Raw genomic sequence first — 138,957 nt, 5'->3', positions numbered from 1 at the left:
TATGCTTTATAATTTTCTGTTGTTTTTGGCCTCGTGACATTTGCTGAACTTGATAAGGTTCTTTTGGGATTTGTAGACCAATTGAAGTCCTTATCTCTAATTTATCAGATCTACAGCTTCGTGGAGTATACTTTCTCTAACTAACCAGCAGGTGGCGTCCACGAGCCACCTGTTCTCCACAAGCCAGTTCTCCCCTGCTTAGCCTTTTTGGTGAGTGGGGGAGTGAGTCTTGTGGAGTCCAATTGGTGTACCAAGCTTGCGTGTGTAGTTGGTGTTGCCTGTCCTATATATGGGGCGTGTTTCTGGGCAGTCAGGGAGTGGGGGGTGGCTCTAACAATCAAATCTCCCTGGTGATCCTGGAGTTTTAAAGCTGCTGCAATAGTCTAATCCTTCAGTTCAGTCCTGCCACAGTTTGTCTCTGCCGCTGACCCTCAAGTCCTTGGTATTGGCGTATGGCTCCTGAGACTTGCAAGTGGGCCCCTCTTCCAGGCCGTGCACCCCGGGTCCTCTGTTGAGGGATGACTGTGCTATGTCACAGGTGAGTGCCGTCCCCCCAGGACAGTTCTGAGCTGCTGGGCTGTGTACGGAGGCTCCCAGTCTGCTGAAATGATGGCTGAATGGGGCTTTGTTAATTCACACTGCTCTACCTTCCGAACTCTGGGACAATCAGCTGAGGTTGCAGGGAAGACTAATGTCCATGCCCAGTTTGGTGGTGTGTGCCTGTTATTTGAAGCATTTCCGTCACACTGGGTTGTGTGGGGCAGTTCTGGGCTATGGGGCTGGTGATGGGCAGGAGTGTTTCCTGTCCACCAGGATGATGACTGTGAGCAGACACCCCCCTTTTCTTGGGAAGTTGTGGTGTTTAGTGAATTTTCTCAGCCACTGGATTATTGCGTTTTGTCTCAGAGCTCTCCTAGTTCTGCTCTTGACTTGACCTGCCCAAATAGTAAGTCTTTGAAGCTTTCTGTATTGGGCTTCTTAGAGTAATTGTTTTAGAAAAAGAAAAAAGGATTAAAAAAAAAACAAAAAAAAAAAACGGGCCCTCCTCAGAGTTCTAATGGGTTATTGAAATGCTAAGAGACAAAGCAACCAGGGCCATTAAGGAAAGGTCCACAGGGCAGAGAGATCAGCTTTTCTTCGGGATTTGCATATGCGCCTCAGGGCCCTTCCCCTTTCTATGTTCACCAGAACTCCAAAAATCCTCCGCTTTTATTTTGGAGTTTTTCGTGTTGTTTTTTTTCTATGCCTGTCTCCTCTCTGCTGGGCTGGCAGCTCTCAGATTCTCTGGTGTCTGTTCTCAGTCTATCTATGTTTGGAGTTTGGATCAGTAGAATGAGTTTCCAATAAGGGCTGCCACTGCAGTTCTCCCTTCTCCTTCCCGGAGCTGACAGCCCGTCCTCCCCTGGGACTGAGCCTGGCAGGGAGGGGCGCGGGTCCCGTGGCCGCAAGAACTTACAGATTTCGCTGATCTCAGCCGTTCCACGTTTTCATGAGTGTTGTATGAAATATGCCCAAAGTCAGATTGCTCTGTGGTGTCCAGTCCACGCAGTTCCTGGCTTTCTACCTACTTTCCTGGAGGAGTAACTAAAACATACAGCTCACCAGTCTGCCATCTTGCCCCGCCTCCCTACTGATGTTTTAAAGGAGACATGAGTTCACAGGTGAACAAAAATGTACATGGTTTGGCTCCCAAAGATAGGATTCCTAAGTAAAAGCATCATCCAGAACCTTAGTCAACATTCTAGAGGCCACCAGGTAATGTGGAAACTTCACAAAAGAAAATATGGGCATTTTTTTTTAAAATTCAGCTTTATTGAAATATATTCCCATACCGTACAGTCATCTGTGGTATACAATCAACCGTTCACAGTATGATCATATAGTTATGCATTCATCACCAAAAAATATTTCTGAACATTTTCCTTATATCAGAAAGAATCAGAATAAGAATAAAAAATAAAAGTAAAAAAAGAGCACCCAAACCATCCCCCCCATCCCACCCTATTTGTCATTTAGTTTTTGTCCCCACTTTTCTACTCATCCATCCACACACTAGACAAAGGGAATGTGATCCACAAGGGCTTCACAATCACACTGTCACCCCTTGTAATCTACATTATTATACAATCACCTTCAGGAGTCCAGACTACTGGGTTGGAGTTTGGTAGTTTCAGGTATTTACTTCTAGCTATTCCAATACGTTAAAACCTAAAAAGTGTTATCTATATAGTGCATAAGAATGTCCACCAGAGTGACCTCTCGACTCCACTTGAAGTCTGTCAGCCACTGAAAGTATTTCATCTCATTTTGCACCCTCCTTTTGGTCAAGAAGATGTTCTCAATCCCACGATGCCAGGTCTAGATTCATCCCCAGGAGTCATATCCTGTGCTGACAGGGAGATTTACACCCCTGGGAGTCAGGTCCCATGTAGGGGGGAGGGCAGTGAGTTCACCTGCTGAGGTGGCTCAGTTAGAGAGAGAGAGACAGGGCCATATCTGAGCAACAAAGAGGTACCCAGGGGGAGACTCTTAGGCACAATTATATGCAAGTTTAGCCTCTCCCACGAGGGCAAGTCAATATGGGCATTTTTTGCTAAATTAAAGATTATGAATGATGCTGACAATGACATTACCTTCTAGATAATGACACTGAGAGTTTTACAAGTTCTTAATTGTGTGCTTATTTTTTTTTTTTGCTTAGAATATATAGTATACTCTCTCTTTTTTTTTTTATCATCATTTTATTGAGATATATTCACATACCACGCAGTCATACAAAACAAATTGTACTTTCGATTGTTTACAGTACCATTACATAGTTGTACATTCATCACCTAAATCAATCCCTGACACCTTCATTAGCACACACACAAAAATAACAAGAATAATAATTAGAGTGAAAAAGAGCAATTGAAGTAAAAAAGAACACTAGGTACCTTTGTCTGTTTGTTTGCTTCCCCTACTTTTCTACACATCGATCCATAAACTAGACAAAGTGGAGTTTGGTCCTTATGGCATTCCCAATCCCACTGTCACCCCTCATAAGCTACATTTTTATACAACTGTCTTCGAGATTCATGGGTTCTGGGTTGTAGTTTAATAGTTTCAGGTATCCACCACCAGCTACCCCAATTCTTTAGAACCTAAAAAAGGTTGTCTAAAGTGTGCGTAAGAGTGCCCACCAGAGTGATCTCTCGGCTCGTTTTGGAATCTCTCTGCCACTGAAGCTTATTTCATTTCCTTTCACATCCCCCTTTTGGTCAAGAAGATGTTCTCCATCCCACGATGCCGGGTCTACATTCCTCCCCGGGAGTCATATTCCACGTTGCCAGGGGGATTCACTTCCCTGGGTGTCTGATCCCACGTAGGGGGGAGGGCAGTGATTGCACTTTTCAAGTTGGCTTAGCCAGAGAGAGAGGGCCACATCTGAGCAACAAAGAGGCATTCAGGAGGAGACTCTTAGGCACAAATACAGGGAGGCCTAGCCTCTCCTTTGCAGCAACCGTCTTCCCAAGGGTAAAACTTATGGTAGAGGGCTCAACCCATCAAACCACCAGTCCCCTATGTCTGTGGTCATGTTAGCAACCATGGAGGTGGGGTAGGCGAATACCCCTGCATTCTCCACAGGCTCCTCAAGGGGGCACTACATCGTTTTTTTTTTGTTTTTTGTTTTTTTTTTTCCTTGTTTGTCTTTTTTCTTTTTTTTTTTTTTAACTTTCCCTTCTTTTTTCAAATCAACTGTATGAAAAAAAAAGTTAAAAAGAAAACAAACATACAATAAAAGAATATTTCAAAGAGACCATAGCAAGGGAGTAAGAAAAAGACAACTAACCTAAGATAACTGCTTAACTTCCAACATGTTCCTACTTTACCCCAAGAAAGTTACATACTATAGCAACATTTCAGTGAACTTGTTCCTACTACATCCATCAGAAATTAACAGACCATAGTCATTTCTGGGCATCCCCAGAACGTTAAATAGCTTATCTGTTCTTCTTGGATTATTGTTCCCCCTTCCTTAATTGCTCTCTACTGCTAGTTCCCCTACATTCTACATTATAAACCATTTGTTTTACATTTTTCAAAGATCACATTAGTGGTAGCATATAATATTTCTCTTTTTGTGCCTGGCTTATTTCGCTCAGCATTATGTCTTCAAGGTTCATCCATGTTGTCATATGTTTCACCAGATCATTCCTTCTTACTGCCGCGTAGTATTCCATCGTGTGTATATACCACATTTTATTTATCCACTCATCTGTTGATGGACATTTGGGTTGTTTCCATCTCTTGGCAATTGTGAATAATGCTGCTATGAACATTGGCGTGCAGATATCTGTTCGTGTCACTGCTTTCCGATCTTCCGGGTATATCCCGAGAAGTGCAATCGCTGGATCGAATGGTAGCTCTATCTCTAGTTTTCTAAGGAACTGCCAGACTGACTTCCAGAGTGGCTGAACCATTATACAGTCCCACCAACAATGAATAAGAGTTCCAATTTCTCCACATCCCCTCCAGCATTTGTAGTTTCCTGTTTGTTTAATGGCAGCCATTCTAACCAGTGTTAGATGGTATCTCATTGTGGTCTTAATTTGCATCTCTCTAATAGCTAGTGAAGCTGAACATTTTTTCATGTGTTTCTTGGCCATTTGTATTTCCTCTTCAGAGAACTGTCTTTTCATATCTTTTGCCCATTTTATAATTGGGCTGTCTGTACTATTGTCATTGAGTTGTAGGATTTCTTTGTATATGCAAGATATCAGTCTTTTGTCAGATACATGGTTTCCAAAAATTTTTTCCCATTGAGTTGGCTGCCTCTTTACCTTTCTGAGAAATTCCTTTGAGGTGCAGAAACTTCTAAGCTTGAGGAGTTCCCATTTATCTATTTTCTCTTTTGTTGCTTCTGCTTTGGGTGTAAAGTCTAGGAAGTGGCCTCCTAATACAAGGTCTTGAAGATGTTTTCCTACATTAACTTCTAGGAGTTTAATGGTACTTTCTTTTATATTGAGATCTTTGGTCCATTTTGAGTTAATTTTTGTGTAGGGGGTGAGGTAGGGGTCCTCTTTCATTCTTTTGGATATGGATATCCAACTCTCCCAGCCCCATTTGTTGAAAAGACCATTATGGCTCAGTTCGGTGACTTTGGGGGCCTTATCAAAGATCAGTCGGCCATAGATCTGAGGGTCTATCTCTGAATTCTCAATTCGATTCCATTGATCTATATGTCTATCTTTGTGCCAGTACCATGCTGTTTTGGCAACTGTGGCTTTATAATAAGCTTCAAAGTCAGGGAGTGTAAGTCCTCCCACTTCGTTTTTCTTTTTTAGAGTGTCTTTAGCAATTCGAGGCATCTTCCCTTTCCAAATAAATTTGATAACTAGCTTTTCCAAGTCTGCAAAGTAGGTTGTTGGAATTTTGATTCGGATTGCATTGAATCTGTAGATGAGTTTGGGTAGAATTGACATCTTAATGACATTTAGCCTTCCTATCCATGAACATGGAATATTTTTCCATCTTTTAAGGTCCCCTTCTATTTCTTTTAGTAGAGTTATGTAGTTTTCTTTGTATAGGTCTTTTACATCTTTGGTTAAGTTTATTCCTAGGTACTTGATTTTTTTAGTTGCTATTGAAAATGGTATCTTTTTCTTGAGTGTCTCTTCAGTTTGTTCATTTCTAGCATATAGAAACATTACTGACTTATGTGCATTAATCTTGTATCCCGCTACTTTGCTAAATTTGTTTATTAGCTCTAGTAGGTGTATCGTTGATTTCTCAGGGTTTTCTAGATATAAGATCATATCATCTGCAAACAATGAGAGTTTTACTTCTTCTTTTCCAATTTGGATGCCTTTTATTTCTTTGTCTTGCCGGATTGCCCTGGCTAGCAGTTCCAGCACAACGTTGAATAACAGTGGTGACAGCGGGCATCCTTGTCTTGTTCCTGATCTTAGAGGGAAGGCTTTCAGTCTCTCACCATTGAGTACTATGCTGGCTGTGGGTTTTTCATATATGCTCTTTATCATGTTGAGGAAGTTTCCTTCAATTCCTACCTTTTGAAGTGTTTTTATCAAAAACGGATGTTGGATTTTGTCAAATGCTTTTTCAGCATCTATTGAGATGATCAATTGATTTTTCCCTTTCGAGTTTTTAATGTGTTGTAATACATTGATTGTTTTTCTTATGTTGAACCATCCTTGCATGCCTGGAATGAACCCCACTTGGTCATGGTGTATGATTTTTTTAATGTGTCTTTGGATTCGATTTGCAAGTATTTTGTTGAGGATTTTTGCATCTATATTCATTAGGGAGATTGGCCGGTAGTTTTCCTTTTTTGTAGCATCTTTGCCTGGTTTTGGTATTAGATTGATGTTAGCTTTATAAAATGAATTAGGTAGTATTCCATTTTTTTCAATGTTTTGAAAGAGTTTGAGTAAGATTGGTGTCAGTTCTTTCTGGAAAGTTTGGTAGAATTCCCCTGTGAAGCCATCTGGCCCTGGGCATTTATTTGTGGGAAGATTTTTGATGACTGATTGGATCTCTTTGCTTGTGATGGGTTGGTTGAGGTCTTCTATTTCTTCTCTGGTCAGTCTAGGTTGTTCATATGTTTCCAGGAAATTGTCCATTTCTTCTACATTATCCAGTTTGTTGCCATACAGTTGTTCATAATATCCTCTTATAATTTTTTTAATTTCTTCAGGATCTGCAGTTATGTCACCTTTTTCATTCATTATTTTGTTTATATGGGTCTTCTCTCTTTTTGATTTTGTCAGTCTAGCTAGGGGCTTGTCAATCTTGTTGATCTTCTCAAAGAACCAACTTTTGGTGATATTTATCCTTTCTATTGTTTTTTTGTTCTCTATGTCATTTATTTCTGCTTTAATCCTTGTTATTTCTTTTCTTGTACTTGGTTTAGGATTGGTTTGCTGTTCATTTTCTAGCTTCTTCAGTTGATCCATTAGTTCTTTGATTTTGGCTCTTTCTTCCTTTTTAATATATGCGTTTAGTGCTATAAATTTCCCCCTTAGCACTGCTTTTGCTGCATCCCATAGGTTTTGGTATGTTGTGTTCTCATTTTCATTCGTCTCTATATATTTAGCAATTTCTCTTGCTATTTCTTCTTTAACCCACTGATTGTTTAGGAGTGTGTTGTTTAACCTCCAGGTATTTGTGAATTTTCTAAGTCTCTGATGGTTATTGACTTCTAATTGTATTCCATTGTGGTCAGAGAATGTGCTTTGAATAATTTCAATCTTTTTAAATTTATTGAGGCTTGTTTTATGTCCCAGCATATGATCTATTCTGGAGAAAGTTCCGTGAGCACTAGAAAAGTATGTGTATCCTGTTGATTTGGGATGTAATGTCCTGTAGATGTCTGTTAAATCTAATTCATTTATCAGATTGTTTAGTTTTTCAATTTCCTTATTGGTCTTCTGTCTGGTTGATCTATCTATAGGAGAGAGTGATGTGTTGAAGTCTCCCACAATTATTGTGGAAACATCAATTGCTTCCTTTAGTTTTGCCAATGTTTCTCTCATGTATTTTGTGGCACCTTGATTGGGTGCATAGACATTTACGATTGTTATTTCTTCTTGCTGAATTGCCCCTTTTATTAGTATGTAGTGGCCTTCTTTGTCTCTCAAAACATCCCTGCATTTGAAGTCTATTTTATCTGAGATTAATATTGCTACACCTGCTTTCTTTTGGCTGTAGCTTGCATGAAATATTTTTTTCCATCCTTTCACTTTCAGTTTCTTTGTGTCCCTGTGTCTAAGATGAGTCTCTTGTATGCAACATATTGATGGTTCATTTTTTTTGATCCATTCTGCGAATCTATATCTTTTAATTGGGGAGTTTAATCCATTTACATTCAACGTTAAAACCATGAAGGCATTTCTTGAATCAGCCATCTTATCCTTTGGATTATGTTTGCCATATTTTTCCCTCTCTCTATTAATATCCTTTATTGTACCCATACCGAATCTCTTTAGTACTGAACCTTTCTCCAAGTCTCTCTGTCCTTTCTTTGTTTCTCTGTTTGTAGGGCTCCCTTTAGTATCTCCAGTAGGGCAGGTCTCTTGTTAGCAAATTCTCTCAGCATTTGTTTGTCTGTGAAAAATTTAAGCTCTCCCTCAAATTTGAAGGAGAGCTTTGCTGGATAAAGTATTCTTGGCTGGAAATTCCTCTCACTCAGAATTTTAAATATATCGTGCCACTGCCTTCTCGCCTCCATGGTGGCTGCTGAGTAGTCACTACTTAGTCTTATGTTGTTTCCTTTGTATGTGGTGAATTGCTTTTCTCTTGCTGCTTTCAGAACTTGCTCCTTCTCTTCTATGTTTGACAGTGTGATCAGTATATGTCTCGGAGTGGGTTTTTTTGGATTTATTCTATTTGGAGTTCGCTGAGCATTTATGATTTGTGTATTTATGTTGTTTAGAAGATTTGGGAAGTTTTCCCCAACAATTTCTTTGAATACTCTTCCTAGACATTTGCCCTTTTCTTCCCCTTCTGGGACACCAATGAGTGTTATATTTGGACGTTTCATATTATCTATCATATCCCTGAGGTCCATTTCGAGTTTTTCAATTTTTTTCCCCATTCTTTCTTTTATGTTTTCATTTTCCATTCTGTCATCTTCCAGGTCACTGATTCGTTGTTCAACTTCCTCTCGTCTTGTACTATGAGTGTCCAGAATCTTTTTAATTTGGTCAACAGTTTCTTTAATTTCCATAAGATCATCCATTTTTTTATTTAGTCTTGCAATGTCTTCTTTATGCTCTTCTAGGGTCTTCTTGATTTCCTTCATATCCCGTACTAGGGTCTCATTGTTCATCTTTAGTTCTTTGAGTAGCTGCTCTAGGTGTGTCTCTTCTGGTCTTTTGATTTGGGTGCTTGGGCTTGGGTTATCCATATCGTCTGGTTTTTTCATATGCTTTATAATTTTCTGTTTTTTTTGGCCTCGTGGCATTTGCTGACCTTGATAGGGTTCTTTTAGGGTTTGTAGACCAGTTGAAGTCCTTATCTCTAATTTATCAGATCTACAGCTTCGTGGAGTACACTTTCTCTAACTAACCAGCAGGTGGCGTCCACGAGCCACCTGTTCTCCACAAGCCAGATCTCCCCTGCTTAGCCTTTTTGGTGAGTGGGGGAGTGAGTCTTGTGGGGCCCAATTGGTGTCCCAAGCTTGCGTGTGTAGTTGGTGTTGCCTGCCCTGTATGTGGGGCGTGTTTCTGGGCAGTCGGGGAGGGGGGGTGGCCCTAACAATCAAATCTCCCTGATGATCCTAGAGTTTTAAAGCTACTGCAATAGTCTAATCCTTCAGTTCAGTCCTGCCACAGTTTGTCTCTGCCACTGACCCACAAGTCTTTGGTATTGGCGTATGGCTCCTGAGACTTGCAAGTGGGCCCCTCTTCCAGGCTGTGCACCCCGGGTCCTCTGTTGAGGGATGACTGTGCTATGTCGCAGGTGAGTGCCGTCCCCCCAGGGCAGTTCTGGGCTGCTGGGCTGTGTTGGGAGGCTCCCAGTCTGCTCAAATGATGGCTGAATGGGGCTCTGTTAATTCACACTGCTCCCCCTTCCCATCTCTGGGACATTCAGCTGAGGTTGCAGGGAAGGCTAATGTCCACGCCCAGTTTTGTGGTGTGTGCCTGTTATTTGAAGCACTTCCGTCACACTGGGTTGTCTGGGGCAGCTCTGGGCTATGGGGCTGGCGATGGGCAGGAGTGTTTCCTGTCCACCAGGATGGTGGCTGTGAGCGGACACCCCCCTTTTCTTGAGAAGTTGTGTTGTTTAGTGAATTTTCTCAGCCACTGGATTATTGCCTTTTGTCTCAGAGCTCTCTTAGTTCTGCTCTTGACTTGACGTGCCCAAATTTCAATTCTTTGAAGCTTTCTGTATTGAGCTTCTTAGAGTAATTGTTTTAGAAAAAGCAAAAAGGATTTAAAAAAACAAAAAAAAAACGGCCCTCCTCAGAGATCTAATGGGTTATTGAAATGCTAATAGACAAAGCAACCAGGGCCATTAAGGAAAAGTGCCCAGGGCAGAGAGATCAGCCTTGCTTCGGGATTTGCATATGCGCCTCAAGGCCTGATCTCCGCCCTTCCCCTTTCTGTGTTCACCAGAACTCCAAAAATCCTCTGCTTTTATTTTGGAGTTTTTCGTGTTGTTTTTTTTCTATGCCTGTCTCCTCTCTGCTGGGCTGGCTGCTCTCAGAGTCTCTGGTGTCTTGCCTCAGTCTATCTATGGTTGGAGTTTGAATCAGTAGAATGAGTTTCCGGTAAGAGCAGCCACTGCAATTCTCCCTTCTCCTTCCTGGAGCTGACAGCCCCTCCTCCCCCGGGACTGAGCCTGGCAGGGAGGGGCGTGGGTCCCCTGGCCGCAGAAACTTACAGATTTCGCTGATCTCAGCAGTTCCACGTTTTCATGAGTGTTGTATGAAGTATGCCCAAAGACAGATTGCTCTGTGGTGTCCAGTCCACGCAGTTCCTGGCTTTTTACCTACTTTCCTGGAGGAGTAACTAAAACATACAGCTCACCAGTCTGCCATCTTGCCCCGCCTGTGTGCTTATTTTTATATGCACTGGTAATTTCCCCAAAAGTTCCTGAAACAAAAAGACTGTGTACGAACCAGAAAACTGCTCATTTATGATCAAAGAGGGGATTCACAGGTTAACATACAGGCCAGATGTTATGCCAAGTCCAATAGTGCGTGCACAACTTGGCTTCTCAGATTCTTGCAGAAACAAAGGGACTTCACTATGAATTCAATTAAAACATCAATGCTTAACCTGCCCGAGCCACAAAATGAAAATGTCCTTCATGGACAATTCTCACTCCTGTTGAATCAGTCATTATAGCTTTTTTGTGTACTGGCCTGCTCTCATTAACATCTTTCAGTGGACAGTTTCCTAAAGCACAGCTAGTTTGAACATTTGTGTGACATTTTTCAGAGGAAAACCCAAAGCATTCACTTCCTCTATGACACAAAGGGAAACATTATCTAGTCCAAGTGAATGAAACAGAGACACTGACCAATTTCAAGCTATATTTATTTAAATCTGAAAATATACATAACTGATCAGAAAAAATGTGTAAAAGCACAAAACAGCTGCAAATATGATAATTATATTTCATCAAAAGTAATTAACTATAAGTGATTTTCTCAGAATTATAGAATCTTAAGGCAAGAAAAGGTTTTTGGGTTATGTAGAAGAATCAACCACTTAAAGAAGAGAAAATCTAAGAATGGATACAGTACCTAAGACCCTTAAAGACTGTTCTTATTTGATAATAAAGGTACCCAGTATTGTCAAGACATTGTGTCTCATAGTGATTTTTCCAATGAATCAAAGCTTATTCAATTTCCGAGTTTAAAACATCAAAAATCATGTAAATATTTTTCAAGGAAACTTTTCAAATAACTTAAAATAGTTCTCAGATTTCTTATAAAGAATAAACAGAACATTTTTGATGACTGGGGGCTCAGACACCAACTGGAACATCAATTACTATAAAATGCGCTCTTGGGTTGCTTAGGTAGGTTGGATTATGTCCCCCCACATTAACCTGCCCATGCTGTTATGTAATTTGAATCACTGTGACTGCTCATACTCTCCTTCACTCCTTCCCTGAACAAACATTTATAAAGCACCTATTACAGTCAGGGCACTATTCTGGGCTTATCAAAATCATGAGATGAAGTTCTCTGACTTCAAGAACCTTGTATTTTTGAGAAGAATGTGACCATAGAACAAGGTAGAGTGAAGTATGTATTAAACAGAGGTATATGTATTCTGGTAATGGAGGAGGCGGAGAGATTGAGTTTGACTTGGAGATCTGGGCAATTTTCACACAAGAAATGGTATTTGAGGTATGCTTTGCAAATATCTCTCTCTTCCCTCAATGTTCCTTTTTGTTAAGTGTGAATTTATAGCTTAGAGTTTTTATCTGCTGTAGAACAGAAAATCAAATAACCGAGCTTGTCAGAAATACAGATAAGGTGCTGTAAACACCCTCTATGTGAGGGTATGCAGTGGTATCCACTGATTTAAAATACTTGAGCTTTCACTCTAGTGCTATGAAAGAGACTCCAGGCCCAAGGAGAATATGCAGCCAATCCTTTAAGATACGTTGATGTTTTACAAAAAAGATTAATATTAGGTGAAAATATCCTAGCTTTTGAGAAAGAATTGAAGACTTTTTAATACTCACCTTCAAACTGGTCTTCTAATACTATGTGCTTTTTCTAGGGAAGTTGTTTTTTAAAAGCATCTTTAAAAGTATGGGCCCACCTTGGCGGGTGACCTCGGTGCCCTCCCCCCTACGTGGGACCTGACCCCCACGGGTGTAAATCTTCCTGGCAATGCAGAATGTGACTCCTGGGGATGAATCTCGACCCAGCATCGTGCAATTGAGAACATCTTCTTGACCAAAACGGTGATGCAAAATGAAACAAAATAAAGCTTCAGTGGCTGAGAGATTTCAAATGGAGTTGAGAGGTCACTCTGGTGGACATTCTTATGCACTATATAGAGAACACTTTTTAGGTTTAATATATTGGAATAGCTAGAAGTAAATACCTGAAACTACCAAACTACAGCCCAGTAGCCTTGACTCTTGAAGACGATTGTATAACAATGTAGCTTACAGTGGGTGACAGTGTGACTGTGAAAACCCTGTGGATCGCACTCCCTTTACCAAGTGTATGGATGCATGAGTAGAAAAATGGGGCACAAAACCTAAATGAAAAACAGGGTGGGATGGGATGGGGGTGACCTGCGTGTTTCTTTTTTTAAATTCTGACTCTGATTTTTTCTGGTGTAAGGAAAATGTTCAAAATAGATTGGGGTGATGAATGCACAACTATTAAGATGGTACTGTGAGCAGCTGATTGTACACCATGGATGACTGTATGGTATGTGAATATTTCTCAATAAAACTGAATTTAAAAAAAAAGTAAAAAAATATGGGCCCCTTAGAGAATCAGATGAAGACTAAGAGCTCAGAAAAAAATACAAATACCCTTCAAAGTCTGTATACAATTTTGAGATGGTACACAAAGCCCTGAACCATACGTGGTCTCACACTACTAGCAACCTCTTCTCTAGAGAATAAATCAAGGGGATGTATGCACAGAAGTCTCACTAGAGCGCTAAACATCAAACAAAATATGAATCTATTTAATGCAGTCAAGCCCCAGAGAAAAAGATCACCTATATCACACTTCAGTGACTAACTCCCATTAAAAATATTAGGCTCAAGACTTCTGGTTTCATCTCAGACATGGAGAAGGTCAAAAAAAGGAAGCTCCCATCCTTACAACAAGAAAAAAGCAGGGTGGGCAGCAAATTAATGACTTCATGAACTCATTCAGAGAACTGAGTCACAGGACAAATGGCTAACTCTAAAAGAGACAGATGCCTGCAGGGAGATGCAGGAGAGGGGTATTTGCTTACCTAGGGGAGAAGCCACTGCAGGAACACTTAACTAGAAATTTTAACTACTTGTTGGTGGTCAAGTGGGAACTACCAGGAGAATATGAAGTTCCTGGGGATCTCAGTCAAAGGAGTTTCCCACCTTCTTGCAAGTTTTTTCTCCAGGAACTCCACTGGACTCTCAAAGGGAAGATGGGGAAGAATCCAGAGAAAGCATCCCAATGGTGCTGTGTAGAGATGGGGAATAATACCCATTGTGAAATCTCAAACCTGGCTCCCATACTGAAAAGGCTTCATCTGCAGGTGAAGGATATCACCTGAGGGCACTGGTATAATTTCACTACTGCTGGGAATATGGAAATGCATCCCGTTCTCAGCCTCCCTGTGTTACCTAAGAGGAAAAGTCTTAATCTATAGGAGGGAGGACCTCGAGGACACAGACATCACTGGCAGGGAAGGGAAGAGAGGGCACGGACAAAAAAGCCCTACCCATGAAGACTACACTCCCAAGACACAGGACTACTATGCACCCCAAAGACTGAGACTTAATCAGATTAGAGAATGCTGCCCTTCCCCTATACCCTACAGTGATAAGTGAATTATAGCTGGGAGAGCTGCAAGAGACAGAAACTGAGGACAAGTACAAAGGCAAGACTCAAAGCTAAGAGGGGAGACAAAAACAAAGTAACTAGAGGAATTTGAAGTCTCTGGTGCCCATAGCTAAAACAGAGGATTTAAATAAGATCCAGAGTCTCATAATACCAAAAAAGTCCAGGATACAATAAAAAATCATCATCATACCAAGAACCAGGATTAGAAGAGACAATCAACAGACACCAACACTGAGATGGTACAGAAGATGGAATTATCTGACAAGGATTTTAAAGCAGCCACTATAAAAATGTTTCAAGCAATTAAAACATTGTTAAAATAATTAAAAAACTAGAAAGTCTCAGCAAGGATACAGAAGATATAAAGAATAACCAAAAGGAAATTTTATAAACTCATTACCCCACCCCCCACCCTGACATGGGACATGACTCCCAGGGATGAGCCTGGCCCTAGCATTGTGGGAATGAGAATACCTTTTTGACCAAAAGGGGGAAAAGAAATGAAACAAAATAAAGTTTCAGTGGCTGAGAGATTTCAAGTAGAGTTGAGAGGTTAATCCGGAGATTATCCTTGTGCATTATATAGATACTCCTTTTTACTATCTAGTGTATTGGAATAGCTAGAAGGAAATACCTGAATCTGTTGAACTGTAATCCAGTAGACTTGATTCTTGATGTGATTGTATAACAATATAGCTTTTATCATGTGACTGTGTGACTGTGAAAACCTTGTGACTGACATTTCCTTTATCCAGTGTACGGGCAGATGAGTAATAAAATAAAGACAAAAAATATATATAAATAATGGGAGGAGATAAAGGCTATGGGATGTTTTGGGTGTTCATTTTTATTTTTTCTTTATTTTGGAGTAAGGAAAATGTTCTAAAATTGATTACAGCAATGAATGCATAGCTATGTGATGATGCTGTGAGCCACTGTTTGTATGCCTTTGATGGATTGTGTTTACGAATATATCTCAATAAAACTGCATTTAAAAAAGGAAATTTTAGAATGAAACAATGTAATAATGGAAAGAAAAAAATTCATGAGATAGGCTCAACAGAAGAATTAACAAAGGAAAATATCAGTGAACAAGAGAAATTACCCAATCTAATCAACAGAAAAAAAATAAACTGGAAAAAAATGAAAAGAGCCCAAAGACCCATGGCACAATAACAAAAGATCTAACATTCATTCAATTAAAGGTACAGAGGGAGAGGAGAAAGGAGGTGGAGCTGAAAAAATATTCTAAGAAATAATAGCTGAAAATTTTCAAAATTTGGCAGAAGACACAAACCTACAGATTCAAGAAGCTGCCCAACCCCCAAACAGGAAAAACCAAAAGAAATCCATGCCAGGGCACATCATAATCCAACTTTGGAAAAGAATGAATCTTGAAAGCAATTGGAAAGAAATGATGATTACCCATAGGGAAACAAATATTTGAATGAGAGAGAAGATTTCTTATCAGAAACCATGGAGACCAGAAGGAAATGGTAAAACATTTTTCAAGTGCTGAAAGAAAAGTAACGTCAAACTAGAATTCTACACCAAGAGAAAATATCCTTCAGGAATGAAGGTGAAATCAAGACATTCTCAGATCAAGGAAAACTAAAAGAATCTATCACCAGGAGATCTAGCCCAAAAGAATTCCTAAAGGAAATAAGGAAACTTGGAACATGGGGAACAAAGAACAACAAAGAGCAAAAATATGGGTAACTATAACAGACTATACTTTTCCTGAGTTTTCTAAATTATGTTTGATGGGTGAAGCAAAAATTATAACATTGTCTAATGTGGTTCTCAATGTATGTAGAGAAAATATTTAAGACAACTATATTATAAGGGAAGGAAGGATAAATGGACCTAAATGTTGGTAAGGTTTCTATACCCCACCAGAAGACTTTTAAGTTACGTATGTAAAATTGGGTAGTGAAGTATTTATCCTTGCTCAAAAAGAGGTCTGGCCTTTGTTCTCAGTTTCTGGAAGATAATCTCTAAGCATTTGGAACGTTTGCCTAGGGGCCTGCGTTCATGTCATAGTCTAACTATGTGATTTAGCGTAGAGACTGGTTATGTCAGAAAGACAATGTGATTTATGGTGGGGGTTTTGGGTCATGTCTCGAGGGGCTGGAGACTGGAGACTGAGTTCAGCCATGTGGGCAATCAATCATGCCTACATAATGGAGCAACAATAAAAACTCTGAAAATAAAAAACTTTTCTGGTTGGCAATATTCTGTGTGTATTTTCACATATTCCACCAAGGGTTCCATGTTTTCCTTGCTGCCTGAGTTCCTGGCCCCTGTTCAATTCCAAGCATTTGCTCTCCCTATTATCAAGTTTTGCTCCCCAGTCATCATGGAAACCTTGGTTATAACTGCTCATGAGAAAACAGTGGTGCTGCTCATATTTCTTAAGTGCCAAAGTTTCCACAAATATTCACCAAAGAGCTATTGTACCCTACGTAATGTGTCAAGTGCATACTGCTTAATAGCATGGGATTCAGGGCCAATCATAACTTGAATTTCTGCTCTGCTATTATCTGTGTGATCTTGGAAAAATAACAATTCTTCTGACTCTCAGAATCATCACCTACAAAAAAACAGTACCTATTTCATGGTGCTATTTGGTGAATGAAATGAGAGAATATTATTTTCCCAATGTGATGGATTATAAAAATCACCTGAGTCAGTTATCAAAAACAAGATCCCAGGGGCATTCCTTAAAAATACTTATTTACTAGGTATGGGGTGGGCCTGTGATCTGTATTTTTAACAAGCATCCAAGGAGATTCTCATAATTGCTTAAGTTTTGGAAATAATCAGATTATCTAATGTAAAGCTCTTGCACATAAAATTTCAGTGACAGCCATGAGAGGTAAGTGGGATAATGTCCATTTTATGATGACAAAACAAATTATTTCAGAGAGACGAAATAAGTCAGCAAAGCAGAACATGAACTCAAAGTCTTCTAATGCTAAGGCTAGTTTTGTTCTACATTATCACCAAGTTTTCCTTTTTATAACAGAATGTGAAGTATAAATGAAAAGATTTGGTCCTAGCATCCCAGGCATCCTATCCCTTGCAACAAAACACTGTTATTCCCACTGACTTCAAGAAAACAAGGCCAAAAGACCCAAAGTCGGTTTATGCACTAGGACTAGCTAAACTCCTAGTAGCCTCTCTCTAATTTTTCTGTAATCAAGACCTCCTCTGGATATATGGGAAATTTCTTCCACTCCTGTTCATGTGCATTTTATTCCCTAAGATTTTCTGCATGACACAGAAACATACATATACTCTGATATTCTACTGTGTCTAGAACAATCCCTGCAAAAGAGGGGAATGAAAAGCAACCTTTGAGAAAGGGAGAGAGAAATGTTCTCTCTGGCGAACACACCCTAAAGTAACCCCCAATGAGTCAAACTCTTGTATAATCCCTTCCCCTTGAGGACAGGTGGAACACATAACTTGCTTCTAATCAATAGACTATGGCAAATACAATGGGATGTCACTCCCATGATTATGGTATGTAATTTAAGATTCTGTCTCAGCATACTGGAGCAAAAGACTCCCCTTGTTGGCTTTGAAAAAGTAAATTGTAATATTGTGAGAGGACCTATAGAGAAGGCTATGTGGCAAGAAATTGCAAGTGGCCTCTAGTAGCTGAGAGTGGTCTCTGGTCAACATCCAACAGGAAAACAGGGATCCCAGCCCTATAGCCACAAAGAGATTAACTCTGCCAACAACCTGAATGAGCTTGGAAGCAAATAATTCCCTAATCAAGCCTCCAGATGAGAATACAGTCTAGCTAGCTTCTTGACTGCAGTCTTGTAAGACCCTAAACAGAAGATCCAGCCACATGCCCAGATTCCTGACCCACAGAAACTGTGAGATAACAAATGGGTGCTGTTTTAAGCCACTAGTTTTGTGACAATTTGTTATGTAGCAATATACACTCTTTTCCTTTGCAGTCAAGGGCTCATAGTAGAAGTGGAGATACAAAAGGTTCCTTATCATCTAATTATCCCAGACAAAAATATGTAGGATCCATTAAACCATCATGAAGTTCAAGTGCAACCTTGGCACTTTGCTACCCTTGGAGCAGAAGATGATCCGCTTCACAAGGAGTGACCCATTCTTTCTAATTCAGCAGTGCTCCGAAGCCTGTGAGGATCCACCACAGTCCCATAGTCCAAGTTTCCAACCTAGTTCATCTCTTCTCCATCCACAACCTCTTATTTACCTCTTCCTGCACTGCCTCCCACCTGCTGACTTAGCTCTTTCCAGTCACATTCTTACCAATTCTGCAAGTATGGTTCTCTTTGACTTCCTGGCTAGGGGAGGCCTTCTATTCTAAAGCCAGGAACTTAAGTGGTATCACCAAAATAAAACCACAGTGTGAAGATTACTGTTTTCCTCAAGGTGAAAGAAAATGGAATCTTTCTTAAAAACAAACAGGTTCATCAGAAAACTAGCCTACCCATTCATACATACTTTACCCTTCACATCTTCAGGATCTAGATATTATAGGTATGTAGGTAGGAGACAGTTATCTATTTTTTTAAGTCTAAAAATTGAATATCTGATCTCACCTCAGCAGGTTTCTTATGTTCATTTGGAATTTTTGACTTGCTGCTATACTTTGAGCCAGAAGTAAAGGAAGTAGAAGGACCTGCAAAAGATATTTAGAAAATTCTGAGACTTATTACTCACTAATATCATATAACCAAATGTCATCCAAGAGAATATGAAAGATATGATGGAGAAGACTGCAGAGATCTCACACTACTGAAGAAGAGTTAAAACTGCATCCAAAAGAGTCTTATGATGGAGTTTAATGGCATTTATAGGTGACCCTTCAGTGTGCAAAAGCTTCAACAATTCTAAGGCTAAGAAGATTCAACTTGGTGTAATTACACTTCATAACATTTTGGAATAACACAATTCATATTCCACTCAGAGAAAAAGTATCTGCAAAAACAACTGAAAAAAACTAAAAATGTGGAGCAGGTGATATGCGCAGCCTTCAGCACTTCCCCAAAAGGCCAATGTTAAAAAGGCTATTGCCTTTTACAAATGACTCACCCACAGTCAAATATTTAGTACCTGAGCTACAATTAGAACTGGGGCCTACAATTTACATTCTCATACTTTTCTTCCTTCCTCGAAAAGCACTGCTAAATCATTATTGGATTTGGCTTTTGTTGTTTAGGTAATGAAAAGTGAAAACAAAATGTTATATGACACACAAAACCAACTCTCCCTCCTAATTTATCTAACATTAGTGAAATTAAAATGAGTAAGAGGAATGGTACCCCAAGCTTTCCTTCCCAGAAACATTTTTTAACCATTGAAGAAAGCATGAAACACCTTGTCCTCAAGTCAAAGAACAAAACCTCAACGGGTACAGACACAGAAGTTAACAGCTGCCAGCCAGTTCTACTTACTCTCGTCCAAACTGTCACTGCTGCTGAGAGACCTATGGCATTTCATCCTGGAGCACCCTGGGAAAGAGAACAACACTGAATAAAACACGGTCAAGACAAACCCATCCCAGAGGGCAGTCAACACGGTCCCACAGATTTCATGAAGGAGCAGGCAAATAATATAAATAGAATGATTTCTGTCCAGAATATTCTCAAATGACCTAGAGTAATGGGAAAAGACTACTACCACATCCTCCAATATAAAGTGTGTCAAAGACTGTGTGTGGCCATACATCAGCCTTAGAAGGGAGCTCAAGGTGCAGAGGATGACTGGTACAGCATTGGCTGTAGCCACAGACATGGCCACTCATCCGCTGTCCACCCAAACAAAACGGAACAGCCATGTGGCTGTCACTAACCGGGGTTCCCCAATAAGGGAGAAGAAGGGAAGGAAAAAGTAGTTGGGAAGGCAGAACTGTCACAGGGCAAGATTGAAAAGCATGAGACATGGTTGACAAAAGAAAGAACAAGTGAGACACATCTTACTTTTAAGAGCACAACCACACTGCTTTTCTGCCTGCCCTTTCTTCTTCTTTCTTGCTCTGTCTCTATCCAAATCTCCCAAACAGCTAGCTTAATCAAAAATTATAACTATATATATTTATACTGCAAGGAATGTTAGAGAAAGCTCCTATATTATGAAGAGTGAGTAATGCTTTGGACTAAAATTTCTAAAGGTCCAAATGCCCTTCCCTGAGTGTGGCCACTGACAGATAAAAAGGAGTACCACCTTTATGAGAATATATCAGCACTAGAGCATAGGAAAAAAGGAAGACACAGTTAAACACTTCAGAGGAAGTGCTAAAAATATAAACTAGAAAAGACAGTGACATAGTAACTGATATCATTTCATGGCAACAGCAAACAAAATGCTACTAGAGCCTGCCTTGATTCCACAAGGAATAAAGGTCAGGGCTACTGCCTTTAAGGCACTTACAATCTACTGAGGATGCAGAAATCCAAGTAAGTACAAGGCCACTCTGTGCCATTATAACTAACAGCAATAACACTGTATATTAAAAAGTTAATAGAGAAAGTTCCATTTCTGGTATTACAACAGGAGGAGTTCCACTTTTGAGCAAAAGTAGTAAAAATTTTTTTTTAAAAAAACCCAACCATTTCAAGTCTTTGAAAATGGTCCTAAGCACACATAAAGCAAATAAATGAAAAAAACATTTATTTAAGAAAATCTTCTAAAACTTGGTAAGAAAGGCGAAAGTCTGTGTTACATGAACCTAGACCCACTCTCACACCCATCCCCAGCTCAGCAAAATGGAACTCCACTCCTAACTGGTTCAGCCAAGAGCCCAAGAGCACAGGGTTCCCTCTCCCTCTAGCTCCCAGTTGGAGGGCTATCTTCACAGAAGGGGCAGTATATTAGCATTTCTCATACTGCCGTCAGCTACATGTTGTGAAAGCTAAGTTCCAGTGAGTGTAGCTAAGTGGACAGGGCTCCCTTTTTCCTTCCAGCCCCCACTCATGGGATAGAGGCTCTACCCTGGGTGCACCGCACTGAGAATAATGGGGCCCAAATTGCTCTTGCACCTGCTCACTGGTTCCACAGCTGTAGAGACAAGCCTAGGAAATTTCAGGCAAAAAAAAATAGAGCAATCAAACAGAAATTAGTGGAGCTTAACAGCTGAATAGGATCAGGGAAAGACCTAGGAAAAGCAAACCCTGCCAAAACCAGTCAACCTAGCGTGACTGTGGGCATATCCAAGGCTTTGTTCCCTGAGGAATAACAGAGGCTTTTCACTTTGGGTTCAGGGTGGGGAAACAGATGTCACTAAAATAATCTAGTTAGTAACCAAAAAAAGTGAACAAGCAATAGCAATAACAAAACCTGGGAATGAAGGAACAGTACCAGAGTTGCTACTACATATTATTGAAAGTGTCCAGTTTTCAAAAAAAATTAAGAGTCATGCAAAGAATAGGAAAGCATGACCCATACACCAGAAAAAGATCAGGCAACAGAAACTGACTGTGATAGCAACCAGATGCTGGATTTAACAGGCAAAGACTTCAAAGTAGCCAACATAAATACGTCCAAAGAACTAAAGGAAACCATGACTAAAGAAGTAAAGGAAGGTATGATAACAATGTCTCATCAGACAGAGAATCTCAATAAGGAGAAATTATTAAAAAAATAGAAATTCAGGAGTTGAAAAACACAATAACTGAAACAAAAAATTCACTATAAGGGCTAAACAGCAGATTTGAACGGGAAGAAAGAATTACTGAACTTGAGATCAATAGTGACTACAAAATAAAAAAAAACAGAGAAAAAAGAAGGACGAAAAATGAACAGTCTCAGAGAATTGTGGGTCACCATTATGCACACCAATATACGCATAGTGGGAGTACCAGAAGCAGAGGACAGAGAAAAAGCAGAAAACATCTTTCAAGAAATGATGGCTGAAGCATGCAAATTTATTGAAACACATCTACACATCTAGGATGTTCAACAAACTCCAGGTAGGATAAATGGAAAGAGATTCACAAACAGACTCATCATTGTAAAAATTATGAAAGTCAAAGACAAGCAAAAAATACCAAATACAGCAAGACTTGTTAATTATGAGGGAACAGGAATAAAATTAACAGCTGACTTCTCATCACAAACAATGGAGGCCAGAGGAAGGAGGATAACATATTCAAAGTTTTCAACAACAATAAAACTGTCAAATGAAAATCCTATATCCAGCAAAACTTATCTTTCAAAAATGAAGGCAAAACAAAGACATCCCAAGATATACAAAAATTGAGAAAATTTGTTGCTACCAAACCCCTCTTAAAAGAAATCCTAAACGGATTTCTTCAGACTGACAGTAAGTGACCCCAGACAGTAATTTGAATCCACACACACAAAAACAAAAAGCACTGGTAAAGGTAATTATGTAATTAAAAAGATAGTATAAATACATATTTTCCTCCTTTCTTATCATAAATCTAAAAAGCAAGTGTATAAATCAATACACACATAATGTATTGTTGGGCATAAAATATACAGAAATGTAATATATTTGTCAGTAACATCACAAAGGAGGTGGGTGGGAGCAAAGCTGTATTGAGCTAAGGAAAGGACTCCATATAGTAACTTGAATCCACGTGACCAAATGAAAAGAACAAGGAATGATAAATAAGAAGGTTAACTAACATAACAAAAGCTATAAATATATACTTGTTCTCCTTTCTTTTCTCAACTTCTTTGAAAAGACATAAAATTATGTAAAGCAATGTATAATTGAGTTTGTAATATTTATTGATGCAATATGTATAAAAACAGCGTCACAAAAAGGGTTAAAATGGAATAGAACTAGTTGCGTGTAAGTTTTCTGTATCTCATTGGAATTAAGTTAATATAATTCTGAAGAAAATAGTGGTAAGTCAAGATGTATATGGCATGATATTTGGTGTATGCACTTGGCGGGGGAGACAATAGGGTGAAGGCACCATCTCTGGGATTATGACTGAATGCCTCTAACTCAGAATCCCTCCCTGGCAGACCAATATGGCACCACCATGGAGCCTCAGTTGGACTCTGATAGCCAGTTCTCCACCATCCCTGCAGTGCGCCCCACCACATATCCGAAACAGGGTCTCGTGCAGAAAGTGTTTTGTTACAGGAAATGAGAAGTGGCCAGAAAGTGGTCTGCTCCCTCACCCACCATGTACCACATGTTTGCAGGGAATCTGGTCCTAAACATTCATAGATGACTTTTGCATGTAGCAGAGCAGTTCCCTCACTGCGTTGGACTTTTGCATGTAGCAGAGCAGTTCCCTCACTGTGAGCTACTGAAAGTCAGCTCTTGACATGAGGGTTTGTTAAAATAAGAACAAAAAGAAAAGAAAAAGGAAAAAAAGACAACAAAATTTAAAAGTAAAAGAAGTGAGGTCAAGATTGCGACATCAGATACCCTCTGGAAAAGTCTCCCCTCAGAAACAATTAACAAATTGAAAAACACCACCTACTTGGAACTCTGGAGGACATTAGAGACTGGAGAAAGACTCAACAAACACTGAATCAAATTAAAAATACATTGAAATGAAGGCAGGGGAGATCTGTGACTCAGATTTCCCAGTGCGGATCTCTCCTCCTCAGTCAGACCTGCACAGCTTAAGAATCAGTCACACAGCAGTAGCATGGCCTGGGAACCTCCTGTCATGCACACACACCACAGAGTCACTCACAGGAAAGAGTTAGAACCCCACGTATATCCAGGGACTAGGTCCCTAGGACACAGAGACACATGGCAGACCCAAGTGGCTGGTGAGCACATGCATACAAAAGGAAAACAAGGAAACAAACGAGATCCATGGTGGAATTGGTGGCAACCGGTGCAAACATCCAACCCACTATCTAATTGCTAGAAGACCTAAATGAAAAAAATTTGAAGATTAACCCCATCTGGCTCCCTGCTTCAAAGATTCAGTATAAACTGGACTAAGCTTCAAAGAAGAGCATTAACACATAGCCAATCTACAATAAATCCCTAGATAAGAGGGTGTGAAACTGACCTTTAGAGTTAGCACATCAAAATATTCAGGTGCCCAGATATGAGCATAACATAACAAGCCATACTAAAAAACAGGAAGATGTGACTCAGTCAAGGGAACAAATTAAAACTTCAAAGGAGACACAGGCTTTGGGACAACTAATCAAAGTTCAAACAAATCTCCTACATCAATTCAAAGAGATAAAGAAAACACAGATAAAAAGAAACTAAGTATGGACATAGAGCTAAAGGATATTAAGAAGACAATGGGAAAAATGAAGAATTAAAAAATTTAAAAAGAAACGTAACAAATTATGGGGATGAAAAGTACAATAGTGAAGACTAAAAATCCACTAGAGCCATACAACAGCAGACTTAAACAAGTAGAAGAAAGAGTCAGTGAATTAAAAGAACAATCAAAATCAAAGTCAGAAGAACAGATAGAGAAAATAACAGAAAAGAGTGAGCAGTGTCTAAGGAACTTGTGTGACAGCATGAAGCCTAACAATGTATATATCATGGGAATCCCAGAAGGAGAAGAGAAGGGAAAAGGAGTAGAAAGAATATTTGAAGAAATAATAGCAGAAAATTTCCCAACTCTTAAAAAAGACAAAAAATACGCATGTGCAAGAAGTGCAATATAATTCAAACAGGATAAACCCCAAAAGACCTACTCTAAGACACATATACTAATCAGAATGCCAAATGCCAAAGACAAAGCAAGAATTCTGAAAGTAGCAAGAGAAAAGTGATTCGTCACATACAAGGCACCCTTAATTAAGAAAAAGTGCTAGACAGATTGTGGTGATGAACGCATAACTATGTTATCATACTGTGGACAGTGGACTGTATATCATGGATGATTGTATGGTGTGTGAATGTATTTCAATAAAACTGAATTTAATAAAAAAAAAAGAAAAAGTGCTAATTTCACACAGAGACCATGGAGATGAGAAGGTGTCCATGATATATTTAAGGTACTAAAAGAAAAACTGCCAGCCAAAAGTTATTTATCTGGCAAAACCATCCTTCAAAAATGAGGAAGGGTTTAAGTCATTCACAGATACACAAAAACTGAGAGAGTATTTCACCAAAAGATCTACCCTGCAAGAATTGCTAAAGGGAATTCTTTACACTGAAAGAAAAAGACAGGAAAGAGTGGTTTGTAGCAGTGTGAAGAAGTGAAGATCTATCCTCAGTAAAGGAAACTAAGTGGGTAAATGAAAAACCCAATAGTTCTGCATCCTCAATATATAACTCTACTCTTTAATTCCTATAAGAGATACAATACAATTGAATAATCGTATTTCCGGATAATGGACACACAAAATATAAAGAGGTAATATGAGACAAAAACAACATAAAGAGGGGAAACAGAAATATGGGAGTAGAGAAGTTAAGTTGCCATCTTTTCAACCTAGTAGATTAGACACTTAAGTTGTGTAATACAAACTCTAGGATGACCACAAAGTATTTAAAATATATGCAGAAATAGAAGTGAGTAAGGGATCAATCAGTTACATCAGAAAAGATCAACTATATGCAAAAGGAAGCTGCAATAAAGGAAAAGAGGGACAAAAAGACATAAGACATCAAAAATAAAGGATGAAATGGTTGAAATAAGTCCTGCCTTTACAATAATAATACTAACTGCTAATGGAGTAAATTCCCAATCAAAAGACAAAGATTGGCAGAATGGATAAAAAAGCATGATCCAACTATGTGTTGTTTCTAGGAGACTTACCTTAGACCCAAAGACACAAATAGGTTGAAAGTGAAAGGATGGAGAAAGATAATCCAAGCAAACAGTAACCAATTAAGAGAGTTGGGGTAGCTATGCTAATATTGTACAAAATAGATTTTAAGTCAAAAGCTGTTTTAAGAGACAAAGAAGGACACTGTGTATTAATAAAAGGGTCAATCCACCAAGAATAATAATCATGAACATTTATGCACCTAACCACAGTGACCCAGAATACATGAGGGAAACACTGGCAAAACTTAAGGGAGAAATATGTGCCTCTACAGCAATAGTTGGAGACTATTGCAAAAATAAGGGAGCGATTAAGACATTTCCAGAGAAACAAAAGCTGAGGGAGCTCATCACTATAAGACTGGCCCTACAAGACCTGCTAAAGAGAGTTCTGCAGGTTGAAAGGAAAGGACAATAGACAAGAGACTGAAGCCACATGAAGAAATAAAGATCTATGGTAAAGGTAACAACATGGGTAAATATAAATGTCAGTAATACTGTATTTTTGGTTGTAACTCCACTTTTTACTTCCTACATGATCTAAAAGTCACATGCTTAAAATGTAGTGGTAAATCTATGGTTTTTTTACTCATAATGTAGAAACATGTAATTTGTGATAAGAACTACATAAAAGGGTGGACAGAAGGTTATAGGGAACATAGTTTATGTATACTATTGAAGTTAAGTTAGTATCAAAACAAATCAGATTGTTATAGATTTAGGATGTTAAATTAAAGCCCCATGATAACTACAAAGAAAATACTGGAGAATGTGCAAGTTCATAGGGACAGAAATTAGAGTACAGGTTTCCAGGGGAAGGAGGCATGTGGGGAGCTAATGTATAATGGGTGTAGGCTTTCTATTCGGGGAGATGGGAAAGTTTTAGTAATGGAAGGTGGTGAAGGTACCACAATATTATGAATGAGATTAATCCCATTAAGTGGTATGCTTGGGAGTGTTTAAGATGGGAAAGTTTAGGCTGTATATATGTGTTCACAATTAAAAAAAAAAAAGAAAGAAAGAAAGAGCAACTAAAGAGACCATGATAATTAAATGCAATACATGATCCTGGATGGGATCTAGCAAGAAAAGAGAAAAGGCTTCAAGGGACATTATTGAGACATGTGAACAAACTGGAATGCAGACTGTAGGCTTGATATCAATGCTAAATTTCTTGAACTTGATAACTACACTTAAGGTGTTTATATAAATGAGTATGTTTGTTTTTAGAAAATGCATGTGGTAGTATTAAGCGTTCAAGAAGCATGATGTATACAGACTACACTCAAATGTTCAGAAAAAGGGGGAGGGAGAGAGAGGTAGAATGATATGGCAAAATGTTAAAATTGGTAGATCTGAATATGGGGGGTAGGGGTATGGTGGTGTTCTCTGTATGGGTTTGTATTATTTTTGTAACTATCTTGTAAGTTTGGAAGTATTTCAAAAATAAAAAGTGAAATAAAAAGGAAAGAAAACCTCAGGCAGGGATATAAGGAAAAAAAAACTAAACATGCAACTACCAAACAAAAATAAAAATTTATGTCCATACAAAAACCTGTACATTAATGTTTATAGCAACTTTATTCAAAATAGCCCAAGCTGGAAACAATCCAGATGTTCTTCAATAGGTGTATGGTTAAACAAACTATGGTACATTCATGCTATGGAATGCTATTTAGAACCAGAAAGGAATGATGTGTTGATACATGCTACAGTGCATGAAACAAATGTAAAAGATCTTTAAAAAAAACAAAACACTTAGCACAACATTATGCTCAGTGAAAGAAGCCACTGTATGATTGGTTTACTGTTGGATTCCATTTTAATGAAACATCCAGAAAAGGCAATTCTATACAGACAGAAAGTAGATTAGTTGTTGCCTAGGGTTAGAGATGGGAATGGAGACTGACTGCAAATGGGAACAAGGCTTCTTTATGGAGTGATGGAAATGCTCTAAAACTGCACTGTGGTGATGGTTGCACAATTGTGTAAATACACTAGAAACCACTAAATTATATATTTAAAATGGGTGAATTTCATGGTATGTAAAGTATATCTCAATAAAGTTTTCAAAGACACCTTAAATTATTAACATTTTACCAGTGAGAAAATTTTAGGCAGAGCCAAGAAGAACAGCAATATAAAAACTGTGTTTCTACCCAAAGCAAAGGGTAGCATAGAATGCTTTTATTCTCTAACTTCTCTTAGTGGAAAAAGACAACTGAGCATGGGCCCTCTCTTCTTGCCTTCCTAAGAGTCTCAGGAGACGTAAGATTTCTTGTAAGACAGATACTCCTCTCATATGAAGTTCTGGGCTTATGAATTTTAGACATAATAGTTCTCCATTTTCTTTAAGATTCTGTTCTTTAAGTGAAAGAGTTACCAAACTGTTCATGACACTGGGGGGGAAACAGATTTTTAAGAATCTGCCTTGGCATTCTTTAATCTACTATGGTAACAACCATTTTAAAAATTATAGATAGAAACAAAAAGTCTTGTACCTTCAGTAAAATGCCTGGCATAGAGATTATCTAATATCAGTAGCACCAGTCCTGGAGAAGAAACTGAATCCCCACTGATTTTTAGAAAAGAAAATAAAGCAAGCTAATTTCTGGGTATGGGCTGTTAAAAGTCCATTGATGTGTCTATTTCTGTGAGAGCACTGCTGTTTAAATTACTGTAGGAAAATAACAGAGAATAGTAAATATCAGTAGAACGATTTTATTATGGCAAATCTTTAGATGTCATTATTTGTAACAACAAAACCAGCCATTTTACAAATGAGGAAACTGGGGCTCAGAAATCTTTAAGCGACATTCTTGGAACCACAGGGCCCTAAGAGGGCAGAGCTGGCAGTTACACCCAGGAGGCACGGTGGAGGGATGATGGCAGGAATGCTGTCCCTTCTCAGCCCAGCCTCCTCAGCATCGTCTGAGAAATCCACAGTATTCTGGCTGCAATCTGTCAGGCTCATAAGCTGCTGCTGCTCTGGCTCCCTCAACAATCCTGCACATGCTATGCCCCATAATGTGATTCCACGAACATATCATCTTTATACTTGCCTGCCTTTGCACAGGGCTCATCCTTCTGCCTATGACTCCCTCCCTGTTTACCCTGACCAGCCCATTTTCCCCCAACCTGGTCCTACTCATTTGTTAGCTCTCCTAGAGAAAACTCCCCAGATACCACTCCCCAACAATTATTTACCCCTTTGCTTTCTATTCATGTAAAAAGCACCTCATTGCACTGTGAATGAATGTTCTTTTTACACATGTTCAGCCCTGCCACTCGACTACAACCATCTTGAAAGCAGAGACTGTGTCACATTTACCCCAGTTCTTAGCATAGTATCCTGCATAAAGTAAACATGCAAAAGAGTAATAGATGCTGTGGTGCCTCACCCAGATCCCCTTTACCCAGCTAGTGCATTCATTTCCCAGCTACTGTTTATTGGTTGCTAGCAGCAGTCAGCTGACCCCTTCCCAGGAACTGCAGTCCCGCCAGAGATGACACTCTCACTGTCTCCCTCCCAGGGGCAGCCCATAGCCAGTAATTGTTCCACTCTCTCACCCTCCCCACTCCCCCCCCCCATCTCCCAAAAACAGGCTATGGCTAGATTTTCCTAAGACCATAACCTTACTCAGTTCCTCCTGCTCCCTAACCTGCTTCCCTCCCTCCCTTATAGGTTTCTCCTGAGAGCACTCTTGGAATAAATCATAAACATTTGAATCCTGCTTCTAGGGATCCTACTTAAAACAACATGTGACTCCTTATTAAATGGTACACTTAAAAAATTTCCTTAAAATAACATGTTTCGTTAAGCAAAACTATAAGCACATTGCAATCTTGGAGTAACTTCTTCATGATGTGCCTCAATGTCATACATCTGGGTATATTAATCAGCTTTTTATTTTCTAGTCCTCTATTGAGGGTATAGACTTTATAAAGGCATTCTTTTCCTCCTTACCTTGCACAATGAGTATTCCTTTGTTTTGGCAGAAATGAAATGTGCACCAGATCTTACCTTGTACCCTTAGGAATTGTAATTTGAAGGTAGTTTTCAGATCTTATTCCTACTATATCTCAACCACAATGCTGATTTATTTTAACAGTGAGTGTAAGATAGGCAAAATACAAGTGTCTGAAGTAAATGCCTTCCTTGGGTAAAATACCCTCCTCCTTTAAGAAGCACCCTCTGGAAGTTAACCCAGCTGTGATTATTTGGGAGTGGAATCTATTTTTGTGTTTGGTGATTACCTTACTCCCAATTAGTATTCCCACAGAAGAGCAGGCAGGCAAGAAAAAGAAAACATGATAAACCCAAACTCACCCCTTTCCTTTCCTCTACACCCACAGACATCCTTATGAAATGTGTGATCAGAGCAAGGAGCCCTTGTTCACTGCTCTCTCTGTAGAACCACACAGCAGGTTAAAAAATAATCTAAGGCTCTACTTTAGAGAAACTCACATCCTTTGACCCAGAAATTCTACTTCAAACATTCATCTTTGAGAAAGAATCCAAAACACAGAAAATGATTTGTGAACAAAAATATCCATTAAAACTTCATAGTAAAAATAATAAATGACATCTAGCCATTGAACAAAAGGGTAATGATTAAAGTACATTAATATTATGGAATAGCTTTCATAATTTAAACATGATATGAGATCTTAATAATACAGGGAAACATGTTAAAATGTTAAGTGGAAAAAAACAGTATAAAACTGGTTTTACCCAGAGGCAACAGCCTCTTTAAGAACATCAACCAGATGCAGCCCCCTTCCCCATAATGTTGACACAACTTTTCAATATGAACAAGTTAGGGTGGTCACTGCCTAGACATCCCTGAAGATGGACAAAGTGATTAAATGAGAGGAAGGGGTAGCAACAGACAAGATAAAATTTAACAAAGGATTATGAATACTGAATCTTTATATAAATATTTTTTTAGATGCTACGGTATTAGAACAACTAGAAGGAAATAACTGAAATGGTGAACCTGTAATCCACAACATTCTTTGAAATTTGCTATATAACCACTTGTTAAATTGTACTTTGAAAGTTATCACTTTTCTATATATATATGTTATATTTCACAATAAAAAATGTAAAAAAAATTGGTTTTATAGTGAGATTACATCTATGAAATAAAATACAAAAAACAGATGAAGGCTTATAAACCAATATACTCACATCAGCTGTACTGAGGTGATGGATTTCTGGGTGATAACATTCTTTCTGTTTATTTCAATTCTCAACATTTTTACAGTACTCATATTCGTAAATGGAAAAAAAATACTTTTAAGATTTCAAAGTACCTGCCCCCTACACCATCCCCAAATGACGTAGCTGCACCTGAAACACTGAAACTATAAAAATATCTGCCACTGTCATTCAAGATGGACATTAACCAGAGCTGGAAAAAAATCAGAAAAGCACAATACAATCAATTGGATAGAGAAGGCTCCATATCATAAAGATATCCCAAAAAGTTAAAAACTTTGCAGTTTGGAAAAGCCAAAGATCTAAAGTAGTGGTTTTCAACTAAGGGAAATTTTGCCCCCAGGGGACATCTGGCAATATCTGGAGACATTTTTTGGTTATAACAACTTGGGAAGGGAGGGTAAGGGCTGCTACTGGCATCTAGTGGGTAAAGGCAAGGTATAAACTGCTAGACATCCTTCCTATTATGCACAGAATTATCTGGCCCAAAATGTCAGTGCAAGGGTTGAGAAACCCTGCTCTAAAGGGATGAAGCAGAAATCAATAGGTCCTGGGAAGAATGTAGAAATGATCTATTTGAGCTTATTCAGCCAATCACAAAATTCAGTAACAAAGGGGCACTCCCTGAAACCTAAAGGCAATTTTATCAAAAGGAAAGCAGACTTTCAGGAATGCTTGGGGAACTTAGAGAATTCATCAGCTCAAGAAGTTTAACAGGATGAAAATGTAAACAGCTTCAAGAAGGACTGAGATAAAATCAGAGAGGGTAAATCCATGATGGTATCTGGAAGTAATCCTTAAGTATGGCTTTCAGGAAAATATTCTTCAGAGCCATTATCAAAGACAGACAACTGAGCTCTGGTCAGACCTGACTAGCACATTTCTTATATCCTTAGGGGTCAATTTTTGCTCACATGGGCAAAGAACCTCCCAAACTATTACTTAAACAGGAGTCATGAACGCTATAAATGTGTTTCTTGAGCTGATTATCTCTGCTTTGAGGTAAACAATACTAACCCTTCTCCAAGGAGACCCACTTGAGTCCACTGCCTATGCTTTAATTCAGAATTCATCCCTCTCTACAAACAATTCAATCTATCACTGCTTTGAAGTCGTGGAAACAAAACTCTTCCCTTCAAGTATGTTCACCTCACACATCTTTCATCTCTACCACATCTCAGTAGCCAAGTGACTGAAGTCATAAATATCTATCTAGAGACGGATTAAGCAGAAAATAATCAGAAGAAAAAGAACATATCTTATATATTTCTACTGCCTCTCCTCATTCCCAATAAGTCCTTGTATTTTAAGAAAGAAGAGATATCTAAAGAGGGAGTAGATGAACTCTTCTGTACTTTCTAAATGAAGACCACTTTCGTATCTCAGCATGTTAAAGCTTGTTTTTAAAAATTAAGACACATTATATAACTCATAAGTCCCCTGTGACCAGATGAGGGAAGAGTCTGGAAGTGTTTACATCTTGCCTCTAGTCTTTTTCCAAAGCCTTCAAAAAGCATTAAAGAAAAGAGAAAATAAAGAAAAAATATGATTTTACCTAGGTAGTTTCCTGCTGCTGAGACAAATATTTCTGTCAGCCATAGTTACCCTCTTTGATAAACAGACTTGTTAATGATTTCTTTGGGTATTTCAAACCCCCCGAATATAAATTATCTTGCAAGGGAAGCCCAGGTTGGAAAGTGAGTCTAAACCAGAGGTCAGCAACCTTTTTCTGTAAAGGGTCAGATAGAAAATATTTGAGGCTTTAAGGGTTATACGGTCTCTGTCTCAACTACTCAACTCTGCCATTACAGCATGAAAGCAGTCATAAGCAATACATAAATGAACAAGAATGTCTGTTCCAATGAAACTTTATTATACTGAAATTTGGATATCATATAGTTTTCATGTCATGAAAAACTATTTTTCCTCTGATTATTTTTCAGCCATTTAAAAAAGTAAAAACTATCCGTAGCTCATAGCTCATACAAAAACAGGCAGCAGGCTGGATTTTGTTCATAGGCCATAGTTTACTAAGCCCTGGTCTAAACTACAAGAAACCTATTCTTTTAATCAAAGAAGAATACTGAAAATCGGAAGCATACAATTGAATTATCACATTTCTAATACCCACTCACTCTTTGGTTGATGCAGACCTCACTGGAAGGTTTCAGCCTGGATAGCCTATTCTGTGATGTTATCTTGACAGATTATGATGGTACTGGCCCTTTCCAAATAAAAAATCTGTTTAATATCTTTTAAAGAAAAGGCCAGTTCCAGCAACTAAAAAAAAAAAAAAACCAAAATATTAGTAGTACAGTTTTTACCAATTTATGTACATATATTCAACAATTTCAACTGCCCATATAAATAAGTAGATGTGGCATCTTAAGAATAAAAAAGGATACACATGTGTGTGCACACACACACACACCCACACCCACAGACACACACACAAAACATAAATCCTTTAAAGATAAAACATATTAGCAGATAAAACCTCTTAAAAATAAGGTAAATTAACAAGATTAACTTTTACTGTGAAATACATAATTCTTCGCATAAAAACTCAATTTTTAAATAATGATTTCCATTAGGTCTTATCTGCTGCCATGAGTTGTATCCACACTGACTTTCTTATGCACATGTACCCCTAATATTTTTACATCTACCTGATTTAAAGTTATCAGAATTTATTAGGAGGAAAAATAAATAACCTTTATCCAAGGTGTTTTAGTAACAGTAACAGGCATTTAGGTCTCATCTATAAGTTTAAACAAACAGAAACAACCCCAAACTTACTCAGCAAGTTCAAATCCACAGGCACACCAACTGCTAATACTGTGCTAATAGAGAACCACCAGAAAGGAGACAGACAAGAAAAATCTGAGTGAAACCAACCAAGTCCTTCGGCTCTCTCAGAGCCAGGGTCATAGGACCAGGTGCACCAGACACATTGTCACTATGGCTTGAGTGATCACAGCCTAAAACTGGTAACCAGTGATGTGTGACAAACCAATTAGAGGTCAGAGGGGGGTTTCAGAGTTAATCCCAGAATCAATCAAGGAGGGTGTGGGTGTGAAGTAGAGGGAGGTTTCTGTTAAAACATTCACCTCAGGTCAGAGCAAGGCCTATAGCAAGGAGCAGTCAGAAATGGAAGTTAACATACAAGGGAAAGAGTTAATGCAGACTTGCAGGGCAAGTAAGAATAAGGGAAAACAAATTGGCTACAAATTTCCCTCAGGAGAAATGAGCGGGGGCTGGGAGACAGATGCCAAGGGCAGGTTAAATCCCAAGGAAATGTATTTGGCTTCCCTGACACAGGTTTAAAAATGTCCATTACTTACTGAAGTCATCCTGGGAGTGTGTAAAAATCCCAATAACCAAACTGCACCCATTACCAATTAAATTAGAAACTCTCTTTCTGAAGAACCAGCTCTTGAATTCATTGTTTTTCTCTTGTTTTTCTGTTCTCAACTACATTGATTTCTGCTCTTTTATTTCCTTCCTTCTGGCTTGCTCTGGGTTTAATCTGCTCCTTTTTTAGTTTCTTAAGGTGGGAGCCTAGATTATTGAATTGGGACTGTTCTAGTTTGCTAATGCTGCTGGGATGCAAAACACCAGAGATGGATTGGCTTTCATAAATGGGGTTTATTTGGTTACACAGTTACAGTCTTAAGGCCATAAAGTGTCCATTAACAAAAGGGTACCTTCACTGGAGGAAGGCCATTGGTGTCCGGAAAACTTCTGTTAGCTAGGAAGGCACATGACTGGTGTCTGCTCCAGTGTTTTGGTTTCAAAATGGCTTTCTCCCAGGACGTTCCTCTCTAGGCTGCAGTTCCTAAAAAATGTCACTCTTAGCTGCTCTTGGGGTGTTTGTCGTCTCTTAGCTTCTCCAGAGCAAGATTCTGCTTTCAATGGCTGTCTTCAAACTGTCTCTCATCTGTAGCTATCCTCTCAGCTTCTGTGCATTCTTCAAAGTGTCCCTCTTGGCTGTAGCAAGCTTGCTCCTTCTGTCTGAACTTATATAGTGCTCCAGTAAACTAATCAAGGCCCATAATGAATGGGCGGGGTCACACCTCCATGGAAATTATCCAATGAAAGATCTCGCCCACAGTTCAGTGATCACATCTCCAAGGAAACATCCAATCAAAAGTCTGCAACACAATCAACACCAATATGTTTCCTGCCCACACAAGAATGCATCAAAGATAATGGTGTTTTGGGGGTGCATAATACATCCAAACCAGCACAGGGACTTTTCATCTTTTCTAATATAAGCACTGAAATGCTATAAACTTCCCTCTCAGCACTGATTTAGCTGCATCCCACAAGTTCTGACATGCTGTATTTTCATTTTTATTCCAGTCAAAGTATTGTTTATTTCCCTTGAGACTTCCTCTTAGACCCATGGATTAATGATTAGTGTGTTGTTTAGTTTCCAAGTGTTTGGAGAGTTTCCTGTTGAATTTCTGTTATTGATTTCTAGTCTGATAACACCGTAGTCAGAGAATATACTTTGCATGGCTTCAATTCTTGTATATTTGTTTTATGACCTGCTTTATGATGTATCTTGGTGAGTTTCACCTGCGAACCTGAAAAGAAGGTATATTATGCTGTAGTTGTGTGGAGCATTCTGTAAATGTCAATTAGATCCAGTTGATTGATGGTGGTGTTTATTTTTTCCAAAATCCTGCTGATTTTCTATCTACTGGTTCCATTAATTACTGAGAGACAGGTGTTGAAGTTCCCAACTGCAATTGTGGATTTGTCTATTTCTCTTCTCATATATTATCAGGTATTGTGATGCTCTGTAATATGATGCATACACATTTAGGACTGCTGTATCTTTTGGGGGTCCCTAGTAATTTTCTTTGCTCTGACATCTAATTTACCTGGTATTAATACAGCCACTCCAGCTTTCTTTTGATTGGTGTTTTCATAGCATATCTTTTTCAATCCATTTACATTTTAACTACCAAAATCATTACATTTAATAGGAATAGGGTGAAATGTTTCTACTCCATCTTGTCTGGAACTGGAAGTTCTCTGTACAATTTTTGCAACTCCTCTCTAAGTCTAAAATTACTTCATAAAATAATCTCAAAATAAAAATATAACAGTTTTTAAAAGGCAAATAAAAATGGGGGTCTTATTCATGTTCCTAACATATTTGGAAAGTATTAAATTGAGAAAGGAAAAGAATCAACCTCTATCTTGTGAAATTTTCACTTACTGCACCCTCCCAGAGCAAGGAAACGAACAGGTTAAGAAATAAGTAAAACTTACAGACCTGAGGGTAACTGGGAGGCTGACCCCCTTTAAGAAGAAGAGTCAGTGGTAACAAGGATGCATCTATTTTTCCTTAAAAGATAAATATTCCCCATATCTGGATTTAAAGCAAACACAATTGTTCATGGGGTTTTATTTTTGGGGGTGGGGGTTTTCCAGTACATGCATTTTCTAGTTCTACCGTTGGGATTTTAGTCACTGTATTAACATTTTCAAAAGGTTAACAGATAGAATTTAAAATCTGTAACTTGAGGAGAAATAAAACTCGTAATCAATTAGTTATACCACCTTGTTAGGTCTGTAAAAAAAATGAGCAAGAAAATTGGAAAGTACTGACTGAAATGTGGCTTTCTTGGAATTAGTTGAGCTAAGTCATTTGTGTTGTTCATGCTCTATTACCTTCAGGGAGCCAGATTTGGGTACAGACAAGTACCTGAGTCATTTGAGACAAAACAGCAAAAGGTTAGCCCTGAATTGTTTCAAATGTTAACTGAAGAGATCACTACTACATCTAAGATAAGGACTAACTAGAGATTGTAGATGGAACTTAATTATCTCTTCCTGGCCCTAGAAAACCAAAATTCTATGTAAACTACAAGTATCCATATAGGAATACACAGAGAAAAAGAAGCAGATTTTTTTCTCTATATCCATTTCTCCTATTATCTCAGTGCTTATTCTGGTTTGCTAAGCTACTAGAATGCAAAATACCAGAAATGGATTGGCTTTTACAATAGGGGTTTATTAATTCACAAATTTACAGTTCTAAGGCCATAAAAGCATCCAAACTAAGGGATCAACAAGAGGATTTGCTAATGCTGCTGTTTTGCAAAACACCAGAAATGTACTGGCTTTTACAAAGGAGGTTTATTTGGTTACAAAGTTAGTCTTAAGGCCATAAAGTGTCCAAGGTAAGGCATCAACAATAGGGCACCTTCACTGGAGAAAGGCCACTGGCATTCAGAAAACCTGTTAACTGGGAAAGCATGTGGCTGGCATCTGCTGATCCCAGGTTGTGTTCCAGCTCCATTCTCAGCTCCTGTGCATTCTTCGTGTCCCTCTTAGCTGCAGCTGCAAGCCCCTTCTGTCTGAGCTCTTATATAGGGCTCTAGTAAACTAATCAAGGCCCATGCTGAATGGGTGGGGCCACACCTCCATGGAAATTATCTAATCAGAGTTATCACCTACAGTTGGGTGGGTCACATCCCGACGGAAATGACTTAATCCAATGATTCCAACCTAATCAACACTAATACATCTGCTCCCACAAGACTGCATCAAAAAACATGGCTTTTTGGGGGGGACATAATATAGCCAAACTGATACAGATAACATCACTGAACAAAGTCCTATGGCATCCAGAACACCTTTGTCAGCTTATCAGCTGGGAAGGCAGATGGCTGGTGTCTGCTGTGCCTTTGCTGCCAGGTTGCGATGCCTTCAGCTTCTCACTCCAGATGCTTCACTTTAAGCATCTGTGGGTTCTCACTTAGCTTCTTCAGGGAAAACTCTGGGCTCCGTCTCTTAGCTTAGTATCTGCAAACATCTTTCTGTCTGCATCTCCAAGTGCCTGCGTTTGTGTTGGCTCTGGCTTCAACAGCTGTCTCCAAAATATCTCAGGGCATGTTCGCACTATGTATCTCTGAGCTCTCTTCAAAAGGTCTCTGCCTTTTATCCTCTCATAGAGGATGCCCGTATACTGATTACGACCCACCTTGAATGGGTGGGGTCACATTCCCATGGAAACAACCTGATCAAAAGATCCCACCCACAATAAGTTTGTACCCACAAGAGTGGATGAAAAAAACATAGTCTTTCCTGGGGTGCCTAACAGTTTCAAATCATCCACAGTATACACAATCAGTGGCTCACGGTATCATCATATAGTTCTGAATTCATCGCCACAATCAATTTTCAAACATTTTCATTACTCCAAAATAAAGAAAAAATATATACATAAAGAAATAAAAAAGAACACCCAAACTATCTGTGATTCCAACCTTTTTTTGAGAATCATTGGATTAAGTCATTTCCATGGGGATGTGACCCACCCAACTGTAGGTGATAACTCTGATTAGATAATTTCCATGGAGGTGTGGCCCCACCCATTCAGGGTGGGTTTAAATTAAATCACTGGAGCCATATAAAGGAGCTGACAAATAGAAGGAACTCAGTGCAGCTGACAGTGACATTGTGAAGAGGAGCTACAGCCAAGAGGGACACTTTGAAGAAAGCACAGGAGCTGCAGATGAGAGACAGTTTGAAGATGGCCATTGAAAGCAGACTCTTGCTCTGGAGAAGCTAAGACAGGACAAATGCCCCAAGAGCAACTGAGAGTGACATTTTGAAGAGGAGCTGTAGCCTAGAGAGGAATGTCCTGGGAGAAAGCCATTTTGAAACCAGAGCTTGGAGCACATACCAGCCATGTGCCTTCCTAGCTAACAGATTTTCCAGACACCACTGGCCATCCTCCAGTGAAGGTACCTGATTGCTGATGTGTTACCTTGGACACTTTATGGCCTTAAGACTGTAACTGTGTAACCAAATAAACCCCCTTTTATAAAAGCCAATCCATCTCTGGTGTTTTGCATTCTGGCAGCATTAGCAAACTAGAACACCATCCTATACCCCTTATACTCCCCTATTATTTACACATTTTTATCATTATTGTATTACTCATCTGCCCATATACTAGTTAAAGGGAGTGTCAGTCACCAGGTTTTCACTATCACATGGTCACATGATAAACGCTATACAGCTGTAAAATTATCATTAAGAATCAATCTACTGGATTACCATTCAACAGATTCAAGTATTTCCTTCTAATTATTCTAATACACTAGAAACTAGAAAGGAATATCCGTCTAATGCGTAAAAATAACCTCCACATTGACTTCTCGACTCTATTTGAGATCTCACAGCCACTGATGCTTTATTTTGTTTCATTTCTTTTCCCCCTTTTGACCAAGATCGCATTTTCAGTCCAGTGATGCCAGGGCCAGGCTCATCCTTGGGAGTCCTGTCCCTTGTTGCCAGGGAGACTTACACCCTTGGGAGTCATATCCCACGTGGGGGGGGGTAGTGTATTTATTTGCAGAGTTGGCTGAAAGAGGCCACATCTGAGCAGCAAAAGAGCTTCTCTGGGGATGACTCTTAGGCATAATTATTAGCAGGCTTAGCTTCTCCTTTGCAGGAATAAGCTTCATAGGGGCAAGCCCCCAGATCAAGGGCTTGACTTATTAAACTGGGATTCCCTAATGCTTGTGGGAATATAAGGAATTCCCCAGGTGAGGAAGTTTAATATTTCCACATTTTCCTCAGTCCCTCAAGGGTACTTTGCAAATACTTTTTTATTTTCTGCTCAAAGAAAGTAACAGTGTTTTACATAAAACATGGACAGTTAAAAAATAAAAGAATATTTTGAAACAAAAACTCACTGTTGCTGTGAGGAAAGTGACTACCTTCTCAAAAATACCTGTGAGTCCAGACCATGAGTAACTGTTCAACGTGATGAAACTGGGAACTAAGCCTCAATATTTGTTATCTGAGAATCTGAAGTTTAATTTCATCCTCCAAGATCACAAGGAAATAAATGAATTTGGCCCAGTGATTCAAGGACTCTATGGAGAAGTGCCAGGTGAGGCAAGTCTACAGAATAACTCATTACTTCATAATATTTAAAGTAACTTTGGGCAAACTGCTGGGAATTGAACATAGGCTAAAACCCCTGAAGACACTCACCAATACATAGTTCTACACAGTTGACCAGCAAATATCTAACCTTTACTTTTTTTAAAATTCAGTATTATTGAGATATATTCACATATCATACAATCATCCATGGTGTGCAATCAACTGTTTACAGTACCATCAAATAGTTGTGCACTCATCACCCCAATCAATTTTTGAGCATTCTCCTTCCACCAGAAAGAATAAAAATAAGAATAAAAAATAAATGTAAAAAAGAACACCCAAATCATTTCCCCCATTCCACCCTATTTTTCATTTAGTTGTTGTTGCCATTTTTCTATTCATCCATCTATACACTGGAAAAAGGAAGTGTAAGCCATGAGGTTTTCACAATCACACTGTCACCCCATGTAAGTTACATAATTATACAATTATCTTCAAGAGTCAAGGCTGATGGGGGAAGATGGCAGATTAGGAGAGTCAGGGCAAAAAAATGTCTCCGTGAAAAACACTAGATAAAAGACAGAAACGGTTCCAGAATACTAGTTCCAGCGCTGTACTGACTGAACAAGGGTTGCTAAATCCACAGGGACTGTGCACTTGGTGAATCCGAGAGTCTGCATTCAGACACGAGTGAGTGAGGCTGCCAGGGAGCCAGCAGCCATGATGCAGTTGGGAGAAACCGGGGGTTGGCGTCTGCAAGGGATTAGTTTAAAAATGCGATAAGCAGCTGTGGATCTGGCAGCAAGAGTCCAGTCGAGTGTGGGAGGAGTGCTTTCCCCACCCCGGGCAGCCGCCTCAGTATCTGACATGGATGACAGCCTTTCGCACACCCACAGCTAACTGTCCTGGAGCTAGGAAGGTGGAGGTCTGCTGAAGGGGGAAATTACCATGCCCCATACAACCAACCTCTCAGGGGGCAGGGAAGGCCCCTGCGAGGCACAGCTGCCCAGAGTTTCCCTTGGAGACTGTGCTTCCCTGTGACGTTGTGCTGTGTTCCCCATGCAGAGGCCCTTGCAGGCAGGACCCAGACAGAAGTCCCAGAGGCCCTACACCAATACCAGGGATTTGTGGGTCCAGGGCAGAGACAGACTGTGAGGAGCCTGAGCCAAAGGTTTGGACCCCTGCAACAGGGTTAAGTCTCCAGGAATGCTTGGGAGATTTGATTCTTAAAGCTACCCTCCCTCCCTAACAGCTACACACCCCCAACATTCAGGGGTGGCAGCACCAACTACACATGGAAGTTTGAGGCACCGATTGGACACCCACAAGATTCGGACCCCCACTCACCACACAGAAAAAGTTGGGGACAACACGCTTGAGGGTAAGAGACAGCTTGCGGGCGCCATCTGCTGGTCATTCAGAGAAAGTGCACACCACCAAGGTGTAGCTCTGACAAATTAGAGATAAATGTTTAACTAAATCTGCATATCCTAAAAGAATCCTATCAAGATAGGCAAATGCCAAGAGGCCAAAAACAACATAAAATTTTAAAGCACATGAAGAAACCAGAAGATATGGATAACCCAAACCCAAATACCCAAATCAAAAGATCAGAGGAGATAGAGTACTTGGAGCAATTAATCAAAGAACTAATGAAAAACAATGAGATCATGGCACAGGATATAAAGGACATGAAGAAGATCCTAGAAAAGCATGAAGAAGAATTTGCAAGAGTAAATAAAAAAAAAGATGACCTTATGGAAATAAAAGAAACTGTTGATCAAATTAAAAAGATTCTAGATACTCATAGTACAAGATTAGAGGAAGCTGAGGAGGGAATCAGCAAGCTGGAAGAGGCCAGAATGGACAGTGAAAGTACAAAAGAAAGAAAGGATTAAAATTGAAATTGACCTCAGGAATATGATGGACAACATAAAGTGTACAAATGTAAGAATCACTGGTGTTCCAAAAGGGGAAGAGGAGGGTAAAGGTCTAGGAAGAATATTCAAAGAAATTGTAGGGGAAAACTTCCCATACCTTCTAAAAAACATAAATACACAAATCATAGACGCACAGCGAACTCCAAACAGAATAAATCCAAATAAACCCACACTGACACATATCATGATCACATTGTCAAATGCTGAAGAGAAGGAACAAGTTCTGAAAGCAGCAAGAGAGAAGCAATTCACCACATATAAGGGAAACAGCATAAGACTAAGCAGTGATACTCAGTGCCTCCCAAGGAGGCGAGGAGGCAGTCGTATGATATATTTAAAATGCTGAAAGACAAAAATTGCCAACCAAGAATTCCTTATCCAGCAAAGCTCTCCTTCAAATTTGAGGGAGTGCTTAAATTTTTCACAGACAAACAAATGCTGAGAGAATTTGCTAAAAAGACACCTGATCTACTTGAGATACTAAATGGAGTCCTACTGCCAGAGAAACAAAGAAAGGAGAGGTATGGAGAAGGTTCAGAACTAAAGAGATCTAGTAAGGGTACGTTTAAGGAAATTGAGAGAGGGAAGAAAAAATATATCTGACAAATATAAACCACAGGATAGGGTGGCTGAGTCAAGAAATGCCTTCACAGTAATAACACAGAATGTGAATGGATTAAACTCCCCTATTAAAAGATATAGATGGGCAGAATGGATTAAAAAATATGAACCATCAATATGTTGCTTAACAGAGACTCATCTTCAACATAGGGACACAAAGAAATTGAAAGTGAAAGGATGGAAAAAATATTTCATTCAATCTACAGCCAAAAGAAAGCAGGAGTATCAATATTAATCCCAGATAAAACAGACTTTAAATGCAAGGAGATTATGAGAGACAAAGAAGGCCACTACATATTAATAAAAGGGAAAACTCAACAAGAAATAACAATCACAAATGTTTATGCACCCAATCAAGGTGCCCCAAAATATGTGAGACAAACATTGGCAAAATTAAAGCAAGCAATTGATGTTTGCACAATAATTGTGGGAGACTTCAATACATCACTCACTCCTATTAATAAATCAACCAGACAGAGGACCAGTAAGGAAAATGAAGACCTAAACAATTTGATAAATGAATTTGAATTAACAGATATAATATTAGAACATTACATCCCAAATCACCAGGATACACATTCTTCTCTAGTGCTCATGGAACTTTCTCCAGAATAGATCATATGCTGGGCCATAAAACAACCCTTAATAAATTTAAAAAGATTTAAATTATTCAAAGCACATTCTCTGATCACAGTGGAACACAATTACAAGTTGACAACCATCAGAGACTTGGAAAATTCACAAATATCTGGAGGTTAAACAACACACTCCTAAACAATAAGTGGGTTAAAGAAGAAATAACAAGAGAAACTGCTAAATATATATAAATGAATGAAAATGAGAATACAACATATCAAAACTTATGGGAGTCATCAAAGGTGGTACTGAGGGGGAAATTTATAGCTCTAAATGCAGACATTAAAAAGGAAGAAAGAGCCCAAATCAAAGAACCAATGGATCAACTAAAGAAGCTAGAAATTTAATAGCAAACTAATCCTAAATCAAGTAGTAGAAAAGAAATAACAAGAATTAAAGTAGAAATAAATGACATAGAGAACAGAAAAAACAAGAGAGAGAATAAATAAAACCAAAAGTTGGTTCTTTGAGAAGATCAACAAGATTGACAAGCCCTTAGCTAGATCAACAGCATCAAGAACAGAAGAACCAAATAAACAAAATATTGAATGAGAGGAGACATTACTGTGGATCCTGAAGATTTTAAAAAATTTTAAGAGGATACTATGAACAACTGTATGCCAACAAACTAGATAATTTAGAGGAAATGGACCATTTTCTGGAACCACATGAACAACCTAGACTGTCCATAGAATAAAAAGAAAACCTCAACCAACCAATCACAAGCAAAGAAATCCAATCAGTCATCAAAAAGCTTCCTTCCCACAAATAAATGCCCAGGGCCAGATGCTTCATAAGGGAATTCTACCAAACATCCCAAAAAGAACTGACACCAATCTTGCTTAAACTCTTTCAAAACATTGAATAAAATGGAACACTATCTAACACATTTTATGGAGCTAACATTGCTCTAATAACAAAACCAGTAAAGATGCTACAGGAAAGGAAAACCACAGGCCAATCTCCCTAATGAATACAGACACAAAAATTCTCAACAAAATACTTGAAAATTGAATCCAAAGACACATTAAAAAACTCATACACCATGACCAAATGGGGTTCATCCCAGGCATGCAAGGATGATTCAATATAAGAAAATCAATCAGTGCATTACAACACATTAACAAATCAAGAGGGAAAAATCAAACAATCATCTCAACAGATGCTGAAAAAGCATTTGACAAAATCCAGCATTCTTTTTTTTAAATAAAATCACTTGAAAAGGTAGGAATTGAAGGAAACTTCCTCAGTATGATAAAGGGCATAAAGGAAAAACCCACAGCCAGCATAGTACTCAACGGCAAGAGACTGAAAGCCTTCCCTCTAAGATCAGGAAAGAGAAAAGGATGCCCACTGTCACCACTGTTATTCAACATTGTGCTAGAAGTGCTAGCCAGGGCAATCCGGCAAGACAAAGAAATAAAAGGCATCCAAATTGGAAAAGAGGAAGTAAAACTGTCATTGTTTGTAGATGATATGATCTTACATCTGGAAAACCCTGAGAAATCAATGACAAAACTACTTGAGCTAATAAACAAATTTAGCAAAGTAGCAGGATACAAGATTAATGCACGTAAGTCAGTAATTAATAAAGTCTAGTTTATGTTTCTATAAACTAGAAATGACTGAAGTAAAGGGACATTCAAGATAAAGATACTATTTTCAATAGCAAGTAAAAAAAATCAAGTACCTAGGAATAAACTTAACCAAAGATGTAAAAGACCTATACATAGAAAACTATGTAACTTTTCTAAAAGAAATAGAAAGGGACCTATAAAGATGGAAAAATATTCCTTGTTCATGGATAGGAAGGCTAAATGTCATTAAGATGTCAATTCTACCCAAACTCGTCTACAGATTCAATGCAATCCCTATCAAAATTCTAACAACCTACTTTGCAGACTTGGAAAAGCTAGTTATCAAATGTATCTGGAAGGCTGAGATGCCTCAAATCGCTAAAAACATTCCAAAAAAAAACAACAACCAAAAACCAAAGCAGGAGGACTTAAACTCCCTGATTTTGAAGCTTATTATAAAGCCAAAATAGTCAAAACAGCATGGTACTGGCACAAACAAAGACATATTGATCAAAGGAATCAAACTGAGAATTCGGAGATAAACCCCCAGATCTACAGTCTACTGATCTTTGATAAGGCACCCAGAACCACCGAACTGGGACATAACAGTCTTTTTCACAAATGAGGCTGGGAGAGCTGGATATCCATATCCAGAAGAATGGAAGAGGACCCCTACCTCACACTCTACACAAAAATGAACTCAAAATGAATTAAAAGACCTCAACATAAGAGACAGTACCATAAAACTCCTGGAAGATAAGGTAGGGAAATCTTGTCAGGATCTTGTATTAGGCAGCCACTTCCTAGACCTTACACCCAAAGCACAAGCAACAAAAGGAAAAATAGATAAATGGGAACTCCTCAAACTTAGAAGCTTCTATACCTCAAAGGAATTTGTCAAAAAGGTGAAGAGGCAGCCAACTCAATGGGAAAAGATATTTGGAAACCATGTATCTGACAAAAGACTGGTATCTTGCATACATAAAGAAATCTTACAACTCAACAACAATAGTACAGACAGCCCAATTATAAAATGGGCAAAAGATATGAAAAGACAGTTCCCTGAAGAGGAAATACAAATGGCCAAGAAACACATGAAAAAATGTTCCGCTTCACTAACTCTTAGGGAGATGCGAATTAAAACCACAATGATATATCATGTCACATCAATTAAACTGGCTGTTCTTAAACAACCAGGAAACTACAAATGCTGGAGAGGATGTGGAGAAATTGGAACTCTTATTCATTGTTGGTGGGACTGTATAATGGTTCAGCCACTCTGGAAGACAGTCTGGCGGTTCCTTAGAAAACTAGATATAGAGTTACCCTCCGATCCAGCAATTGCACTCCTCGATATATACCCAGATCTGAAAGCAGTGACATGAACAGATATCTGCATGCTAATGTTCATAGCAGCAATATTCACAATTGCCAAGAGATGGAAACAGCCCAAATGTCCTTCAACAGATGAGTGGATAATCAAAATGTGGTATATACACATGATGGGATACCATGTGGCAGTAAGAAGAAACGAGGTCGTGAAACTTATGACAACATGGATGAATCTTGAAGACATAATGGGAACGAAATAAGCCAGGCACCAAAAGAGAAATATTTAATGTTACCACTAATGTGAACACTGAAAAATGTAAAATAAATGGTTTATAATGTAGAATGTAGGGGATCTAGTGGTAGATAGCAATTAGTGAAGGGGGAACGATAATCTAATAAGAACAGAAAAGTTATCGTGGGAATGACTACAGTTTGTTAATTTCTGAGGGGAATGATAGGAACAAGTTTGCAGAAATGTAGTTATTTTAGGTTACTTGTTTTTCTTATTCCTTTGCTGGATTATAGTCTAAATATTCTCTTGGGGTAGAGTAGGAACATGTTAGAAGTAACGTAGTTATTACAGGTTATTAGTTTTTTCTTATTTCTTTATTTTGCTTTTGTTTGAAATGCTTTTTATTGTCTGATTTTTAAAACTTTGTGATATAGTTAACTGAAAAAAAAAATACAATGAAAAAAAATACATGCAGAGCCCCCCTGAGGAGCTGGGGGAAAATGCAGTGGTACTGGGCTTCCTCAACTGGATGGCTGCTGATGCTCTCACAAACATTGAGGACTGGCAGGATGATGGGCCGAGCCCTCTATCACAAGACTTGCCCTTATGAAGCTCATTACTACACGGGAGAGGCTAGACTTGCACATAATTTTGTCTAAGAGTCTCCCCCTGAGTACCTCTTTGTTGCTCAGATGTGGCCCTCTCTCTCTCTCTAACTAAGCCGCCTCACCAGGTGAACTCACTGCTCTCCCCCCTACGTGGGACCTGACTCCCAGGGGTGTAAATCGCCCTGGCAACGCAGGATATGACTTCTAGGGATGAATCTGGACCCAGCATCAGGGGATTGAGAACATCTTCTTGACCAAAAGGGTGATGTGAAATGAAACAAAATAAAGCTTCAGTGGCTGAGAAATTCCAAACGGAGTTGAGAGGTCACTCTGGTGGACATTCTTATGCACTATATAGAGAACACTTTTTAGGTTTTAATGTATTGGAATAACTGGAAGTAAATACCTGAAACTAACAAACTGCAACCCAGTAGCTTTGACTCTTGAAGATGTATGCGTAACAATGTAGCTTACAAGGGGTGACAATGTGATTGGGAAAGCCTGGTGAATCACATGCCCCCTTATCCAGTGTATAGATGGATGAGTAGAAAAATGGGGACAAAAAACTAAAGGAAAAATAGGGTGGGATTGGGGGTGATGATGTGGGTGTTCTTTTTTTACTCTAATTTTTTCCTATTCTTATCTTCACTTTTTTGGGTATGAGGGAAATGTTCAAAAAAAAATAGATGGGGGTGATGAATGAACAACTATATGATGGTACTATGAACAACTGATTTTACACTTTGGATGATTGTATGATATGTGAATATATCTCAATAAAATTGAATATTAAAAAAAGAATCAAGGCTACTGGGTTGCAGTTTGATAGATTCAGGTATTTACTTCTAGCTATTCCAATACACTAAAACCTAAAAAGGGATATCTATATAGTGCATAAGAATGCCTTCCAGAGTGACCTCTCGACTCCATTTGAAATCTCTCAGCCTCTGAAACTTTATTATATTTCATTTCATTTTCCCCTTTTGGTCAAGAAGATTTTCTCAATCACATATTGCTGGGTCCAGGCTCATCCCTGGGTGTCATATCCTGCATTGCAAGGGAGATTTACACCCCTGGGAGTCAAGACCCACGTAGGGGGGAGGGCAGTGAATTCACCTGCTGAGTTGACTTAGCTAGAGAGAGAGATCTAACCTTTACTTGACCACTCCAGGGACAGTGAGCTTACCATCTAAAAGGCAATACATTCCAATATCTGGACAGTTCCAAACAAGGAAGTAATTTTTATGAACAGAAAAAACCTGTCTCCTTTTAACTTTCTAGTTCTGCCTCTATTCTGGATTTGTACTTGTTAGCAGGTTTTAATCTCTCCCTATCTTTATCCCCAAACCATCTCTTGACCCTACTTCATTTATCTCTAGCTAATGTCCAATCTCTGTTTCCCTTCTGCAAACTCCTCAAAAAGTTGTCTATGCTCTGTCCCCTCTTCCTTACTCTCAGTCACTCCTCAACTGGCTTCTACCACACCAGACTTCTTGAAAAGATCACCACAGTCTGTGCATACTTCCTAACCCTCATTTTTAAGGATCTGTATGCTATATATGATAGGCTGATAAGTCCCACCACCCCCCTTGAAACAACTTCCTTGGATGCCAAAGGCTTTTTCCAGGTCCTCTCTGTTGCTCTCCAAGACCTTATTCTTCCTCTAAACATCCTGGTAAGTGCTGGTTCCCCAGTGTGCCCTGTTAGACTATCCAAATGCTTATGACTCCCAGAACAGAGTCCCCAGTCCAGAACTTTTCCTAGAGCTTGAGACTCAAAATATAAATAAATAGAAAGCAAAAACCCTGCCAACCAGATACGATGCAGGATGATGAGCACCAAGGTAAACATCTCTTCTCCACTTTTCTTCTCTTCTAGTCGTCTCCATTGGCACCCTCTTCTATGAAGTCACAAAATCTAGAAAAATCTCTTCATTCTTGGCTTTCTCTCATCCTGGGATGTCCAATCAATCATCAAATCCTGCCAAGTTAACATTTGATATTATCTTTCAAATCAATATTTCTTTCCCATCTCATCCATCATTTCCCTAGTTTAGGAGCTAACCATCTCCTCAAATTCAGAATACAATAGCAGCTTCCTAACTGGTCTTATGACTTCCAATCTTGATGCCCCCAAACGCACCCTCTACCCTGCTGCCAGAGATCTATTCTGCCCACAGCTCCTTTCATGGCTAAGAGACTTAAATGGCTGCCCTTTGCTACTAGGATCTTTATCAAGGTCTTCGTCAAGACCAGCAAATTCCTCCATGATGGGACCTTGTGATGGTTAGTTCACGTGTCAACTTGGCCAGGTGATTGTAACCAGGTGTCTGGTCAAGCAAGCACTGGCCTAACCATTGCTGCGAGGACATTTGTGGCTGGTTAATAAACCAACAGGCTGTTTTACTAAATCATCAATCAATTGGCTGCAGCTGTGACTGATGATGCCAATGAAGGGTATATCTTCCACAATGAGAGAATTCAGTCCGCTGATTTAATCCAATCAGTTGAAGACTTTTAAGCAAGGCACATAAAAGACCTTCAGTTGTTCAGCTGACCAGCGAAGCGTTTCCTGAGGAGTTTGTCGAAGTTGCCAGTTCGTTTCCTGAGGAGTTCATTGAACATCTTCATTGGAGTTGTTAGTTTGCTGCCCGCCCTATGGAATTTGGACTCGTGCATACTTACAATTGCGTGAGACACTTTTGTAAATCTTATATTTATAGATATCTCTCATTGATTCTGTTTCCCTAGAGAACCCTAAATAATACAATTTGGTACCAGAGAAGTGGGGTGATTGTGCTGCTGTGTTTGCAAATACCAACCATGTTGGAATGGCTTTTAAATGGATAAGGGGAAGATTCCAGAAGGACTGTGAGGAGCTTTGAAGAGACTGTAGAAATATGGATTCTAAAGATACTTTTGATGAGGGCTTGAGCAGAAATGATGTGTTGTTGCAAACTGGAAGGAAGGTGATCCTTGTTTTAAAGCTGCAGAGAGTTTAACAAAATTGAGTCCTGGTGTTGGATAGAAGGCAGAATTTGAAAGTGATGACCTGGAGTATTTAGCTGATGAGATCTCCAAGCAAAATATAGAAGTAGCCTGGCTGTTACTTGCAGCTTATAGTAAAATGCGAGGGGACAGAGAAGCTGAGAAATGAACTCTTGGTTTCAAAGAAACTAGAAACTGATGGCCTGAAAAACTCTGAGCTTCCAGTGGGTAAATCCCCAGCAGCTACAGCCCAATGTGAGGATGTAACCAAATATGGAACCCAGCTGCCATTTCAGTACAAGCCAAGATTGAAGGAGTTAAGCAGAAAGGATTTGTGGAAAGTCCTATTGTCTGACGTCTTCGACCCCTGTGTGCTTCATGCGAAGCCAACAGAATTTTTGCGAGCTCTTTACAGAGAGCCGGTGCCAGTTGGGACTAGAGGAGACAGTCAAGGAACAAGCTGAAGGAAAAATTTCTTCAAAGAAGAGCCATGAAGGTTGAGGTCTGGAGTCAAGAGGTCTCAGGCTGGGAGAGTGGAGTGGCCCACACACATGGAAAGGGTAAGTTTGCCCTGGAGGTCGACGGTGGGCCTTCCACCTCAATGTTCAGGAAAGGTGTTGCCCCCTCAGGCCTCAAAAAGTGTGGAGCACATTCCCAGGGGACTGGGGAGAGCCTGGCCACCACGCCAATGTTCTGAAGGGGTTGATTGTGTGCTCCAGAGATGGACGAGAATCTGGGTGCTGCCCCAATGTTTGAGGAGAGTAGGGCCAAGAAAAAGGTAGTCTCCCCAGTGTGTGAATACGTTGGAGAGAAAAGGGCTGCCACAAAGGCCCTTAGGAAGGGTTAGACTCCCCCTTCTCTCAAGCCCCAAGGATACAATGTCATTCTGTTAATGACTCTCAGACTTGGAAATCTAATGGAGTTTGTCCCACGGGTTTTAGGAACTGTTTTGGTCCTGTTAACCCCATTTTCCTTTCAGTTTCTCCTTATGGCAATGGGAATGTTTACCCTATGACTGTCCCTCCTTTGTATATTGGAAGTACATAATTTGTTCTAAATTTCACAGGTCCACAGCTAGAGGGGAATTATGCTTTTGGACAGACCATGCCTGTAACTGATTTTGATGGGATCTTGTACTTAACTATTGTTATTGAAATGATTTAAGCTTCTGTGATATTGTTATGGGACGGATGTATTTTGTATATGGAAAGATCATGTCATTTTGGGGTCCCGGGGGTGGAATGTGCAAATTTGAATATATTATGTCCCCCAAAACACCATTATCTTTGACGCAATCTTGTGTGGGCAGACGTATCAGTGTTGATTAGATTGTAATTCTTTGAGTTTTCAATGGAGATGTGCTCTACCCAACTGTGGGTGATGACTCTGACTGAATAATTTCCACGGAGGTGTGGCCCTGCCCATTCCACATGGTCCTTGTTTAGATTACTGAAGCACTATATAAGCTCAGGCAGAAGGAGCTCATATTGAGCTGGAGCTGAGACAGAGATTTTGAAGACGGCCATTGGAAGCTGATGCAGACATTTTGGAGAACACCATTTTGAAATGCAACCTAGAAGCAAGCAGGTGCCAGCCACATGCCTTCCCAGCTAACAGAGGTTTTCTGGATGCCAAAGGCCTTTCTCCAGTGAAGGTACCCTTTGTTGATGGACACTTTATGGCCTTAAGACTGTCACTGTGTAACCAAATAAAGCCCCTTTATAAAGGCCAGTCCATTTCTGGTGTTTTATATTCCTGCAGCATTAGCAAACTAGCACAGACCTCAACTACTTCTGCAGCTTTATCCCTCATGAGCTCTGCACTGGTTTTATGCTAACACTGAACTTTCATACGTCTCAGCATCCCATGCTGTTTCTCACCTCTATAATTTATATAATCATACTATACCATCTGCTTAGAAGACCCTCTTCTCATGTCCTTACCTTGAGGACAAAGAAACTCATCCTTATAAGGCTCAGTGAACACGTTACCTCCTCTAGGAAGCCTTTTCTGTGTGACTCACCCACACTTTGACAATCCCAACAGCAGCATGATCTCAGAGTGTCCTGTGCATAGCACAATCACTAACTTAAACTATTTTGTAAACAATGGTATCACTATCTATATATATCTATCTCCAACTAGAACATGAATTCCTACCAGGTATGGACTGGATAATTTTTTAAATGGATGTTAGTCTTCCATTATCTCCTTGAGAGTGTTAAACTTTAAAGTCATTCTAAAACAATTCTCATTCAGAGTGAATTTATTTCCTGGTTGCTAATTTGGATGACTGTCCTTGCTACTTCGAAATTTTATTTTGTAGGCTAACCTTGGAGAAAAATGTGTTACTTCTCTCCCTCTTTACTCATCCTTTTCACTGAGAGTTTTGCTGTTGCATCCCCTCAGGCCTCTCAGTCTTATCTCACCAATAATGAGAAAAGTACAGATTTAGATAGTGAGTCACTTTGTCTCTGGTCCTCAGTCTCTCTCTGCTCTCCTGTCAAAGCACAGAAGTAACATCTTTTCCTGCCTCTGCTCATGGGCAATCCCTGACTTCACACAGTGAGTCTATAATTTTCTTCATACAGGGTGTTTTGATCCCCATTATCCATAGAAATACAATTCCCAGCATCTCTACCTTTTTCCGGACCTAGAGCACAGCATGTCAGTAACTAGAGCCCCACAACTAATAATACCCCACTTATGTATGATCTGTTTATGGTCCAGAGATTTATCTTTTTTTGATCACAGATATATGCCTTTCCCATTTTTCTCATCTTACTTATCATTGTTTTGATTAGAAAGGAGACATGAGTTTAAAGTATGAAATCAGGAGCCATCCTGACCAGAAACGTTCAGGTTTAAATTTTACAAGTACTACACAGTCTTCTAGATCAGGTATTAGCAAATTATGACGCATGGGCCAAATCTAGCCTACTGCTTGAGAGCTAAGAATGGTTGAAAAAATCAAAAGAATGTTTTGTGACTTTGTGAAATTATCTGAAATTCAAATTCCAGTGGAACTTGATTCCATAAATAAAGTTTTATTGGAATACAATCATGCCTATTCATTTAAGGTGTTCCATTTATCTACTGCTGTGTAACAAACCATTGCAAAACTTAGTGATATAAAACAGCAACCATTTTATCACCTCATGAATTCTGAGGGTCAGAAATTCAGACAAGGCACAGCAGAATGGCTTGTTTCTACTCCACAATTGTCTGGAACCTCAGCTGGAAGACTCAAACAGCTGAAATCATCTGGAAGCTTCTTCACTTCTTCACTCATCTGGCACCTTGGCAGGGATGGCTGGGCTTAGTGGAGACTGTCTCTGGGGTTTAGTGGAGATTGGATCGCCTATATGACATTGCTCCAGCATAGGTGGGTGGCCTCAAGGTAGTCAGCCTTCTTACATGGCAACTCGGAATCCCAGCTTGAACGTTTTAATGAACAAGACAGAAGCCACTGACTTTCATGTCTTAGCTTCAGATGTTGTACAGACTGCTTGAAGCAGTCACAAGCCCACCCAGATTCAAGTGGAAGAGGACATAGAACCCATTTCTAGATGAGAAGAGTATCAAAGAATTTGCAGTTATGTTTTAAACCTCCATTTATGAACTTCAAATCATTCAGTAGCAAGGATCCAAAATTAATGACTTTGACTTAAAATGAGGCACATCCAGGCAGCAGATTATCCAAGTTCCAAGAATTAAACTTCAAAAAACAATTGTCATCAGGGCCCTGACATGTGAACAATTTTAATACTTTCCTACTTGCTTCTGATCAGTGTTTAACTCTGTACCTATGAGTTTTAAAATGTTACGGGAATAACTACATCCTTCAATAACGGTGATCTGAATTTGTGATAGATAACAAAAAATGGCCACAATTCTCTACCCTTTTCTGTCTCCAGGTTCTTTCAAGGTGATATGCAGCTCCCTCCCATCCCTTGAATCTGGACTGGCTTTGTGACTTGCTCAGGGCCATAGGCCAAGGTGATATGCAGCTCCCTCCCATCCCTTGAATCTGGACTGGCTTTGTGACTTGCTTGGTGTGCCAGTTCTGAGCTTAGGCCTCAAGAGGCTGTGAAGCTTATCCTCACTTCTGGAAACATGTTCAGCTGTCATGAGAACAAGCCTGGGCTAGCCTGCTGCATAACAGGAGATATGTAACCCAGTGATCCTCCACCCCCCACCATTGCCCCAGTCAACAGCCAGCCAAACCCAGAAGCGGAGCTCCCTGCTGACCTGTAACTGACCATTGACATAAAGGAACCCAGCTGAGAGCAGCAGAACCACTCAGCTGAACCCAGTCCAAATGGCCAACACTCAGAATAATGACCTATATAAATGATAACTATCTTAAGTCCTTAACTTTTGAAGTGGTTTGTTATGTATCATGTTAACTGATAGAATTTAAAAAGTAGTTTTTAATGAATTAACCATAGAATAGGAATTTCATGACATACCTCAGTCTTACTACATTCAATCACTCTTTAGACATTAAATAATTCTCCAGTAAGAGGGCACTACTGATGGACTCCACTGAGGAGAGCACTTTAGACAATACCAAGATCATAGAGGGGTCAAGCACCTGACCCAAAAGAAGAAATCTGGAATAAGAGTCATACAAAAAGCAAAGCCAACGTCACTCCATCCTTCTCTCATTCTACATGATACCTAGATCTATGAGGCACCTTCCTAGACCAGAGGTGAATGGCACTGCAATCGGCAGTTAAATAGTTAACTGGAGTGTCAAGAGTAACACATCCCAGCAATTCCAATTCCTCACCCAAAAGGTTTTAAGCTCTTTAATGAGAATTTAGCATTAATATTAGAATCTATTATTTTTAATTTTAATCCTCATCCTCTTTATTATATGTACCAGTGTTACCCCTTCAGTACACTCCAGGAAAGGCAGAGCAGATACCAACTCAAAAGGTTAATTATGCACATGTAACTATAAAGTAATTTTTAAAACACAAATATTCCAGAACTCACACATCCAATTACAGGCTCACCACCAGGAGACCCCCTGGGGCAGCAAATGCTTATTATAACAATGCAATTTTCTCAAAATACTTATATTCTTTCCTTGGATTTGCCTTCTGATCCTCTGATATATCTCTTTGAATAAGGTCAATGGAGGCAAAAATTTTCCTTTGAGAGTAAACTTAATTTTTGGAAACAATCAAATGTTATTTAAAGCTCATTCAGGTGAACCTGCAATCAAGGTGTGTAAAATCAGTTTCAGTCAGAAACACGCTGGGAAAATAAAATGCAAGGCTGATTTGTAATTGCAATTCAGCTATCATTAGCTGGCAGATTAAAACTCTAGAAGCAAAAAAACCTTCAATGGTCCTCTACTGCTCACAGCACAAATTTCAAACTCCTAGGCCTAGTATCTGAGGCACTCCACAATGTGGTCATGGCTCATCTTTCCAGCCTTACTTTCCCTGCATGGTTTCTTCTCCAATGAAGCTGAGCCCCTCACCACTCCCTACTCACATGTCCCGGTGCTTTTTCACATCTCTGCATCTGCTCACACCCATCCCTGGACTGCCCTCTATGTCCATGGCATCTGTCTCTGAACCTCATACCAAGTCCAGCACTGTATATGACTCAAATACTTATTGAATGAATGAAATGAATAATTAATTCTTTGGGTGACTTTTAACATTGCTCTGAAGGTAATTCTAAAAAGGAGTGCTCCAAAGGAGAGGCTAGGCCTCCCTATGGTTGTGCCTAAGAGCCTCCTCCCGAATGCCTCTTTGTTGCTCAGATGTGGCCCTGTCTCTCTAGCTAAGCCAACTTGAAAGGTGAAATCACTGCCCTCCCCCCTACGTGGGATCAGACACCCAGGGGAATGAATCTCCCTGGCAACGTGGAATATGACTCCCGGGGAGGAATGTAGACCTGGCATCGTGGGACGGAGAACATTTCTTGACCAAAAGGGGGATGTGAAAGGAAATGAAATAAGCTTCAGTGGCAGAGAGATTCCAAAAGGAGCCGAGAGGTCACTCTGGTGGGCACTCTTATGCACACCTTAGACAACCCTTTTTAGGTTCTAAAGAATTGGGGTAGCTGGTGGTGGATACCTGAAACTATCAAACTACAACCCAGAACCCATGAATCTCGAAGACAGTTGTATAAAAATGTAGCTTATGAGGGGTGACAATGGGATTGGGAAAGCCATAAGGACCACACTCCACTTTGTCTAGTTTATGGATGGATGAGTAGAAAAATAGGGGAAGGAAACAAACAAACAAACAGAGAAAGGTACCCAGTGTTCTTTTTTACTTCAATTGCTCTTTTTCACTCTAATTATTATTCTTGTTATTTTTGTGTCTGTGCTAATGAAAGTGTCAGGGATTGATTTAGGAGATGAATGTACCACTATGTAATGGTACTGTAAACAATCGAAAGTACGATTTGTTTTCTATGACTGCGTGGTATGTGAATATATCTCAGTAAAATGAAGATAAAAAAACACTATTGATGAATTTCAGTAGATGTTTTAGGGATGACTAAAAAAAAAAAACACACACACACTGGATGAAAGGTCCTGTAAAAAAACCTCTGAAGGAGAAAAACATCCTGTACTGAGAGAACAGAGGTGGGATGAAGGGGTTTTGCTGTCCCTGCTTTGCATTTCTAAATAGTAAGTTTGAAAGCACAGGATCTTCTGATCATTGAAGCTGAAATTATGTATGGATTGTTTCTTATGAAATAGCATTTACCATAAAGAAAGCTTGCATTTATATTTGTCTTGTGTAATTCTAAAAATTTTAATGCAAAAATTTCACCAGCTCAAGACCCAACACATGCACACAAAAGCATTACCATGTCTGTGTATTGGTAGAGACCTGAAATGGTGTCTCAGAAGGATTAAAATTGAACCTCTGTTCTGAGCATGTGGTGTTGACTGTGGCCTGGGAGTATGCCAGTTAGTCACAGCATCTGTGTCTCCTCCCAGGGCCTTGTTGTTGCTGCCCAGGAAGATGGAGGGGAACTGCCTCACTACTCTGGTCACACATGTAGGGCTAAGAATCCTGCCTATCAGGCTTCTTCTGCTCTTGACTGACAAGAGACCCAGAGATGATAGTCTAGCCATCTGGTTGTAACTGTGGGACAGGAAAAGCAGAGGAAATAGGAATAAAATCAACGCCCCCACCCCCCACCAACCCACTCCACTCAGATAGTAATGATCAGAATGCCTTTTTCCAACAACTTTTTCTTGCATTAAACAACACTCAGGAATCCTGGGTGTAATGGCCTATTTGCAGTGTGCGAATGGAACACAGGAAGAGGCTGCTCAGATCTGACCTAGAAATTCGAGATGTGGATGGAGAGACCTAATACCCCACTAGGGACCCACAGGCCAATTACCTTGAATCTGGTAAGTGGAATATAACTCCTAAAGAGAACTAGGTGTTTTGAACTAAGAAAAAAATGTACTTATAGGTTAGGCTTTGTGTATTTCTTGCTTTCTTTGTTATAAGTCTTCAAAAGTTCAGAGAAATTAAAGTTCTCCAGAGTGTGTGAAGGCTTGGAAGACAAAGGGAGAGAAGCAAGGGAAGAAGCCTATTTTTATTTTTGTTAGTGAGAAAAATACTGCAGAATTATAAAATTGCTAATATTTGAACATTTTGACCTATAACAATGGCAGTTTTTATGGTTCAACCTAATATAAACTAATTTCACCACAAAAATGCTTTGAAAATACTCTCAGCTTTTATTGTATTGGGCAAAATATCATTAGAATGAATAAGATCTCATAAATTCTTGGAGAGTCTTTATTCTTTATAATAATTTGTGGCATATTCCTCTTTTATGAAAGTAGTGTTTCTTTTTAACTTGGATATTCTTGGGAGGAAATACCAAAGGAACCCCCTAAGGAAAAAAAAAAAACAAAAAAACACGATGACCTGCTGTTTTGAATACAATGCGATTGTATTCCAGAGTGGTCTGGAATTTTTAGTTCATTTCTAGCTCCTGCATTTCTACCTCCGGTACCTGACTCACTAAGCCTTCTTAATCATTAGGCATGACACCAAGCAATTTCTTTTCCAACATTTTATAACTTCATCCTCAAAATGCATGTTATTTCCTTTCTCAGAATGTTTTTGGAGCACTCCTTTTTATTTTTTTATTATTATTTTTTTAATCTTCATTTTATTGAGATATATTCACATACCACACAGTCATACAAAACAAATCGTACTTTCGATTGTTTACAGTACCATTACATAGTAGTACATTCATCTCCTAAATCAATCCCTGACACTTTCATTAGCACAGACACAAAAATAACAAGAATAATAATTAGAGTGAAAAAGAGCAATTGAAGTAAAAAAGAACACTGGGTACCTTTGTATGTTTGTTTGTTTGTTTCCTTCCCCTATTTTTCTACTCATCCATCCATAAACTAGACAAAGTGGAGTGTGGTCCTTATGGCTTTCCCAATCCCATTGTCACCCCTCATAAGCTACATTTTTATACAACTGTCTTTGAGATTCATGGGTTCTGGGTTGTAGTTTGATAGCTTCAGGTATCCACCACCAGCTACCCCAATTCTTTAGAACCTAAAAAGGGTTGTCTAAGGTGTGCATAAGAGTGCCCACCAGAGTGACCTCTCGGCTCCTTTTGGAATCTCTCTGCCACTGAAGCTTATTTCATTTCCTTTCACATCCCCCTTTTGGTCAAGAAATGTTCTCCGTCCCACGATGCCAGGTCTACATTCCTCCCCGGGAGTCATATTCCACGTTGCCAGGGAGATTCACTCCCCTGGGTGTCTGATCCCACATAGGGGGGAGGGCAGTGATTTCACCTTTCAAGTTGGCTTAGCCAGAGAGAGAGGGCCACATCTGAGCAACAAAGAGGCATTCGGGAGGAGGCTCTTAGGCACAATTATAGGGAGGCGTAGCCTCTCCTTTGCAGCAACCGTCTTCCCAAGGGTAAAACCTACGGTAGAGGGCTCAACCCATCAAACCACCAGTCCCCTATGTCTGTGGTCATGTTAGCAACCATGGAGGTGGGGTAGGCAAATACCCCTGCATTCTCCACAGGCTCCTCAAGGGGGCACTACATATTTTTTTCCTTGTTTTTTTCCTTTTTTTTTTTTTAAACCTTTTCTTCCTTTTTAAATCAACTGTATGGAAAAAAAATTAAAAAAAAAAAAAGAAAAACATACAATAAATGAACATTTCAAAGAGACCGTAACAAGGCAGTAAGAAAAAGACAACTAACCTAAGATAACTGCTTTACTTCCAACCTGTTCCTACTTTACCCCAAGAAAGTTACATAATATAGCAACATTTCTGTGAACTTGCTCCTACAATATCCATCAGAAATTAACAGACCATAGTCATTCCTGGGCATCCCCAGAACGTTAAATAGCATATCTGTTCTTCTTGGATTGCTGTTCCCCCTTCCTTAATTGCTCTCTATTGCTAGTTCCCCTACATTCAACATTATAAACCATTCGTTTTACATTTTTCAAAGTTCACATTAGTGGTAGCATATAATATTTCTCTTTCCGTGCCCAGCTTATTTCGCTCAGCATTATGTCTTCAGGGTTCATCCATGTTGTCATATGTTTCACAAAGTCGTTCCTTCTTACTGCCGCGTAGTATTCCATCGTGTGTATATACCACATTTTATTTATCCACTCATCTGTTGAAGGACATTTGGGTTGTTTCCATCTCTTGGCAATTGAGAATAATGCTGCTATGAACATTGGCGTGCAGATATCTGTTCGTGTCACTGCTTTCCAATCTTCCGGGTATATACCGAGAAGTGCAATCGCTGGATCGAATGGTAACTCTATATCTAGTTTTCTAAGGAACTGCCAGACTGACTTCCAGAGTGGATGAACCATTATACAGTCCCACCAACAGTGAATAAGAGTTCCAATTTCTCCACATCCCCTCCAGCATTTGTAGTTTCCTGTTTGTTTAATGGCAGCCATTCTAACCGGTGTTAGATGGTATCTCATTGTGGTCTTAATTTGCATCTCTCTAATAGCTAGTGAAGCTGAACATTTTTTCATGTGTTTCTTGGCCATTTGTATTTCCTCTTCAGAAACTGTCTTTTCATATTCTTTGCCCATTTCATAATTGGGCTGTCTGTACTATTGTCATTAAGTTGTAGGATTTCTTTATATATGCAAGATATCAGTCTTTTGTCAAATACATGGTTTCCAAAAATTTTTTCCCATTGAGTTGGCTGCCTCTTTACCTTTTTGAGAAATTCTTTTGAGGTGCAGAAACTTCTAAGCTTGAGGAGTTCCCATTTATCTATTTTTTTTCTTTTGTTGCTTGTGCTTTGGGTGTAAAGTCTAGGAAGTGGCCGCCTAATACAAGGTCTTGAAGATGTTTCCCTACATTATCTTCTAGGAGTTTTGTGGTAGTGTCTTTTATATTGAGATCTTTCGTCCATTTGAGTTAATTTTTGTATAGGGTGTGAGGTAGGGGTCCTCTTTCATTTTTTGGATATGGATATCCAACTCTCCCAGCCCCATTTCTTGAATAGACCATTATGACTCAGTTCAGTGACTTTCGGGGCCTTATCAAAGATCAGTCGGCCATAGATCTGAGGGTCTATCTCTGAATTCTCAATTCGATTCCATTGATCTATATGTCTATCTTTGTGCCAGTACCATGCTGTTTTGGCAACTGTGTCTTTATAATAAGCTTCAAAGTCAGGGAGTGTAAGTCCTCCCACTTCATTTTTCTTTTTTAGAGTGTCTTTAGCAATTCGAGGCATCTTCCCTTTCCAAATAAATTTAATAACTAGCTTTTCCAAGTCTGCAAAGTAGGTTGTTGGAATTTTGATTGGGATTGCATTGAATCTGTAGATGAGTTTGGGTAGAATTGACATCTTAATCACATTTAGCCTTCCTATCCATGAACATGGAATATTTTACCATCTTTTAAGGTCCCCTTCTATTTCTTTTAGTAGAGTTACATAGTTTTCTTTGTATAGGTCTTTTACATCTTTGGTTAAGTTTATTCCTAGGTACTTGATTTTTTTAGTTGCTATTGAAAATGATATCTTTTTCTTGAGTGTCTCTTCAGTTTGTTCATTTCTAGCATACAGAAACATTACTGACTTATGTGCATTAATCTTGTATCCCGCTACTTTGCTAAATTTGTTTATTAGCTCTCGTAGCTGTACTGTCGATTTCTCAGGGTTTTCCAGATATAAGATCATATCATCTGCAAACAATGACAGTTTTACTTCTTCTTTTCCAATTTGGATGCCTTTTATTTCTTTGTCTTGCCAGATTGCCCTGGCTAGCACTTCCAGCACAATGTTGAATAACAGTGGTGACAGTGGGCATCCTTATCTTGTTCCTGATCTTAGAGGGAAGGCTTTCAGTCTCTCACCATTGAGTACTATGCTGGCTGTGGGTTTTTCATATATGCTCTTTATCATATTGAGGAAGTTTCCTTCAACTCCTGCCTTTTGAAGTGTTTTTATCAAAAACGGATGTTGGATTTTGTCAAATGCTTTTTCAGCATCTACTGAGATGATCATTTGATTTTTCCCTTTTGAATTTTTAATGTGTTGTAATACATTGATTGATTTTCTTATGTTGAACCATCCTTGCATGCCTGGAATGAACCCCAGTTGGTCATGGTGTATGATTTTTTTAATGTGTCTTTGGATTCGATTTGCAAGTATTTTGTTGAGTATTTTTGCATGTATATTCATTAGGGAGATTGGCTGGTAGTTTTCCTCTTTTGTAGCATCTTTGCCTGGTTTTGGTATCAGATTGATGTTAGCTTCATAAAATGAGTTAGGTGGTGTTCCATTTTCTTCAATGTTTTGAAAGAGTTTGAGTAAGATTGGTGTCAGTTCTTTTTGGAAAGTTTGGTAGAATTCCCCTGTGAAGTCTTCTGGCCCTGGGCATTTATTTGTGGGAAGATTTTTGATGACTGATTGGATCTCTTTGCTTGTGATGGGTTGATTGAGGCCTTCTATTTCTTCTCTGGTCAGTCTAGGTTGTTCATATGTTTCCAGGAAATTGTCCATTTCCTCTACATTTTCCAGTTTATTGCCGTACAGTTGTTCATAGCATCGTCTTATAATTTTTTTAATTTCTTCAGGATCTGCAGTTATGTCACCTTTTTCATTCATTTTTTGTTTATATGGGTCTTCTCTCCTTTTGATTTTGTCAGTCGAGCTAGGGGCTTGTCAATGTTGTGGATCTTCTCAAAGAACCAACTTTTGGTGATAGTTATCCTCTCTATTGTTTTTTTGTTCTCTATGTCATTTATTTGCTTTAATCCTTGTTATTTCTTTTCTTGTACTTGGTTTAGGATTGGTTTGGTGTTCATTTTCTAGCTTCCTCAGTTGATCCATTAGTTCTTTGATTTTGGCTGTTTCTTCCTTTTTAATATATGCATTTAGTGCTATAAATTTCCCCCTCAGCACAGCTTTTGCTGCATCCCATAGGTTTTGGTATGTTGTGTTCTCATTTTCATTTGTCTCTACATATTTAGCAATTTCTCTTGCTATTTCTTCTTTAACCCACTCACTGTTTAGGAGCGTGTTGTTTAACCTCCAGGTATTTGTGAATTTTCTAAGTCTCTGATGGTTACTGACTTCTAATTGTATTCCATTGTGGTCAGAGAATGTGCTTTGAATAATTTCAATCTTTTTAAATTTATTGAGGCTTGTTTCATGTCCCAGCATATGATCTATTCTGGAGAAAGTTCCATGAGCACTAGACAAGTATGTGTATCCTGGTGATTTGGGATGTAATGTCCTGTATATGTCTGTTAAATTTAATTCATTTATCAGATTGTTTAGGTTTTCAGTTTCCTTATTGGTCTTCTGTCTGGTTGATCTATCTATAGGAGAGAGTGATGTGTTGAAGTCTCCCACAATTATTGTGGAAACATCAATTGCTTCCTTTAGTTTTGCCAGTGTTTCTCTCATGTATTTTGTGGCACCTTGATTGGGTGCATAGACATTTATGATTGTTATTTCTTCTTGCTGAATTGCCCCTTTTATTAGTATGTAGTGGTCTCCGTTGTCTCTCAAAACACCCTGCATTTAAAGTTTATTTTATCTGAGATTAATATTGCTACACCTGCTTTCTTTTGGCTGTAGCTTGCATGAAATATTTTTTTCCATCCTTTCACTTTCAGTTTCTTTGTGTCCCTGTGTCTAAGATGAGTCTCTTGTATGCAACATATTGATGGTTCATTTTTTTTGATCCATTCTGCAAATCTGTATCTTTTAATTGGGGAGTTTAATCCATTTACATTCAACGTTATAACCGTGAAAGCATTTCTTGAATCAGCTATCTTATCCTTTGGTTTATGTTTGTCATATATATTTTTCCCCTCTCTCTGTTAATATCTTTATTGTACCCGTACCGAATCTCTTTAGTACTGAACCTTTCTCCAAGTCTCTCCGTCCTTTCTTTTTTTCTCTGTCTGTAGGGCTCCCTTTAGTATCTCCAGTAGGGCAGGTCTCTTGTTAGCAAATTCTCTCAGCATTTGTTTGTCTGTGAATAATTTAAGCTCTCCCTCAAATTTGAAGCAGAGCTTTGCTGGATAAAGTATTCTTGGTTGCAAATTTTTCTCACTCAGAAATTTAAATATATCGTGCCACTGCCTTCTCGCCACCATGGTGGCTGCTGAGTAGTCACTACTTAGTCTTATGCTGTTTCCTTTGTATATGGTGAATTGCTTTTCTCTTGCTGCTTTCAGAACTTGCTCCTTCTCTTCTGTGTTTGACAGTGTCATCAGAATATGTCTCGGAGTGGGTTTATTTGGATTTATTCTATTTGGAGTTCTCTGGGCATTTATGATTTGTGTATTTATGTTGTTTAGAGGATTCAGGAAGTTTTCCCCAACAATTTCTTTGAATACTCTTCCTAGACCTTTATCCTTTTCTTCCCCTTCTGGAACACCAATGAGTCTTATATTCGGACGTTTTATGTTATCTATCATATCCCTGAGGTTCGTTTCGATTTTTTCAATTTTTTTCCCCCTTCTTTCTTTTATGCTTTCATTTTCCATTCTGTCGTCTTCCAGGTCACTGATTCATTGTTCAGCTTCCTCTAGCCTTGTACTTTGAGTGTCCAGAATCTTTTTAATTTAGTCAACAGCTTCTTTAATTTCCATAAGATCATCTATTTTTTTATTTATTCTTGCAATGTCTTCTTTATGCTCTTCTAGGGTCTTCTTGATATCCTTTGTATTCCGTACTATGGTCTCATTGTTCATCTTTAGTTCTTTGAGTAGCTGCTCTAGGTGCTGTGTCTCTTCTGATCTTTTGATTTGGGTGCTTGGGCTTGGGTTATCCATATCATCTGTTTTTTTCATATGCTTTATAATTTTCTGTTGTTTTTGGCCTCGTGGCATTTGCTGAACTTGATAGGGTTCTTTTAGGATTTGCAGACCAATTGAAGTCCTTATCTCTAATTTATCAGATCTACAGATTCATGGAGTACACTTTCTCTAACTAACCAGCAGGTGGTGTCCACGAGCCACCTGTTCTCCACAAGCCAGTTCTCCCCTGCTGTGCCTTTGTGGTGAGTGGGGGAGTGAGTCTTGTGGGGTCCAATTGGTGTACCAAGCTTGCGTGTGTAGTTGGTGTTGCCCGCCCTGTATATGGGGCGTGTTTCTGGGGCGTGTTTCTGGGCAGTCAGGGAGGGGGGGTGGCTCTAACAATCAAATCTCCCTGGTGATCCTGGAGTTTTAAAGCTGCTGCAATAGTCTATTCCTTCAGTTCATTCCTGCCACAGTTTGTCTCTGCCACTGACCCACAAGTCCTTGGTATTGGCGTATGGCTCCTGAGACTTGCAAGTGGTCCCTCTTCCAGGCCATGCACCCCCTGGTCCTCTGTTGAGGGATGTCTGTGCTATGTCACAGGTGAGTGCTGTCCCCCCAGGGCAATTCTGGGCTGCTGGGCTGTGTAGGGAGGCTCCCAGTCTGCTGAAATGATGGCTGAATGGGGCTTTGTTAATTAACACTGCTCCACCTTCCCAGCTCTGGGACAATCAGCTGAGGTTGCAGGGAAGGCTAATGTCCACGTCCAGTTTTGTGGAGTGTGCCTGTTATTTGAAGCACTTCCGTCACACTGGGTTGTGTGGGGCAGCTCTGGGCTATGGAGCTGGCGATGGGCAGGAGTGTTTACTATCCACTAGGATGATGGCTGTGAGCAGACACCCCCCTTTTCTTGGGAAGTTGTGGTGTTCAGTGAATTTTCTCAGCCACTGGATTATTGTTTTTTGTCTCAGAGCTCTCTTAGTTCTGCTCTTGTCTTCACCTGCCCAAATTGCAAGTCTTTGAAGCTTTCTGTATTGGGCTTCTTGAGTAATTGTTTTAGGAAAAGAAAAAAGGATTAAAAAAAAAAAGAAAAAAAAGGGCCCTCCTCACAGATCTAATGGGTTATTGAAATGCTAAGAGACAAAGCAATTAGGGCCATTAAGGAAAGGTCCACAGGGCAGAGAGATCAGCTTTTCTTCGGGATTTGCAAATGAGCCTCAGGGCCTGAGCTCTGCCCTTCCCCTTTCTATGTTCACCAGAACTCCAAAAATCCTCCGCTTTTATTTTGGAGTTTTTTGTGCTGTTATTTTCTATGTCTGTCTCCTCTCTGCTGGGGTGGCTGCTCTCAGATTCTCTGGTGTCTGGTCTCAGTCTATCTACGGTTGGAGTTTGGATCAGTAGAATGAGTTTCTGATAAGGGCTGCCACTGCAGTTCTCCCTTCTCCTTCCCGGAGCTGATGGCCCCTCCTCCCACGGGACTGAGCCTGGCAGGGAGGGGTGCGGGTCCCCTGGCCACAAAAACTTACAGATTTCGCTGATCTCAGCAGTTCCACATTTTCATGAGTGTTGTATGAAGTATGCCCAAAGTCAGATTGCTCTGTGGTGTCCAGTCCACGCAGTTCCTGGCTTTCTACCTACTTTCCTGGAGGAGTAACTAAAACATACAGCTCACCAGTCCGCCATCTTGTCCCGCCTCTCCAGTGTGTTTTAAATAAGCAGTTTTCTCTATTTCCCAATAAGATTATTGCACAGTCTAATTAAGTTTTCCCTTAGGAAACAGCACACCTGAGTCACAAAACAATGGTCACAGATTGCGGAAATAGGAATATTTCATTTTTACCAAGTGAAAAAACTATAGAAATTAAAAGAGCCAAATTATTATGTATCAATTGAAATACAGCAATTCATAGGACACTCAGAAATAATCCTATGGTGTTCAATTCAGAACCCCACATTCCTACTTGGACAGGTGACAGCACCAGGACCACCTAAAAACAAGATCAGAAAGTTCTGTTGCAGATAGGATAAATGATGCTTGTTTTTGCATGGTCTGTCTTAGAAGTGAAGCTAAGGAGGAATTGAGTCTTACATGTTCACTCTTACAGGATCCATCAGAGAACTCAAAGATTTGCTGAAGGAACTTGGGCTGGCATTTGAAAACCTGAGTGTTAGACAAAATTTCTATAGCATCACCATACTGATTTTATTATAGTGGTTTTGTAGGAAGTTTTAATCTGGTAAAGTTCCCTCACATATTTTCCTGAAGATTCTTGGGCATCTCTTCTTTCCAAAATGCAATTCTGATCATTATACTCGTTAGTGTAAAACTCATCCATTGCTCCCCAGTGCTCAAAGACTTCCTTCTGTGGAAAGAGAGTGGAGGCCCCTGAAAGACTGTAGTTAGGAGAATGGGAAGTGCAGGTTTAGGGCTAAAGCCAGCTTCTCAAAAGGAGAGTCAGTGCCACCTCCAGAGAGCTTCTCTCTCTGTCCCCGGTCCCTTGCCATACTTCCTCTCTCCTTTAAGTGTTGAACAAATATTTAACAATGGTTTTGCAAGGGTACTGTGTCAGACCATCCTGGTAACAGACCAAACATATTAATCACTTCTATGCCCTGCTCAAACTTTTTATAGCTTTCAAACCTCTTGCAAGCCACCTGCCAGAGGTGGTCCCAATCTCCTTCTTCAGCCCCACCTGTGCCTCTCTGTGACCCAACCACCCTGGCTTCCTTTCAGTGCCCGGAGTATGCTCCTTTCCACCTCTGAGACTCTACATACTCTCCCACCCCTCTACTCTATACACTTTAAGAAGGCAGAGATCATGCCTATGTTGTTCACTGTGATAAGCCTAGAGCCTAACATGGTGCCTGTCATATAGTGAGCACTCAGCTAATCTGTGAATGAGGAAAGAATGAGGGCTCATTCTCAGTCCATGCAGTCTGCGTGAGGAAAACCCACCTGCTCCCCGCCCCAGCCGAAGGCATGTGACCCAGGCTAGCTCTACAAGTCATTCAAGAGTTTTGACAGAAGGATTGGGAAAGAGCACTGAATATGCTGCAGATAATCTGCCTGAGAGCGTAACTAACCTAGAGGAGAGCAAAGACCAGAGAAGGAGAGTCAAGGCTACCCTGAGTGTCCGGATGTAGCCACTTCCAAAGGCAGCTCACTATGGGCTATTCAGTTATCAGTAAATGCTCTTTTTGTTTCCTTAGGCTAATTTGAGTTGAGATCTTGACACAGGTAACCGAAAGACTCCTAATACAAAAAACAGTAACTGAAATTAGATATGTCATTGGTCCCAAAGAACAAGAGGACTATCAGCAAGCCTGACTTGTGATGATCCCGTGAACTACTGGCCTAGGGAACCCCCTACTTTTATTTAAATTATGAACAGGTTTTGTTCTAGCGGAGGGAGAGACAAAGCCCTGGCTAGGAAGTAGAGCACAGGCATTCTGACTAGTCATGAGATGAGATTCTCAGAGAAGAGCTAAAATCTCTGAATAAGTTTAAGCATTCAGGCTCCACTAAATTGTACTCCAAAGGGCTAAAAGACTTTTTTGCAGCAATGACAGCAAAATTGCTTCCTCTCGTTTATGAAAACTAACAGAAACCAGACTTTCCAACAGGCTGGAGAGAGGCATAAATGTCCTTTTCCAAAGGGATCGGGTATAATCATTACAAATAAAAAGCTTAAATCTCACCTTAAACTAAGTTCTAGACCAGATTAATAAAACAATGGCTGGAAAAGCACTTGAAAAAGAAGAAGGTAGTCACTAGCTGCCAGCACAAGGTCTTTAAAAAGCAAGATGCAACCAACTAATCTCCTGCTCCTTTCTGTTCCAGATATGCAATCCATTCAAGATAATTCTTTATAGATACACTATATGTGGAGGCAGCTAACAAAAGTTATCATAATTTTCCTGTTAATAAGATGAAGAACCCAGGTTGCAGAGGGGTAAATCTGAAGGGAGGTGTTTTGCGGTGGGACAAAGAACTATAACCTTGCCCCATCCTGATCAGAAGAGGATGAAATTTAACTAGAACATATTGTAAAGTCACTGCAATTTTTTAAAAAAAACTTTCCAAAAACAGGACGATAATGGTTCAATTTTTGATGCCAGCAAATACCACAGCTACCAAACCTAGGCTCTGTGCAGAAACACACCCTAGTTGGAAAACACCTGGATAACCATGTTCTAGTCTGAGCATCAAAAATAAACAATGATCAACAGATGTGCATCCAGAGGGGAACCCAGGATAGCAAATAAAATTTGGGAACCATGTTACCGAAATTGCAGTTGAAAGGGTGGGAATGTAAACTGGTATACACTTTGGAGAATAAATACAAAATCCTATAAAACAGAAGCTGTCCATATCCCATGTCCTAGCAATTCTATTTCTGGATGCATATCCAGGTGCACAATGATCAGTGAAGAAATGTGTATAAAAGCAAAACTCAGGAAGTACTCAGGCTTCCATCATTAGGAGAATGGCTAGACAGAATAAGGCTTCTTCATATACTCTGTAGCAGTTAAAAAAAAGGTGGTCAGGATGGACCTAAGTTTGTCAAGGTAACAAAAAGAACTTAAACTCTCACTGGCCTATTAGCACAACCACAGTTTATTTCTTCCTTATGCTACATGTTTAAAGTAAATAGGCAGGAGACTCATTTGTAGTTATTTGGGGACCCAGGCTAAAAGAGGCTCCATCTCCAACTGCCAGGGAAATAGAATGTGGCAATCTCATAGTAGCTCTTAAAACTTCCATATGGAACTACACATATTATTTTTGCTGATATTACATTGGTCAAAGCAAGTCATATGGCCACACCTAACTTCAAAAGCACAGAAATTGCAATCCTACCAAATGCCCAGAATGTAGAGAGCCAAAAATATGGTAAGTACATTATAAGTGATGACTAACATAATATGTAGTATGGAAAGATTAATACAAAACATATAGAAAGATCTAAGACATTAAGCTGTGTGGAAAAACATATAGACACATTCAGAACACTACTACTTACGTAAATTAAAATGCATATCCCAAACAAATCTATATATTCTTTATACATACCTATGTATGCAAGAAACTGAGGAGGGAGGAAGATGATACTAAAATAGGCAATTAAAGGGGAAATCACCCATTTCTTTAATGTTTTAATTCCTTTATTTAAGAAAAATTAAAATATGACAAAACTCTAACTGTTGATAATTCTGGCTGGTAGAGAATATGGGTGGTTATCACATTATTCTTTGAATTTTTCCATTCCACTAAAATCTTGAAATAAGAAGCTGTTGAAAGGGCCAAGAATGTTTTAGCCTGAAAAGACCACAGGTGGGATAAAGAAGAAAAGGAAGTAGGAAAACAGACACCTTTAAATATTTTCTGAAAAAGGAGATTTTCTCTGGCTACAGAGGGGAAAGCTGGGAACAATGGTCAGAGTTCCTGGAAGGCAGATCTTGGGTTGGGAATAAAGAACAACCTATTAGGGAAAGAGTAAGTGAATACCCTCAAAAATGTATGGAGGAAAAACATGTATTCTTTGATGTGGGAAAAGTGGTCAAGTCAAACAACCACCTGTCTGATAGAATACTGTGGAGAGGATTTCTGCATTGGGAAGGCACCTGGGTTTGGCGATCTCTGAAGTCCAACTCTCAGGTACCATCAACCTTGGACTGGAACCTCTTGGTTTAGAGCTCATGGGCTCTGGAAAATGCAGCACAATTATCCAAAGACAAGCTTAAAAAAATAATGCAACAATTTGAATTCAATATATCATTTAATTGTGTTAGCTAGGTATATTTCACAATCAATAAGGAATAATTCACTTAATTGGGCTAAAAAATTATTATAGGCAGGTGGATTCACAAGAATTACACTGGCTTTCAGTAAAGCTAGCTTTAATTACCACAACTTGGTCAACCTTATGGACATAATTAAACCAGCATTATTGTAAATTGTTGCCTATTTAATCATAGTTTCTGTGACTTATTTGTTCTCCTAGGGCCAAAGTCAAATTGTTCCCACAGCTAGAGATTGCCACAGAAACACCCCAATGAAAGGAACATTCCTTTATAAAATGAAAGAGCAAGAATGAATCAGTATGTTTTCTTTAAAGCTACTTGCTTTCGCTACTGTCAAAAGAAAAAAGAAAAGTCTTAGCAGTGGAAAACAAGTATTACTGAGGTGTCCTTGTGCCAGGAGGGCCGTTCTGGCATAAAAATCAGTGGGGTCAGGCAACTTCCTATTGCTGCCCTGCTCCTAGCCAAGAAGAGAAACAATTTTAGTGGGAGTAATTGAGACAACATGCTGTACTTTAGGTTTTTCTTTCTAAAAGATACCATATCAGTCAACAAGTTTTTATCTGTACATAGTTAATATATGCCCAAAAGGTTATGAGTTGATCAGCCTTTGCATGCCTGGAACCTGATGGATCTGACTAAGACAACTGGGAAGCTCACTGTGGCTTTTAAGGAATGCATATTTCCACCATAAAAATACTGAAAGCATGCTGCAACATAAAAACATGCTTTACCCATGTGTTTTCACCCATTTAGGACTTCTTCCTGCAGTGATTTTGTACTACACAGCTAACAATAAGAAATACTTGCATAAAAGTAGCTTTTTATTGATAAAGTTTCCCCTTATTAAATTTCAAGACTGAAACCAACACAAAAATAAAAACACATCCCCCCAAATCAATGAGATTAGTGTGGCTTGAACATTAGCTTCTTTCTAGAGCCACACTCCTGGCTGTGAAAAGGCTCTGATACACTGGAAAAACAGCTGGCCACATAAGCAAAAGTTGAACACCCTTCCTAGCCTTAGCTTCTCTATGTTTAAAGTATAAGCACTTACATCCTAAGGTGTCATAGAGCAGTGCACTTATCCTTGGAAGATACAGTTTGGTGATAAAATACAAGACTGTAATGCTGGGAAGGACAGAATGTGAGAAAACCAGAACAGGAGAGAGAGAAGGATAAAGGAGTCAATGAATAAAGTCCTGAGAGACAAAGGTTACTGGAAAACAGCAGGACATAAGCAAGAGAGTGTGACTGACAGACTTGGCCAAGGAAAACAATGAGGTCAATGATGTGCTATATGAGAATAAAGAACTGCACTTCTGGATAAGACTGCCAGCTATGTTTTCAGTAAAGTGGCTCTGTTTTTTAGGGGGTTATCTATTCAGCCAATAGTGTAGCACCTCTACTCACCCTTAAAAATTTTTGTCCACCTAACTACACCACACTGGGTCTCCAAAACTACTGTTTCAGAGATCAATATTTGGAGGAAAAATCAACCCAAAATATCAATTAAAATACCAATTAAGATCTCTGGTTCCAGGAAGGTGGAATAAACCACATGCCAACCTTTCTTTCCACTGAATGCAACTATAAAATCTGTATACAATGCCACTGAATGTAACTATAAAATCTGTATACAACGCATGGGCAGCTTTTTGAGCACTCTGAAAAGTATATATTAGCAGGCAGATCAGGGAAGAGCACTAAAATGCGAAGTATCATAGAATGGTAGTGAGTTTACATGTCTTTTTCCCCAATATCCTCTAGCCTAAACTCAACACGACGAAACCTCAAAACAAGCAACTGTGGTTAGAGCACATGTTCTGGCTCAAGGTGCTTTTTTGGAGAAGGGAACTCCTAAAGCTTAGAGAGATTGGGGGAAATTCCCTGGGTTTTTCTCTCCTTTTTCTCCCTCTCTCATGCCACAGTCCCCAGAAAATCCCATGGGCGGAAGCTGTGGCAACAGCAATGAAAGTGACTGGAAAGGGAGACTGCAAGAGCTAAAACTCTGATGGAGGAGAATCTTCCCCTTCATTCAGTGGAGATATGGCTTCAAAAGGGCAAGGTCAAATCCCATTGTTTTTTCTTTCTTTCTATCTATCCTCTTGCCCCTCAGCTCCAGAGGCAGTACAATTGTAAAAGTACATAGTTTCTGACTGGAGAACATAAAACGGAAGCCTCCAGAAACTAGAAAGTACCATGAAAATAACAGAAAGAGTTCAGGAAAGCAAATTCATAAAGCTGCTTATGAACTTCTGGGATCACCCTCCACTGGCACACATGTGGATTTGACCCTAATTAGTATACCAAAGACTTTGAGAACTGAGCTAACAGATGAACACCCAGGTGTTATGATCCAGGTGACTGACCAGTGGGTGGATCACACATATGAAACATCAGTATAGCACAGCTAAGGCTCTGAAAAATGAACTGACATTGGAACTACAGCCCACAGGAAAGTGGTTTGGAACTTGCAGCCTGAACCTAACCAGGTTGATTGCCAACTAAAACAAAAATATCAACATTCTCCACTGGACTGAACCAAAGTTCCAGTCTTCTAACATAATATTCAAAATGTCCAGGATATGAACTTTAATGATTATCTCCAAATTCTGAGGTGCTGATCCCTTTGTGTATAACCTGGTCAGTCTCTGAAACTCTGGGTATCTGTGAAACTCAGAGCTAGAGCTCGGCAGATATGAATGTCAGTACTAGTGCATACAATAACAGTTACAAAAAGCTGAAAAGGAGTCCAGATTTCAATAAGAGATATGAATGAAACAGATCTGGATAGGACTAGGGCAAATCAGGCCAAAGGGTAAAGGACGATACTGGCTATGCTTTAAAACATCAACTTCCACGTGAGACCAAGGGAAGAGATGCTTATTTGGGTGCAGGATCTATATTTTCTGTAGTACACTAAATAATTTAACTTGTACAGTCAGTTTATTTAAACACCATAATTACATGGAACTTTGAATAGGAAGTGAGATCTGGTAGTTTTGTACAGGTTAGTGTGAAATAGTGACACATCCCAAAATAATTTGGGCAGAGAATAAAAATATATATGCAGGGCCCTTCTGAGGAGCTAAAGGAAAATGCAAAAATGTTGAACTTCCCCACTTGGGTTGTTGCTGATGTTCTCATAAGCATTGAAGTCTGACGGTTTGGTATGCCAAGCCCTCTATCTCAGGGCTTTCCCTTATAAAGCTTGTTGCTACAAAGGAGAGGCTAAGCCTGCTACTCATAATTGTGCCTACGAGTCTCCTCCAGAGTGCCTTTTGTTGCTCAGATGCGGCCCTTTCTCTCTAGCTAAGCCAACTCAGCAGGTGAACTCACTGCCCTCCTCCCTACATGGGACCTGACTCCCAGGGGTGTAAATCTCCCTGGCAATGCAGGACATAACACTGGGGAGTGAGTCTGGACCTAGCATCATGGGATTGAGAACATCTTCTTGACCAAAAAGGGGAAGCGAAATGAAACAAAATAGTCTCAGTGGCTGAGAGATTTCAAATGAGTCGAGAGGTCACTCTGGAGGGCATTCTTACGTACCATACAGATATCCCTTTTTAGGTTTTAGTGTGTTGGAATAGCTAGAAGGAAATACCTGAACTATCAAACTGCAACCCAGTAGCCTTGATTCTTGAAGATGATTGTATAACTATGTAGCCTACATGGGGTGACAGTGTGATTGTGAAAACCTTGTGGATCTCACTCCCTTTATCTAGTGTATGGATGGATGAGTAGAAAAATGGGGACAAAAACTAAATGAAAAATAGGGTGGGATGGGGGGGATGATTTGGGTGTTCTTTTTTACTTTTATTTTGTATTCTTATTCTGATTCTTTCTGGTGTAAGAAAGTGTTCAAAAATAGATTGGGGTGATGAAGGCATAACTATATGATGGTACTATGAACAGTTGATTGTACACCATAGATGACTGTATGGTATGTGAATATATCTCAATAAAACTGAATTAAAATAAAAAAATGTCCAGGATAAAATCCAAAATTGCTCAGTATACAAAGAATGATGAAAATTCAACTCACATGGGAAAAGACAATCAACAGACACTAACAATGAGATGACACAAATGTTAAAATTATCTACAAAGACTTCAAAGCTGCTGTTGTAAAAATGTTCAAATGAGCAACTATCAACCTTGACTATGCATGAAAGAAAAGTTGAAATAGAAAGAAGGTATCAGCAAAGTAAAGAGAAGATAAAAGAATGACCATATCCCACTCTTGATAACAGGACAGCTAGACAGAAAATGAACAAGAATATAGAAAACTGAAGCAATACTATCATGCAAATTGACCTAACATCTACAAAACACTTCCCCCATCACATGAGTAAAAGAGACATGCTTTTTCCAGGACAAATGGAACATCTTCCAAGACAGACCATATGGCAAGCTATAAAACAAGTCTCAATAAATTTAAAGACTGAAAATCATTCAACTATGTAGGCCTACCACAACAGAATTAAATTAGAAATTAACAACAGAAATATGAGAAATCCACAAATATTTGGAAATTAAACTACACACTGCTAAATAACTAAAGGTCAAGGAAGAAATCACAGAAAAAAAACTAGACAATATTTGTTAACTGAATTAACGTGACAACACAACATATCAAAATTAATGGGATACACCTAAAGCAGTACTTGGAGGGAAAACAATAGTTTTAAACGCTCATGTTAGAAATATCTATAACCTAAATGTCCAAGTTATGAACTGAGAAAATAAAGAAAAAACCCAAAGCCAGCAAAAGGAAAGGAAGAATGAAAATTAGAGCAAAAATCAATGAAAACAAAAAGAGAACAGAAAAATTAATAGGAAAGAAGTAAAACTAAGGGTTGATTCTTTGAAAAGATTAACATAGATGATAAATCTTTAGCTAGACTAACCAAGAAAAAAAGAGTCAATAACCAAAAGGAAGAATGAAGAAGTATCTCTACCTACACCATAGGAATTAAAAAGAATTATAAGAGAATACTATGAACAATTTATGCTAACAATTAAAATAATTTAAATGAAATGGACAAATTTCTAGGAAGACAAAACTACCAAAACCTATGAAGAAACAGAATATCTGAATAGACCAAAATAGCAGGAAAAGACACAGAATTTGTAATTAGAAATCTTTCCAGAAAGAAAAGCCCAGGCCCAGATGGCTTCATTGATGAATTCTATCACCCAGTTGCTGAGGAAATAATATGAATTCTCCCCAAATTCTTCCAGAAAACATAGGAGGAAGGAACACTTTCCAACTCATTCTATCAGCCAGCCAAAAATATCAAATGGAAAGAGTGAACGATATCCCTTATAAATATAAATGTAAAAATCCCCAGCAAAATATTAGCAAACTAATTCAGCAACATATACAAAGGATTATACACTAAGATTAAATGGGATTTATCCCAGAAATGCAATGTTGGTTTAATGTTTGGAAACCAATTAATGTAATACACTTTATTAACAGAATAAAGAACCAAAACCATATGATCTTCACAAAAGATGCAGAAAAAGCATTTGACAAAACCCTACAACCATTTACAATAAAAACGTCAACAAACAAGGAATGGAACTTTCTCAAACTGCTAAAGGGCATCTGAAAAACTAACAAGTAGCATCATACTTATAGGTGAAAGGGCTGAATGCTTTCTTCCCAAGATCGAGAACAAGGCAAGGATGTCCACTTTAGCAACTTTTATTCAACATTTTACTGTAGGTTCTACACAGTGCAATCATACAAGAAAAAGAAATAAAAGGCATATGCATTGGAAAGGAAGAAATAAAACTGTCTTTATTCACAGAAGGCATAATCTTGTTTGTAGAAAAACCTATTAATACACAAGCACACCCACAAACAAAACTATTAAAACTGATCAACAAATTCAGCAAGATCACAGGATACACGATCAACATACAAAAACAACTGCTTTTTATATAGTATCAATAAACAATCCAAAAATGAAGTTAAGAAAATAGTATCATTCAGAATAACATCAATAATGCAATACTCAATAAAGTTAACAAAAGAAGTGCAAGACTTGTACAACAAAAATGACACATTATAATCCCACTTACATGAAATAATTAGAATATGCAAATTCATATAGTCGGAAACTAAAATACCAGAATCCACGGTGGGTAGGGGTAGGGAACGGAGAATTAAAACTTAACTGGTGGGGGGGGCGGGGCAAGATGTCGGAGTGGTGAGGTGTAGGTTTTAGTTACTCCTGCAGGGCAGTAGGTAGAAAGCCAGGAACTGTGTGAACCAGACAACAGTTCATACAACATACTTCATACAACACTCACGAATGCATGGAACAGCTGAGATCAGCAAAGTCTTTAAGTTCTACTGGGAAGGGGATCTGTGCCCCTCCCTGCCAGGCTCAGTCTCGTTGGGAGTAGGGGCCATCAGTGCTGGGAAAGAGAAGGGGGAACTGCAGTTGCAGCTCTGACTGAAAACTCCAACTGCTAATCCAAACTCCAAACATAGATAAGACTGAGACCAGACACTGGAGAATCTGGGAGCAGTCAGCACAGCAGAGAGGAGATAGGGCTAGCAAAAACAGCATGGAAAAAAACAAAACCAAAACTAAAAATGAGACTTTTTAGAGTTCAGATGAACACAGCACAGAGAAGGGCAGGGCTCCAACAGAGTCAGGCTCATATGCAAATCCAGAGGGCCAGTTTCCTTGTCTGAAGAGCCGGTTTCTCTGCTTTCTTGATTGTTCCTTAATGGCCCTAATCTCCTTGTCTCTTAGCATTTCAATAGCCCATTAGATCTGCAAGGAGGACCCCCTTTTTTTTTTCTTTTTTTCTTAACTTTTTCTCTTTTTCTAAAACAATTACTCTAAGAAGCCCACTACAGAAAGTCTCAAAGTCTTGCAATTTGGGCCCAGACAAGAGCAGAGCTAAGAGAGATCTGAGACACAAAGCAATAGGTCCAGTGGCTGAGAAAATTCGCTAAACACCACAACTTCCCAAGAAAGGGGGGATGTCCCCTTACAGCCACCTTCCTGGTGGGCTGGGAATGCTCCTGCCCAGGGGCAGCACCACAGCCCAGAGCTGCCACAAAGAACCCAATGTGATGGGAAGTGTTTCCAACAACATAGGCACACACCACAATATTGCGAGTGGACAATAGCCTTTCCTGCACACTCAGCTAATTGTCCCAGACCTGAGAAGGTAGAGCTGTGTGAAAAGGGGGAAATTAACACACCCCATTAAGCCATCCTTTCAGCAGACTGGGAACACACTTACACAGCCCTGCAGCCCAGAACCTCTCCTGGGGGACGGTGCTCACCTGTGATGTTGAACAGTCATCCCTCAGCAGAGGACCTAGGAGCGCATGGCTTGGAAGTGGGACCCACTTGCAAGTCCCAGGGACCATATGCCAATACCAAGGACTCGTGGGTCAGTGGCAGAGACAAACTGTGCCAACACTGAACTGAAGGATTAGACTATCGCAACAGCTTTAAATCTACAGGAATACCTGGGAGATTTGATTATTAAAGCCGCCCCCCTTCCCTAACCACTCAGACACACGAACCATATGCAGGGCAGGAAATACCAACTACACATGCAAGCTTTGTGCACCACTTGGACCCCACAAGAATCATACCCCCACTCACCACAAAGACAAAGTGGGCGAGAACTGGCTTGAGGGGAATAGGTGGCTTGCGAACGCCACTTGCTGGTTAGTTTGGAAAAGTGTACTTCACAAAGCTGTAGATCTGACAAATTAGAGATAAGAGCGTGAATCAGTCTGCATATCCTAAAAGAACCCTATTAAGTTAAGCAATTGCCAAGATGAAAAACAAAAGAGAATTTTAAAGCATATGAAAAAACCAGATGATATGGATAACCCAAGCCCAAACACCCAAATCAAAAGATCAGAGGAGACACAGTACTTGGAACAATTAATCAAAGAACTAAAGACGAACAATGAGAGCATGGTACAGGATATAAAGGACATGAAGAAGGCCCGAGAAGAACATAAAGAAGAAATTGCAAGAGTAAATAAAAAAGTCTTATGGAAATAAAAGAAACTGTTGACCAAATTAAAAAGATTCTGGATACTCATAATACAAGAATAGAAATAAAAAAAAATCTTATGGAAATAAAAGAAACTGTTGACCAAATTAAAAAGACTCTGGATACTCATAGTACAAGACTAGAGGAAGCTGAACAGTGAATCAGTGACATAGAGGACGACAGAATGGAAAATGAAAAAACAAAAGAAAAAATGGGGAAAAAATTGAAATAGACCTCAGGGATATGCTAGATAATATAAAACATCCAAATATAAGACTCATTGGAGTTCCAGAGGGGGAAGAGAATGGTAAAGGTCAGGAAAGACTATTCAAAGAAATTGTTGGGGAAAATTTCCCAAATCTTCTAAACACCATAAATACACAAATGATAAATGCCCAGCAAACTCCAAATAGAATAAATCCAAATAAACCCACTCTGAGACATATTCTCATCAGACTGTCTTATACTGAAGAGAAGGAGCAAGTTCTGAAAGCAGCAAGAGAATAGCAATTCACCACAAACAAAGGAAACAGCATAAGACTAAGTAGTGGCTACTCAGCAGCCACCATGGAAGTGAGAAGGCAGTGGGATGACATATTTAAAATTCTGAGAGAGAAAAATTGCCAACCAAGAATTCTTTATCCAGCAAAGCTCTTTGAGGGAGAGCTTAAATTTTTCACAGAAAACAAATGCTGAGGAATTGGCTAACAAGACACTTGCCCTACTTGAGATACTGAAGGGAGCCCTACCAACAGAGAAACAAAGAAAGGAGAGAGAGAGATGGAGAAAGGTTCAGTACTAAAGAGATTCAGTATGGGTACATGTGATGGTTAGGTTCATGTGGCAACTTGGCCAGGTGATAGTACCCAGCTGTCTGGTCAAGCAAGCACTGGCCTAAAAATTGCTGTGAGGATGTTTGTGGCTGGTTAATAAACCAACCGGCTGGTTTATTAAATTATCAGTCAACTGGCTGCAGCTGTGACTGATGACTCACCAAAGGGCGTGTCTTCCATAATGAGAGAATACAATTGGCTGGATTTAATCCAATTAATCAGTTGAAGACTTATAAGCGAGACAGATAGAGGACTTTCACTTCTTCAGCTGACTAGCGAAGCGTTTCCTGAGGAGTTTGTCAAAGTTGCCAGTTCGTTTCCTGAGGAGTTCATCAGACATCTTCACTGGAGTTGACAGTTTGCGGACTGCCCTACAGAATTTGGACTTGCGCATACCCACAGTTGCATGAGTCACTTTTATCAATTTTATATTCATAGATACCTCTCATTGATTCTGTTTCCCTAGGAAACCCTAACCAATACAACTTGGTACCAGGAGTGGTTCTTGAGAAACAGAATCTTACAACGGGATTTTACAATTTGTTTTCTACTGATTCGATTCAAAGGCACTAATGACTCTATTTCCAATAATCAGGAGGGCACTGACAGTCCATGGCATGAGTTGGCAAAGAAGATACACAAAAAAGCAGATACACAAAAAAGAGTACAAAATCACTCTTGTACAAAGCAAGGCTCTGGGTGACAGTGTTTTTGACACTTTGTCACAGAGTTTTGCAGAATTAAGAGGTATAGTGATGTTGCCTGGCTGCTCTTAGATATGTTGGATAAAGTTGTAAGAGAAAGGGATGAGCTAAAGGCTTCAAATTCAAAACTTGAATGCCGTATGACAGATGTAAAGAGTTCCATCTGTGCCCTGAAAGAAAATCTTATTTCCTGTGCCCGCAGACTGGAGGTTTCTGAAAATCAGACGCAGTCTCTTATTGTGCGAGTAGCACATTTACAGCGTAAACTAAAATCTCAACCTCTCAGGGTGTCTGCTGTTAAAGTAAAGGCACTGATTGGAAAAGAATGGGATCCTGAAACTTGGGATGGGGACATATGGATTGATAATAATGGCAGTGAGGACACTGGAACCCTGGATTCTGCTGAGTCATTGTTAGATTTACCTGTAAAGGGCTGTCTTGAAGAAACAGCTTCCTCACCTCCAGTCTGCCCTAAGGAGCTTGCCATCCAACCTCCACCTAAACAGATTAACCCTTCAGTGCCTGCTAATCCTGTAATCACCTCTGTCTGGAGAGATTAATTCTGTTTTTATGAGATGAAAATGCAATAGAATACCCTGAGGTAAATGGCTTGAGGGTTAATTCTAACTGTTTTCATGACCCATCCCCAACACCAGTCTTTGCTTCAAAACCTATAATTAGACTAAAGACCCAACAGGCCCCGAACGGTGAGGTACAAATTGTGACCCATGAAGAAGTACACTATACTCCAAAGGAACTGTGTGAGTTTTCCAATTTATACAGACAGAAACAAGGGGAATATGTGTGGGAATGGATATTAAGGGTGTGGGATAATGGTGGAAGGAATATAAGGCTAGATCAGGCTGAATTTACTGATATGGGCCCACTAAGCAGAGATTCTGCATTCAATGTTGTAGCTCGAGGGGTTAGAAATGGCATTAACAGTTTGCGTGGTTGGCTGAAACATGGATCAAAAGATGGCCTGCATTACCTGAGGCTGAAATGCCAGAACTGCCCTGGTACAATGTGGAGGAGGGGATTCAAAGGCTTAGAGAGACTGGTATGTTAGAGTGGATTTATCATGGAAGACCTGGTCACACAGCCCTGGAATGTCCAGAGGACATACCTTTTACCAGGACTGTGAGGACTACATTTGTGAGACTATCTCCACCATCCCTGAAGAGCTCTGTAGTCGCCTTTCTATGTAGATCAGACATTACTGTAGGAACTGCTGTCATTGAGCTGGAATCCTTACAGACAATGGGGATAATTGGGTCCTGAGTCGGCAGAAGCCAAGTGGCTGCAGTTAATCGCCACAGACAAGGTGGGCGTGGCTACCATAATGGAAAACACACTCAAAGCAGCAATCAAAATAATATGACTCGCGGAGACTTATGGCGTTGGCTAGTAGATCATGGAGTACCAAGTAGTAAAAAACAGATGGGCAATTAACTAAATTGTTTGAACTATATGGGCAGAAGAATTCTAGGTCATGTGAACAAAAGTCTCCCTTGAATTACACAAACAGAGAGTCACGGCCCCTTAATCAATTCCCAGATTTGAGACAGTTTATAGATCCAGAGCCCCTTGAATGAAGGGAAGGCTGGGTACACTTGGGGAAGGACCCTGTTATACTGCCAAAAATTTATACTGTTAATCTTCTTCCCAGCCTTCCCCAGGGGTACCAACGGCCTTTTACCAGGGTAACTGTGCACGGGGAGAAAGGAAATGATCAGATATTTTGTGGATTATTAGACACTGGTTCAGAAGTGACATTAATTCCAGGAGACCCAAAAAGTCACTCTGGTCCACCAGTCAGAGTTGGGGCTTACGGAGGCCAGGTGATCGATGGAGTTTTAGTTCAAGTCCGTCTCACAGTGCGTACAGTGGGTCCCCAGATCCATTCTGTGGTTATTTCCTCAGTGCCGGAATGCATAATTGGAATAGACATACTCAGTAACTGGCAGAATCCTCACATTGATTCCCTAACTTGTGGAGTGAGGGCTATTATGGTGGGGAAGGCCAAGTGGAAGCCACTAGAACTGCCCCTGCCTAGCAAAATAGTAAATCAGAAGCAATACCGGACTCCTGGAGGGATTGCAGAGATTAATGCCACTTTTAAGGACTTGAAAGATGAAGAGGTAGTGATTCCCACCACATCCCCAAACAACTCTCCTATTTGACCTGTGCAGAAAACAGATGGGTCTTGGAGGATGACAGTGGATTATTGTAAGCTTAACCAGGTGGTGACTCCAATTGCAGCTGCTGTTCCAGATGTAGTATCATTGCTTGAGCAAATCAGCACATGCCCTGGTACCTGGTATGCAGCTATTGATCTGGCAAATGCTTTTTTCTCAATTGCTGTCGGTAAGGACCACCAGAAACAGTTTGCATTCAGCTGGCAAGGCCAGCAGTTTACATTCACTGTGCTACCTCAGGGTTATCTCAACTATCCAGCCCTATATCATAATATTGTCCACAGGGATCTTGATAGTTTCTCCCTCCCACAAGACATCACACTGGTCCATTATATTGATGATATGTTGATTGGACCTAGTGACAAGAAGTAGCAACTACTCTAGATTTGTTGGTAAGGTATTTGAGTGGCAAAGGATGGGAGATAAATCTGACAAAAATACAGGGGCCTTCCAACTCAGTAAAATTTCTAGGTGTCCAGTGGTGTGGGGTCTGTCGAGATATTCCTTCTAAGGTGAAGGATAAGCTATTGCATCTGGCCCCTCCTACGACCAAAAAAGGGGTACAATGCTTAGTTAGCCTCTTTGGATTTTGAAGACAATATATTCCTCATTTGGGTGTTCTACTCTGGCCCATTTACCGAGTGACCAGAAAAGCTTCTAGTTTTGAGTGGGGACCGGAACAAGATGAGGCTCTGTGACAGATCCAGGCTGCTGTGCAAGCTGCTCTGCCACTTGGACCATATGATCCAGCTGACCCAATGGTGTTGAAGTGTCAGTGGCAAATACAGATGCTGTTTGGAGCCTTTGGCAGGTTCCTGTAGGAGAATCACAACGCAGGCCCTTAGGATTTTGAAGTAAAGCTTTACCATCCTCTGCAGATAACTACTCTCCATTTGAGAAGCAGCTGTTGGCCTGCTACTGGGCCTTAGTAGAGACAGAACGCTTAACCATGGGCCACCAAGTTACCATGAGACCTGAGTTACCTATCATGAGCTGGGTGTTGTATGACCCACCAAGCCATAAAGTTGGGTGTGCACAGCAGCACTCCATCATAAAATGGGAAATGGTATATATGAGACAGAGCTTGAGTGGGTCCTGAAGGTACAAATAAGTTACATGAGCAAGTGGCCCAAATGCCCATGGCCTCCACTCCTTCCACCTTACCTTCTCTTTCCCAGCCCACAACTATGGCATCTCAGGGAGTTCCTTACAATCAGTTGACTGAGGAAGAGAAAACTCAGGCCTGGTTTACAGATGGTTCTGCACAATATGCAGGCACCACCCGAAAGTAGAGAGCTGCAGCACTGCAGCCCTTTCTGGGATGCGCCTGAAGGACAGCGGTGAGGGGAAATCCTCCCAGTGGGCAGAACTTGGAGCACTGCACCTGGTTGTTCACTTTGCTTGAAAGGAGAACTGGCCAGAGGTGCATCTGTATACTGATTCATGGGCTGTTGCTAATGGTTCGGCTGGATGGTCAGGGACTTGGAAGGAACATGATTGGAAGATTGGTGACAAAGAAGTCTGGGGAAGGGGTATGTGGATACACCTTTCTGAGTGGGCAAAAAACATGAAGATATTTGTGTCCCATGTGAATGCTCACCAGAGGGTGACGTCAGCAGAAGAAGATTTTAATAACCAAATAGATAAAATGACCTGTTTGGTGGATACCAATCAGCCTCCTTCTCCAGCAACTCCTGTCATTGCCCAATGGGCTCATGAACAAAGTGGTCATGGTGGTAGGGATGGAGGTTATGCATGGGCTCAGCAACATGGACTTCCACTCACCAAGGCTGACCTGGCCATAGCCACTGCTGAGTGCCCAATCTGCCAGCAGCAGAGACCCACACACAGTCCCCAATATGGCACCATTCCCTGAGGTGATCAGCCTGCTACCTGTTGGCAGGCTGATTACCCTGGACCACTTCCATCATGGAAGCAGCAGCGATTTGTTCTTACTGGAATACACACATACTCCAGATATGGGTTTCCCCTCCCTGCATGAAATGCTTCTGCCAAAACTACCATCCATGGACTTACAGAATGCCTTATCCACTGTAATGGTATTCCACACAGCATTGCTTCTGACCAAGGAACCCACTTCACAGCAAATGAAGTGAGGGAATGGGCACATGCTCATGGAATTCTGTGGTCTTATCATGTTCCCCATCATCCAGAGGCAGCTGGGTTGATAGAATGGGGGAATGGCCTGTTGAAGACTCAAAGACAGTGCCAACTAGGTGACCATACCTTGCAGGGCTGGGGCAGTGTTCTCTAGGAGGGTGTGTATGCTCTGAATCAGCGTCCACTCTACGGTGCTGTTTCTCCCACAGCCAGGATTCATGGGTCTGGGAATCAAGGGGTGGAAACAGGAGTGGCACCACTATCACTCCTAGCGATCCACTAGAAAAATTTTTGCTTCGTGTCCCTGCAAGCTTAAGCTCTTCTGGTCTGCAAGTCTTTGTTCCAAAAGGAGGAGTCCTTCCACCAGGAAACACAACAATAATTCCATTGAACTGGAAGTTAAGACTGCCACCTGGCCACTTCGGGCTTCTTTTGCCCCTGAATCAACAGGCAAGGAAGGAGATTACTGTACTGGCTAGGGTGACTGATCCTGACGATCAAGGGGAAATAGCACTGCAGCTACACAATGGAAATGAAGAAGAGTTGTCCTGGAATACAGGAGATCCCCTAGGGCATCTCTTAGTACTACCATGCCCTGTGATTAAAGTGAAATGAAAATTGCAACAACCCAATCCAGGCAGGACTACCAATGGCCAAGAAACTTCAGGAATGAAGGTTTGGGTCACGCCACCAGGAAAAGAACCACAGCCAGCTGAAGTGCTTGCTGAGGGTAAAGGGAACATGAAATGGGTAGTGGAAGAAGGTAGTGATAAATATGAACTATGGCCACGTGACCAGTTACAGAAACGAGGACTATGATGGCATGAGTATTTCCTCCTTGTTTTGTCATGAGCATGTTTGTATTTGTCTGTAAAGCAAATATCTTTGCTTTCTTCTCTGTCTTATTCCCTTATCATGTGGCATAAGCTGTACTATTCATTTTCTTATATTTAAGCTAAAAGAAATCAATTTTAAGAGCTAATATCACCCAAGGACTTGCACCCTATTCTGGAGAGATTTAGTGCGTTTCCAGTTATACGCTGCACAAGGGAGTACTGTTAGGAAAAATATATGTGTGTTATTCTACTTAGAGATAAAGTATGGATTTAGGTGATGTGTATAACTGCCAAGTTGACAAGGGGTGGACTGTGATGGTTAGGTTCATGTGTCAACTTGGCCAGGTGATAGTACCCAGCTGTCTGGTCAAGCAAACACTGGCCTAAAAATTTCTGTGAGGACGTTTGTGGCTGGTTAATAAATCAACAGGCTGGTTTATTAAACTATCAGTCAACTGGCTGCAGCTGTGACTGATGACTTACCGAAGGGCGTGTCTTCCACAATGAGAGAATGCAACTGGCTGGATTTAATCCAATTAATCAGCTGAAGACCTACAAGCCAGACAGATAGAGGACTTTAACTTCTTCTCTGGCTGACTAGCGAAGCGTTTCCTGAGGAGTCCGTCGAAGTTGCCAGTTTGTTTCCTGAGGAGTTCATCGAACACGGTTGTTGAAGATCCCAGTTCATTTCCTGAGGAGTTCGTCGAAGTTGTCAGTTCATTTCCTGAGGAGTTCATTGGACATCTTCATTGGAGTTGAGTTTGCTGAATGCCCCACAGAATTTGGACTCGTGCATACCCACTGTGGCGTGAGTCACTTTAATAAATTTTATATTCATACCTCTCATTGCACCTGCTTCCCTAGAGAACCCTAACTAATACAGTACATTAAAAGACATTAAGAGAGAGAGGGAAAAAGTTATCTGACAAACATAAGCCAAAGGATAAGATGGCTGATTCAAGAAATGCCTTCACAGTAATAACGTTGAATGTAAATGGATTAAAGTCCCCTATCAAAAGATACAGATTGGCAGAATGGGTAAAAAAAATGAACCATCAATATGTTGCACACAAGAGACTCACCTTAGACACAGGGACACAAAGAAATTGAAAGTGAAAGGATGGAAAAAAGTATTTCATGCCAGCTACAGCCAAAAGAAAGCAGGAGTAGCAATATTAATCTCAGATAAAATAGACTTGAAATGCAAGGATGTTATGAGAGACAAAGAAGGCCATTACCTACTAATAAAAGCAGCAATTCAACAAGAAGAAATAACAATCATAAATGTGTATGCACCCAATCAAGGTGCCACAAAATACATGAGACAAACACTGGCAAAACTAAAGGAAGCAACTGATGTTTCCACAACAATTGTGGGAGACTTCAACACATCACTCTCTCCTATAGATAGATCAACCAGACAGAAGACCAATAAGGAAACTGAAAACCTAAACAATCTGATAAATGAATTTCGTTTAACAGACATATATAGAACATTACATCCCAAATCACCAGGATATACATTCTTCTCTAGTGCTCACAGAACTTTCTCCAGAATAGATCATACGCTGGGACATAAAACAAGCCTCAATAAATTAAAAAAAAATTGAAATTTTTCAAAGCACATTCTCTGACCACAATGGAATACAATTAGAAGTCAATAACCATCAAAGATTTAGAAAATTCACAAACACCAGGAGGTTAAACAACATGCTCCTTAACAATCAGTGGGTTAAAGAAGAAATACCAAGAGAAATGGCTAAATACATAGAGATGAATGAAAATGAGAACACAAAATACCAAACCAATGGGATACAGCAAAAGCAGTACTGAGGGGGAAATTTATAGCACTAAACACATACATTAAAAAGGAAGAAAGAGCTAAAATCAAAGAACTAATGGATTAACTGAAGAAGCTATAAAATGAACAGGAAACCAATCCTAAATGAAGTAGAAGAAAAGAAATAACACGGAATAAAGCAGAAATAAATGATATAGAGAACAACAACAACAAAAAACAATAGAATAAGTAACACCAAAAGTGGGTTCTCTGAGAAGATCAACAAGATTGACAAGACCCTAGCTAGAATGACAAAATCAAAAAGAGAGAAGACCCATATAAACAAAATAATGAATGAGAAAGGTGACATTACTGCGGATCCTGAAGAAATTAAAAAAAATTACAAGAGGGTACTATGAACAACTGTATGGCAACAAACTGGATAATGTAGAGGAAGCAGACAATTTCCTGGAAACATATGAACAACATAGACTGACCAGAGAAGAAACAGAAGACCCCAACCAACCAATCATAAGCAAAGAAATCCAATCAGTCATCAAAAAGCTTCCGACAAATAAATGCCCAAGGCCAGATGACTTCACAGGGCAATTCTACCAAACTTATCAAAAAGAACTGAAACCAATTTTACTTAAACTCTTTCAAAACACTGAAGAAATAGAACAGTACCTAACTCATTTTATGAAGCTAACATCAATCTGATACCAAAACCAGGCAAAGATGTTACAAAAAAGGAAAACTACCGGCCAATCTCCCTAATGAATATAGATGCAAAAATCCTCAACAAAATACTTGCAAACTGAATCCAAAGACACGTTAAAAAAATCATACAGCATGACCAAGTGGGGTTCATTCCAGGCATGCAAGGATGGTTCAACGTAAGAAAATCAATGTATTACAACACATTAACAAATTAAAAGAGAAAAATCAAATGATCACCTCAATAGATGATGAAAAAGCATTCAACAAAATCTAACATCCCTTTTTGATAAAAACACGTCAAAAGGTAGGAATTGAAGGAAACTTCCTCAATATGATAAAGAGCATATATGAAAAACCCACAGCCAGCATAGTACTCAATGGTGAGAGACTGAAAGCCTTCCCTCTAAGATCAGGAACAAGACAAGGATGCTCACTATCACCACTGTTATTCAACATTGTGCTGGAAGTGCTAGCCAGGGCAATCCGGCAAGACAAAGAAATAAAAGGCATCCAAATTGGAAAGGAAGAAGTAAAACTGTCATTGTTTGCAGATGATATGATCTTATATCTTGAAAACCCTGAGAAATCAATGATATAGCTACTAGAGCTAATAAATTTAGCAAAGTAGCAGGATACAAGATTAATGCACATAAGTCAGTAATGTTTCTATATGCTAGAAATGAACAAATTGGAGAGACACTCAAGAAAAAGATACCATTTTCAACAGCAACTAAAAAAATCAAGTACCTAGGAATAAACTTAACCAAAGATGTAAAAGACCTATACAAAGAAAAGTACATAACTCTACTAAAAGAAATAGAAGGGGACCTTGAAAGATGGAAAAATATTCCATGTTCATGGATAGGAAGGTGAAATGTCATTAAGGTGTCAATTCTACCCAAACTCATCTACAGATACAATGCAATCCCAATCAAAATTCCAACAACCTACTTTGCAGACTTGGAAAAGCTAGTTATCAAATTCATTTGGAAAGGGAAGATGCCTCTAATTGCTAAAAACACTCTAAAAAAGAAAAACAAAGTAGAAGGACTTACACTCCCTGACTTTGAAGCTTATTTAAAGCCACAGTTGCCAAAACAGCATGGTACTGGCACAAAGAAAGACATATTGTTCAATGAAATTGAATTGAGAATTCAGAGACAGACCCCCAGATCTATGGCCAACTGATCTTTGATAAGGCCCCCAAAGCCACTGAACTGGGACCTAAGAGTCTTTTCAACAAATGGGGCTGGGAGAGTTGGATATCCATATCCAAAAGAATGAAGGAGGACCCCTACCTCACACCCTCCACAAAAATTAACTCAAAGTGCATCAAAGATCTCAGTATAAAAGACAGTACCATATAACTCCTAGAAGATAATATAGGAAAACATCTTCAAGACCTTGTATTAGGCAGCCACTTCCTAGACCTTACACCCAAAGCACAAGCAACAAAAGGAAAAAGAGATAAACGGGAACTCCTCAAACTTAGAAGTTTCTATACCTCAAAGGAATTTGTCAAAAAGGTGAAGAGGCAGCCACCTGAATGGGAAAAACTTTTTGGAAACCATGTATCTGACAAAAGACTGGTATCTCGCATATATAAAGAAATCCTACAAGTCAATAACAATAGTACAGACAGCCCAATTATGAAATGGGCAAAAGATATGAAAAGACAGTTCTCTGAAGAGGAAATACAAATGGCCAAGAAACACATGAAAAAGTTCAGCTTCACTAGCTATTAGGGAGATGCAAATTAAGACTACAATGAGAAACCATCTCACACCAATTAGAATGGCTGCAATTAAACAAACAGGAAACTACAAATGCTGGAGAGTATGTGGAGAAATTGGAACTCTTATTCATTGTTGGTGGGACTGTATACTAGTTCAGCCACTCTGGAAGTCAGTCTGGCGGTTCCTCAGAAAACTAGATATAGAGTTACCCTTCGATCCAGCGATTGCACTTCTCAGTATATACCCAAAAGATCTGAAAGAAGTGACACGAACAGATATCTGCACGCCAATGTTCATAGCAGCATTATTCACAATTGCCAAGAGATGGAAACAATGCAAATGTCCTTCAACAGATGAGTGGATAAATAAAATGTGGTATATAAACATAGTGGAATACTACGTGGGTGTAAGAAGGAACGATGTCATGAAACATGACAACATTGATGCACCTTGAAGACATAATGCTCAGTAAAATAAGCCAGGGACAAAAAGAGAAATATTATATGCTACCACCAATGTAAACATTGAAAAATGTAAAATAAATGGTTTATAATGTAGAATGTAGAGGAACTAGCGATAGAGAGCAATTAAGGAAGGGTGAATGATAACACAATAAGAACAGATAAGCTATCGTGGGTAAATTTAATGTTCTGGGAGTGCTCAGGAATGACTACGGTCTGTTAATTTCTGATGGGTATGGTAGGAACAAGTTCACAGAAATGTTGCTGTATTAGGTTATTTTCCTGGAGTAGAGCAGGAACATGTTGGAAGTAAAGTAGTTATCTTAGGTTAGTTGTCTTTTTATTATTCCCCTGTTACGGTTTGTTTGAAATTTTTTTTTATTGTATGTTTTTAAAAAAATTTTTTAATATAGTTGATTTAAAAAAAAGGAGTTAATTAAAAGAAAAAAAAACAATGAAAAAAATATGCAGAGCCTCCTTGAGGAGCTGGTGGAGAATGCAGGGATGTTGTGCTTTCCCACCTCGGTGGTTGCTGATGTGCTCACAGACATAGGGGACTAGTGGTTTGATGGGCTGAGCCCTCTACCACAGGACTTGCCCTTGGGAAGAGTGTTGCTGCAAAGGAGAGGCTAGGCTTCCCTATGGTTGTGCCTAAGAGCCTCCTCCGGAATGCCTCTTTGTTGCTCAGACGAGGCCCTCTCTCGCTAGCTAAGCCAACTTGGCAGGTGAAATCACTGCCCTCCCCCCTACGTGGGATCTGACACCCAGGGCAGTGAATCTTCCTGGCAACGTGGAATATGACTCCCGGGGAGGAATGTAGACCCAGCATCATGGGATGGAGAACATCTTCTTGACCAAAAGGGGGATGTGAAAGAAAATGAAATAAGCTTCAGAGGCAGAGAGATTCCAAAAGGAGCCGAGAGGTCACTCTGGTGGGCACTCTTATGCACAATATAGACAACCCTTTTTAGATTCTAATGAATTCGAATAGCTAGCAGTAAATATCTGAAACTATCAAACTACAACCCAGAACCCATGAATCTTGAAGACAATTGTAATGAAATGTAGCTTAAGAGGGGTGACAATGTGATTGGGAAAGCCATATGGACCACATTCCCCTTTGTCTAGTTTATGGATGGATGAGTAGAAAAATGAGGGAAGGAAAAAAAAGGCACCCAGTGTTCTTTTTCACTTTAATTGTTCTTTTTCACTTTAATTTATATTCTTAATATGTTTGTGTGTGTGTTAATGAAAATGTCAAAAATTAATTTTGGTGATGAAAGCACAACTATTAATGGTACTGTAAACAACTGAATGTACACTTTGTTTTGTATGACTGCAAAAGAAAAACTTACCTTTGAAGAATTTCTGTTTGGGTGACAGAAAAATTTTGATAATGGATGGTATTCAAGACTGCACAATATTGTGACTGTCATTAACACAAATGAATTGTATATTTGAAAGAGGTTAAATTAGGAAATTTTAGGTTGTATATATGTTACCAGAATAAAAATTAAAAAACAACATAAAACCATACAATACAGAGTGAACCCTAATGTAAACTTTGGACTATAATTAATAGAATTATAATAATATTGTTTCATCAATTGTAACAAAGGTACCACAGTAATGCAAAATGTTAATAATAGGGAAAACTGTGGAAGGGTATATGGGAAATTTGTGCTTTCTGCACATTTTTTCTGTAAACTTACAACTGCTCTAATAAAAAAAATGGAAAAATAACTCCTACAAAACATTGCTAAGAATGTATCAGCAGCATTTAACTCTGCTGACCAACCTCTTTTTCTCAAAACTTTCTTTCCATGGCTCATAGGACAGTGTACCCTCTAGGAATTACATTTACTTTCTGGCCTCTCTCTAACAAACTCTGAAATATCGGTTTCTGAAGTCTTGGCACTCAATTATTTTCTCTTCTCATTCAGTATTGTTTCTCAGCAGTCTTATCCATATAGTTATCATTTATAAACTGAAGATTTCAAACTCCAGCCCAGACCAATCCTTTAAGCCCAAAGCATATCTATCCAACAACCTCTTGACATCTCCCCTAAAATGTCTCTAAGGGGACAAAAGATCATATATTGTATGATTCCATTACATAAAATATACAGAAAAGGCAAATCTATAGAGACAGAAAGTCGATCTGTGGTTGCCTAGGGTTGGCAGTGGCGGGGGGGAGGGTAGAAGAGTGACTTCAAAGGGTCACAGACAATTTCTGTGATGAAAATATTCTAAAACTGGACTGTGGAGATGTTTACACAAGTTTACCAAAATCATTAATTGTATACTTAAACAGGTGAATTTTCTGGTGTGTAAATTATACCTCAATAAAGTTGTCATTTGAGAACATTTAATAAATGAAATCATACAGTATGTAAAGTTTTGAGATTGCCTTTTTTTTACTCAACATAATGCTCTTGAGAGGCATCCAACTTGTTCAATGTTTCAAAAGTTCATTCCTTATATATTCCATTGTATGGATATACCACAGTTTGCTTAACCATTCACCCACTGGAGGACATATGGCTCCCCCCTTCCCCAGTTTTTGGCTATAATAGATAAAATTGCTACAACCTTCCTGCACAGGGTTTTTGCTTGAAAAAGATACTCTAAGGAGAGTGAAAAGCTAGGCTTCGGACTGGAATGGACTGATATCCAGGTTATATAAAGATCTCCAACAAATTAAGAAGCTGCCAGACAACCCAACAGAAAAATGGCGAAAGTCTTAAACAGGCTCTTTACAAGAGGATATTCAAACAACCAATGAACTTTTGAGAAGATGTTCACTATTACTATTTATTAAGAAAATACAAATCAAAACGACAATACTTGGAAAAACAAAAAGTCCATCAACAGGAAACCAGAAAAACAAATTTTGGTACATTCATACAATGAAATACTACTCAGCAATAAAACAGGATGAACTACTGATATACACAACATTATGGATGAATTTCAAAAACATTATTTGCACCAGAACAGAGGGGTGACCATAACTGATACTGGTTTATGAAGACATGAGACACCTCTTAATGACTTACAGACTTAGCCATGAAAACTTTGCTGGCAAACAAGAATCTAGTAGGAGCTAGTGGAACCAAAACCCACAAAATTTGGGTGTAAACATACTGATAGGATGCCAAGGCCTAAAGACATCTTGATTATACAAGGGTAAATATGTGTGTCAAGGGTGGAGGCGGGGGTGGGACTTTTTCCTTAGAGTTCCAATCCCCTATCCCCTTCTTTGCTTGGCCAATCTCTACTGCTCATTTAAAATTCAGCACCGCCATTACCTCTTATTGCAAGCCTTGCTTAACCTCACTTCCACTCTCAAGCTGGATAAATGCCCCTATTAAACTCAACTACAATATTTACTCGCTGTTGTACAAGACTCCCAGTGGACTCTAAATTCCTGGAAGGCAAGGAGTGTGTCTTGTCTTTGTGTCTCTAATACCTGGCCCAGTGTTTGGCACCCAAAAGGAGCTCAGTGAGCATTTTTTAGTGGAACTGGGTTGGATCACTTGCCCAAGGTCACAGAACTGCTATCTGGCAAAGGAAAGGTTAGACCCTAGGACTCCTGACTCATCATCTACTAAGCTTTCCATATACCATGTATTTAAAGAGCTATTCATGAAGAAGCCAGACAGAAAATGTATTTTTATGGATAAGTGTTTTATTGCTTTTTGAAGGACCAGCAAAATAATCTGATTACTTGCCTATATGAGGAATTTCTATGAACATAAATGCTATTTTGGCTATGGAAAAAAACATCTGTGATCTAAGACACAGAGGGATGGATCTTTTAAGGACAGATTGCATCCGCACTAAAAAAATCTCTGGACTTCCCCTCCCCACAATGCAGAAGTTTTCTCTTCGCATATAATTGCCAAACAACCAGTGTCTTTTTATTCTACTACTGACCAGTGTGACTCCATACACATACATAAATAATAGAATTTTTTTTGCCAAAGGGAAAAATAAACCATATCCTTAAGACTGTTTTTAGACTAGAACTGTCATGGATTTCAAAAGCATCTATTTCACTCACCTCTGGAGGATCAAGAGTTTAAAAACTGAAAGACAGAAATTGAGATAGCAAGAATGAGAGGGGAAAAAAAGAATAAAAGGTAATAAACTGAAAATCCCTTCCCCTTAATTTGGCAATTTGTATAAAGAGCTTCGAAAATGGAGTTGGAAAGTTTAGCATGTCTACCACGTTTGTTCTGCTCAAACTGATGCCAGAAAAGGGTTGTTTTTCAGTATTGGGTGGATGTTTTATGGTCAACTGAAGTCCCTCACATAATGATTATGAATTACATATGTACACCCACTTTATAAGATACTATAAAGAAGGTAATCAAGTATGATAGATGTCTCAGTAGCCATAGGGTAGGTATGGTGGAGTCTTGGTGGTCATACATTTTGGTACAGCTATGCTGATAACTAGCTGTGTAACTTGGCCCCAGTTTCTTCTGTTAAATGAAGGAGCTCGGATAGGTAACCACCAGGTCCTCTGGTCAAAACTCAGCCATTTCAAATGCTGTAAGAAAACCATCTCTGCAAGTACATGTGTTTTGATTCTCCAAAGAATAAAAACATTCCTTAAAAACAGGATGTGTGGGCAGAAGAGGAGGGGGAAAAGGGTGAAGAGAGGGAGATGGCTGAGGAAGGGGGTGGGGGCCTAGCAGGGGCATCTGGCAGAGCTGGGGAATCCATCTGAAGGAAATGGGACTGCACTTGCTAGAGCAGCCAGAGGGAATGCGACAGGGTCCGTGGGCAGGCAGGCAGATTCACCCTCTTGGTGACTGCGCCATTCTGGCCCTCCTGCCTGACCACAGGTGTCCTTGGATGAGGCTGCTCTGTGCACCCCAAACCAAGATTATAATCAACGAATAAAGTGGGGAAAATGTGGAATAACTTCAAATAGAGGTATCAGAATCTCTTCAGTCATGAGGGAGGAAGCCATAGTGAAAATGTGGACATGAATTCCAACTGATGTTTGTCAAGAAGAACATCTGTGTAAGAGACTCAATTCCTCAGCAACAAAGCAGTCCCTTAAGAGAAAATGTTTTACAACTGAGATTAATCCCCTCAAAGAATTATTCAAGGAGAAACCAAAACTGTGCCACTGAAATCTCTCACTGTTGAAATAAGCATTGAAAAGGATAATGATTCATATATGACCTCAGGAACAAGACTTGCATGATGAGTCTACTCTTGACATGATCCACGGGGTGGGAAGCAAAAATATTACTGTTCTACAAAGACACAAGGTTCAACAGATACTGATAAAAAGTTTGGTAGAACTCAAAGTGGACTTAAAGGAGAGAAAGGTGATACAGCCTAGGCTGTGTACACGATAAGGACAGCATTTCCAGCACACAGGTAGGAAGTCGCTTACTGAGACAAAGGTTGCAGGATACTGTTGGGTTGTGTTTTCCCATGAGAACTTACAACAAGCAGTCAAAACCCCTCTTTTCTAATAAAAGAAAAATGCATCTTTCTGAATTAATGCTTGAGAAATGTCCTTTTCCTGCAAGCTTGGATTTAGGGCAAAAATGGCATTTGATTAAACAGCATACAGTTCCTGTGAGCCCACATTCAACATTTTTTGATACATTTAATCCATCTTTGGTTACTACAGAAGATGAAGAAGAGAAGATGGCATAGTACTGAAGAAGGGGATGATCCCCCTCCCAATGCACAGCACAAGTTAATCCATTATATAAACTTGGACCAAAGTTAGCTCCTGGAATGACTGAAATAAGTGTGGACAATTCTGCAATTCCACAAGCTAATTGTGACTCAGAAGCGGACATAACTATATTTGCAGTCATATAGGCAGAAGCAACATGAGGTGTCTGGAGACAGCCACGCCCATGTTAACAGACAGAGAACTTGGAAAGTCCATACACAGAATGATTACATACACTACCTCATTCCTGATTTGCTTCAGATTACAGGGAATCCCTGTTACTGGGGAGTGATGTACCACTATGAAGCAGAAGCTGTTCTTGAAGGGAAACGTGAAGGCACGTTTGTGCTTCACAAGAGGACTATCTCTTCTCTATAAGTTTCTGTTGCTACAACAGATCCTTGAATGCCTGGATTGAATCGTGGAACTACAGCTTGTGATGCCCATGACCCATGTGTATTTCAGTCCTCTACTGTAACAGGACTCTTGGAACATTACGAAGATCCCAGTTCTTGCATGTTTTTTGAACCACTGCTTACTGTATCACTAAATAGGACTTTTCCTTTTAGCCTGCAATATAATTGCTGTGCAGTAATCTGCAGATGCACCACATCTGATGGAACTGATGGGCTCCCTTTACCACCAGTGTTATAGGGTTTTTAAAAGAGTATCACTATAAACAAAAAGTTAGGGTTCACTGGTTAGAACAAGAACCAGTCAAGGCAAAGTAAACTCTCCTGTCCCCAAAGGACATTAAGTAGATCTGCTATTATGTACATCAGACAGTACACCTACAGCAAGACATGTATCAGTCTTAGTTTTTTTTTTTTTTCCAGTACACTAAGTCAGTTTAGTGTTAGTATTTGTCACGTGCCATCTGCTGTTACTTATTCAGATAAACCTGATGCCTATTGAAACAACACAGGATAGCGCTACAGCTGTTCAGTAAGGCCGACAAAAACATTTTGCCAATTTAGCTAAAGGTTTGGTTTCTAATAGCTATAGTAGTTGACTGAAGCAACTCGGGGGCATTTGCTATGAAGAATTATTAATACCGGATGAGTATTTCAATAGTATGACTAATGTTCAACTGAAAGTATTATTTTTTCTAAGAATTTTTCTATAATCTTCCCAAAGTAGTGACATTCGTAGTTACTAAAGCTAAAGCTTTAGAAGTCCAAAAAATAAAGACTGCCTTCCTTTTAGAAGAAATGCAATTTTCTGGCCACAAGAGCACTGTACAGTTCACTTAAATGTTGATATAGTTTATAGTCAATGTCCTTTACTCTTCTGCAAAAGGTACTGTTAAATAAACTGGGTTTTCTAAAAGGTAGTTCTTAAACTTTGACTTACATGGTTAGTAGAAGAAATTTATTTAAAGCCTCTAAGTATTAATTTTTAATGAGTACTTTAAATTAAAACAGGCATTTGGAATAGCTCCTGCAACAGTCCTACGTGTGACTTTTTTTTAACTTGACATGTGCAGTCTAATCATTGATTCATTAAAGTTGGACCTTTTCCTATGTCCATGATGAGTTTGTGGACGATGAAGAAAATGAGGATAGATGATGCCCAAATGAGTCAGATAATAATAACTACAGTGGTTGCTGATGTCAAGATTGTTAAAGTGTTTAATTAATAATTTTTAAGGTGGTATTTATCACTGCTGTAAACGCTCATAGCTGAATTGAAGTATAATTTGTAGAATTTCAGTGCAATTCATTTTAATGGAAAATTTGAAACTAAATGACAGATTTAAAGGTACTGTTCAACCACTGTATCTGTAAATAACTTTACTTAGCACTTCTGTCACATAGATTAGTATGCAATACTATTTGAGTGAGCTCTTTTTGGAAAAAATATTGAGTTCTAGTGTCTGCTTCTTAGTATTGAACTGAATGTACAGTTCTGTCCTAGATGTTTTGCACTAAAGTAGTTGACTCCATTCTTGTGTCTTTTTGTTAATGTGCTCTGTATCACTGGTGAGTGCTCCTTAGTTTCCTTACCTGATGCTAAAGAATGTTATTTTATATCCCTTATGGCCCTTGCCAATACTATAAAAAATAAAAGCTATGTTTGTATGCAACACTAACCCTTTGACTGCTAATGTATGTTTCTGCTTACTGTGCCTTGTTATGGCTGCTTTTCTGTGACAATAAAGCATATTTGGTATTCTCCTTGTTTAAAAAAATAGCATATGAGGGAATATCATTCCAGGCAGCGCCCCCTTCCATTCCAAGAAAACATCGGTTTTATATTAGGAGTCAACGAGATAAGGTTTAACACTGACCTACAAAGGCACCAAGCAGGACATAATACAATGCTTTCAAAATTAGGGTACCTGTTTTGCTGAGAGTTTTTAATCAGTTACATATGTAACTGATTGCTGAATGTTAAAACCAACCTTGCATTACTGTAATATATCCTACTTGGCATTATCCTTTGAATATGTTGTTAGATTTGACTGGCTAAAATGTTGTTGAGGATTATTTGATCTATGTTCATGAGGGTTATCAGTCTAGGTTTTCTATTTTTATAGTATATTTGTAAGGTTGTGGTATTGGGCTATTGCTAGTCTCATAGAATGAGTTGGGAAATACTCATTCCTCTTCAATTTTTTTGGAAGAATTTATGTAGAAGTGATATTATTTTTTTCCTTAAGTGTCTTGTAGACTTCACCAATGAAGCCATCTAAGCGAAGGGTTTTCTCTGTGGGAAAACTTTCAACTACAATTTCACTTTTAAAATATAAATAGGGCCATTAAGATTGCCTATTTCTCCTTGAGGGAGCTTTGCTGTTTGCACCTTTCAAGGAATTTGTTCATCTAAAATGTCAAACTTATTGGCAAAAGGTTGTTGATAATAGTCCCTTGTTAACCTTTTGGTATCTGAACTACGTAGTGATGTCTCCTCTCCCATTCTTGATATTGATAATTTTTATCTTCTCCTTTCTATCCTTCCTATCAGTCTGGCTAGAGGTTTATCAATTCTATTGATTTCAAAGAATCAGCTTTTAGTTTCAATGATTTTCTCTACTGTTTTTCTGTTTTCTATTTCACTGACTTCCATTTTTATCTTTATTACTTCCATTCTTCTGCTTTCTTTGGGTTGCTTTTGCTCTTCTTTTTATATCAGAATGTCTAGCCAGTACAAAATGAGAAAAAGAAAAAAAGGCACCCACTTTAGAAAGAAAGAATTTAAATTGTCTTTGTTTGCAGATGGCATGATCATCTCTGTCAGAAGTAGCAAACTTCATCTTAAAGGACCAGACAGTAAATATTTTAGGCCTGTGGGATGTACAGTCTGTCACAACTGCTCTACTCTAGCACTGTAGCACAAAAAGCAGCTACAGACAACATATAAATGAATCAAGGGCTTTGTTCTAGTAAAATGTCAAAAAAAAAAAAAAAAAAAAAAAGGCAATCAGCCCACAAGGACACAGTTTGCCAATCCTTGTTCTAGGTAAAAAAGCAAATGGAATCTACAAAAAAGCTACTAAAATTAACAAGTGAATTTAGCAAGGTTGCAGAATACAAGTTCAATACAGAAAAATCAATTTTGTTTATATACTACCCACAAACAATAAGAAATTTAAATTTAAAAAGCAATACCGGTTTTACACCCGGAGCAATACCTGCAATTGAAGATTCCTCCCAGGAAGAAGGCTGCCTGTCAGCATGGCTCAGGAATTTGTGAATAATAGAATCCACCCTGGGAAGGTAGTTGTGTTCATAAAGCCCACCCACCCCTACTGCAGAAATACCCAAGAGATCCTCTGTCAAGTGCCCTCCAAACAAGGACTTCTGGAATTTGTTGTTTTTACAGCCACCAGTGACACAAACGCGATTCAAGATTATTTCCAACAGCTCACAGAAGCAAGAACGGTACCTTAGGTCTTTATTGGAAAAGACTGTATAGGTGGATGCTCTGATCTAATATATGTGCAAAAGTGTGGGGAACTGGAGACCCGGCTATAGCAAACTGAAGCTCTAAAATAATTACAGAGCAGACTCCAATGATGCCCCCCTTGGAAAACGGATGGCTTCACCAATGATAACAGCATTTCTGGGTGGATGGATCTGAGGCCATTCTTACTCAGCTAGAGCAACTGTTTACCTAAATTCTGAAATATAGTTATTAAGATGATGATGATGATGATGATGATAATGATGATGATGGGGGAAGTAGAGTTTGGGCAGGGGGGGGAAGCTTTTCCTCTTCTTTTGGATCTGTGTAATAATAATAATAATGGAGGAAGTAGAGTTTGGGCAGGGAGGAAAGCTTTTCCTCTTCTTTTGGATCTGTATTAAAAAGTAGACCAACTTTCCCCACACCATGGGGCCGAAAAGATTGATCGACAGTCTTGGGTTTCTTCCGGATTGGCCTCTTAGGTTCCAAAAAGACCACGACAAGTTCCGGTTTAAAAGGATTCATTCATTGACCCAAAAGATGTTCTTTTGGACATGTTTTTCTTACAGACCGTTCTCCATGTGCTGAACCAATGTTTCTCAACCACAGCTATATTTATTCCAAGCCCCCTAGGATACCAAACCCCCTTTGGTATTACTCAGCAAGCCAAAATTATTTTCCTGAGCTTGACTTTCTAGAGTTTGCATTACGAAATCAATAGCTTCTTAAACGTGCTTTTTCAAACTATACGCCTATCTCCCTTCACCATCTTCACCCCATCTTTTCCCATTTTGAGAATCATTATCCTGATCCAGAATGCTCAACCTTGAAAACTTAAGAGTTCTCATGGGAAATATGTAACAACTCCACGAAACATCTGAGGGCCCAAGTTGAGAAAATCTGCAGGAAAAGTTAAGCACTGTTAGTCTTCACTCAGTGCCACAGGGATCAGAGACACAAGTGCAGATGCTGCAATCATGTGGCAATATTCTTATATAAGATGCTTGTCCAGGTAATCCTGAATGAGTGTATTATTTTGATTGAGAATCATCAAAATCTAAAGGTAAAATTTAAAAATTCTCATAGAAAGCTTGTAGCTCCTTCCCCCTCCCCCAAGAATATGTTTGTGGAAGGAGCTAAATTTGGGAAACACTGTCCTAAATGGTTCTCAATTTTTCTTTTCATTTTCCTTTTTCCAGTTTTTGAAAATTTAAGAATTCTTTACCATGAAATTTAATTTTGTGTCCCAGAATTGCAAGATGATGTTCATTTTCTTTTGTGATCACCAGTACGAATAATTTCTTTTCTAATGAAGAAAAACCCATAGATGATAATTCTGTTATTTTTGTTAAATGGTATTAGTGTGAAGTACAGACTTAAAACTTTATTCATGTTTGCCCCCTACCATTATAAATAAAGGCATGTATTGCTGTCAAAAAAGCAATACCAATTACAGTATCATCTAAAATATGAAATGCTTAGGTATAAATCTGACAAAAGATATGAAAGTCTGTATATTAAAAACCACAAAACATGGCTGAGAAAAATTAAGGAAAACCTAAATAAATGGGGAGATACACCTTGTTAATGTGTTAGAAGACTCAACACTGTTAAGATGTCAACTGTCCCCAAATTGATTCAGTCCACTCCAAATTAAAATGCCAGCATGTTTTTTTTTGGGTAGAATTTGCCGAGCTGATTCTAGAATTCATACAGAAATTCAAAGGACCTAAACAGCCCAGGCAAATCTGGAAAAAAAGGTTAGAGGGTTAACACTACCTGATTTCAAGACTTATATTATAAAGCCACAATAATAAAAAGTTTTGTACTGGGGTAAAGACAGATAAAAAGATAAAAAGCACACAGGAAATAGCCCAGAAATTCACCTACTCTTGTATAGAAAATTGATTTTTCCCCACAAATGTGCAAAGGAAATGCAGCAGAGAAAGAACAGCCTTTACAACAAATGGTGATAGAACAATTAGACAGTCATATACAAGAAAAAGGACAAAAAAAACCACCAAGCAAAACCTGAATCCATATATTGAACCACTAGAAAATTTAACTGAATGAATCATACACCTAAATCCCTAAAAAATCCTGAATCCATATATTGAACCACTATAAAATTTAACTCAATGGATCATACACCTAAATCCCTAAAACTATAAAGCTTTTAGACAAAAAAATGAGAGACAATCTTGGTGAGCCTGGGTTAGGTAAAGATCTTACATAACACCAAAAGCACAATCCATTAAAGAATTGAGAAAACTGACACATCAAAATTAAAAACTTCTGCTCTCCAAAGGTCACTGTTAAGAGAATGGAAAGACAAGCCAATAGGAAAGACTGAGAAAATCTCTGCAAAGGATATATCTTATAAAGGATTTTTATACAGAATATACAAAGAAATCAAAACTCAACAATAGGACTTCTGCTTCCAGAAAGAGAAGTATTTTCCCATACCCCTAAGTGCAACAGTACACTAAAGGAACTGGACATTATACATAAAACAAATATAAGACAACTCTCCGAAAGGGGAGAGAAGGCACACCAACTAGAGACCAAGAGATCCAAGAAGCAATACTATGGTAAGTTCTCTAAGTTTTCTTTTTGCCTCATATATCACTGACTTGGTGCTGGTGAAGCCAGCAATCTGGAAATGCCAATGGGTGCAAACAAAAAAGGCCTCAACAAAAGCCTACTCTCTCTAGTCAAAAGACCAGGAAAAGGGCAGCCTAACAGGACAGAAAACTTTTCGACAATAACTACTCTACTCAGACACCATAGAAAAAAATAAAACTGCTAGCCCACTCCCACCATTGCCAGAAAAGATCAAGTGGGGAACCTAGATTTACACCCTCATCAGGCTGTAAGGAGGTGTCTCAACTATCCCCTCCGCTGCCAGGGTGGTGTCAGAGAGGACCAAGTAGTGAACTTGGACTTTCATCACCAAGCAGTAACTTGGCACCCCTTCTGACATACCCTCCTCTCTGCTGGAGTGTGTAAGAGAAGGCATAATGGAAAATCAGGACTTTCATGATGACTGAAGTGAAAATTATAACACTGATAGGTTCTCAATATATGTCAAGGAAATATTTAAGATAATCATATTAGAAACTGGGGAGTATAAATGGAAATAAAGGGAGGTAATTTTGTATACTTCACCAGAACAGATAAAAGGTCAACACCGGTAGACTATAATATGTCATGTATATATATAATGTAATATCTAGATCAAGCAGCAAAAAGCTATACAAACAGATACCCTCAAAATCACTATAGACTCCTAGACCATGATAAAGGCATCAGCTAACAGGTCCCTGCAGCTCTGCTTTTGTGCTCCCCACCTGCTGGCTGAGCCACTAGAGCCCCTGAGCCAACAGCACTTTCCCTCAACTCCTCATGGCACCACTCTCTCTATGGAACCGGAGGACCGTGATAGGAGTGTGGTGGGAGGAAGAGAAGCATGAAGACGGTATGAAATGAAAGCAGGTGGAGCTCAAAGGCTGGTAGTTTGCCCCCTCATACGAGCCTCTTCCTGAAGATGTTCGCTTTTCCTAAGATGGAAAGCCCATGAATCTCAGTTTAGCAGCTGAGGAGGTGGGGACTTTTAATGGGAAAATGTTGGATCATGAATATACAACAAAAGCCACAAGAATCAATCCCTCAAAGAGAGTATACATGGAGGCTTCTGGGAAGATGGTGGAATAGGAGAGGCAGAGCAAACTTCCCCATGGAATAACTAGAAAAAAGGCAGAAAACAACCAGGACAGTGGTTCCAGGGTATGAGAAGCCAGAAAATGACCTCTACAATATACAGTGAGGACTTGGTTGAAAGAACAGAGAAATTACGTCTCAAAGGATGGGGTGAGTTTATTCAACTGGGACTGCCGCCAGGGCTGGCAGCTGTAAGCAGGCCAGCCTAGCAGAGGAGGGAGGAACTATCCACTCCCAAACACCCATCTCAGCAACTAGCAGGAGATAACCCTTCTCAGCCTCGCAGTGCAGCTGTGAAGGAACTGGGAAACCAGTGGACCTGTGTTGACCACACAGAGAAAACTTGGTGCATTTACTCTTCCTCTACGGAAGCCCGCAGTGTGCACAGGCAAAATGCAGAGATAAGCAAGAGTGCCACACGGAAAAACTGAGAGCCCTTCCCCAACCCCAGAGGCTTATGGGCACATGGCAGGCAGGGACCTTGAGAGCCTATTAAAAGTGGGGCACTTTTGAGTTGGCTGAGGGCTAGGAAGGGTGAGAATTGCAGCTCCACAGCCCAAGGGTGATTCACTTGGAGGCCTGAGAATCAATAGACACACTGTGCCCATAAAGAGACTCTATGCCAAACTGCACAGGGTGCACCCCCACCCCTAGGGCTGGCAGTCCTCAGTGCACATGGAAACCTGCTGCGTTGATTGGATTTCCACCTGGCTTGGACTCTGCTCAGAACACAGCTGCAGACAGGGAAAAGCAGGCTTGAGGGGACGAGGTGGCTCAAGAGTGCCATCTTCTGGTAAGATAGGGAAAGTGCACTCCAGAAAGCTGTGGGTCTGCCAAATTTAAAATAAATGTCCAAATAATACTGCATTTCCCAAAATAACCTTATCAAGATAAGCAAATGCCCTGAAGGCAACAGAAAATCACAAATCATATGAAGATCCAAGAAGATACGGACAAGACAAAAGACCAAATTAAAAAGCCAGAGGAGACACAGAACTTGAAGCAACTGATCAAAGTACATACAAATCTCCCCAACAACTTCAACAGGGTTGGCTAAAGACAAAAAGGACATCAAGAAGACTCTAGAAGAGCATAAAAAAGAATTTGAAAGAGAAAATAGAAAATAGCAGATCTTAAGGAAATAAAAAGGAATGTAGAGCTTTTCACAAAGATGGAGCCAAAAGTGAAGAAGGAAGCCCCTGCCCCTCCCAAAACCGAAGCCAAAGCAAAAGCTTTGAAAGCCAAGAAGGCAATACTGAAAAGTGTCCACAGTCACACACAAAAAAGAAGATCTGCAGTTCACCTACATTAACTGGCAGCCCAAGATGCTGAATCTCAGAAGACAGCCCATATATGCTCGGAAGAGTGCCCCCAAGAGAAAGACGCTTGACCACTATGCCATCAAGTTCCCCCTGAAAACTGAGTCAGCCATGAAGAAGACTGAAGACAACACCACACCTGTATTTATCGTGGATGTCAAAGCCAACAAGCACCAGATCAAACAGGCTGTGAAGAAGCTCTATGACACTGATGTGGCAAAGGCCAACACCCTGATTAGGCCTGATGGAGAGAAGGAGGCGTATGTTCAGCTGGCTCCTGACCATGATGCTTTGGATGTTGCCACAAAACTGGGATCATCTAAACTGAGTCTAGCTGGCAAATTCTAAATATAACATTTTTTGACCATAAAAAAAGAATGTAGATTAAATTAAAAATATACAAGAGAAATACAACAGCAGATTTGAAAAGGCAGAAGAAATAATAAATGACCTAGAGGACACAGCAATTGAATGAGAACACACAAAAGAACAAATGGACAAAAAATGAAAAATTTGAAGTGGATCTCAGGGAAATGATAGACAACATGAAGCACACAAATATAAGAATCATTGGTGTCCCAGAAGGAGAAGAGAAAGGGCTAGGAAGAATAGTCGAGGATATAGTTGGGGAAAATTTCCGAGCCCATATAAAAGACATTAATTATGCAAATCAAAGAAGGCCAATGAACTCCAAATAGAGTAAATCCTAATAGACCCACTCCAAGACATATACTAATCAGATTTTCAAATGCTAAAGAGGAGAAAGTCCTGAAAGCAGCAAGAGAGAAGGGATTCACCACATACAAGGGAAACCACAGAAGACTAAGTAATGACTACTCAGTGGCCACCATGGAGCTGAGAAGGTAGTGCTATGACATATTTAAGACCGTGAAAGAGAAAAATTGCCAGCCAAGAATTCTTTATCCAGCAAAGCTCTCCTTCAAAAGTGAGGGAGAAGTTAAAATTCTCCAAAACAAATGCTGAAAGAATTTGTAAAGAAGAGACCTGCCCTACTAGAAATACTAAAGGGAGTTCTACTAGATGGAAAAAAAATAAGAAAGCAGAGAGAAGTCTGGAGAAAGGCACAGAATTGAAGAGTATTAGTAAGGGTAACTTTAAAGAATAAAAAGGCGGGGGGGGGGATAGATCTGACAAATAAAAACCAAACGATAAAATGGTTGGTTCAAGAACTGCCTTTACAGTAATAACTTTGAAAGTGAATGGATTAAACTCCCCCAATTAAAAGATACAGACGGGCAGAACAGATTAAAAAGTATGATCCATTGATATGCTGTCTACAAGAGACTCATCTTAGACCCAGTGATACAAAGATTAAAAGTGCAATGATGGATAAAAAATATTCCATGTAAGCTGCAGCTGAAAGAAAGCAGGGGTAGCTATACTTATATCAGACAAAACAGACTTTAAATGAAAAGATGTTATAAGAAACAAAAAGGACATTATCTATTAATAAAAGGGACAATCCACCAAGAAGAAATAACAATAATAATGCTTATGCATCCAATCAAGGGGCTCCAAAGTACATGAGACAAACACTGGCAAAACTAAAGGGAGCAATAGTTATTTCTACAATAATAGTGGGAGACTTCAATACACCACTCTCTTCTACAGATAGAACAATTAGATAGATGACCAATAAAGAAACTGAGAAACTAAACATGATAAATGAATTAGACTTAACAGACACATACAGATTGCTGCATCCCAAATTACCAGGATATATATTCTTCTCTAGCACTCATGGCACACTCTCCAGGATGGATCATATGCTGGGGCACAAAACACATCTCAAAAAATTAAAAAAACGCTGAATTTATTAAAAGCACATTCTCTGACTACAATGAAATGCAGCCAGAAATCAATAACCACAAAAGAATCAGAATTTTCACAAATATATAACAACAAATGTATAACAACATACTCCTAAACAATCAGGTCAGTGAAGAAATTGTAAGAGAAACTGGTAAATATACGGAGATGAATGAAAATGAGAACACAGCATAGCAAAACCTATGGGATGCAGGGAAGACAGTGCTGAGGGAAATTTATAGCTCTAAATGCAAACATTAAAAAGGAAGAAAGAGCTAAAACCAAAGATCTAATGGAACAACTAACAAAGCTAGAAAATGAACAGAAAGCTAACCCTAAAGCAAGTAGAAATAAAAGAAATAACAAAGATTAAAGAAAAAATAAATGATCTGGAGAACAAAAGCACAATAGAGAGAATAAGTAAAACCAAAAGTTGGTTCTTTCAGAAGATCAACAAGATTGACAAACCCTTAGCTAGACTTACAAGGTCAAAAAGACAGCATACCCAAATAAACAAAATCAGATGGGGGGGTCATTACTATGGATCCCAAAGAAATTTTAAAAATCACAAGAGGATACTATGAATAACTGCATGGTAAAACACCAGACAACTCAGAGGAAATAGATAATTTCCTGGAAACACATGAACAACTAGACTGACCTGAGAAGAAATAGAGGACCTCAACAAACCAATCACAAATAAAGAGACCCTGTTATCAAATATCTTCCTAAAAAGAAAATCCCAGGGGCAGCTGTCTTCACAGAGGAATTTTACCAAACATTCCAAAAAGAACTGACAACATTCCAGCTCAAATTCTTTCAAAAAATTGAAGGAAAAGGAACACTATCTAATACGTTTCATAAAGCTAACATCACTCTAATACCAAAATCAGATAAAGATACTACAAGAAAGAAAACCTACAGGCCAATCTCCCTAATGAATATAGATGCAAAAATTCCCAACAAAATACTTGCAAACTGAATCTAAAGGTACATTAAAAGAATTATATGCCAGGACCAAGTGGGGTTCATTCCAGGCATACAAAGGTGGTTTAACATATGAAAATCAATGTAATACAACACATTAACACATCAAAAGGGAAAAATCAACTGATCATCTCAATAGATGCTGAAAAAGCATTCGACAAAATTCAGCATCCTTTTTTGATAAAAACACTTCAAGGGTAGGAATTAAAGGAACTTCCTCAATATGATAAAGGGCATATATGAAAAATCCATAGCCAGCATAGTACTCAATGGTGACAGACGGAAAGCCTTCCCCCTAAGATTGGGAAAGAGACAAGGATGCTCGCTGTCACCACTATTCAACATTGTGCTAGAAGTTCTAGCCAGAGTAATTCAGGAAGACAAAGAAATAAAAGGCATCCAAACTGGAAAGGGAGAAGTAAAACTGGCTCTATTTGCAGATGATATGATTCTATAATTGGAAAATCCTGAGAAATCAATGACAAAGCTACCTGAGCTAATAAACAAATTCAGCAAAAATGGCAGGATACAAGATTAAGGCACAAAAGTCAGTAATGACCTAATGGAAGAGGCAATCAAGAAAAAGTTCCATTCACGGTAGCAACTAAAAGAATCAAGTATCTACAAATAAACTTAACCAAAGATGTAAATATCTCTACACAGAAAATTACAAAACTTTCCTAAAAGAAATCAAACAGGACCTAAATCAGTGGAAAGATTCTCCATGTTCATGGATAGGAAGGCTAACTGTCATTAAGACGTCAATTTTATCCAAACTGATCTACAGATTCAAAACAATTCCAATCCAAATTCCAAAAACCTACTTTGCCGACTTGGAAAAGCTAGTTATCAAATTTATTTGGAAGGAAAAGGGGCTCAAATTGCCAAAAACATTCTATAAAAGAACAAAGTAGGAGAACTTACACTTCCTGACTCTAAAGCCTACTATAAAGCCACAGTGTTCAAAACAGCACGGTACTGGCACAAAGACAGACATACTGATCAATGGAATTGAATCAAGAGCTAGTAAAAAGACTCCCAGGTCTATGGTCAACTGATTTTTAACAAGACCCCCAAATCCACTGAACTGGGTCAAAATAGTCTTTTCAACAAATAGGGCTAGGAGAGCTAGATACCATTTCCAAAGGAATGAAAGATGACCCCTACCTCAAACCCTATACAAAAATTAACTCAAAGCGGATCAAAGACCTAAATATAGGAGTCAGTACCATAAAACTCCTAGAAGATAATATAGGGAAACATCTTCAAAACCTAGTAATAGGAGGTAGCTTCTTAGACCTTACTATCAAGGCACAAGCAATGAAATAAAAAGTAGATAAATGGCAACTATTCAAAATCAAAAGCTTCTGTACCTCAAAAAGGTGAAGAGGCAGCCAACACAATGGGAGAAAATATGTGGAAACCATACATCTTATAAGAGACTGATATACAGCATATATAAAGAAATCCTAAAACTCAACAATAGTACAAACAGCCCAATTATAAAATGGCCAAAAGATATGAAAAGACATTTTTATGAAGAGGAAATACAAATGGCTAAAAAACATATGAAAAAATGAACATCTTCACTAGCTATCAGGGAAATGCAAATCAAAACCACAATGAGAAAACATCTCACACCTATAAGAATGGCTGCTATTAAACAAACAGGAAATTACAAATTCTGAAGATGATGTAGAAACACTGCAACTCTTATTCATTGCTGGTGAGAATGTATAATGGTACAGCTGCTGTGGAAGACAGTTTGGTGGTTCCTCAGAAAACTAGATATTGAGTTACCCTATGATCTGGCAATTCCACTTCTAGGTATATATCCAGAAGATCTGAAAGCAATGACATGAACAGACATTTCACACCAATGTTCACAGCGGCATTATTCACAATTGCCAAAAGATGGAAACAATCCAAGTGTCCTTCAACAGATGAATGGATAAACAAAATGTGATGTATGCATATGATGAAATACTATGCAGCAGTAAGAAGGAATGAGGTCCTGAATCATGTGAAAACATGGATGAGCCTTGAGGACATAATGCTGAGTGAAATAAGCCAGACACAAAAGGAGACCTATTATACACTATCACTAATATGAACTCCCTAAATAATGTAAAATCAGTATCTTAAAAATGTAGACTATAGTGGACTTAGAGATAGACAGAAGCCAGAGAAGAGGGAATGATTACCTAATATGTACAGACATGTTAATGAGGGTGAACTTAAGGGTATGGAAATGGACAGGAGTGATGATTGTTCTTTAATGGGATTATGAGTATCAGGCTTGTATTGAAGGCGAACATGATTGAAAGGGTTTTTTAAAGGCATGTATCCCACAGATCAGCACTACAAACATAAATAAGTGCTTGCATGATCTACTTCTAAGGTATGATGCTGGTACAAAGAGTTAACAACAGAATGGTATATGGAAAAACTACCTATTGCAATATTATAGACTTTATGGGAATACCTTACTAGTACCACACTAATACTAGGGATAAATAATCAGGGGCTGATAAGAGCTTTGGGGTGTTTGGGGTTATGATACTTGTTAAAAATTGAGAGTGATGATGACTGTACAACTAAGTGAAGATGGTGTGAGACACTGATTGTTTATCTTGGACAGAATATATGCTATGTGAAATTAGGAACCCCCTACTTAATAAGTCAGGCCCTTGAACTTGAGGCCTGCTCTAATAAAGCTTATGGCTGTACAGGAGGGGCTAATCCTACCCATAATTATGTCTAATAGTCACTTGTAGAGAACCTCTTTTGTTGCTCAGATGTGGCCTTTCTCTTTCCAAGCCCAACTCTGCAAATAAATTCAGTACCCTGCCCCCTATGTGGGACATGACTCCCAGAGGAGTGAGTCTCCCTGGAAATGTGGGACATGACTCCCAGGAATAAGCCTGGCCTAGGCATCAAGGGGTTGAGTGTGCCTTCTTGACCATAAGGGGGAAAAAAGAAAGGGAACAAAAGTAGGTTTCAGTGACTAAGAGATTTCAGATACAGTCAAGATGCTATCCTGGAGGTTACTCTTATGCAGTCTTCAGCTAGCTATTCCAAATAGCCACAGTATGCCAAGCCTAAATCAACAGTAGTCCTGAAAACCCTAAAGAGTACACAGGTCCCTATCTGAGACTCTATAAAAAGTTTCGCTCGCTAAATTTATTTTTCAGAAACCTAAATCCTCCAGAGTGTTCCTATGCCAGATAAGTTCCAAAACCCAGCGGCAACAGCCTCTTTAAGAATATCAACACAGATGCAGCCCTCTTACCCATAATGTCAACACTCCTTATCAATATGAACAAGTTAGGGTGGTCACTGCCTAGATATCCCTGAAGATTGAGAGAGTGATCAAATGAGACAGAGGAATAGCAAGAGACAAGATAGGATTAACCAAAAGATTATGAATACTGAATCTTTATATGAATTTTTTTAGTCTCTAGTGTATTAGAATAGCTAGAAGGAAATAACTGTAATGGTGGAACTGTAACCCATAACATTTTTTGAAATTTGCTCTATAACTACTTGTTAAATAGTACCTCAAAAGCTATCACTTTTCTGTACATATGTTATACTTCACAATAAGGAAATAACTGAAGTTGTAGAAGTGTAACCCATAACATTCTTTAAAATTTGTTCTGTAACTACTTGTTACATCGTACTTTGAAAGTTATCACTTTTCTGTAAATATGTTATATTTCACAACAAAAAATTTTTAAGTACTATAGATAAATAAAAAACAGAATTCTTAAAAACATTCAAGTAACAAACAGGAAGACAGGGGAAAACCAGAGAAATGAAAAACAGAACAGAAAACAAAAAATAAAATGGCAGACTTAAGCCGTAACATATCAAAATTACATTAAATGTAAATGGTCTAAATAAACCAATGAAAAGACAGAAATTGGCATAGTGAATTAAAAAATATGACCCAATTCAATGCTGTCTACAAGAAATACTTCAAATATAACAATACAGGTAAGTTGAAAGTAAAAGGATAGAAATTGAAATAATATGCAAAGATAACGCAGTGGAAAACAGAAATTATTATATTAATATCAGATAAAAAGATTTTAGAGCAAAGAAAATTACAGGAGATAGAGAGGAACATTACATAAGGATAAAACGGTCAATCCACCAAGAAGACAAAGCAATCCTAAATGTATATCCAACAAAAGGCAGAGCTGCAAAATATGTGAAGCAAAAAACTGATAGAATTGAAAGGAGAAATAAACAAATTCACAATTATAGTTGGAGACTTCAACATCCCTCTCTCCTCAACAATAGAACCAACAGACAGAAAATCAGCAAGAATAGAAGAACTCAACAACACCATCAGCCAGTGACGTAATTGACATTTGGAGAATACTGCACCTAACACAAGCAGACTACATTCTTTTCAAGAGCCCATAGAACATATAACAAGGTAAGATAATATCTTGGGCCATGAAACAAACTTTTAACAAATTTTCAAGAATTAAAATCATACAGAGTACATTCTCTGACTACAATAGAATTGAAGTAGAAATCAATAACAGAAAGATGACAGGAAAATCTCCAAACATTTGGAAACTAAAATAGCATACTTCTACAAAAAGCCATAGGTCAAAGAGCAAGTCTCAAGGAAAATTAAAAAATACAATGAACTAAATTAAAATTTAATTACAACATATCAGAATTTGTGGGATATGGCTAATGCAATGCCAAGATGGAAATTTACAGCTCTAAAATATTATGATGGAAAGAGGAAATGTCTTAAACCAATAATCTAAGCACCTACATCAAAAAACTAGGAAAAGGAGGAAAATAAATTTTGAAGTGGAATACAGAAGTAGATGAAGGTCTGGGGAAAATGAAAGTCAACTTGTATGAAATGGCAACATTGGATAGGTAGGTCAACCACTTGGGCCTGAAGTGGGCCTAGGTGGTATATGGCAGAATGTTTGTGCAGGAAGAAAGACCAAATATCAGCATCTTATATCAATGTAGGACATGGCCTAGTTTAGGTAAAGGTAGAAGTCACGCTCTGGGTTCCCTACAGCAGCCATCAGCTCTAAAATCTCAACCAGCTATAAAATTTCAAGACCAAGAGGCAGGAATATATGCACCATATGTTACTGATACATATACATAAACCAATGACACCCCTCCTTGAGCACAAGGAGATCAACACACCAGTTCAAGTCTCATTTGCCAGGGTGTGCCTAAATGCACCGTACCCTACCAGAAAACTATGTTCTTGAGGTGCCAAAGAATCTGGTAAAGATAGTATACCAAAAGAAGATGGTGTGGGAGCCCACTGACTGGATCTAGTATTAATGCTGCAAGGTGAGAGGGAGGAGTGATCCAGAAAATGGTGTGAAGTTTGTTACTCAGGTTTATACTTTAGCTCAGCTCATAAAGACTGGCTTCAAAATCCCCATGAGACAGGGGCTTCCCAGAGAAACCCAAACAAGTTGATTAGCATCTTCAATAGCCCCAGGAGCCTCAGCTGCAGCAGGAGGATGAGGCAGCCACATTGGCACAGACACCAGTACCATTAGCTGGGTACTGGATAAGTGGGTCAGCCACATGGACAGAGACAGTAGTATCAACAGTGCTAAGGGCTGAGAAAACACAAGAGCAGCCCAAGCAGGGGCCCTTCCCCAGAGGTCATCAAAGGTGCTGAAAAGAAGAAAGAGTAGAGGAAAGGAGGCTCTAAAGTACCTACTGAGAAACACACAGCAGATACCTCCAGAGTAAACTCGGTGGGGCTGAGGACTACTCTGGAAGCTGGAGAACTACAGTAGAGCTAGCAAATGTTTACAACTGACTGTTATCTAGAGCCTGGTTTCACTTCCAAGACGGTGCGGCTCAGAGCATTTAGGATATTTCATGTTAGAAATAGATCCAAGGGTGAATATATAGTTACAGAACATACATATAGAAAGAAAATGTGTGTGCATAGTACAAAAAGAGAATTCTTTTCCTAGCACCTAAAAGGTAAGCTTCCAAATCAAGAGAATAACGTTTCCATCCTAAAAATTAATGTGTATTGTGCACTTAAGCTTGGTTGTTTCTAGGAACTCCATGACAGGTGACCCATTTAAGAAGCTTAAATTTCAGTATGTAACAGAAGTTAACATGGGCCTAAAAGGACACCCTTAAATGCATGTGTAGTACAGACATGGCTTATTTAGCCCTTGAGATGAAGGGGAGGAAAAGGGAAGAGGTTGGAAGAAACAGAGGACCCTAGACATTTCAATTTACTTCTGATGCCAGCTGGCAAGGTGGGTGTGTAATCCCAGAGAAGGACCTGCCATAGGGGTGAGGAGTTGGGCTTCCCTCTTCATTTAAAAGTGACCAGCCATTTCCTCCCACCATCCGCAGAGAAACAGCCTCACAAAAGAAGCCTGGAGAGAGACAACTAGATCCTAAAAAGCCCAACCCAAACCAGGAAACATAGAATGTAAATAAAGGCTTTTTTTCTCCTCCAGCCAGGAAAGCCCCCATAAGCTCCTCACACTTGGCCTCAAGTGTCTCCAATTAACAATCTTCTTCAAATAACTAGGTAAAAACAGTTCTAGGTTTTCCTCCAATCAATTTCTCCAGATATGAAGGGCTAATTTTAAAAGTACATTGTGGAATATAACTGCAGGACTGAAAATATTTAATATATGTTACCTGACTAGCACTTTAATCAGATAATAACTCTGATATTCTACTTTTTGATACCTAAGATACTTAAAAAGCAAAGTTTGAATTCTAGCTACCCTTTTCACACACTTAAGATAACTGACATTCTAACCCAATTCACTGAACATTATTCTAAACCATGAGTAAATATTTTAAGCTTTTTAGGGCATTTGATCCCTGTCTTAACTATTCAACTCTACTGTTGTAGTGTGAAAGAAAACACAGACAATACATAAACAAATGGACATGCCGTGTTCTAATAAAATTTCATTTACGGACAATGAAACCTGAATTTCACATAATCATTAAGTGTCATGAAATACGACTCTTCTTTTGATTTCTTCCAACCATTTAAAAATGAAAAAAAAAAACCAAAACCTATTTTTAACTTGTGGACCATACAGAAACAGGGAGCAGTCCAGGCTGTAGTGTGCCAATCCCTGCTCTAAACCAAGACTTGATGCCCGCCTGAAGAGACATAAAATTTCAGACTTTCCCTGATAAAAAGCAGTAATTTCAAACCAGCATCTCCCACAAAACTTATGTTAAAGTGTCAGCATTGGGGAGGGGCAGATTTTGTAAGTGCACAGCAATACATTATAACGAAAACAGCACTTGAAAACTAACTTACAGAACTGTAATTTATTAGGTATATAAAGCTACAAAATTCACTTGTCCTCTTCAGGGCTCAATCTTCTCCTTTCTAGCCAATTTCTAATAACCTTCTACATCATTGAAAGGAGAGGGAATCATAGCTATAATTTACTAAACTAATGTTAAATGTTGTCTGAGATACATAGCAAATATCTCTATTTCTACTATTTAGAGGTGCTGAAGCAAAGACACTTTCAAAAGTCTTTTATCATGGGAATGACTCTCAGGAATGAGCCTGGCCCTGGCAGTGAGGGATTGAAAATGCCTACTTGATCAAAAGAGGGAAAAAAGAAAGGTAACAAGCTAAGGTCACAGCGGCTGAGAGATCACAAATAGAGTCAAGAGGCTCTCCTGGAGGTTTCTGTTATGCAAGCTCCAGCTAGACATCTCAACTGGTCACAGCATGCCGTGCCCTTACCAAAAGTAGTCCCCAAATACCTAGGTCCCTACCTGAGATTCCATAAAAGATGCACTCACTAAGTTTTTTCTCTTAGAAACTTAAATCCACCAGAGTGTTCCTATGCCAGAGAAGTCCTAAAACCCTGAGGCAACAGCCTCTTTAAGAACAACAATCAGATGCAGCCCTCTTCCCATACTGTTGATATCCCCTTTGAAAAAGTTAGGGTGCTCACTGCCTAGACACCCCTGAAGATGGAGAAAGAGATTAAGTGAGAGGAAGGGTAGCAACAAACAAGATAAGATTTAACAAAGGTCTATGAATACCAAAACTTAATATATATATATATACACACACACACACACACACACACACACACACACACACACACACACACACACACATACATGATGATAGGGTGTTGGAATAGCTGGAAGGAGGTAGATGACATGGTAGAATTGTACAGTATAGCATCCTTTGAAATTTGCTCTATAGCTACTCGTTGAATTGTGCTTTGAAAGTCTTCACCTTTCTGTATATACCCTATATTGCATAATAAGGAAAGAATTGAAACTGTGGAACTATAACCCATAACAATTTTTTAAATCACCTATATAACTGCTTATTGCGCTGTACATGGAAAGTTAACACCTTTCTGTATGTATGTTATGTTTTACAATAACGGAAATAGCTGAAGTTGTGGAACTGTGACCCATGACATTCTTTGAAATTAGTTCTCTAAATACCTGTTGAATGATACTTTGTAAGTTATCACTCTTAGATATAGATGTTAAAGTTCAATTAAAAATGCATTTAAAAAAGATGGGAGACAGATTTGGCCTATGGGCTGTACTGTGCCAACCCTTCATCTAGCTGTGTGGTATTCCATTATACGGGCATACCATAATTGATTTAACAAACCCTTTATTAATAGATACTAAAAATTTTATTACAAGTAATTCTACACAATCTTGTAATCCTTGCTTACTTTTATAAATATATCTGTGAGAGAAATTCCTAGAAGTGGAATTGCTAGGTCAAATGCATGCCATTTAAAAATTTGTCAGAAATTGCCAGATTACTTTTCATAGAGGTTGTATCAGTTGGCACTCCCACCAACAATATTTGAGAGTGCCTGTTTTCTCACATGCTTGCCAAATCTGGGCCTGTAAAAAATGTTATATACTTCAGATTAGCTCTAAAATTAAAGTATTATTTTAAAAAGTCTTTTAACATTATTATTCCAGTCTATTCTGGAATCTAGAGCCTATTTATGATACTTTCAATAGCCCAGGCAGCAAAAACCACAAACAAGATAGAGCCAAAGAAATCTGCATCCAGACATATTCAAATCAAACTGCTGAAAATAAAGACAAAGAAAAAAAATCTTGAAAGCAGCCAGAGCAAAACAACACATTACCTTATAAAGGAGCAACAATTCAAATTTGGATTTTTCATCAGAACTCATGGAGTTCAGAAGCAAGTGGCATAACATGTTTGAAGTGCTGACAGAAAAGAACTGTTAACACAGAATTCTACATCCAGCAAAAATATCCCTTAGGAATGAAGGTAAAATAAAGACATTCTCAGTGAAGAAAAACTAAGACTTTTTAGCCACCAGACCTGCTCTAAAAGAATTACTAGAGGAAGTTCTTCAAACAGTTGGGAAATGATACCAGAAGGAAATTTAGAACATCAAGAATGAAAGATGAACAAGAGAAATGGCAAATATTTAGGTAAACATAATAGACTATTCTCCTGAGTTCTGACAGCAAAAATGATAATGAGTGATAGGATTTTCAACAGATGTAGATGAAATATGTAAGGCAACTATAACACAAAGGGGGCAGGATAAAGGGACTTATAGGTTTGTAAAGATTCTATAGTAATCCTGAAGCAGTAAAATATTGATTCTAAGTAGACTGTGCAAAGCTAAGTATATATATTATAAACCCTAGAGTAATCACAAACAAACTATACAACAAGATAAACTTGGTCACTCTCTGCCTCTCTTTGCTCCTACGAAGATGGCAGCGCAGTCACCCAAGTTGGTGCTGTTTGTATGCTTGGGTAACATTTGTCAATCACCCATTGCAGAAGCGGTATTCAGAAAACTTGTAATTGATCATAACTGGAGGACAGACAGTGCCACAACATCCACTTATGAGATAGGAAACCCTCCTGATTATGGAGGGCAACACTGCATGAAGAAGCATATTTCTGTAAATCACATTGCCTGGCAGGTTACCAAAGAAGACTTTGCCACATCTGATTACATACTATGTATCAATGAAAGCAGTCTGAGAAATCTGAATAGAAAAGATAGTTAAGTTAAAACTGCAAAGCAAAAATTGAACTACTTGGGAGCTATGAGCCACAAAAACAACTTATTATTGAAGATCCGTATTATGGGAATGACTCTGATTTTGAGACTGTGGACCATCAGTGTGTTAGATACTGCAAAGCATTTTTGAAGAAGTCACAGTAAAACTGCATCCATTCAGTGCTGAAGGCCAACAAATTATTAACATCTTTACAGCGATGTTCTAAGTTTTTCAATCAGTGTGTTAAAAGTGTAATGCTTCATAGCTCAAGGCCACAATTTTTTTCAACTGACTTATTTTTTTTTAATCTTAAAAAATAATTGTAGGTGGAAATTAATGTTATGTTTGGCAGAAGAATTTTAAAAAATCTTTGATTCAGACAGTTTATGGGGCACATTAAATGTTCTTAAACAAATTGGACCACTTATCTTGCCCCAATTACAAAAACAGTAGAACAAAATAGTAGAAACACAAAATATAATGTTTTGTGTGTATCTTGTAACAATCATTTCTTTCCAATGTTTAACCTTAAGAAAATAATCCAGTGACAGCTAGATTCTAATATGCTTAATTATGATTTTAATAAGTAATTAAAACGTCACTTTCAGGCCCAAGTCAAGATCTGAGCCCAGTGAGACTTTTACATAACCTACCTCTTTATTAAGTCAGTATGTGTAAACTGATGGACAAATGTCCTCTATTCACCTATACTACCTCTCTTTTTCCCCAGGGCCTTTTATTGAATTAGATATCCTTAGTTATAGGAGTTCACAATCTTGACTGGAAGTATTTTGATTCACACATACCCTGGGTGCAAACTTATCATGTTAGAAGGATAGGAAAGAGAATGATTTATGGAATAAATGTTTAGCATTATTTTTGATTTTGGTTTATCTAGTGTATTTCATGAGTAGGTCAGGTTTTTTGTTCCTATTTGGACCACCTTGCCTATGAAGATTTATATCCAGAAAGGACACTGTATGCTGTTTCATCTTATGCTCACTTTGACAAATGTGTCTGTTTTATATGCACATATAACCCAAATGTCAAATATTACATATTGGCTTAGATTGGAAAAATTAGTTTAAAAAGCTGGAAAAAGAGAATTCTGTTATGTTGAAGTCCTTAAATAATATGTTAAGTGTTCTTTTATCACTGTTCATTTATAGGAGAATATAGGTAATTTCTGTGTACTTTGAGATAACTGTAACTTCAAATTCATTTGGATATATATCAGAAAAGGTTGTTTTCAAACTAAACTGGGGAGTATAAAAATATAATTGAAATATAGAAAAAATATAATCTTGAAATTATAGTAAATTAAAATGGAGTACCAACACCATTCAAAGAATGCAAAAGAAGGCAAGAGAGTAGAAAAAGAGGAAAGAAAAACAGAGGTAACAAAAAGAAGAGAAATAATAAAATGGTAGGCCTAAATCCAAGAGTAATTACATTAAATGTAGTGGTCTAAGCACCAATCAAGATAGAAATTGTCAGAACAGATTTAGAAAACATGACCCAACAACATGCAGTCTGTAAGAAAATCATTTTAAATATAATGATAAATGTAGATAAAAATGAAAGGATGACAAAAGATAAATAACACAAATAATAATAAGAAAGCTGAATTCAGAGCAAAGAAGATTACAAGGATAAGGAGGGATATAAAGGGACATTATATAATGCAAAAAGGACTAACTCATCCAAAAGACATAACAATCCTAAATGTGGATTGTTCAAAACATGTGAAATAAAAACTGCCACATCTAAAATGAGAGACAAAAAGACCCACAATTATAATTGGAGGCTTCAACATTCCTCTCTAATTAACATAAAGACCAATTAAAAAATTAGCAAAAATACATGAGAACTGAACACTCACCAACCAAGTTGAATTAGCTGACATGTATAGAACACTCCACCTTACAACAGCAGCATACACATTCTTTTCAAGTGTACATGGAAAATTCAACAAGATAGACCATATCCTGGGCTATAAAACAAACCTTATGTGTCAACTTGGCTAGACCATGGTGCCCAGTGGTTTCCTCAAACACTGGTCTAGATGTTGCTGTGAAGGTATTTTGTAGATGTAATTAACATGTAAAATCAGTTGACTTTAAATAAAGGAGATTACCCTTAGTAATGTGGGGTGGGCTTCATCCAATCAGTTGAAGGCCTTAAGAGGAAAAACTGAAGTCTCCTGAAGAAGAAGGTTCGACGTATAACATCAACTCTTGCCTGAGTTTAGTTTGTCAGCTTGCTTTACAAATTTCAGACTTGCCAGCCCCCACAATCACGAGCCAATTCTTTAAAATAAATAAATACACACACACACACACACACACACACACATACATACATACATACGTACATACACTATTGGTTTTGTTTATCTGGATAAGCCTGACTGAGACACTCCCACATAAAAAAAAATTATTGAAATCTTACAGAGTATGTTCCTGACCATTATGGAATCAAAATGTAACAGAGAAATAGGGGGAATCTTCAAATACCTGGGTATTAAACTGCATACATCTAAATAATCCATGAATGAAAGAGAAACTCTCAAGAGAAAATAGGAAATATTTTGAACTGAAGGAAAAATGAAAATACAACATAACCCAATTTGTGGGCTGTGCTGAAGCAGTACTTGGAGGGAAATTTATAGCATTAAATGATTTTTTAGAGAAAAAAGAAAGGTCTTGAATCAGAAACCTTCACTTCCACCTTAGGGAACTATAAGAAGAGCAAAATAAACCCAAAACAATCAGAAAAAGGAAATAATCAATGTAAAGCAGAAATCATAGTAACTGAATACAGAAAAATGAGAAAAATCAATGAAACCACAAAACCTGGCTCTTTGAAAAGATTAATAAAATTGATAAATCTCTATCAAAAATTACAAAGAAAATAAGAGAAAACACTCAAATTACCAATATCAGGGATGAAAGAAGGGATAGCACTACAGACCCCCCAATATTAAAAGGATAATAACACTAGGGATACTATGAACAACTCTACAGCAATTAAATTAGACAAATGAAATGGCCCAATTCCTAGAAAACCACAAACTACAAAAACTTATTGAAGATGAAATAGATAACCTGCATAATTCTATATCTAGTAAGACAATTGAATTCAAAGTTATAAACTTTTTGAAAAAGAAACATCCAGGCTCAGATGGTTTCACTGGCAAATCCCAACAAACATTTAAAGAAGAATTAACACCAGTTGTGCATGATCACTTCCAGAAATTTGGAAAGGAAGGAATACTTCCCATTTCATTTTATGAAGTCCTGATACCAAAATCAGGTAAATGCCATACAAAAAAAGGAAAATTAAGGACCAATACCCCTTGAGGAAGCAAAAATCCTCAAGAAAAGATTAGAAAATCGAATCCAGCAACATATAAAAATAACTATACACCACAACCAAGTGGGGTTTATCCAGAGAATGCAAGGCAAATTAATGAATATCACTGAATTGTATGCTTGAAAGTGGTTAAAATGGAAAATTATGAGATCATATTGTTACTACAATCAAAAAAAATTTTTTTAAAGTTAGGTGTAATCCAGTAGCCTTGATTCTTGAAGATAACTGTAACTATATAGCTTGTATGGATTGACTGTGTAATTGTGAAAACCTTGTGACTGACACTTCCTTTACATGGTGTATGGACATAAGAGGAAGAAAATAAAGATAAAAAATAAATAAATGATAGGGGGTATAAGGGGTATGGGATGTTTCAGGTGTTCTTTTTTCTTTTTTGAGTAATAAAATAAAAGTTAGGAGTAACTTCTAACAGGATAGAGAATGTATAACTTCCAAAGTTACACTTTTCTACACTTCCTAATATAGAAAAAAGGGAACGAAAGAAAACCTGATCAATTCATTATAAGGGAGAAAAATGGAGAAAAAGGAGCAAAGAAAAATCATGACAAATAGAAGACATTATGATAATTAAAATATTTCCAAATATTACAATAAAAATTAATCAATGTAACAACCACTAGTCAAAAAGAGAAAAAAATACATAATCATATCAAATGATGCAGATAAAAGCATTCATCAAAACTGAGCATGCATTCATGATAGAAACTCTCAGCAAACCAGGAATAGAAGGCAACATCCTCAACCTGATAAAAGATTTTAAAGGTAAAAGACTTGAAGGCAAAAGGCAATGTTTCCCCCTCATATCAAGAAACGATGTCGCCTCTCACCATTGCTATCCAAAATCATACTGGAAGTCTTAGCCTGTACAATAAGGGATGAAAAAGAAATAAAAAGCATATAGATTGAAAGAAAAAATTAAAACTAACCCTACTTTCAGAAAACCCCAAAGAATCAACAAAAACTCCTATAACTAATAAATTTGTTTAGTAAGGTAGCAGTATATACATACGGTCAATGCACAAAAATCAGTATTTCTATACAATAGCAATGAACAATTAGAAACTGATTTTTTAAGAGATTATCACTTACAATAGCTCCAAAGAAATGAAATACTTAGGCATTAATCTAATGAAACATATTTAGGATCTGTATGTTGAAAACTACAAAACACTAATGGAAGAAATCAAAGAAAATCTAAAGAAATAGAGAAACATACCATATTCAAACTATAGGAGACTCTCCATATTAAAGAGCCAATTCTCTCCAAATTCATCAATAGATTTAACCTAATTCCAATAAAAATCCCAGCAAGATTTTTCTGTAGATATAAACAAGTTGATTCTAAAAGATATAAGGAAGAACAAAAGAACTAGAACAGCTAACACAATTTTGAGAAAAGAAGGAAAAAGTTGGAGGAATCACACTAACTGATTTTAAGACTTAATATGAAGCTACAGTAATCAACACAGTAGTACTGGCAAAGTGATAAACACATAGATCACATAGCTCATAGAACACAAGAGAGTCCAGAAACAGACTCGCATACATGAAGTCAACTGATTTTTTAAAAAGATGCAAAAGCAATTCAAAGGAGAAGAGTCTTTTCAACAAATGGTAACCATTAGACATCCATATGCAAAAGAAAAATGGACCTAATGGACCTAAACTTCACACCATGTACAAAGATTATCTCAAAATGGGCAAAGGCCTAAATGTAGAGCATAAAACTTTTAGAAGAAAACATATGAGAAAATCTTCATGAACTAGGGGTAATCAAAGTATTCTTAAATTTGAGTCCAAAAGTACAATCTTTTAAAAAGTGATAAGCTGGAACTTCATCAAAATTAAAATTGTGCTTGGTGATTGACACAGGTAAGAGAATGAAAAGCCAAGCTACAGAAGAGAAAATATTTGCAAATCACATAACCAACAAACGATTTGTATCCAGAACATTAAAAAAAAAAACTGTCAATAATTACAGTAAGAAAACAAAAACCCAGTTTTGAAATGTATAAAAGGCTTGAACAGACACCTCTCTGATAGGTTTGATATGTAATCACAATTTTTAAATAAGTCATGAATTCAAAGTTAGCCCAGCTATTTTTCATTGTAAAGGTAGGAGCCATGCTCCTTCTAGCCCTCTTTATCCCAGGGAAGAAGCTGGCCTTTATTAATAAAATAAATCACTTTATTGTGAAACTTTTAAATGTTTTTTAATAATCACCATGAAAAAATGGGTTGAAAAATTTTTTCCCCACTCATCCTCCATATCCTCAATCCACTCCACCCCCCCCCCTCTCTAGTGTTTCAGAATTTTGGTTCATACTGTCTGCAGAAGATTCCCTATGATGCATGGAAAGTTGGCACTTTGGTTCTTTTGTATGAATGGGCATGATACCTGGATCATTTCTGAGCTTGAGTTTTTATTGTGAGATATTTGTTTTATGCCTCTTTTAATAAAGCTATCAAACTGACATTGAATATTTATAAATACCAGTTGCTAGTGAACCATATTCTAGCCTGCCCTTCCTGTTTCCCAGGAATGTTTCAAATTTGTATGTGTTTAATTCTCAGTAGTCCTGTGGATAATTGACCTTTTATTAATATGAAAGAAACCCACTCTTTTGCTTGACTCCATTTTAAGTCCTTTGGGTGCTGACAGGGCAGACTATACCACTCTATTTGGGCTTTGTCCTCCACTTTCAACCTGGGCAAATACAAATCAAAGACTGACATTAAGTACTAGTGGAGCCTACTGTGGGGAGTGGAAAGGTGGTTGCATAGGGCTGAGCAGTGCCTGGAACGCACAGACTGTTTGCTGAAATTGGTGATTTGATTATGTTATTGAGTAGTGTAAAAAAGAAAGTGCTAAAATTAAACCTATTAGGGAAAATGAGGCTATATCATAAGCTGCAGTATGTTTTGCCAAAGCTATTAGATTTTTGAGACAGCTGGTAGTTTATCAATTTTTATTGTAACAATATAGTCATTTTTATGGCCATTACCAGCAAAAGTGGACTATAAGAATAGAGTTTGACAGGAAAAAAGGGCCTTGTGTGAGTCTATTTGCTCTGGATCTCCTAAAACAATGGTTCTTGATGCCATTCTCTCAGCTATAGGTAGAACGGTAACATGACAAAGGAACATCAGTGTCTCATTTTGTGAGAGTAGTTCCAGAAAGTCTTTGCACCATGTTCTTGAGCACCTTTAGAGCTGTCCAGTCTCTTTCCTGTGAAGACCTCTTCAGGTACCAGCATGACCACAAAGGGTATTTCAAGCTTCTGGTACAACATCAAAACCAGCAATCAGCAGTGGATTTCAGGGACTCTGAGCAGGATGGGGCATGACCTACAGGCAATGTAGAACATTGGGGGTGTTAAAATATAATTTTCAACATCACATACAAATCCAGAATGAACACATGTCAAAGACTTATTTGACTTATTAGTGAGGGAATTAGCCAGATGTAAAGCTGATTCAAAGAGTATTTGAATATTTGAGAGACCGATTCAAAGAAGTTTTTGAATATCGAGAGACTTAGTATACACAGGCACTGAAAGTAAGAATACTGGACTAAGAATGCTAGATTAGACACACAAATGGTTGATGTCCTACAGGATAATTAAGCTATAATCTTTGGGATGGTTTCTTCCACCAAACACAATTTTTTAAAACTCCACCAGACAAAACAATCAGTTAACATACAACTTCACAGAGTCTGGACCTAATCATAGGTGAGTCATAAACCAAACAAACGTGCAATATCCTTGAGAACCAAATCATCCTTGGGTGGGCCTCTCAGCCAATGTTCCAATATGACACTGAAAGTACATGTAGTCAATCATCCCTTTGCCTTATTTCTAAGTTTTAAATAATTTCTATTAACAAGGGGCTAGTGATTTGTTTTGCAACTAAGTCAAAGGCTTTGGAAGTTAAAATTAAGGTCCTGGGGGGGTCAGCCATTAGAGTAGTGTGGTAACATTTATATATTTTACATCACACAAGCATTCTAAGGCAGTCATCCATTTACCTTTTAAAACAATCATAGGATCTCAGAAGTCATCTGAGATCCAGTCATCTCCTAGGGCAGGAATGCTTTCTTTAACAGGTGATCATGAAGCATGTGTGTACAAAGAAGAAGGAATCTAACATTCATTGGGTGTCTATTATGTGCAAGTTTATTTTCAAAGGGCCAAATTTCTTTTCACAATGTAACATGTTACCTATACATTTAGCCCCATTTATCAAATAAATGGATTTCTTCAGCATAATTGTGTTGAATTATATCTTAATTTAAAAAATCAATATACAGTATAATTTACCCTTTTAAAGCATTTTTCAAGTTCTGACAAATGCACACGGTTGTAGTCACTGCCGCAAAAAAAATTCACAACCGTTCCAAGTACAATTGCTTTTTAAATGACAATTAGTCAACAACTATTTATTGACTACTGATGTGTCCAGTAAGTCACTGATTACAGTCTCTAGGGATAGGTGGGGTGGTAAGAAGGCAGGAGAAGTAAAAGGCAGTATGTCTACCTCCCAAGAACTTCCACACTCTGTAGCTAGTGAGGCACAGCTTCACACACTTGAACCAATCAGGCAATCCACGAAAACGAATAGGCAATACACTAGGTAATAAACTGCATGAGATTAGAAGATGTGGGCCCTAGTCTTGAGACTGCTATCAGGAAACCAAAAATAAGCCATTTCTTATCACTGTTTTTATCTGGGCCTTGCTTTCCTCATTCAAAACTGGAGGGGTTATCCCAGACAATCTCTAATGTCCCTCCTAATTATAAGCAACTGTGATTCAGATAATGAGGGTTCATAGTGAGAATGGAGGGCTGGGAAGTTGGAAACAGCTTTATGGCATTGACATGGACCATAGGTTGGCCCCACCCCATAGGGTTAGTAAAAGAGAGAAAAGAGTGAGGGATCCAGGATGGAGCTGGGGAAAGGGGCTATGAAGACGGATGTGAATACAGTAGATCTAAGAAATGCAAGGTGTTATTCTGGAAGACTGTGTTGAACCCAAGCCTTGAACTGTTTTGAAAACCAAGGGGAGACATGAGACTTGGGAAGCTTGGTGATCTATTAAGCAATGAGAGGACTGATCCACAATAACCTTTTACTGAATACCTGCCATAGGCATTTCCTCTTGGTCCTGAGGATACAAACCGTGCCCTTTCATTTATTTATTGCTGCCTAACAAATCACCCCCTTACTCAGTGGCTTAAAAAACAAACATTTCATTTGCTCACAATTCTCTGGGTCAGCAATGTGGGCTATGATCAGCTGGGTGGTCTGGGTGGTTCATCTGCTGGTCTTACCTAGGGTCTCTCATGCAGTTTCAGTCATCAGGCAATGTGACTGAGGCTGAATATTCTAAGATGGCCTCATTCACATGTCTTGACGGTTGGCTGTTAACTGGGTCTCTCTCTCCACATCATCTCTCTCTCCACCAGGCTAGCCCAGGTTCCTTCATATGGTTGCTCTGGGGTTCTCAGGGAGCAAGACGGGATGCTATAAGACATTTGAGACCCAGGCTCAGAAGTTACCTAGTGTTACTCCTGTTGTATTCTACTGGCTAAAGAAAGTCATAAGGAGGCCCAGATTCAAGGAGCACAGAAACAGATTCCACTTCATGATGGGAGGAGTTGCAAAGTCACATTCTAATGTGCATACAGAGATTAGAGGACTTTGTGGCCATTAAGCAATCTACTATACATCTCATTTGGGTAAATGGTTGTTATGCACCTTTAGTTCTGTAGGCCTTCAGAGGTAGAAGGAGCCATTGAGGAGGAAAAGAGTTTTTGAGTGATCCTGCAGGAAGAAAAGGATGGGACAAACCCAGAGGAATGGGGAGAACACTACAGGCAGAGGCAGCAAGACAGAGGGGCAGGATAAGCCATGGTAGTGCTTAGACACTAGTGAATGCATGCTTGAAGGGAATGGGTAGAGAAGAGTATTTGGGAAGTTAAGAGGTAAGGATGGTGGGAAAGGTTAGATTGGGTGTAGGGAACCTTGACAGCCAGGCTCCCAGGAGTGCAGACCTATCGACTGTGTAGTGGGCAGCCAGGTTTTGGTGATGGTGGCCTAGTGGCAGGGTTGTAGATAGGGAAGAGACTTTTAGAGCCTGCATCCTTATGGACAGAAGACTGGAGGGAAGTTGAGTTGGATGTGGAATACAGTGGCACAGAGCTCACGGCAAGAAAGAAGTGTAGAGATGGTTTTCCTAAATGCAAGTGCCTACACAGATTCTCTTCAATGGGCTAAAGGGCATAATTGGAGCATTTAGAGGTAGGTTTACTTAGAAGTATGTGTGTGTGTGTGTGTGTGTATGTGTGTGTGTGTATAAAGCATTTATCCCAGATTTAAGTTAGTTATCCTAGGAGGAGCTGAATTGAGGCTCATAACACACACACACACACACACACACACACACACACACACACACCTTTCCTGTGTAGGATGCAAGTTTCACGTGAGACAAGTAGGATACCGATGTTTGTTGTCAAAATTTTGTTTGTATTCGAAAAAAAATCCTGCTGCTCTTTAACATTGTAAGTAGGCAAGGGATTATGAGGGCTAGAAACTATGATGGTGTCAGGGAAATGCTGCCTCAGTTTTGACTGCAATCTAGACCTGAAGCCATGCTCCCCCCAGGCAGACAGTGCAGACGCAATTTCACACCTGTCACAATGGTAGTGTGGCAAACCAGCAGTTAGTTTCCTTTAATAGTTTGCAAAATGAATATTTTTTCCAAACTATTGTTCCCTACAGGATTTATGTGCCCATTAGAACATGTTACCTGTTTTTTTAAAAACAAAAAAAAAGAATTGATGCTTGGTTTGTGAATTAAGTAGGAGGCAGCAATTCTTCAGGTATTTGTGGGAAACGTAGAGAATTTGAGGGTTTCCTACCTCTTTGGGAGTGGTAAACTAGTTGTACATCTTCAAGTCATGTGTATATGAAATAGGTTACAGAGTAAGGAAGCATGGTGTTAGGTGCCAAAATGAATAGAAAAGACAGTACTAGGGAATATGGAACAGGGATGGTGTCCAAAAAGGCAGAGTTTGGAGGGGCATCTTGCTGAGATAAAATGTGCAGGAATTTGAAAGAATGGGCCCGACTGGCACTGGCAGGACAAAGAAAGAAAGATGTTGTTACAGGTGTAAAGAAGGGTCCCAGGTGAACAAGAGCACTGGATTGTTGGTGGTGCTAGGGGAGGGGAGTTGGTGAAGATAGTCCAGATGACATCCCTAGGACTGTGTGTTCAAGACTTCTTGTACTACCCTATTCCCCTAAAATCCAGGTGAAGAATTATTCCCAGTTGATGGATTATGTCATGTGAATATATTACAAAACAACGGAACTAAAAGCCAAAAAAAGGAAGTACATTTAGGTTCCTCTGTGCACATACTAGATTTCATCCACTGTGTACCTTGTAGGATAAGGGAAAGTTCTCTAGGGGAAAACACAACCCCTCTGCTCTTGATGCTTTTTCAGACTGAACCAGATGGTACTGTATAGCAGCCTCAGTCACATTTTATAAAGATTCAGTGCTCTAGGGAGAGGTATGGGTCGGCATGCTGAGTTTCTGCAATTCCCTTCTCAATGTGCTTAATTGGGGACGTTTCCTTGTAAAGAGATGTTTTAAAATAGCAGAAACTAGAATACAGTTTACCAGAGAATGCGATGGGGGTAGGGAATGTCGAGTTAATGGTTAAATTGTACAGAGTTTCTATATGGGTTGATCGTAGAGTCTTGGTAATGGATGGAGGTGATCCATTACCACGGATGGTGGTAGCATGACATTGTGAATGTAATTAACAGCACTGAATTATGTATTTGAATGTGGTTAAAAGGGGAAATTTTAGGTTGTATATACATTACTAGAATAAAAATTAAAAAAAACAGGATTGTACAACACAAATAGTGAACACTATTGTGAAAAATGGACTACAGTTAATAGTACCATTATAAAAATGTTCTTTCATGAATTGTAACAAATGCACCACACTAACGCAAGGTGTTAAGAATAGGGTGGTATATGGGAACTCTGTATTTCATGCATGATTTTTCTATAAACTTACAATTTCTCTAGTTAAAACAAAATAGAATTTGTGAAATTATAAATAGTTCACATCATGAGGGCTCCAAGAAATAAGGCCTTGCCAGTGTCCTCAACAGTTAGCTTTAAAAAAGCTTAAAAACAATGTTTAGTAATTATCCAAATTACTTATTTCTTGGGGAAGTACTTGCAGAGCCTGGCCTGGGGCTTGGTATTAGCAAGCACTCAGTGAGTGTCAGTTGAATCTGAGCTTTTTACAGTTGCTTGTACAAAATATAGCAATACACTAAATTTTGGTTGGACATGCTTCTTTAAAAACTGGGCATCTGGTCCAACCTTTGCAAGTTACAAAGGACTCCCCATATACCTAAATTGCTAAATTTTTTTACCACTGAGTACCACTTTTGAAATTTCTCCCATAGAAGAAGGTTTGTCTACCAAACATACCACACTTATGGATTAGTCAATTTTTACATTTTATAAATCAAAAAGGAATGTTTCTGATAAGAAAAGGTTCTATTCAACATGAGATAATAATATATTCACTACGCCAGACACTGCTCAGCATATTATCCTTAATATGCCATTCAATTAGCACAACAATCCCAATGGTTATTAACTTCATGTTACAAATAAGGAAACTGAGATGCAGAAAAATAAACACCACTCAAGGGTGCATGTTTAATAAGAAAAAGAAGCAGAATTAAAACCCAGGTATCTGCCATTTTTCCATTCTAGCATCAACTTGTACTAACTAGTTTTACCATGAATAACAGTACAATCCTAGCAATATTACTCCTGGGAATTTATCTCAGGGAAATGCACACTTATGTGCACAAAAATATCTACACATGAATGGTTATTGAAGCTCTACTCATAACCACCAAAAAATTGGAAACAATCCAAAATGATTAAACAACCTTGGTACACCGATAAAATGGAATACAACTCAGTAATAAAAAGGAACAAACTATTGATACACACAACAATTTGGATGAATCTCAAAAGCAATATGCTGAGTGTAAAAATCAAGACTCAAAAGGTACACACAGTCTCATTCCATTTATGTGACAACCTCAAAAAGACATGACTAGAGAGATGGAGAACAGATCAGTGGTTGCCAGGGAGGAAAGAGAGTGTAACTAAAGAGCTGGCACAAAGGAGTTTTTTGGGGTAATGGAACTGTTCTGTATCTTGACTGTGGTAGGTGGTAGTGGTTACATGAATTTGTACATATGTTAAAATTCACAGAACAGTATATACCCAAAAAGTCACTATCACTATTAATATAAACTATAACTAACAATAGCTTTTAGGTTTAAAAATTAAAATAGCTACATATAATGTGAAGCAAAGAATCATCAGGCCACATATCCAAACTGAATGATGACAGTCATCTGTTTAAATAAACATTCCTTAAAACTTAGGGGAAAAAAGTTAGATAAGCATGGGTGCTTATTCCCTTAAAAATACAATTATTTCACTAAAATTTCAGGTGGCACTACATATGATTAAGCAACTTTCATAGTAAAACAAAAATAAGTAATAAAAATTAACTCTGGGAAAGAGAATGTGATGGGATGAGAGTGCTCTTTCTACAATTTTCATTATTTACTAGAATGCATTCATGTATCACTAGTATAATTAAAAACAAAATGTTTAAAAGAATTTTTTAACAAGGCTTCTAGTTGAAATGGAGATCATTTCCCAAGTTGCACTATTCCTCCCTCCACTGGGATTTCATTGCCCTTGGGGACTCCTTGGTCACTCCACCTACCAGGTCAGGCTTTTGTTCTAGTCATCACCTAGTGCCTCACTTGTAACACAGTGCGAATTCAATAAACATTTGCTGAACTGAACTGAATTGTAACTGGCATTGCAAAGAACAAAAGTGACAAAGACATGGTCACTAACAAAAGCTATAATCTAGGTAGACTAAATCATGCTATAATTTTGAATGAGGTAAATTCATGATTATTACTGAATGCTAATGATGTGCTCCATAATTATAAAGGCACACATACAATTTTGGAAGAGAGCAAGAAAAACATATAACATACTACCATACTGCAGAGGTTTTTTTAAAGCCTAAAATAGGCAGAACCCAAACCAGAATCAATTAGACCTGGCTCCCCAGCCATAAAACCATAAAACTCAAGGGGGCTGGAGGAAAAGTAAAGGGAAAAAACTCATCTATACTGAGTTACCATATGCAACACATTGAGTTAGACAGTTACGCATACATTAAAACTCATTTTAAGGAATGTTTATTTAAACAGATGACTGTCATCATTCAGTTTGGATATGTGGCCCGATGATTCTTTGCTTCACATTATATGTAGCTATTTTAATTTTTAAACCCAAAAGCTATTGTTAGTTATAGTTTATATTAATAGTGATACTGACTTTTTGGGTATTTTATGACTTCCAGCTTCAGCTCAAACACATAAAGCGTCGGGAAGCCATCATTCCCACCTCACAAGAAAAATGCTGGACAAACTGAAAATCAACTGCTCTTCTCAGATCCATCAGAGAAATGAGGTCACAATACCTGTACAGACAAGGGCCTGTAGGGAGACACAGGATCCCAGCGTTTGCTCACCTAGGGCAGAAGCCTTGAGAAGCTGTATAAGCCTGTAGAAGGACTGAACTGGAGATTTTAACAAATTATTGGAGGCTAGAATATGGGTTAGTGGGCTAGTTTGGATGTATTATGTCCCCCAGAAAAAGCCATGATCTTTTTTTTTTTCTCAGTAAAAGTAGATTTATTATAATATTTAATCAGTTCAGAGATGCTGCATCTGTATTTCAATAGCTAAAACATAAATTGAAGTACCAGTATCAGGAGAGCACAGTTTTTATTCCAAGAAAATTTATATGATGGATCACTGACACTGGGAAACTAGACTTTGCAATTATACAATACAGAGATAGAATAACAATATACTTTGCATTATGACATATTATGCTTTCACAAATTTTTTTTTTAATTCAGTTTTATTGAAATATATTCACAAACCATACAGTCATCCATGGTATACAATCAAATGTTCACAGTATGATCATATAGTTATGCGTTCATCACCACAATCTATTTCTGAACATTTTTCTTACATCAGAAAGAATCAGAATAAGAATAAAAAATAAAAGTGAAAAGAGAATACCCAAACCATCCCCCCATCCCACCCTATTTGTCATTTAGTTTTTATTCCCATTTTTCTACTGATTTTTTTTTCAATTTTTTAACTTTGTTTATCAAAAAATTAAAAACAAACAGGCAAACAACAACCAAAAAACCCCACAACATTTCAAACAAAGCAATGGATTAAGGAAAACAAATAACCTAAAATAACTACTTTGCTTCCAATATGTTCCTACCATACCCCAAGAAAATTAATAAACCATGTCCAAACAGAGGAGTAAGAAAAACAAATAATCTAAAATAACTACATTGCTTCCAACATGTTCCTACCATACCCCAAGAAAATTAACAACCCCTAAGAAAACAAAGGAATAAGAGAAAAAAAAAACCTAAAATAACTCTATTGCTTCCAACATGATCTTACTATATCCAAGAAAGTTTACAAACCATAATCATTCCTGAGCATTCCCATAACATTGAGATTACCCTCCATAGTTTATCTGTTCTTATTAGATTATCATTCCCCCTCCACTAATTGGTATCTCTAGGTCCCCTACATTCTACAGTATAAAACATTGTACATTTTTCACAGAATTCACATTAGTGGTAACATACAATATCTCTCTTTTTGTGCCTGGCTTATTTTGCTCAGCATTATGTCTTCTTTTTTTTTTTTTAATCTTCATTTTATTGAGATATATTCGTACACCACGCAGTCATACAAAACAAATCGTACTTTCGATTGTTCACAGTACCATTACATAGTTGTACATTCATCACGCAAATCAATCCCTGACACCTTCATTAGCACACACATAAGAATAACAAGAATAATAATTAGAGTGAAAAAGAGCAATTGAAGTAAAAAAGAACACTGGGTACCTTTGTCTGTTTGTTTCCTTCCCCTATTTTTCTACTCATCCATCCATAAACTAAACAAAGTGGAGTGTGGTCCTTATGGCTTTCCCAATCCCCTTGTCACCCCTCATAAGCTACATTTTTATACAACTGTCTTCGAGATGCATGGGTTCTGGGTTGTAGTTTGATAGTTTCAGGTATCCACCACCAGCTACCCCAATTCTTTAGAACCTAAAAAGGGTTGTCTAAAGTGTGCGTAAGAGTGCCCACCAGAGTGACCTCTCGGCTCCTTTTGGATTCTCTCTGCCACTGAAGCTTATTTCATTTCCTTTCACATCCCCCTTTTGGTCAAGAAGATGTTCTCCGTCCCACGATGCCAGGTCTACATTCCTCCCCGGGAGTCGTATTCCACGTTGCCAGGGAGATTCACTCCCCTGGGTGTCTGATCCCACGTAGGGGGGAGGGCAGTGATTTCACCTTTCAAGTTGGCTTAGCTAGAGAGACAGGGCCACATCTGAGCAACAAAGAGGCATTCAGGAGGAGGCTCTTAGGCACAACCATAGGGGGGCCTAGCCTCTCCTTTGCAGCAGCCGTCTTCCCAAGGGTAAAACCTGTGGTAGAGGGCTCAACCCATCAAACCTCCAGTCCCCTATGTCTGTGGTCATGTTAGCAACCATGGGGGTGGGGTAGGCGAATACCCCTGCATTCTCCACAGGCTCCTCAAGGGGGCACTGCATCTTTTTTTTTTTCCCTTGTTTTTTTTTTTTTTTTTTTTAACTTTCCCTTCTTTTTTAAATCAACTGTATGAAAAAAAAGTTAAAAAGAAAACAAACATACAATAAAAGAACATTTCAAAGAGACCATAACAAGGGAGTAAGAAAAAGACAACTAACCTCAGATAACTGCTTAACTTCCAACAGGTTCCTACTTTACCCCAAGAAAGTTACCTAATATACCAACATTTCTGTGAACTTGCTCCTACTATATCCATCAGAAATTCACAGACCATAGTCATTCCTGGGCATCCCCAGAACGTTAAATACCTTATCTGTTCTTCTTGGATTATTGTTCCCCCTTCCTTAATTGCTCTCTATTGCTAGTTCCCCTACATTCTACATTATAAGCCATTTGTTTTACATTTTTCAAAGTTCACATTAGTGGTAGCATATAATATTTCTCTTTTTGTGCCTGGCTTATTTCGCTTAGCATTATGTCTTCAAGGTTCATCCATGTTGTCATTGTTTCACCAGATCGTTCCTTCTTACTGCCGCGTAGTATTCCATCATGTGTATATACCACATTTTATTTATCCACTCATCTGTTGAAGGACATTAGGGTTGTTTCCATCTCTTGGCAATTGTGAATAATGCTGCTATGAACATTGGCGTGCAGATATCTGTTCGTGTCACTGCTTTCCGATCTTCCGGGTATATACCGAGAAGTGCAATCGCTGGATCGAATGGTAAATCTATATCTAGTTTTCTAAGGAACTGCCAGACTGACTTTCAGAGTGGATGAACCATTATACAGTCCCACCAACAGTGAATAAGAGTTCCAATTTCTCCACATCCCCTCCAGCATTTGTAGTTTCCTGTTTGTTTAATGGCAGCCATTCTAACCGGTGTTAGATGGTATCTCATTGTGGTATTAATTTGCATCTCTCTAATAGCTAGTGAAGCTGAACGTTTTTTCATGTGTTTCTTGGCCATTTGTATTTCCTCTTCAGAGAACTGTCTTTTCATATCTTTTGCCCATTTTATAATTGGGCCTACTGTACTATTGTCATTGAGTTGTAGGATTTCTTTATATATGTAAGATATCAGTCTTTTGTCAGATACATGGTTTCCAAAAATTTTTTCCCATTGAGTTGGCTGCCTCTTTACCTTTTTGAGAAATTCCTTTGAGGTGCAGAAACTTCTAAGCTTGAGGAGTTCCCATTTATCTATTTTCTCTTTTGTTGCTTGTGCTTTGGGTGTAAAGTCTAGGAATTGGCCGCCTAATACAAGGTCTTGAAGATGTTTTCCTACATTATCTTCTAGGAGTTTTATGGTACTTTCTTTTATATTGAGATCTTTGGTCCATTTTGAGTTAATTTTTCTGTAGGGGGTGAGGTAGGGGTCCTCTTTCATTCTTTTGGATATGGATATCCAACTCTCCCAGCCCCATTTGTTGAAAAGACCATTATGACTCAGTTCAGTGATTTTGGGGGCCTTATCAAAGAGCAGTCGGCCATAGATCTGAGGGTCTATCTCCGAATTCTCAATTCGATTCCATTGATCTATATGTCTATCTTTGTGCCAGTCCCATGCTGTTTTGGCAACTGTGGCTTTATAATAAGCTTCAAAGTCAGGGAGTGTAAGTCCTCCCACTTCGTTTTTCTTTTTTAGAGTGTCTTTAGCAATTCGAGGCATCTTCCCTTTCCAAATAAATTTAATAACTAGCTTTTGCAAGTCTGCAAAGTAGGTTGTTGGAATTTTGATTGGGATTGCATTGAATCTGTAGATGAGTTTGGGTAGAATTGACATCTTAATGACATTTAGTCTTCCTATCCATGAACATGGAATATTTTTCCATCTTTTAAGGTCCCCTTCTATTTCTTTTAGTAGAGTTATGTAGTTTTCTTTGTATAGGTCTTTTACATCTTTGGTTAAGTTGATTCCTAGGTACTTGATTTTTTTAGTTGCTATTGAAAATGGTATCTTTTTCCTGAGTGTCTCTTCAGTTTGTTCATTTCTAGCATATAGAAACATTACTGACTTATGTGCATTAACCTTCTATCCCGCTACTTTGCTAAATTTGTTTATTAGCTCTAGTAGGTGTATCGTCGATTTCTCAGGGTTTTCTAGATATAAGATCATATATCTGCAAACAATGACAGTTTTACTTCTTCTTTTCCAATTTGGATGCCTTTTATTTCTTTGTCTTCCCGGATTGCCCTGGCTAGCACTTCCAGCACAATGTTGAATAACAGTGGTGACAGCGGGCATCCTTGTCCTGTTCCTGATCTTAGAGGGAAGGCTTTCAGTCTCTCACCATTGAGTACTATGCTGGCTGTCGGTTTTTCATATATGCTCTTTATCATGTTGAGGAAGTTTCCCTCAATTCCTACCTTTTGAAGCGTTTTTATCAAAAACGGATGTTGGATTTTGTCAAATGCTTTTTCAGCATCTATTGAGATGATCAATTGATTTTTCCCTTTTGACTTGTTAATGTGTTGTAATACATTGATTGATTTTCTTATGTTGAACCATCCTTGCATGCCTGGAATAAACCCCACTTGGTCATGGTTTATGATTTTTTTAATGTGTCTTTGGATTCGATTTGCAAGTATTTTGTTGAGGATTTTTGCATCTATATTCATTAGGGAGATTGGCTGGTAGTTTTCCTTTTTTGTAGCATCTTTGCCTGGTTTTGGTATTAGATTGATGTTAGCTTCATAAAATTAGTTAGGTAGTGTTCCATTTTCTTCAATGTTTTGAAAGAGTTTGAGTAAGATTGGTGTCAGTTCTTTCTGGAAAGTTTGGTAGTATTCCCCTGTGAAGCCATCTGGCCCTGGGCATTTATTTGTGGGAAGATTTTTGATGACTGATTGGATCTCTTTGCTTGTGATGGGTTGGTTGAGGTCTTCTGTTTCTTCTCTGGTCAGTCTAGGTTGTTCATATGTTTCCAGGAAGTTGTCCATTTCCTCTACATTATCCAGTTTTTTGCCATACAGTTGTTCATAGTATCCTCTTATAATTTTTTTAATTTCTTCAGGATCTGCAGTTATGTCACCTTTTTCATTCATTATTTTGTTTATATGGGTCTTCTCTCTTTTTGATTTTGTCAGTCTAGCTAGGGGCTTGTCAATCTTGTTGATCTTCTCAAAGAACCAACTTTTGGTGATAGTTATCCTCTCTATTGTTTTTTTTTTTCTCTATGTCATTTATTTCTGCTTTAATCCTTGTTATTTCTTTTCTTGTACTTGTTTAGGATTGGTTTGCTGTTCATTTTCTAGCTTCTTCAGTTGATCCATTAGTTCTTTGATTTTGGCTCTTTCTTCCTTTTTAATATATGCATTTAGTGCTATAAATTTCCCCCTTAGCAATGCTTTTGCTGCATCCCATAGGTTTTGGTATGTTGTGTTCTCATTTTCATTCGTGTCTATATATTTAGCAATTTCTCTTGCTATTTCTTCTTTAACCCACTGATTGTTTAGGAGTGTGTTGTTTAACCTCCAGGTATTTGTGAATTTTCTAAGTCTCTGATGGTTATTGACTTCTGATTGTATTCCATTGTGGTCAGAGAATGTGCTTTGAATAATTTCAATCTTTTTAAATTTATTAAGGCTTGTTTTATGTCCCAGCATATGATCTATTCTGGAGAAAGTTCCGTTAGCACTAGAAAAGTATGTGTATCCTGGTGATTTGGGATGTAATGTCCTGTATATGTCTGTTAAATATAATTCATTTATCAGATTGTTTAGGTTTTCAATTTCCTTATTGGTCTTCTGTCTGGTTGATCTATCTATAGGAGAGAGTGATGTGTTGAAGTCTCCCACAATTATTGTGGAAACATCAATTGCTTCTTTAGTTTTGCCAGTGTTTCTCTCATGTATTTTGTGGCACCTTGATTGGGTGCATAGACATTTATGATTGTTATTTCTTCTTGCTGAATTGCCCCTTTTATTAGTACGTAGTGGCCTTCTTTGTCTCTCAAAACATCCCTGCATTTGAAGTCTATTTTATCTGAGATTAATATTGCTACACCTGCTTTCTTTTGGCTGTAGCTTGCATGAAATATTTTTTTCCATCCTTTCACTTTCAGTTTCTTTGTGTCCCTGTGTCTAAGATGAGTCTCTTGTATGCAACATATTGATGGTTCATGTTTTTTGATCCATTCTGCGAATCTATATCTTTTAATTGGGGAGTTTAATCCATTTACATTCAACGTTATAACTGTGAAGGCATTTCTTGAATCAGCCATCTTATCCTTTGGTTTATGTTTGTCATATTTTTCCCCTCTGTCTATTAATATCCTTTATTGTACCCATACCGAATCTCTTTAGTACTGAACCTTTCTCCAAGTGTCTCTGTCCTTTCTTTGTTTCTCTGTCTGTAGGGCTCCCTTGAGTATCTCCAGTAGGGCAGGTCTCTTGTTAGCAAATTCTCTCAGCATTTGTTTGTCTGTGAAAAATTTAAGCTCTCCCTCAAATTTGAAGGAGAGCTTTGCTGGATAAAGTATTCTTGGCTGGAAATTTTTCTCACTCAGAATTTTAAATATATCGTGCCACTGCCTTCTCACCTCCATGGTGGCTGCTGAGTAGTCACTACTTAGTCTTATGCTGTTTCCTTTGTATGTGGTGAATTGCTTTTCTCTTGCTGCTTTCAGAACTTGCTCCTTCTCTTCTGTGTTTGATAGTGTGATCAGTATATGTCTCGGAGTGGGTTTATTTGGATTTATTCTATTTGGAGTTCGCTGAGCATTTATGATTTGTGTATTTATGTTGTTTTGAAGATTTGGGAAGTTTTCCCCAACAATTTCTTTGAATACTCTTCCTAGACCTTTACCCTTTTCTTCCCCTTCTGAGACACCAATGAGTCTTATATTTGGACGTTTCATATTATCTATCATATCCCTGAGGTCCATTTTGATTTTTTCAATTTTTTTCCTCATTCTTTCTTTTATGCTTTCATTTTCCATTCTGTCATCTTCGAGGTCACTGATTCGTTGTTCAACTTCCTCTAGTCTTGTACTATGAGTGTCCAGAATCTTTTTAATTTGGTCAACAGTTTCTTTAATTTCCATAAGATCATCTATTTTTTTATTTAGTCTTGCAATGTCTTCTTTATGCTCTTCTAGGGTCTTCTTGATTTCCTTTATCTCCCATACTATGGTCTCATTGTTCATCTTTAGTTCTTTGAGTAGCTGCTCTAGGTGCTGTTTCTCTTCTGGTCTTTTGATTTGGGTGCTTGGGCTTGGGTTATCCATATCGTCTGGTTTTTTCATATGCTTTATAATTTTCTGTTGTTTTTGGCCTCATGGCATTTGCTAAACTTGATAGGGTTCTTTTAGGATTTGTAGACCAATTGAAGTCCTTATCTCTAATTTATCAGATCTACAGCTTTGTGGAGTACACTTTCTCTAACTAACCAGCAGGTGGCGTCCACGAGCCACCTGTTCTCCACAAGCCAGTTCTCCCCTGCTTAGCCTTTTTGGTGAGTGGGGGAGTGAGTCTTGTGGGGTCCAATTGGTGTACCAAGCTTGCGTGTGCAGTTGGTGTTGCCTGCCCTGTATATGGGGCGTATTTCTGGGCAGTCGGTGGGGGGGGGGTGGCTCTAACAATCAAATCTCCCTGGTGATCCTAGAGTTTTAAAGCTGCTGCAATAGTCTAATCCTTCAGTTGAGTCCTGCCACAGTTTGTCTCTGCCACTGACCCACAAGTCCTTGGTATTGTTGTATGGCTCCTGAGACTTGCAAGTGGGCCCCTCTTCCAGGCCATGCACCCCGGGTCCTCTGTTGAGGGATGACTGTGCTATGTCACAGGTGAGTGCCGTC

At 38.8% G+C, this 138,957-nt stretch overlaps 1 protein-coding gene and 2 pseudogenes across 1 annotated transcript; all 3 read left to right on the top strand.

Moving 5' to 3' along the window:
* The first annotated feature begins 21,470 nt into the window (after nt 1–21,470).
* Nucleotides 21,471–95,842, top strand: LOC119522115 (annotated as a pseudogene).
* A 2,946-nt stretch (nt 95,843–98,788) lies between these two features.
* LOC119523650 lies at nt 98,789–99,109 on the top strand (annotated as a pseudogene).
* Nucleotides 99,110–104,065: 4,956 nt separating this feature from the next.
* On the top strand, nt 104,066–104,407 carry LOC119522114 (60S ribosomal protein L23a-like). The gene has a single exon (XM_037820793.1). It carries the CDS (start codon nt 104,066–104,068, stop codon nt 104,405–104,407), a length of 342 nt encoding a protein of 113 aa, XP_037676721.1.
* Nucleotides 104,408–138,957: the final 34,550 nt, after the last annotated feature.

The sequence above is a fragment of the Choloepus didactylus genome, chromosome X (genome assembly GCF_015220235.1).
Source record: "Choloepus didactylus isolate mChoDid1 chromosome X, mChoDid1.pri, whole genome shotgun sequence".
Taxonomy (NCBI): Eukaryota; Metazoa; Chordata; class Mammalia; order Pilosa; family Megalonychidae; genus Choloepus; species Choloepus didactylus.
This window is presented reverse-complemented; position numbering and strand designations above follow the sequence as displayed.

What these genes read in the sequence shown, in the direction of transcription:
- LOC119522114 (XM_037820793.1), top strand. Translation starts at nt 104,066, where the DNA reads ATGCTGAATCTCAGAAGACAGCCCATATATGCTCGGAAGAGTGCCCCC.